The sequence below is a fragment of the Cuculus canorus genome, chromosome 5 (genome assembly GCF_017976375.1).
Source record: "Cuculus canorus isolate bCucCan1 chromosome 5, bCucCan1.pri, whole genome shotgun sequence".
Classification (NCBI taxonomy): Eukaryota; Metazoa; Chordata; class Aves; order Cuculiformes; family Cuculidae; genus Cuculus; species Cuculus canorus.
In genome coordinates, this window is record NC_071405.1 from 49,206,126 (window position 1) to 49,334,926 (window position 128,801).

The following is a 128,801-nucleotide window of genomic DNA, read 5'->3' on the forward strand; positions in this document are numbered from 1 at the left end:
GGGCTGGAGGATTAGGAGATTGAGGAGAAAAGTTTGGGGAGAGCGCTGTCTGTGGGAAAGCAGAGAGCTGGCAGTCAAAGCTAGCACTTGCACTGCAAGTTGTCATCCTAGCTCTTCGCCCTTCATTCTTCATACCAGCTTCCCAGAGCACTTCACAAGGGCCTGGGACCAATCCAAAGGAGTGAAATCAGAAAGAAAACAGAGTCATTAGAAATGCTTTAACTCGGTCAAATCCAAAGTGACACAACCACGCAGAAGACCCAATCTAGTGTCAGGCACACCAAGATGTTGGGAAGATGGTGGACAGCAAGCATTCAAAGAGGATTTCCCCTAAACTGCTTACATTGCAGATTTTGGACACAGCTGGGCTGCCATCAGTTATTTCCAGTCTCTATTTCTTCCCAAATCCTGAGCTTCTGGGGAAAGTTCTGGCCCTAATTGCTGGCTGTATTTCTGGGGAGAGGAGTCTCTTAGGCAAGGTCCCACGACGTTCATCCCCCTCCCAGAGCAAAACCTACCTCTGTGGGCCATGGAAGCAACTGCCAGCACAGGCTGAGTTCTGAGGTTCCTGCAGAGGTTTCATCCAGCTGTGGGATCAGCCTTATTATAGCCATTCTGTCCCACGTCATGTTTATCCTCTTGGGTTTCATGTGTTTTCCTTGGGCTCATTTCGGTAAACCTTTGGCTTCAGCATATTATTAGAGAAAAAAAAGCTTGTTATTAAGTGATGATTATGCAATTTATTCTGACAGCAAAAAATGTGAAAAGGGGAAATTGACATTTGTGATTTTAGTTATGCGCTGACAACTATAATTGATCTTAATTCCAGCAAGAAGCAGATAAGTGAATGTGACGGAAAAGCTGGCATTTTCATTGCTGCTGCCTAGGGACAACTACTTAATCATGGTAATAAAATAGCACAAGTTAAGGAATTAAAGAGGGCAGAAGCTTTAAGCTAGTTTAAATACCAATAGAAAATAAAGACTTGAAAATGCAATGAAATTAAGATACATATAAGGCACAAATTAACTACACAGAAAAATACCACTATACAAGGCTAAAATAGCAAGAGATCAGTTTATAAAAGAAAAAGAAAAAAAATTAAAAACCTCAGTTAGGGGCAATTGTAAACAGAAATAGAAAAGGGCTGAGCTTAGATCTAATCTACTGAAAAAGGCACAATAAATATTTTTCACTTTATTGGTTGAAAACTTTTTATAACAGTGGATGAAGATTGTTCTTTTAAATTTGACCTTTGAGGATGAAAGAGATTTATTTTTGATATGCCATTAATTTTAAATGAAAATTATTGTGATTTTGCTCAACAAAATACATTAACTATTTGAAATGAAGACCCCTAAGTCAGTTTTAAACCACATGAAGTGAAAACTGACATTTTTTTGTTAAGTCCTGGTGGGAAAAAAAATTAATCTGTCAGCCTACTTCACTTCTGTTCATTATGTATTAGATTAAGGAAGGGTACCAAGTGCCTTCAGGCAGGGGGACAGACTAGATGACTTCTTAAGGTCTTCTTTCCCTCTACTTTCTCCTGGCTGTACTCAAGTGGAATTGGATACGTAGTGTTCCCTTTCGCTCTTCCCACAGAACTGTTTTTCAGGCTTGTTTAAAAAATTTGCTGAGTGCAGGGAGAGTGCTCGCTTCACAAATATGGTGTTGACTGGAGTCTCTAGCTCTACGGTAACCAAGGTAAGAACAGAAGGAAACCAACTGCTGAGGAACATATGAGTGGTGTTTGTATCACCCTGCAATTACACACAAAGCCATAGCTCTTCCATCACTGAAGATCTACCTATGATTTTCAGTACCCTCTGGGGTCTCTTGAGGGAATAAAATATCTTTTTCTGCCAACAGAATATACCTTAATTTTGTGGAATTGAATTTAATCAACTTAGAGTGAGACTGTATTTTTCCCAGCAGGTCTTGTTTGGATGTACCCCTGTTTTCCACCTGCAGCTCCTGCATCTGGTGGAAAGGAACCCATGGGGTCAGTGATTTTGGATATGTCTCTCACAGAATGTGCACCACTGTCTGGAGCACTAGTGGCTCGGAGAGGTGCCCAAAGTTGGCACCAATCTTTGTCCAGTTTTGAAATACGTAAAATCTCTCTCTGTCCCATTTTATTAAAACAAGTAAATCCACACTCATACGTGCACAGACTCTACTACCTACTGGGCTTCTAAATGACTAATATTAACTCTGTTTGACAACTTAAATACCCATAAATGCTAAGGTTGTTTGGAGTCAGCTTGAAATTGTAGACCAGGGTCTGAAACCCTGCTATTCCAAACACACTTTCTAAGTCCACTACACATCTTGTCCTTTTTTCCACAACTCTCTCCTCTCTGATGAACTGCAGTCAGAGGGAAAACAAGCTTACCTTCCATCAACATGGACTGAACCTGGTGGTCATTTCATCGGTCTGGCATCTGCCCTGTGCCAGTTACTGACATGTCCTGGTTCCTCTTCTAGAAAATGGGACAATCCATGGTGCTTTGAAGAGAATGTGAGTGAGCTACAGCACATCTGACATGGAGCAGAACAAGTTGTTCAATGTAAAATCATCCTGTTGGTGTTTTTCAACTGCTTTTTTTGCTTGGGTAGGGGCAAACTTACTGGGGAGTGGAAGGGAGATGAGGAAGGCAACTAAGGGAGTTTCATCTGACACTGACACCTACCGTGTTCCACCTTCCATTCCCCCGTCCAAAGTGCTATCAAGTATTCCCACTGCAGCAGCGTCATGGTTTCTCTGTGCACCCAAAAGCCATGTGTTGGACACAGCCAGTCAGCCTGCTGATCACCTACAGGCACATAGGTCCTGCCATCCACATAATGCTGTGTGTGGCTTGCAGCTGGCAAGATCACAGTCTATCATGTGCAGTGGTGCATAGATGTCTTCAGCAAATATAGCCCAGGCTAAAGATACTCTGATGATATTACAATTCTTTTTATGGTTTTTGTTTTAGAGAAAACTGGTTAATTTTTAGCCAAAGTAGAACTTGAATCTTAGAGCCAACTTACTTAAAGAAATGTACAGACAACTATTCATATGGAATATCTTGATGAAAGCTTCTCTTACACTCAGCATTTTTTCTTTACTTTCCCCTGCCAAACACAATTCCTCATCCCAAATCATCTTCAGCTGATAAATTTTATATCCAGACTGAGTTTTACACAAACCTCCATTTACAGTCAGACTGTAGAAATCCCAACCACAGAATGTTGCAAGTCAAATGCAGTAAACATTTTTTAAAAAAATGCTAAATAAATATATAGCTGGCTTTTGATTACATTTAGGATAAGCAAATCTGATGCTCCACGGCATAAAACCAGTCATGTGAGGGTTAGGAAGAAATTCCTACCACAGACCATTTCTGTATGTTACTGCACAATTGGACAGGTGCTTTGTGTGATGTTTAAGTTTCCTTTGGAAGGAAACATCAGTGATTGTCACTGCATCTGGTAATGAACACTAGTGGTCTAATCTGGCATTTCATTCATTCCTTTTGTCCTGCAACTGTCTGCCAAGAAAGGACAGTGAAAGAACTGCTGGCTTTTTCTTAGGAGTTTCTCTCTGTAAAGCAAAAGACATGAAAATTACATGAAGAAACAGAATCCCCCCTTCTTCCCTCCCTCCCTCCTTCCACTGTGCCACGTGTCACCATTAATGAAAATGAAGTCCATTTGTCCATTCAAAGAAATGGGAAGCTCAACAAGGCCAAGTGCAAGGTCCTACACCTTGGTCAGGGCAATCCCAAGTACAAATACAGGCAGGGCAGAGAATGAAGTAGCCCTAAAGATGAGGACTTAGGGGTGCTGGTGAATGAGAAGCTCAAAATGAGCAGGCAATGTATGCTTGCAGCCCAGAAAGCTGATTGTATCCTGGCCTGCATCAAACAACATGTGACCAGCAGGTTGAGGGAAGTGATTCTGCCCCTCTACTCTCCACTTGTGAGACCTCACCTAGAGTACTGTGTTCAGTTCTGGAGTCCTCAGCACAGGAAGGACATGGATTGAGTCCAGAGGAGGGCCACGAAGATGATCAGAGGTCAGAGGAACCTCCCATACTAGGACAGGCTGAGAGAGTTTGGCTTACTTAGCCTAGAGAAGAGAAGGCTCTTGGAAGACCTTGTAGCAGCAGTCCAGTACTTAGAGGGGTCTTACAGGAAAGACAGGGAGGTGCTCTTTGTCAGGGAGTGCAGTGATAGGATGAGGGGTAACAGTTTTAAGCTGAATGAGGGGATATTTAGATTAGACATTAGGAAGAGATTTTTTTACTGTGAGGGTGGTGAGAGACTGGAACCGGTTGTCCAGACAAATCATGGATGCCTTGTCCCTGGAGGTGTTCAAGACCAGGCTGGATGAGGCTTTGATCGAGTGGAAGATGACCCTGCCCATGGCAGGGGAGGTGGAACTAAATGGTCTTTAAGGTCTGATCCAACACTAACCCTTCTATGATCTCAGAGCAGCAAAATAGACTTTACAGCAGTTCTTCTTAAAGAAGGCTAATTTTTGAAAGGTCATCTATTACATCCTGCTAGCCCACCTGGTGGATAAATCAGAGTACAAGAAGGCATGTAAGTGTTTTCATCAAAAACTCTGGTCTCTGTGACATGGCTGGAAGTTAGGCTACTAGTGCTGCCAAACACCTCCTTGTACAAATCAACAAGGATATTTTTGCAGGATTGGAGTTGACAGCCTAGAGCTTGTAGTATCCCCTCTAAGCTGTGGCACAAAAAACGTTTCATGTCATTCACTTCTACCTTCATTACAAGATAAATCTTTGCCAGAAATAATTTAAAAATTGCAACAGAGATAATTGCATAGCAACACTGACATTCAAACAATGAGATGCTTTAATAACAGGTACAAGAATAACCACTTGATTGAGAAAACTGATGTTTTAAAACAGATTTAGTTTGGAGATACATTGTGATATGTTAGATCATAGTTAAGCAGGTTCATGAATTCATTTAAGATCACTAACTCTGCTCATTTTAGCCAATTACTCACCCAGAAGAAGACACTTTGACTTATGGTAACTTGACCGTTATGATGTCTCAGCAACCCATTGAGGAGACTGCATGGTGTGGGAAGTAAAGGCCTTGCTGTATGTCACCAAATAGCTGCCAGATGGATCATGTTCCCCAGCCCGTTAGGACTGATGGGCTGTTGGACAATTTGCCTTTTTCACAGTGGGAACCACTGGGCGAAGAGAAACCATGTCAAGAATTTCACAATAGGAATGAATTCATTGATATGATTTAATTTTAGCAGTCTAATACTGTGGCTGAACATAGCCTTAAAGGAAAGGTTGCAGTAGGTATGAAGGAAAGTTATTGACAAGAACATTTTCCATGTGAATTAAAGCCTGTTTTCGTTTTAGATCTGCCAAGACTGACAGTCTCCATTTCTTCTGCAGCAGCCTCGCATAAAGGTGGCATTAGAAGGCAGCATTCAAGTCTACCGGAGCAGCTTATGATTCTACCATTTGATCCAGGAGAAAAATCAATAACTCCAAAGCTTGAATTAGAGCTTGACAGGTAACTGAAAACAGAACCAATTCTTACTGTGGCACAATCTTAAATAACTGTTTGTATTGCCAAGAACAAAATAGAAAAATCCATCCAGCCACATGACTTCGGAGCAATTTTTAGGCTGTACAAAGAGCAGAGTGGGTGCATTAACTGTAAGGCCATTTCTTAGTCTTCTGAGTTACAAATAGGTCTGAAAATGAGTACATTATAGTTTCCTTCAGTGCTTTGTCATGTATTAGCCATCAGGCCTTAGGATGATCTGATAAGATCTTGGTAAGTTAAAGGTAATGATACTCATCCACCTGATAAAGGACAGTAAAGCTAAAACACTGAAGTTCATAAGAGTGCGGTTAAGGAGCTGTGTTCATAGCCTCCAAGTCAGGATAAACATCACTACCACCAACACCATCCTCCAAAAGAAAATTCCAGTAGCAACTTCAATGCTATAAGAACTGTCTGGGATTATCTAGTAATTACTTCTGCTCAGGATATGCAAAATTTGCAATATTTAGCAATGCTACCTTGGAGAAGTTTCAGTTTTCTTTGACAATTAGATACTTATCTGGTCCAATAAATTTCTTGATGTCAGAAAATATATATTTCTCAGCCTGTGTTTTATTTCAGAAGGAGCTTCTTTAGGGAAAGGCTGGCTATCAGCCCTGGACAAGGTGTATCCTCACTGATGAAAAGACATTTGGATCTGCAATTTCAGCAGGCCTTGGAGAAAACATTTTAAGCTAAATGGGTTCAATGTTTCCATTAACATACATAGCACAGACACAGTTAAAAGACAGTCTGAGCACTTTCAGAGGCTGTTTATATTTCCAAATAAATTCAATTTACTAAGACTGACTCCTAAATGGAGTCTAGTGTAAGTAAGCCCTCTAATGGAAAACTTGCAGTCTTTGTATTTTCCGCACTGACTAAGCACCAAACCAGATGGCACTGGCTCTAGGATAGAGCAGCTAAGCCTCTTTTCTCTGCAGGGACAAATATGCTGACACTACGTAATGCTTACAGGTCTTATTCAATGTTACAAACACTAATAATAGACTTTCATGTACAGGTGTCTCTTGCCCAAAGGCCTCCAGACTACTGAACACAAATAAACTCCAAACATATTTTACATTCAATGGACAATATGCCTGACTGAATCACATACCAAGAATAAAGTCTGGGACAAAACTTGGTATGCTGTGGTCAGCTATCCACAGCTATCCACTATGGCAGCATCAAGATCGAGGAAGATGCAGCAGCCTTGTCATTTGTTCTCTCTGCTCATGGTAGTAAGGGATTGTCAGAGGGGGACTTAGACTGCAAGCAGCATGGTGCAAGCAGGCTCTTTGCTATATAGGCAATCCCTCAGAGAGGGTGTTGGTCTGTTGTTCATCCCCTCTAAGATACATCTTGGCCCCAAGAATTTTTCAGGTTTGACTGTGATCCCAGCTCAATAAAATGTCTGGGAAGGAGACTCTACAAAGGAGACTTGGCAGTCCCCGAGTCTTTGAGTTTTCCTCTGGAGGTGAGAGCTGGCCTGTGCACTTCAAGCAGAATTGATCCTCCTCCTAGACCAAGCAGTTTCTTCCTTTCCTTGCAGAGATCTGCGGTGAGCCTTGATGGCGGCGTTGATGCTGCCTACTGTGAGCAACAGTTAAGATTTGTTACTGTGGGGTTATGCAGGAACTCTTACCCACAGATCAACTATGGCTCCTTACTGGTGGCAAACAAGATGTCAGGACCATAGCCCAAGAAAGACAAATTCTTAATGATTAGAAAGGGTAAAGGCTCTTGTATAAACCAGTAAAATCACCTCTTAGAGGACTAGGTTAGCTCTCAATAAGCACACAAGGGCTAATGCCCATCTTGGAGAGGATACGAAGAGCTAGATCAGAACTACTAATGACTCCTGTCTATTCCAGATGGGTGAATTTGCAAGTAGTTCACTGGCATAAACCCAGAGACACATAAAGCATCAAGTCTTCAGTCTTTACTGGAGGAAATGAATTACAAAGAAGATATTAAAGCAATGTGTCTGCACTCATTTTGCATCAGAAAGATGGAAGGAGTTCATTTCAATCCGCCCTCCCCCCTGTCATCAAGCGTCCTAACACCAGTGAAATCCCTTTCACATCAGGTCAGGCAGATCGCCTTTCAGCGGCTGCTTCCCCAAGCCAACAGGGTGAGCAGGGCTGGCCAGGCAGCAGCTGGGAGCTGGGACAGGCACCAGGTGCTGAACACTTGTGGAGCCCTAGAATTCCCCAGCCCTGGGTCTGGGACCAGGAAGGCCCCAGTGAGGGGAGGGCTTTTCACAGGTTGTGCTCTGGATGGGTCTGGTAAAATGCTGCTTTGTATCAGCATAAGTGCCCCAGGGCAAGTGGTATAGCTGGATGTGAGAGGTTGCTGGGGCATCTGGGCAGAAGGTACTACCAGTGCAAAGCCATTTGAGGCTGCAGGAGAATGAGTAACTCTTGGCTCTGCGAGTAAGTATGGATTAGACAGGGTGAAAGCTGCAGTCTGCCCCTCTGCAGTTACCTAGTGTTAGGTCTGGATGTTACACACCCTTGGCAGCACAGGGTATGTGGGACAGGATGGAAAACATGCAGCAGAAGTTGCAGCAGATGGGAAAGAGGAGGAATAGCACTGCGCTGAGCATAACCAACAATGGTGAACACATGAGTGGGCAAAGTGCTCACATTCCCCATTCTCTGCAGTGGTTATTAGGATGAGTTTCTGTGCTTTGTATCTACCTAAACACACATTCACAAACTCGCCTGCTGACAGCGCATTTAAATCAGTTATCATCTGGACTAAAAGGATTCTTTCATGTTACCAGGGAACCACTGACACGGAACAATATGAGGTATGAGAGATAGTGAAAGACAGCCTAGGGAAGCTGGATCCCAGTACACCTGTAGCAGTGAGAAGAGCCATGACCTTGCAGCCCAGAGGCAGCTCCTCTGGAAACCTGCAGGTAAATGTTGTCACAGAAAATGTTACAGCAAGATGAAGTGGCTGCCAGATAATGTGAATTCCAAACACATTTTGCCATTGTTAAGAAAGATTAAGGCTTTGTAAAACACAACAGACTAAACATTTAGGGGAGATAGGTGTGTGTTGCTGATTTGAAATGATCAGCAGAGATCTGGGAAGATGAGAAAAAACCGAAACTCTAAAGGTGGATGGATATTACTGTCTCAGTTGTTACTTAGAATCATACGATGTTCTGAGTTGGAAGAGGCCCGCAAGTATCATCGAGTCCAACTCTTGTTCCTGCATAAGACTTGCAAAGACTAGGGTAGAGAGAGTCCTGAGTTGGTCCAGCTGAGCTGACCATCTATGACCTGCCCATCTAACAGCAGCCATTGCATTTTCCTCATTTAATTCTCAGTAGAATATACTTGGATGTAGGAGTCATGATTAAGAGAGGCAGTAGACCTTTGGTCTTGACTCATGTCCCATGTCCCATGGATCATGGGACTATGGGACAATGTGTCATTGCCCCGTGATCTCTTTCTTGGTTGACACTGACTTCACAATGCAGATGTTCCTTGGACCTAGCATTTTTTTCCTTCATTTTCCCCACCTTAAATTCACAATGACTCTTAACTATTTGCACTGCTGCATCCTCAAGTTCTCCTTGGCCTGATTACTAAGCCTGCAAATTCTTAAGGCTGTGAGTCTCAGTCAGGGCCAGAGGCAACAAAATCAGGGCAGAAGAACAGCAATAAGGAACTATGAATGCTTTTGTTCAGATTGGCTCCCCTGTATGCCAAACCCAAAAATTCTGGCAGAGATGGAGGAGAATTACAATATTAACTTGCAGAGTCCTACTAAACATAACAGTGCAAATGAGGTATAATATTTAAAAGCAGCAATGCTATGTGTGGAGAGAAAAACAAGAATCGTTAGCACTGAGGTTCCAGTTCAAGTTGTCCTGTAGTGCAATAATTCAATTACAATAAAGTGAATTGTTTGCTCCGTCCGGAAAAAATGAGATTTCTTTTTATTTCTTCTTGTTCTTATACCAAGCGTATCACTCATGCATTCAAACAGTCTCCTCACTACCTGAGACGAATATTCCTAATTTCAACTTCATCCTCTGACCTTCCCTGGTGTGTATAACAGAGTGAAGAGAGTGCACTTGGCATATTACGAAGCCTAGCGACCAGTATTGCTCATCTTTTGCTCATCAAGCAAAAGATGAAACCTTCAGTCTTGGATTTTCCAGATTCTGAGGCAGTATTTCCCAATGCTCTGCTCCAAAGGCTTAACAAGAACTTCTCTGGTTTGGAACCTACAAGGAAATAGCCCTCGCTATCATGTATCAAACTAGACTCCTACCCATGCGAGAGGACTGGAACTATCACTGGTCCCTTCTTTTTTTTTTTTCATGGTGATACAAACCAGACCCAAGAATTCCCTTTCAACCTAAATTAAATTTTTCCATTGCAGAGAACAAAAGTTCCGACCAGTTATTTTCCACTGGACTTTACTTTCAAAACACATTCACTTCACAGTTACACATGGAAAACTATGAAAGGTGTGGCTGAAAAAAAGGAATAGACTTCAACTTCTAGTCTTGCATTTTCTCATTTGTGGTGAGATCTCTTGTTCCTTTAGAGCATTTTTCAGACTGATCAGTTTGAAAGTGAGGAAAAGAGAAAAAGCACTAATGTTTACCATGTACACTCCCAGACTCTTCCATTTGTATGTGTAGAAGCATCACCAGGCGTCACTGGTCTGGGGAGATTCCACTCTGCTTCTGTCAGGTAGCTACAAGGATGCCTTGCCATCACAAATGGAAGGTTTTCTTGTGCAGGCTGTAACCTTCCTCTTACAGCAGAGCTAATACCTCTCATCAAGCCACCTTGCTTGAAAAGCCATGGCAATACTATTCCTTCAAGCCTATCTCATTCTGAAAGGATGAAAGGTCTTCAGGGTTCCTCTGAAGAGATGTAACACACTAGCGACATGACACAGTCCCAGCTGGACAGACATTGTTGAGAGAAGAGGAAGAAAACATAACCTAACAAATGAAATCTTCGTGGCAGCAATTTACATATGGCCACTGCAAGCTTAGTGGGTTGGTTTGCTGCCTGTAAAGTAAGAATGCAAATGAACCTCAACTTTTCCTGGGAAAATACAACAGTCACTGGGAAACTGATGCTCAGCAGAGCGAATGGGCTGTAATGTCACCAAAGCTGTGCCTTCAGACAGTCTGCTGCCCCAGTGGTAAAGACCTGAGTTAAGCATTGCTTAGTTGTTGCTCAAGCTGGTTGAGTTAGCCTGTACTTGTAACTCAGTGGAGCACACCAGAGGTCCCACTCTGAGGTTCCCCTAGCAATGGAAGTGGTCCAGGAGTACTGCTTGTGTGCTCTGCCTAAGAGAAGAGAGGTTATAAATGCAAGTATATTTTTTCCTAAACAAGACTGAACTGCTTTCAAGGTCTGTGCTTGAAACATCTCCTCAGTGCTGCATGGATGTAGAGATATGCAAACTCTGGGCAACAGCAGCTCAGACATCTCTGCAGTACATTCCCCTGCAGGATAGGTATATCCACAGCCATCAGCAAAAGCTTGAGAATAATTTTTTTATACAGTAAAAATTGCACAAGTGATATGAGAGAAACAGAAGAAAGAATTATATTTTAAGGTTTGACTGAAAAGACGCCTGTTGACGGCTTAATTGGTGAATTAGTAGAAGGGGATGAGATTCTTTTCATCCATGCTTTATTACTTGGTCTGTTTCTAAAAAGGCTGGGTTGCTTCAGCTGCGAGAAGTCAGGCCCCTGCTGGAGGAGCACAAGTCAGAAACCTCAGAATGAGAGCATCCGAAGTGGATAGTGATTTACAAAGCCTTGGATAGAAACCACTCTTACAAAATAACAACTATTACTTAGGACAGGTACGTTCTTAAACATTAATACAGGTCTTTTTGTTGCTTTTCATTAAAATTTGAAGTAATATTAGCAAATTAAGAACACCTTTTTTAATCTGGGAATGCAGAGATAATGCTATCTTTACAGAGTTCAGAGAACAATGCTATTAGACTTCCGCAGATCTACTTGTTTGTCAGGTGAAAATGGCATTTCTCTTATGCAGGGTGCTCAGACAAATTGCAACAGAGTGTGCTATAGGAATTAAAGTTTATCCATATGGTGACACTAGAATGCAGTGTTTTTCTATGTTAAAAACTTTAGTTGTCTGTATTCCCTGCCTCTATGTTAGAAGGAAGAAAAAAACTTAGACTTTTAGGTTTGGTTTTGACTCTTCAGTTCCAATCAGTGATGTTAAATATTTGCTCCCAAAACTGGTAATGTTGATCTCATCTCCTGACCTCCAAGCTACAATGCTGGATATACTCTGGAAATGGTCATAAGAGATACCTTATAATCGGTACAGCTAATAAGGGTTCTTCTGTTGCAGGAATTTTTTTGTGCAAGCTGGACGCTCTTCTCCATTTTTCTTTTCCCTTGTGGGTGGTCAGAGCTGAAAGTAAAGTATAGAAAAAAATCAAACCATTTCAAATGCAAGGAATTTTAAGTTCATATACTGTGGCTTATTGTCACTAACAATTTCCTCTGGAATGGTGAAGACAGGATTTTTTTTCTTAGAAAAAATGCCTTTTCTCTATCTACTTTTTTGGCTTGCAGTGCTAGAGAGATGTACCCCATTCAACTTTCAGAAAAGTAGATCTTTTTGAAAAAGCTGCTTAAAATCTGTAGCTTAAGAAAATATTACCATCCTCCTTTACCTCCTAAGACTAACATTTTTTTCCCATAATAACATTTTTGCTGAAAAAAAACCCACCAACCAAAGTGTTTTGATTAAAAAATATTACATTTTCTAAAATTCAGTTCTAGGATACATTTTGTCTTGTAAACAAATATTAAGAGAGTTCCTGTAAGCAGAACATTTGGAACAACAGCACTCTGTTCAAGCTTCTGTTTAGAAAAAATGTAAAACCTAACCAGTTGTTTTCCAGTGGTAATTGGAGTAAGAGGTACCACCTGCTTTCCAAACCCAGTACTATTTGTGTTACACAATAATTCCTGAAAGGATGACACACATGGTAGTGGGTCTGCTGGAGCAGACTCCAGTCGTGCTGTTCCCTGCACACTGTCACTCGTGGTCCTGTGCTTGCTGGATTCAAGTAGGTCTCTAGCACTGACTGGGTCAGAAACTGGTCCCAATGCTCTGCTGCACTGTATTCACAATATTCCTGTGCATCCTTTCTTCTCATACACATTATGACACTACTTTTGCTAACCCAGAGAAAATTACTCAATGGATGTGTATTTTTGATTAGTTTCTTTGGATTCCTAACTGACCCCAGTTACACGTATTACAAATAATACTGATTTAAAGCAGGATGAGAGTTACACTTTTTCTGACCTGCTTATATCACACCTTAAAATTTTCTCCTTTCTGCCAAAGATGCGCATGACAAATGTCAGAGCCCCTGAAACTCTCAGTCACGTACAAACTGGCCCCTGGCATTCCCAGTTAGGCACAAAACTGGCATCCTCTTCTGAAGTCCATTTTCTGTTACGCTGAAAAATTGCCTCTTATCCTTACAACACCATCTAGCAACAGGACTTGGGCAGGTTGCCAAAATGAAAATTGTTGGGTTTTTATACAGTTTCTGATGTCTTGTTATGATTTTGGAGGCAGAGAGGACAGCAAAATAATGTAAATCAGAAGGAATGCACTGGTTATGGAAAATTAAGTTGGAGCAGCACAGAGAGACGGTTAATTATATATGCCCGTTTTAACGTGAAGGAACAAAGGAAGATGGGAATTTATTGCATTCAGACTTGAGAAAAAGCCTTTCACTCCTAAACCAAACAAAACACATTGCATTTATTTATGTGTTGCTCTCTGAAAACTGCAGTGGACAGAAGTTCCCAAATGATGCTGAGTATCAGGACTACATCAGAACAGGATTCAGCTCTGCCCCATCGTGGAGCAGGGAAGGGGCTCTTATAGCAACCTGTTTCAAAGACCTTCCTAGGACAAGCCAGCCATGCAATGTGAAAGAGCCCGTCTTCCAAGCAGGAATTACTCAAATATATCAGCTAGTAAAGATAGTTCTCCTCCTGCACAGAAAAGTCTGTGGTGCAAGAGAGAGCTAGGAATCCAGATTCCAGTGAATCCTGTTCCGTGAAGCAATATTTAGGGAGAGAAGGGCTGATTTTCTAAGCAGCTTCTCAGGACTATGTTAAGCAGACCTTTCATTAGTTCCTGTACAAGGGGAGAGAGTGTATACAAATATTGGGGTGTTATGCTTGATCTGGCCTTGACCACCGAGCCTGCAGTCGTGCCCTTGTGTTGCACAAAGACAGGTCCTAAAAGTAGCTGCAAAGGACATGGAGTCTTTCCTGTCCCTAGATGAAAGATGAAAACACTGAAGAAGAAGAAAAAAACTAAACTTCAATAAACATAGAAAAGTAAACCCCAAACATTATTTCCTGGTTTCTGTACATTGCAGTCTTTGTCTTGCCCTTCACAGAAGAAATCAGATTTGTAATTCATCTTTTGATTACGATTTATTGAATTATATAGAATTTATTGTGTTTTTTCAGTAAGCTGGCGTGCCAAATGCTTGTTGTTCTTTCAAGTGTGGTGAATCAATATACATGTTTATTTAAACACTCTGAAAATATGCCTATTAAGTATATCTAACTTGGGGATGGCACTTGTATTTGAAAAATCCAACTCCATCCTACTTGACCCAGAAGTTATTAATAATTATCTTTTTTTTTACTTAGAAGAAGCATGGCCCACAATAACCAATGTGACTGCAAAGGCAAATATGTTTCCTGTTTCCTTTTTCATGATTATCTTACTTCTGTGAGCCCAGGAATACGCCCACCAGAAATAAACAAGTCTCAGCTGCAAGCAGCTGGTTTTCTACTGCTACAAGAAGTACCAGGCCAGGACTGAGAATCTTTGTGTGAGAGTGGGCCTGCTGCTTCTCCTGTTGCCTTTGCAACATGCTGCCATCCTGTGTGTGGGCTTTGATTCATGCACCCTATTGGAGGCAGTCCTAGGAATGTTTCAGCAGCTTCAGATAATTAAAAATGAAAAATGCCTTCAGCACAATAACCCTTGTGCTAGTTGCTTGGATATTAAGCTACATTCCTTTTACTTTGTCCTTACACTTACAGATTCTTCCATTAACATTGCAGTGGTACTGTGGAAGTGGTTAGGGTGGAAAATGGAAAAGTTAAGGCATCTGGCTACAAGAAACTGGAGGATTTCATATTTGGTGACACGTGGCAGGCAGTATGGGACACCAACAAACAGACTGCTTGGCTTTTTCTAGTAAAAGAATGGCATTGTGTCAATTCATGATGATACCTGAGAGCCTGCAGATGGAAACGTTAGTATCTCTTTACCACCAGAATAAGCAGGGCAAGCTGTACCCCTCAGCTCTGGTCTCCCAATAAGATGTCCATGCATATCTGTGCTTTCCTGTGCAGCTCTCCATGCAATAGCCAAGTCAAGCTCAAATGAGAGGTAAGCCTTCTGCTATCAAGTGAAACTCACATATTTTATGTTCCAGTTTCAAAGCCAGGAATCGATCTTAAAGCCTTCCCTATAGCTGTGATGTGGTGTTAACAGAGCTCGTGGAGCAGGGTCAAAACTCAGTGGTGGAGGCCTTGGGAATTTCTTATGATGCATGATCAAATTTCATTATCAAATTCATGCAGATGATAAAAATCTAAAATCTATGCTATTTGATATTGTTGTCAGAAACATATCTAGGAGACCTCTGAATGGAGTGAGAGAATCATTTTGTTTGCACAAGAAGCAAAGCATGATTCCAATCACCAGGAACACATCAGAAGACTGATGTGGAGCAGGTTTGTCAGCAAAGATGGAAAGAAGAAAAGCCTCAAAGTGCTTGGACAGAGAGACATTGAAGGATGCTGCTTTCAGCAACAAAGGAAATTTTGAACTCTATGTGAACAGGGATTGTAAGAGAAATTAAGACTATTCGTATCAGCATGTTGCACAAATATTGGAAGGAACTAGCAAAGTTAAAAAGAAGAGTAGTTGCAATAAAGGTTTTTGTTCATCAGTGTAGGAAGTATTCTGAGTTTTCCTAGACTAGACCCAGCCTGGAAACGTATTTCCTCTGAAGGGAAGCTCTACTCTAGTACATCTGGAACTGATTTCTGGGAGAAGCCAGAGGCTGTTTGCTGCACTCCTCTATGAGATGCACCTGTGAGAGGCCCACAAACCACCTTAATAAGAGTGAGCATAAAAAGGGTCATGGGCTGATACAGTGGAGAGCCTGTGTGGAGGGCTCAGATGTGTGCTGGTGTTGCTGTAAATCAGATGAAGCCTCCTGGTCCAGCATATAGTCTTGGTCACCACTCAAATGAGGTGGTGTGTACTTGCTCACACTTCCTGCCTGGAGCTTGAGCCCTGGGGACCTCCTCAGGTGTGCTGTGGGTTTGGGGCAGACAGACAGCTTGGCTTGTGTGCAGTGAGTTACTCGATTGTGTGCCTAAGCTCTGCAGTTCTGCCTGAGAGGATTTCAGTGATGCTATGTGGCCAAGAGAAGCCACAACTATTCATCAGCAGCAAAGTTTGCTTAGTGTTCTGGGCCACTGTCTTCTGCTGCATCCTACACAAGATAGAGAGAAAGACCTTGCAGGCAGAAGGGGTTTGGATGCCTCATGTTCACCCTCCGTGAACCCAGGCAAGTGCTGAGTTGGGAAACGGCAGCCAGAGCCACTAGAAGTACCACAGATTATTTTAAACCTTGTGAAAGACAGCTGCTGCTTTGACTTCACCAAAGTGCTGTTTGTTTATTGGATTTTGAATCAAGCTCTGATTTGCTTCACTCTTACTATCTGGTCTTATCCAAGACTTCTTCCTTCCAAGCTTCTGAATGTTTTTATTTAGGTATTTTCCTTGCTGTCCTGTGCCATGGCTGCAGCCTAGCAGAGGAGTGTCTGAGGTAGGGAGGTTGCTGACCAGCCGTGGAGGAGTGGCCCCAGGCCAGCAGCTTGGAGTGGGGAGCAGTGTGTGCCTTAAAGCTTGTGCTGCAGAACTGCAACGGGGGAATAAATAACTAGCAAAATGGATTGAGCCAGGAATGAGAAGGAGGGGTAGATTAAGCCTTTTTTTTTTTTTTTTTTCCCTGTGCGTTATCTGTTCAGTGTTGCCAGCAGGTGAATAGCAGGTAGATGAAATACCAGATATCTATGCAGAGATATGAGAATGAACGCAGAATGATGAAAGGAGACTCATTGTCTTGTTGGCTTTGATTGCCACCGTGTATTATCACTGGAGGATATTTTCATCCATTTCACTTCTTCTAAGGAGACATTATATGTATTGAACAGATACAGGGAGACTTCACTTCCACATTCCTCCTGATCTTTAGTATAAAATGGTACTTGTATCCCTATGCTTTCCTTTATCCTAATATGCTCTCATTGGATGGGTCCCATTGAGGACTCCTAGCTGGGGAAGGAACAAGGGCAACCAGGAGGCCCAGTCCCAGCAACTGTCCAGAAAGGTTTTTTTATGAGATCTCACTCACAAAGCACCTCACAGCACTTGCTGGAAGCCAGTGTGGCTGCAGCCGAGTGGTTGCTCCAGTGCTCAAAAACACTTGGGAATGTGACAGCAAAGACATGGTTCTGTGTCTTGTAACTAGAGGCCCTCTACCATTCATTCCACAGCAGGCACTGAGCCTAAGAAACATGCAGGCAGAGCTGGGCTCTGAAACCAGGACTGGGCAGCTGGTCTAAGGAGGAGGTGTTATGAAGGTGTCATACATAGATATTTCTGTCAGAAGTAGAGTCTGGCCAGCAGCAATGGAGAATTTCTTCAGTCAGAGAGATTCCCAAGATTGTGCATTCAAAAATGTCCGTTATTACAACAACCAGAGGTCACATGTGTGTTCACGCTATGCCAGACTGAAAATAAATGAAGTGAGCAAGAGCCCTGGCTCCAAGGTGAGAGAGACAAAAAAGCCCTTAGTGATTTGGTACTGGGGCAGACTCAGCAGTAATGTGAAAAAGGATGCTATGTGGCGGCCACTGTGCTGCGTTAGTGGGATGCAGACACAGTGTTGAGAAGCCTTAATTGCAATGCTCATGTCCTCTGACCCCCAGAAAAATGCTCTATGAAGACAGGGTTATCTTCATCCTAAAGCTCTTCTCTGGTTTGCTGTTGGCTGAACTTGTTTTGATTTTCTGAAAAATCTTCCAGTAAAGGTAACCTTGTTCCACGTTGCCACACTACCAAACAAAAATAGCTTATTGCTTTTATTTTTCTCTGTGCTTCATGCGTACATGCACATGAGTGTTTTGCAGTCATTGCATAGGCTAATTCTTGGAGTTTTGTGGGGTACAGGCTGCAGAGCACTTACTCTAGCCTTGGTTCATGCTGCCTACAAGGGTCTTGCATAGACATTTCCAGCCCCCCTCTTGTAAGTGTTAGCTAGCACACACATGTAGCTGTAACCCCTTCATGTGTGGGTGCAGCTCCTTCGCACACATACCTCAGAAAGGAAACATTGGCTTTCTCCCACCCAGGCACACACTCCCAGCCCCTCAGTACTTTCACACCCACAGACATTTTTCTAGACAAAACCTCATCAAAGTCCTCTCAAGAGCCTGTATAGACCTCACTTTTTCCTCAGCTGAAAAGAAAACTGCCGTGTTTGGTGCATTTCCCCTCCACTCCATGTGATTCTGATTTCACTAATTAAAGTTCATCTGATAAAGGAAGGAACTTCAGAGAAGAATAAGAGCAAAAAGGCAGGTGAGCAAGGGTCATCCGGCACACCACAGAGAGAGGGCTTTGTGGCTAGGGAGCCATGATGCTGCAGGGCATGAAGGGAAGCAGCAGGTTGAGCTGCTTCATCTGTTTGGCCCATGGGCTGGGGCTGAACTGCTGACCACCCCAGCTGCCCATCCTGACCTCCTCACTGCCCTGCAGCAGAACCAACACTTGCAAGGTGGGATCTAATGAAAGGCATCAAGGAACAGAAGGGTGCTTCTGCGTCCTGATCATATTTATCCAGAACAAAACATGATGTAGTCTGGCTCAGGGGATAAGTAATGGGTAACAGAGCAGCTTCTTGTCTCCAGGCCCCTAGTCTGACCGGTGCCTGGAGGGCAGAGCTAAGTGAAATTCATTTGGTGGCTGAAGGGTTTCTGTAGGAAGTGAACACTTGGATTTCAGGATAAAATATCCCCTCTGTGGACAAAATGATTCCTGGGGTAAGGGAGTAGAGAATGTGTGCTCGTAAGTATCACAAAGAGAGCAAAACTGCATTTCACAGCTTTGCCATGCACAGGGTTACTTCATTTCAATTCCCTTGGCAACACAGCTAGGTGGAAAAAGCACCTTAGCACATAACCATCCAGCTCAATGTGAAAGACATTTTTTTTTTCTTTTTGAGATTATCTCAATGGCATTTAGGTGCTGGAATTAATTTGGATGACAATGCAATAAATCAACAAGGCACCAGATATTAACTGTATCCAGCTTCTGCCTGAGCAGGGAGCAGGATGGCCTCTTGCTGCAAACATGCCAAGAGAGATGGTTTCAGAACCTCTCTGCTGAGGCATGATATTCAGAGGCAGCTAAAGATTTACCACTTCTCTGCTGTCTCTAAATGGCTGGTACATACATCGATTTAGACAGCACCCCTGCCCCTACTCTGCAAACCCCATTCATTGTTAACTTGTTTAAATTAAACACAAGCATAGACAGGATCAGCAAGCAGACATCTGTTCTACTAGTGCTTGTACTTCAAATGTCAGTCTTGGTCCTTCCTTGCTGGGCTCTGATGTCTCATGACAATTTGATTAACTTTACATTTCCTTTTATTGTTGGAAAAACATTTGGAAAATCTTAACATATCTTACTGGCTGGTTCTGAGACCAAGATGGTGATTATGTCCATGCTTAGCATCATCCTTCAAAATTAGGCATCTGACAGTCAGACCACCTGAAAAAAGTATCATTCCTTGGAAGTTCATGGCCCATAAAATGTTTCCTACTTGTGAATAATCACAGGACACTCCATTCTCTCTTTACAGCAAGGAGAAATTCATTAGGAACTGCGTAAATACACTCATTAGAAGGAAACATTTTCCACTATGTACTAGTCTACCCAGATAAAACACCTTCTCAGGTCCCACCAGCTAGAAACTAGTACCTGGGTTTTTCCAAGGACCACATTCCTGCAGACCTCCCTTGAAGTCACCATTAATGAAAGGCTGCCAGGACATGACACATCCCAGGGTAAAAAGGATGCTCCGTTTCATTTTGACAGAACAGCTCAGAATATTTTTCCCTTTCCTTGTGCTCAAGCTAATCTAATGCAGTCTCGGGCCTCTGGCACGTACTCATCACCACATTTCTGCTAGCCTTGGAGCTTCTATATCTTTGCTCAGGCCCAGAGTGTCAAGGCATCTGTGGAAAAGGCTGCAAGTTAGCCTGTTTTTGTATTTGTTTCAAGACCAGAAATAAAAGTGGTAAGAAACCCGTGGAAAAGGCCAGGATGCCTGGTGTTTTTGACAGAGCTAATTACCTGTAGATGTTTAAATTCATTCCCTGGTATAATTTTCATTGATTTGAAGGTATAGATGCTTGACATTATTAATATTAATCATATTATATTAATGACAGGACCAGAACCCCCTGATGGAGATCTCTAATAATTTTCTTTTATCCTGCCATTTTCAGCCCCCATTGAAGTCTTGCCGCTATTCTCAGATATTTCTAATCTTTCCCTCCTAAAAATCCCAAAAGATTTCCAGGCTCTGGAAATGAGCAGTTCTGTTCCCTCTCAGGCTACAGAAGGAGATTGGTTTGCACTTCAAAAAATAGAGGCTTTCCTTAGTGAAAACTCATTTCAATCTATCAAAAAAAGCCTAAATCAAACAATCTTATCTCCCATATTCAGGCAAAGTACTGCTTGTTTCTTCTAGGAAATGTGTGGGTCCTCTAGTAAAGAAGAGAAAGCAGAGAAAAAGAAAGGGAGAAAGAGGAGCATTATGAGTAACTGTAACACAAGAGCTGCTAGAATTTGTAATAAACAGACTGAGACTCTTTCTAACAACCTTCCAGCCCCAGCTCCTGCAATAGAGAGGTCTAGAACTTTAAAAAATACTTAGGCTCCTTATACTTTCAAATAGGCTTACTTTTACCCTGCAACACAGTACTAAACCTCTATTAAAGTCCTTCAAAAAGTAAGAAAGCTATTCGTGTCATCTTGACACAACAACAGTGCTAGTGGGGAAAAAAAAAGCTTCCCTGACCCAAGAGAGCTCATAGTGAAAGCTGGCCCCATATCACCAGCTTTACCTGCCTGAGTGCCCATAAACCACAGGCCTAATCCAGCATCTTGCTTTCAGTGCTTTGGGTGCTGGAAAGAGTCCAGCCCCTGCTGTCCCAAGGAAGTTATAAAACCCCATGTGCTAGTTAATGCACTGCCTCTTATAGGCCCATGCCACAGGTGAGCAATTATCACTTGCAGCCTAGTTTAATGCTTTACAGGGCCTGAGAGCTGTTTCCAATTAGCCTGAGTATACCATGGAAATTAACTCATTTGTGTCACCTTGGCTTGCAAGTGAGCTATGAGGAACTGATGAAACAACTGCAATTGAATACAAGTAGCACTTCCTCTTTTCTCCTGCTCCTCAGCACTCCCTGCACTGGATCCAGAGGGGCTATATATCATGGAAAAAATATGGACAGCAAAAACCAGCTTGATCCATAACCAGGACCCAAGAGAGGGCTGATCCATCCCCAGAGTCTTGTCTCCATGGTATTTTTCCAGACTAATTCTGTGTCCCAAGAAACAGGCTTCCAAGAACTTCCCTTTGGATAGTTTAGTAATCTCATGAGGCTACTCATCATTTGGCCTGTAAAAGTGTCTCTTTATAAAGAACTGTGTCTTAAATGCATTTTATCTGTGAGCCTTGTTTAATGAATGCTTTCAGATATTATGAGCCTATTCAGAGCCTATTGTAAAACCAGCATCATTCCATCAGGCTTGCTGCAGTGTCATTGCTGCCAGGCACTTTGTCTCAAAACGATGCTCTAAAAATTGGTTTTGGGGCTAAAATTAGGCCAAATACTTGCAGGGATGATCCTGTGATCTTCTAATACAATTTCAGTGCCTATGAATGAAGGGCATATCTAAGGAATGATGATCTAATGGACAGAGACCAAGGAGATTGAGGAGTTCTCAACTATTTTCTGAGTTTTGCCATAAAAAGTCCTACATAATTTTGAGAATATCACCTCATCTCTCTGTGCTTCAGTTTTCTCCCTTCAGAGGCTGGAGTAATCACCTCTTGGTGAGATTATGGAGATAAACATATTGTCATTGTAAAGTGATTCTTGAGTAACAGTCATGAATAGAAGCACTTAACCACAATGATTAAGAGATATCTTGCTTTGATAGCTTGATTTTTAGCTTGGCAACCTCTGCTTATATGAAGTCCTTATAGCACCTCATTCTTAATGAAAGAAGATAAGGTATAAGCTGAGAGTGATTGTGTACCCCTCAAATTATCTGTAAAACAGCTGATTAAGCTTTAGGGATAGTGTGTCTGTATGATATATTTAAAGAAAACATACATTAAAAGCCAAATTCAGCCCTCATGCAGAAAAAACTAGTTCTGTTGATGACCTGCTTATAAAATAACTGGAGAAGAAAATTCAAGTTATTTGTGAAGAAAAAAGAGAATAGAATAAAACATGAAATCACACCCAGAGTACACTCCACAAAACAAATATCAGGCACTGAGTGGCAGCTTGCTCAGTCAGGGGAGAGGTGGGTCAGAAGCACACTACACTCCAGGGAAACACACTTCATCAGAACATGAACGACAGTTCAGGACATTATTTCGAGCAGCTAATGAAAGTTAATTACACTGAAGTTCAGAGTTTGTTGTAGCAGTGAAGATCAGTGCTGCATTGTATTAACACAGCAGCAGACATTGCCTGCGCTGGAGAAGCAGTTGATTAAGTAGTATGTGGTGTAGTTTTCCTCACCTTGGAGGTGCATGGTTGTTGAATAATGTGCTTGAGGCCAAATACTAAATTTTTAGCAAAGGTTGGAGCTTTGAACCCCAGGGTCCCGCTTCGGTGTCCCATTCTGTGAGCATGACATCATCACTGCGTGTAAGGATGATTGTGGAATTCTAAGCTGCAGACAGATGCCCAAAGATTTAACCTGAAGAACCCCTCACTTTTGATTATCTGTGTTTTCTGTGAGCAACACCTAGCTGCAGAGAGCACAATTTATCTATGTTTTAGCACTCACAAGAACCAAAATACCACAGCAGCATCATGGAAGGCATGTGCCTGTCACTGCAGCAATTGAATTAGCAGCAGTAATGAAAAGCGGGGGCTTTTAAGAAACCCAGAGCAGCGGGAGAATTTTCAGCAGGAAAGGGTCGGACCCTGGGGGTGGCTCTGCACTGGGGAGCGGCTGTGCGCCTGGAGAGAGGAACTTCCCAGAACTGGAAATGTCAAACTGCCTCCTAAGGAGAAATCAGGCCTGTGCCCAAATCCAAAATGTCAGGCCAAATCTGAACTGTCCCAAATTTGGATCTGGATGTGAAATCTGTGGCTTGGGATCATTTCTGGTTTATATTTAAAAAGCTAATTGTCTTTTGCCATGGGTAGCTAAGTATCACAAGAACAGACATGGAAGCAGCAGATTGAAATCTGTCAGGATCTCATTTTGCAGTAGTTGAAAAAACCCTCCTTTCCTGGATACAGGGAAAAGCTTTGCCACATCTGTGAGCCAGGGAAAATCATTGGAAACTCTGGAGTGAATAATTATACACAAATGTTTACAAAAAATAAATAAGAAGAATGTATGCATAAGTAAAAAGTAACAAATGACATGTGGCCAAACCCCTGAATAGCTACTACGGCCCAGGACCAGGATATCCAATTTTCACATCATTTGCAGCCTTGGGCAGCTAGAAGAGTGGTTAGGGGATGCTTGTATACAATGGCTGCTCAGTACCTGTTATTTATAGTAAATTTCCAGTGGCCAAGGAAACAGATCACAAAACACCAGCCTGGAAAAGGATGGAAAAAGACCAGGATAGCCTGGATATTCCTGGCTGAGAGGGGTTTGGGCAATATGCATGCCTTCTTCAGGTCTGTGTATGCACAAACCCAGACTCCTTCTTTCATTGCTGTCCCTGGTTTACTTCACGGCTCTTCGTTCACTTCTTGTTTCAGACACATCATTTGTGTCTTTTTCTTCCAAGAACTGACAGGTCTCATCTCCCTCTAGATATTACCTCCTTTCTGCATTTGTTCCAAACTGACCTATGCATCCTTGCAGCATAAGTTCTGTCCTTCACTGTCTGCTTGACATTCATTTTGGTTTCTATGTCTAGTAGAAAGCAGCTAAAGCCTGAACTATGGGTGCCCTGGACAGCTTGTGTTCCTCAGGGTTCCCTCCTAACTACAGGATCACAGCTCTCTCTAGGGACTTGCTTCTCTTGTGCAGAACCTTTGGCTTGCATGACACTAATCCCGAGCAAGAGAAAAATACAAAAACTGTATGTAAGCAGAATAGATCTCATTTCTCCCACCCCCTAAAGGAGATCAGAGGTCAGCTGCCTGGTGCCATCAACATCAACTTGCTTTGGAAGTGGTCTGTCCTCAGGAGGAGTTTCTCAGTGGTTTGCTTTTCCCAAGGCCGAAATCATGGGTATCTAGCAGTGATCAAAGCAGGCTGGAAGCTCTACCATCTCTCAAGGACTGTAAGAAAAGCCATTCTTGCTCATATGTTTGAGCTACAGTGGGGTGGTAACTCTGCGGGACTCTGTTACTGTTCAGTAGCAGATAGCTGAGCTTCTGGCATAGGACAATATTCCCAAGTGCCTCTTGGCTCCTTCCAGTAGATTGCTGGGGACCAATTTATCGTTTACTGGCACTGTGAAAAATAAAAGAAGAAGGAAAAAGCAATTTGGGAACTATCAACGTGACTAGCTGTAGCTTTTATGGAGCTGGTTTTACAAGCGATTGTTTCCAGGTGACTTTTGGCTGGTGCAGGGGTTTGCCTGACACAGAGCAAGTCAATCCATGGAGAGGGCTTGAGGCAATCAGATGAAAGCAACAGCCCACTTTCCCCTTGTCCTGGGCAAACACTGGTGCTCAGGCAGAGCAGCTTGGTGAGAATCTCTTGGGTGATTTGAAGCAATTATATCCTTGCTTATAAAAAATACATTATGTGTATATGTGGAGAAGGGCTGTTGACAGCAAGTTAGAAAGAAAAGCAGAACCATATCTGCTTGTGGAACTAGAATACAGAAGATGATGCATTAAGATGTACATTGCAGGGATTTCCTCCTTGTTATTGCATAGTAACAAGGCCCGTTGCACACGTAATTTACAATATCTAGGTAGGAAAGCATGTAGGATGTGGCAGCCACATTATACTCTTCACCTTCTTCAAACTGGTAGCTGACTGTGAAAGGACAAAATTGCTACAAGCTGCATCTGAAAGTAAATGGAGTGGGTTTAATTGTGATGTGACTGTGAGGCTGTTGGGTAAGAATTCAGTTTTAGCTAGAGATGGGCATGATCTAAATTGAGGCAGAATTTGTCTGGATTCTTTCCAAAATGAAAGGCTATTTTGATCTGAGATTTTCAGCCATGCCATTTGAAAGACTTTTCTGACACTCAGATCCAAGGTGAGATGAAAATGCCTTCTCTTTCCTGTCTCTTCTTATAACCAAGTTCAGCAGATATGCACACATATGTGTGCACAAATCAAAAATTCACCCAGAGCTGCAGACTGCACTATAAACCCCTCCATCACTGTAAGACCGCAGAATGCAATTGCCATCTCTGTGATGTCTTGCCAAGCCACCAGTGCTAACAGAGCTTCTCTACTAACCACGCTGTGAAATGCAGGAGCTTCTGCTGGAAGACTCACCCCAGCACAGTATCAGTGATTGGGCTGAAATGGTTGGGATCCAGTGTACATACTCGGGGCTGATTTTAATGAGGTATGGGAGCTGGAAGGGAAGCCACCCAGATGGTGCTCTGATATCATGACTCATGGTTCAATGCATGGAAGTCTGGATGCTGCAGAGGAGCAGAGGCTCACAGGATTCCTCTCTCCCTTTCTCTGAGACAACTGAGCTCTAATGAAGGCATAGTGGCATGGAGTTTCACTGCTCATAAAAAACACACTTTGAGAAAGAGAGGCAATTTTGAGATCACGCCTGTTTTTCATGTTTGAAAAAATTTGTGGTCTTTTTCATTTTTTATATGCACTTTTAAAATTTTCTTATTTTCCAGTCCACCCTTTCTTTCCCTTCTTTTTCACCTTTTTCAAGTCTCAACTTTCTATCTAGGGAAAGACGGAAGGATGATGTAGTTTTCAAAGCCAAAAAAGTGCAGAATTGACAGCCAAAAAGGAAAAAGTATGAGCCCACACTTCATGCTTTCTCAGTTTTGTTCAAATAAAAGCCAAACCAATAACCTGTTATTACTAGAATCAACCCTTAGCTTTCCAATAAAAGAATGAGACCATTTTCACCAAAGGAAAAAAAAAAACAATTACTAAACAAGAAAGAAAAAACCAACTTCAAGAGGAAAGAGAGACTCCTTTTAAATAGGAGAAACCTCTAAAAATTTTCATCTACTTCTAGCAATAATGTTTGACTGCTGCTTTTATTTGAAACCTGGGCCTGGTTTCTAGTTTGGCACTGTTAAAGCAGACAGTGGAACATACCAGTCTACAACATGGGGCATGTGAGAGCACAGTGACCGGGATGCAGTAGCCTGGTTTCCCAGTTCTGGTATTTTAGAACTATCTGGATGATAAAGAACCCGCTAATTACTGGCAGTGGAAAGATGGTGTATCTTCTGGCTGCTTCATCAAACCGTGTGGTCATGAAAGCTTTGTTTTCTGTGGGAGGAAGACCCAAAGGACAAGAAAAGAGGATGAAATAATATTTTTGTCCCAGCACTGGATGGTGATGCCAGCTTAGCAGCTGCTCCTGCGCTGCTCTCTGGGCTTCAGTGTTGCTACATTATCATGGCTAGTGCCCCTCCACATTCATTATTTGCCATCTCTTGCAAAATCAACCAATCCTGAGAAAAGTTCTTTTCACTGTGTTCCTAAATTTAAGAGGTAAGATTCTGTCCTCTTGAAGACCTCCAATAGGAGCATTTCAACTAACTTTCTTTGGGCTGAAATTCGCACATAGCCCTGGACCTCACTGACTTTGAGGATGTCTCCTACTCCATATTGTCCCTTGCAGACACCTACTGCTCCCACAGAGATCTAGTCAGGTGAAACCCCCTGTTCTCTTGCTGTTCCAGTTGTTTTTTGGCATTATATAATTTTGCAGTTTGTGCCAATACTAAGCGTCAAGAGGCCACTTTCTTTTATTTCTAATCCCTCAATTACTCAGTTGTTTATCTTAACTTTCCTTTTTTTCTTGTTTCCTGCTGATGCTTTTGATTTCTCCTGTTGCAGCAGAACTCCGCTGTCCTCTACATCAGCTGTCACTGTGAGTGCATCAATTCATTTGAGCAGGGTTCCTGCCATCTGGGATCAGTAAATTGCTGTATTTATCTAATGCTATACACAGGGCCAAAAAGCATGGATTGTGGCTGTGTGTTGAATCAGTATTGCCTCCGGATTGGCATGGCAGAAGATTTCAGTGTCATTTACCTACACATTTTCCTGCTTGCCTCTGCACCATGCCTGAAAGTGCTGCGTCAGGTTTTGTCCTGTAGTGGATTCAGGGACTTTATCCCATCACCTGCAGACAAAGAGTTAACTCCTTCCCAAACTCTCCTGCAAAAGGAGGATTTAGAAGGGATTGCCGCATCATTCCTTAGGCATACCCAGATGCTCAGTATTAGCATAGGCAGCTCTGTAAAGATTGTTTCCTGCTACTCATCAGACGAGAAGAATATTTGGATGAAGTAGTGGTTTGGGTATCACTTTGCAGGTCTGGAGTATAACTCAAGTGGAAGAGATTTAGCTCCAATTACTTGATGTAATTCAGAATACAGAAGAGCCCTCTGTTGCTAAGACAGTAGTTAGGTTTTGCTTAGCTTTTACTTCACTGGCAAAAACCACAGCAAGCTGCACTCTCATGTTTTTTTTGAATGTGTGTGTGTGTGTGTGAGAGGCCAAAACCTCAATCTGAAGATCCCGAGCATCAGAGCAAGCACTGAGATATGACTCAAAGATGCGTATTTAGCTACAGACTCTAATGAAAGGGGAAAAAAAAACCAAGAGAAGACCAAACTGGAAATGATCAAAACTTATTCTGAGCTGATTTTAAAAAAAAAACACCAAAAAACCCCAAAAAACAAAACCCCACACAACAGCACAACAAACCACTGTTCTTTTCAGTATTTTCCTGTAAGCTTATTTTATTCCTTTTGCTCTGGCTGGGTCATGAAACTGAACTCCTCCTGGCAGTTTAATGCAGATCTCATGCCATAGGCAGGCATTTTTTTGTTTGAGTTTCCAGCACTACTGGAGTTGTTTGGATCCAGCTCTGGTTTCATCTACGTTGAGAGCAAAAGCAACATCAACAAAATAAAAAGTGAAACGAATAGCTTTCTTTAGTGCTTCTGATCTCCTTTTTATGATGAATCTTTAATTTGAGGCTAAACTTAACTGATGATATTCTTTAAAGTTTTATTTCAAATAGGCAAAAATCTATTCATTAAAGCAGAGGAGGGGAATGGGTGACTTGTCTGACCTGTAAAGCCCCACTGACAAAATAGTTATCTGAAGAGGGAACCTTAACTACACCCAAGAGTACTCAGGGGCCAGAAAGAAAGGTGGATAAAGAATTAAATGCTGCAGAAACTTCAAAAAAATACAATGCTGCCTTCCCAAATAGTGGCTGTTGCTGCAAGCATGTGTAAGAGGATCACTGAAGTTGAGGTTTTCCGAAAAGTAAACCTTGCTCCCCCATTTGTTTAGAAACAAGTTTAATTTCAGTGTAATATTTGTTCCAGCAACTCAATTTAATGCTGCACCTTGAAGAAATCTGAAATATACTGGGAAAGACATAAGAATACGTGCTTGTTCCAGTGCAAAAACCTGCAGCCCTTGATAAATAACAGAGCATGATCGCAAGCTGTCTCCTAGACTGTCTGAGCAGAAGCTATTTCCCCACAAACCTCCAAGGTTTGTTCTCTGTTTCCAATCATTGAGACTGCAGGCAACTTGAGGTAGGGACTGCTCTTTGTCATCCTGACCGTCTCGATGCGCTACAGTCCAGTTCTGCCCTCACCCAGGTGGCAAAGGAGCTCAGTCATTTCAGTTCTAAAGTTATTTCTATTCCTCACTATTTCTCTATTGCATTATTGGCATCTGTGTATGTCTAAAGAAAAGAAATATAGGTTATAAGGAGGCATAGAAAGAGTTGCCTGTCACAGTAAAGCTGTCCATTTGCACAACCTCTCTCTATTCTTTGCATCTCTGAACCATTTCGAGTCCCAAATTTTGAATGTGTTCTATTCCAGGATCACTCCTCATTCAGTCTTCAGTGAACTCACCTCACAACCTGGGCAAATTAAAAGAGCTTGTGCCAGGTTCACCCATACCTTTCTGAAAACAAAATAAAAAAAATCAGCACCAGAGGGCTGAGCTAAATATATTTGACAGGCTGTGTTTTTCCTGCTGTGTTTTAAAGTCCGGTACTGACTATGCACAAAAATAGTGTGGTTCTCTCCCACCTTTCCAAAATGATTTAAGCCAAAAGAAGGATGCCTGATTCCTAACCTGATGCAAACTCCAGAAAAGTACGAGGCTGATCTTGCTGTGTCATAGGCTGATCTTTCGCAGATGCTGAAAAGCTAGGAAGTGCAATTATGGGAAAATTGCACCAAGGCAAACAAGTACATGCCAAGTTCTGCCATTCTCCATTACCCACTTGAACCCCTTGATTGTGGCAGACAACACACCATCTGCATGTGCTTTGTCAGATGGGAAAAACATGATCTCAAAAGCAGCACCTGAATGGGGAAGCAGGAGAAGAGGGAGAGGCTCCTAGGAGCAGGCACCCAAAAGCCACTGAAAAGTGGTGCTGGTGTCCAGGAGCTACGCTAGCTCAGGAGTCGTGGTTAGCTGAGACCTTCTCCAGGGTGATCCATCAGGTAGGCCGACGTCAGTACAACTACATGGTAGTTCCTCTTGTGTTTGGTCATTGAGGGTTTCTCCAAATTCCTGAACTCTGGCTTTCCTGAGCATGTGGTATGAAGCTAAGTTCTCATGAGAACGAGCTTTCTCGGCACTTGGAGATGTCAGATACTTCCAGCTCCTGCTTGGGCCAGAAATAACTCATAATCTTCTTTTCTCAGGATATTCTGGCAATGCTGCTTCCTAACACACTGGATCCCATCATTCCTGAGGTACCAAAATAAAAAAAGAGAAGAAAACAAATGAGTAAATAACACAGGAGGGCAGGGAAATGAGTTACCCATGCTCATTGGACCTCAGAGATAGCTTGGTTTTGCTTTCAGCTGAACCCTGGGTTAAGTTGCTGTCTTTTTTTGAACATAAACCATGCGGAAATCCTCTGCTGTGCACCCCACATTTCAGAGGCAGGATGGCTTGCAAGCCAGATCACTGCTGTATTCTTTGCCCTGCTATATATTTCCTGGGTGATACTGTTCAAGCCATGCCTTACTCCCTGTTGCATGTCCCTGTTTCCTAAAACAGGGTTGAATAGCATCCCCTCCCTTGACAGGCATGTTGTTAGCTGAAGGCCCTCAGACTCCCCCACAGGTCAGGAACAGCAGCCAAACATGGGAGATGGAGAAATACCTGCACTGGCCCCTGAAGGTTGATCTGTACCAGTGGGTTCCCAAGGGAGAGTGTTCCCTGGAAAAGCACAGCTGACCCATGGAGGGGTCAGAAAGGACACTGCCTCCATGAGGTTACGCCCAGGAGGGGCTGCAGTATTGCAAAGAGGTCAGCTGCAGGGAAACCTGCTCTCCTTAAGGCTACTCCCACTCCACAGAACTAAAAAGGTAAGTAGGCTTGTCTTCTTTCAAAGCATGGGTACCTGAATTACAGACAAAATATTTTGTTAATGTCGATTTTGTCAGTATGTTATCACTCCAGCGTTTTTCATTTATGGAAGTCTGAGTGTCCCAGAGGGTAAAACTGAGGATCATGGATCAGGATTTTAATCATTATTACTATTTTTCTTAGTGGTATTTGGAGTAATGATCACAATAAAAAAAATTAAGGGAAACACTGACTATTTAGTGAAAAATTCTCCAGGAGAGGACATTTAATGGCTGGCACAGCACCCTCCCTCTGTTGAGCTGAGCAACTATCAACTAACATTAAGAACTGTCAGTGTGTAAAACTGCTCTTGAGAGGGGGCAGAGATTCCTCTCCTAGTTCCTGGGGCAGTGGGATGGTATCCAGACAGATACCTGGTGCTGGGCTGCCTTTCCCAATTTTGTCATGTTTTTGAGAGGCCAACATTGAAGAAGCAGCCCAGACATGTTCCAGGCATCCTCTGTTTGGGTTTGCCTCATAGGCCTCGGCTTGCAGCTGCCCCATGTTATAGGGACTCTTGACTGTTCGGGTGAGTGAGAGCCCTGTGGGGAAGGATGCAAATGGGGGCTGAGGAAACACAAGCTCTGCCTGAAAACACAAGTGATTCTTCTTTGGCTTTGTCTATGTCCTTTCAGGCTGGCTTTTCACAACTAGTCTAGCAAATGCTTTAGCTAACAGGAATGTTGGCAAGATCAGCAGCATTTAGAGAATATCCAGGGCTGGACCCAGCTGTGTTATAAACTGTGGAGGTGCCGGGCTAGGGGAAGAGATGCTGTGTAGCCCTTTGTCATATGCCTTCTAAAGATTTAGATGTTGCATGTGGAGCAGAGGCAGGAAACCAGTCCCTGCATAAATCCTCTCATCACAGTGACAGAAAGTGAATTCTGGATCCATGAACACCAGAAATCATAAAGCAGAAACACCAGCGCTGAAGAGCTGTGCTCACCAAGTGGGGAAACAAGGGGGCAGTTGGTTGCAGCCGGTCAGCACCGCTGACGGAGGAACTATGGAGGTGAAATGCTGTATCCAAAGTCAAAAAGGGTCAAGCCAAATGCATCCCATATCAAATCTATGTGAAAGGGAGACTTGGCACACAAGTAATACTTTTCTGATGAGAACTCTAGAAAAATGGACAATTTTGGTTTTAGCATTCCTGAGGTGAGCACAGCAGTTCTTAAGGGTCAGGGGTGTGGAGAAGGCCTCCCTGTACTCTGCACTCTGCTCATGCTGTCATGACGGGCTCTTGAACACATGAGATCCTCTCGGTAACTATGCCTTTGTTCTGGCTCCAATCAGGACTTGGAGAATGGAAATGAGAATAAAGTAGGAAACAATACTCACACCAGAGTATTGGTTTGGAATGAGACTCTTACACTCAGTTGTTCCTTTTGGGACATTGCAGTAATCAGAAAAACTGAAAGCAGTTGACAGCCTTAGATAAAACAAAAAAATCTGTGATTACTGTATTTGGCTAGTAATCTCCCCTCTGTTCAGTGCATGGGGCACAGAAATGTTTGAGTGGATAAGAAAAAAGCAAGAAGGCAACTCATGGCAATGCTTTGAGGGGTTTTATTGCTTTAGGACCTGGAGAAAACATTTTGACTGTCTCCCACCCGAGTGGGATCTTATAACATCTACAAAGGCATGTGAAAAGTAGCTGATGAGGAGTCAGGGACTTCTGCATCTGTAATTGGAAACTGGAGAAAATGAGCTCTTCAGAAATATCCATCTTGTACACATGTCCAGAATGGTTCAAAGAGCTGAACACATCACACTTTGAGGTTGAATTGCTTTTAATGTCATGTGCTCGGAAGGCTCAAGAGAGCCTTCTAAAGAATGTATTGGGGCAGCTGGGTGTGTTTGTGTAAGAAATCATCTAGATGTGTTTGTAAAGGCTGTTGCTGGAAGGTAAAGATGTGCCTGAACAACCGCAGACTCAGTTTTGGATGAAGACTGGGATTTTTGCTCTCTGGCTGAATGTCCAGCTGTGTCCTATGGCTACCTGGAGGCTCAATGGGCACATTAGTTCCCTACTTCCCCTCAAATCACTTCAGGTTCACCTAGTGGGCAGGATTGCTCCCTGACAGTAAAAATCAGTGGGTTTGCAGGACTGGCTTCAGGATGGTAAGAGAGGGGGCAAATCTCATATGCTGGAAGTGCTGAATCACACTCTCTTCACTAGTTTTAATAGTGCCCATAGTGCTTTTCCAACCAGATCACTTTCTAGACTCCAGGGGCTGCTCTTAGGCATCACATGGCTATCCCAGCACTCGCAGCCCATTGCAGCTATGCTGCTTGCCAGGCAGGGACACTGGGAAGAAAAGTGCAGCAGGAAAGTTTGGCCCAAAGTCCTTCTTTGGAGAAGTGGCAGGGTTCCCAGTTTCTGACCATACAGTGCAGCCTTATGGAGGGTCACAGTAAAAACTTTTGCCATGAGTAACCTACTGTGCTCCTGTGTGCTGTAAATACCGCTTTGTAAGGGAGCGTTTCCTTGCAGTGACTTGAAAGTACATAGGTGTCTAGGGAAAGAACTCAGAGTTGTTTGAGCTTGGTCATCTCAGATCTTACCACAACTCTTTAGACAATGCATAGTTGGCACTGCACCTCTGGAGTGGCATTTCAAGAAGCTCAGGAAGTGATGGTCCAAACTCAGTGTCAGCTACTGAAGGCACAGCACCTCTTCTTATATCACATGGATTTTGCTTGAAGGTACTTTTATCCAAGACAAGGGTAGGTTCTACCATCCACCACTGCAGAAAACCTGGGGTGAGCCTGGTGACTCAGTGTATCACTAGAATACAGGAGGTCTGTCCAGGAGGGTGAAAACTGCAGCTGCGATAAACTTTCCAACCCAACATCCACTCTGGAAGTTGTTCCTAATTTGAGACCATATATTTCGTTGAGTGCCTTTACCAGTACTATCTGGACTTTCTGCTCTGTCTTTAGACACCTACCCTGGAGACATTTGAAATTATTATTATAATCAATGGGGGAAAAGAAACAGTTCCAGAGCATAATCTATTTCGCTTTGGATGAGATGCATTATACCCTGGAAACATCTGTTTCCCCCAAATTAGGCACACCTTAGGGAGGACAGACAGCTAGGGCCAGCGTAAACATCAACATTGCAAGAGTCTAAAGACAGGCAAGGGAATCCACCCTTGATGTTTCATGTCCAGCACTTGGCTGGGCCATCCCCTGGCATGTTGCATGAGCCATTCCCCGGCATGGTGACAGCTGCCAGGTAAATAGAGCTCTAGCAGGGAATCTTTTGCCCTGTATTCTTGCAGGCTGTAGTTTCCTCATTAGAGGTAAAAAAATTGGTAGGAAGCTGCGTTAAAAAGGAGGATAATAGGAGAATGATGGACTACCTATAAGGAATAATGCTAGTTTAATATTTCATTTATTGCTTCCAAAGGATCATGAGATAATGCTCCGATTTGCTACGGTGAAGGCTAAATAACACAAGGTTTAATAGCTGTCTAGAGAGGGGATTTCTTCTCGGGTGGGTGCAGGCAGAAAAATTTGTGCCTCTGAGCACAGAAACCATTTTCTTTTGCTTGCTATGCTCAGCAAGTGCGTGGGCATGTCATTATATAAAACTATAGACCAGCCAGTGTGCCCTCGGTGGCCAGCTCTAATGTCTGCAGGGCTGTGCCAGTTTTTACTAAGTCAAGTAACTACAGTTCCCTCGGCTGCTGCTGATCCCTTCGGCACCTCCTTTCTCTAAAGGTTTGCCTTTCCTCAATTCTACTTACATGTGAAGTATGTCACATTAGTGGGCATTTCTGTGACAACTGGGGCAGTTTTCTGCCTTAGAAGAGCTTTTAGAGCAAGAACAAGTGACATGGATACCCTGTCTTTGGTACAGTTCATTTTAGCTGCATAAATTGCATGTTTCTAGACATTCCGTAACTCTTACTAGTTCACCTATGGACATCCATGCTATCGCAAAAGCATTCAGATGCTAAAAATCAAGTACAAGACAGAAACTACTATTACTTTCATCAGATTTTGTTTCATGAATTTAGAGATTGTTGGGCAATAGTTGAGTACTTAAACTGATTGAAATTTCTTTTATTAGCTAGATGTTGACCTCTTTGAGGAATGCCTGCAGAGGGAGTAAAAACTCCCTGATGTTAACCCAGACAGCCATTCAAGCGCAGAGTGGCTGCCATGCCCCCGTTCTGGGCAGCTGTGGTGCCACACTGGGTGTGTTCCTGTGGATTGGAATCCTGATACCATCAGTACCAAGGCACATTGGAAACCAGGCAGAGTTTCTCTGGCAAGGGAAGAGTTTTAGGAAGTTGAGGATCTTTGGATCGTCCAGGTGGATGGAGAATTCTCACTGCAGGAATAAGCGTGGGTGTATCACATGTGTGCTTGTTAGCCTTTTCAGTGCTGTTTGCTCCGATCTTACAGCACACCAGCATCCTGAAATCTAAAGACATAAATATTCTTTCTGAACTCCATGGTTATTACTAGGCTGTCTGATGAGTGATGCCTCAATGCTAAGGAAGAAAACCCGAAAGTGTGTGGCTTTGGGTGTAGGCAGAACACACGCTATCTGGTGTGCCTGTGCTTGCCCAGGCAGATGCAAGGATGGCATTACAAGGTGAGATGCAGCCTCAGTCATGCCAGGAAACACGTGAATTGCCCCTGTGGACAGGAGGTGAGGGGGATCACATGTCCTGCTCATGGCTGCTCCCTTCATAGTCCATCAAAGGCTGGACAAGCATCGATAATAGGACCACACATGTTTACGTGTGTTTTGGAGGGCCTGTGATCAGGGCCTTTTTGATCACACTTGAGAGTGGTTGAGCTGATTTGCATGCACCCCATGAATGTAAAAATGAACCACCACTACCAAAAGGCATTTTTGCCTGAAACCTGGCACCGAATAAAAGGGAAGAGGAAAAAGTAAGCATGTATGTAATTTCCTCCCTCTCGTCTAAAAACTGCTCTGCGAAACTTATAGTTGGCAAGAGATAGCAATGAATGCAATTATTTTTTTGCATTCCTGTAAATTTACTATGATTAGTCTAATTCAGGACTTTACAAGAGGTTCTCTCATTTGCATCAGATCTCAATATAGCGCTTTTTCCATTCTTGACTGCACTCCTTCACTGCATGGGCTGTCTTCCTTCTCTTTTGCGCTCCTCCAGCCATCCTGAAGTCATTCACCTGGCAAACAAACATGGGCAAAATGTTTACAGTCTTTATAGCTCTTTTCCATGCAAGCTAGTACATACAAAGAATGAAGAGATCTGGCCAAGGTAGTAACCCATGTACCATCCGTGAAGCACCAGTAAACGGATCATGAATTGCTGGCATCGTCAGCCCAGACACAGTCCTGGCCATTGGTGAATTTAGGAGTATTTAGGTAAAAGATGCTTTGCCATTAATTTCATATTCATATTCATATTCATATTCGTACAGGTGATGGGACAAGGGGGAATAGCTTCAAACTGTGTGAGGGGAGGTTCAGACTGAATATCAGGAAAAAATTCTTCACAGAAAGGGTCATTGGGCACTGGAACAGGCTGCTCAGGGAGGTGGTTGAATCACCATCCCTGGAGATATTTAAAAGACGGGTAGATGAGGGACGTGGTTTAGTGGCAGATAGGAGTGGTTGGACTAAATGATCCAAGAGGTCCTTTCCAACCTGGTGATTCTATGATTCTATGATTCTATATTCAAAGAGAGAGAAGGAAGATGCTCTATGACTATACTTACCCTTGGCAATTCAAGGATGACATCTGGTAAAGTAATTTCCAGACTGGTTGGATATACTTCCTTTCAAGCTGAAAGTCCTGCGTGATATAGGTTCTCAGCCTATTGTGGGTGTAACCTACTGTGTACTAGGAGCCATTAACATGTACGGCTAAGTCCTGTGACTGGCAGTGGTGCTGTCCTGACAGAAGGGCTGCTGGGAAGTATGACTTGCAGAGCAGGAGGAAGCAAAACAGCATGGAATGGTAGGACCATTACCACTGCATTGTCTGGGATTCCGTATTGCTCCCAGCCCAGGCCAGCTGCCATCTTCATGGAACAATGGCCGTCCAGGGAATAATGTCATCTCCTGTCTGGAAGCTGCTCCTGGATGTCTGCCCCCTTGGCGCTGCCAGGGCTGTTGTGGTTTCCAGAGAAATGGACGTTTTCATATGGGACTTACGGAAGTTTGGTTACTTTTGGCCAGATGACCATGGAGATTACCCAATTTATTTACCTCTCTCTCTCTGGAACAAAAGTAAATTCTTGTTGCATGTTTATTCAGGACATGCCAAGCTTTCCATTGTGTTTTGAGTTGTTGGGATTTTGGGGGGAAATTTCTAAAAATAGTTTAGAATTCTGTCTTTACATAACAAGAAGTTTGGAAGAGCTCCTGTTGCACAGAGCACGGTTCCCTTCTTCACTCCTCATCCCATGGACATCCCATTAACTGTGTCTAGAGAACAAGTCCAGATTGCCCAGTCTCACCTGGTCCAGTTCTGGAGTCTCACCTGGTTCCTGCTAAGTGCATATGAAAGACCCACCAGTGCTGGTGCAGCTGCACTCAGATATATGCAGTCTTCAGGGCTAACTCTGTGTCACACTGCATCAGCTTAAAATGCGGGTGGTGATTGGCATCTGATGGTATTGACAGGCCACCAAATTATCTGCAAGTATTAAATTTATTATCTCAGGGAAGTGGGCTTGTTTAGCTTGGAGAAGAGGAGGTTGAGGGAAGAACTTTTCACTGTCTATAACTGCCTGAAACAGGTTGTAGAGAGACGGGTGTTGGTCCTTTCTCCCAAGTGTTAGGTGATAGGAAGAGAGGGAATGGACCCAAGCTGCAGCAGAGGAGGTTCAGATTAGACATTAGGAAAAGCTTCTTCACTGAAAGGGTTATCAAGCACTGGAACAGGCTGACCAGGGAGCTGGTTGAGTCACCACCCCTGGAGGTATTTAAAAGATGGGTAGATGAAGTGTTTAATAATGCGATTTAGTAATGGACGAGTACTGTTGGACTTGATCTCTAAGGTCTTTTCCAACCTAGTAATTCTACAAATCTCTAGTTTAAGAAAGAAAGCAGAAAATATTCACTTTCCCTCCTTTCTGATGCTGCTGGAGGTTTCAGGCACAAGTTTCTACTGTCTTCAGTCTTTCTTAAAGGAGGCTGGAAGTATGGAGGACAGGCCATCTACTGAAACACTGGAAGCAGGGATAGTTTCATCTTCTCACAGGATTTTTGGAGACTTTGGAGCTGGGACCACACCTGGACACTGCAGTTTTCTGAACATCACATTGGGGTGGCTGCAATTCTGTGTGGACATACAGTTTTGGACCCAGTTCTGGACCAGAGTGTGCAAGATTGAGTGGGCTCATCTCAGTCCCAGACAGGTACTTCCACTGTTTGTGGTTTGCTCTGAGCCACACGCAGGGGGACTCCTGCTTTCCCTCTAAAGCACATGCGCCCTCTCCGGGCTTCCATACAAAATTTGTCTCTACTGAATCAGTTACACAAGCTTGGAAAGGCTTTTGTAGCAAAGTAATATAGAGAAATTGGCACAAACAACAGAGAGAAAATGAAGCCAAGACAACCTATAGACAGGACTTCAAGTTGGATATTAATTGGTATGATTGATTTGGGTTCTGAAGTAAAGGAAAGGAGAGTTTTCAACTCTCAGTACAGAAAGGAAAGGGACAGGAGCTTCGTATCATGGCTTGAATTTGAAGGCTGTCTGCATCTTTTGCTAATTGATACAAAACTTCTGAGCTTGAATCATCATTGTATTTCTGGGAGATGACAGGCTGCAGCCTTTTGCTTTACTTCCCCCATGCTTCTTACCGCTTCCTGGAATGTGTTTTTATCCCTTGAGCATGCTCTTTCTCTGCATTTATCAATATTGTTGCAATTTTGAGGTTCCTAGGGTCATCTTTGGTGGCAGGAATAGACAGGAACCAGAGCTGCTATTTGCTCCTGCTAAGCCCAGAGACACTACTGGTGTGGTGTGTGGTATCAGAGGCACAGGATGCATGTGAAAATGAGCTGGCCTCTGAAATACAGCAAGGCTGAGATTGGAGTGGAGGAGAACAGGGCAGAGGCACTAAATTACGCCATCACCGTCCATTTCTGAGCTCACAAAATTATGTTGGTGTCAGTACTAATTAAGCTTTTTCAAGGCCAGTTTGAGCTTTGATTACCAGCTGACAGGTACATACAATCCCCCTTCTGGGATCTGTACCTCCCTGCAAATCATCAAACTGTCTTCAGTCAGCTTTGGACCAGAGGAGTTTTGCCAGAGGCATCTTGCATCTGTTGCATCATATACCGTACATTAAAACCATCTTTATTGCTCTTTATAAAGAAACCACAGTTGTTAGAGAGTCCTGACTGCTCAGCCCTCATGTATTTCCTTGCCTATGTAGTTATTTGCCTATGTTACCCCCTGTTGCTTTGAGACATAGTAGTACATAAGGGAGCTAATCATTTAAAGCTATATTCATCCTTCCTCTTGGAAAGCAGTCGTGGCAGATACATAACAACACGCTGGATCTAGAGGGGGGTTGATTCAGCCCCATCTGTAATTTATCCAGTGGGAAATGCAGGGGGAATGCCTTTGTTCATTTGTCTTATTCAAACATGCCTATCACAGCCTCTTGATGTATGTACAATGATGAAGGAGGGGGGAGGGAAAAGAAATTAAAGAGGAAAAAAATGATGACAGCCATTGCAAAAGAACTGGAGTCCCCATCAGCACGCGATGGAGAGCTGCTGAGCCTGTCCCCTCAGAGAAGGGCCGTGAGCCAAGGGCTCGCTGGGAATAGGGGTGGTTTGCACTTCACACCCCTGAGTAAGACAGGAGGGAAAGCATGTGGCGTGTGCTGGGAAACACAGCTGCACTACCTGTGTGCTTGTCCCAGTATTTTAAGTGAAGGGAAGGTTTCAAATCAGGTAGTTTTTAAACTCCTAAGATAGGTATCATCAGGTTTTCATGTGTACCTTCTTTTTCTAAGTCTAGGAGTTCTTTAAACCAAATATAGCTATGCTAATTATTGGGATTTGCCCCTATTCAGGTAGTATTATGAGTTTATTAAGCCTTGCAAGATCCTGAGACTCCATCAGGAAATGCTGAGACACTTGCACACAGAAGCAAACTGAACAAAAGGAGTTGTTTTTAAGAAAGGCTGTGGAGAGTCAGTGTCTAATTTCGTGGGATGGAGTGAAGTCAAGTTGTTACCATTATACTGGTGTTCAGTGAGCAGCAAGATCTCCTGCAGTGAGCAAGACTTACCGTGACTGGTTGGCGTTTGAAGCAGGAATCAGGACACAGCTGAGGGATCATTTTCCTGCCTGCTGTCAGCCATGCTGAGCCTCTGCACAGTGATTCTCACTTCCACGGCTCACCGTCTGTTGCTTTGTTTTCAAAATCACGTTCAGCACTTTGGCTGAGTTTTTCAGTTGCAAATTGTATGAAATATTTCTGGATATACCAGGTGTCACATTTAACACACAGTCTCATGTTTTGATGCTATTATATAAAAACAGAGCAGTTCCACACTGGCAGGCATCTATAAATTGAAATGCTTCCGCGTTTTATTCCAAGAGAAATTAATGAAGACTGTCTTTTCATTTCCTCTCAGAATAACATCTCACTTCTAAAAGCAAAAATTTCTCACAAAGTGGAGTTTTAGCTTTCCATCATCCAGGGCTGCCAGAAACAGTTTGCAAACCCCTTTATTTACACAAGTTAAGAAAGCAGAAAGGTCACTTCTCTGTGTATCTCTCAAGCTTTAACAAAAACAGTAAGGTGCCCAGACATCACTGGAAGAACCATAAAACTTGACATACAGGCAATGTTTCACTCTTAAACCTGGTTTCATTCCAAACCTTAATGCGAAAGCATGAGAATGGCTAAAAGGAATGGCATTATTAGGTATTTCCTGCATGGGCCGAAATCTCAGCATCTCCTCAAGTTATGGAAGTAAGCAGATCATTCTTACTGTCTGAGACAAATAAAATGTTGAAGAGAAATAAATAAAGTGTTATCTTGAAAGGTAGGTTGTTGAAATTCTGACTATTCTTAAATTCATATTTTTAACACAGCAAAAATCTTAAAATATTTTCTTATCTTGGTAGTTTCACGTAAACATAGCTTTTAAGCAGAATCCATTCTGTTTATCGGAAACAGTAATGTCAGATTCTAACTATTTTGAAAGAGAAAAAACCCAAAAATACATTTCTCCTGACTCTGGTGGTTAGGGAGAACAAAAGAAAAAGCACTGCTTCCTGTTGCTCCTATGGTCATACGAGGTTTAGAAACAAGCTACTCTGATACCACAAAAATATCATTTAGATCTCCTTTTTGAATCTGCTCCGTACTGGTAATTTTAATTGGTGCAGGTAGGAAGTGTTTCACAGTAGCTTGGTTGGGGTGAGACTAGGTCCAAAGGATTGTCTTCACAGCTGGATTTTCTCATTTGTATTGATTTGGCCAAATCCTTCCCCAGAAAGAGAAATTTTCCACCTAAGCCCTAATACTTCTTCCTTCTTGGCTGGCAAAATCACACGTGGAGCCATGTTCCAAAGCCTGGACACTGTATGCCAGCACACAAGCTTCAGAGCCACTTCTGAGCATCTCGAAAGACTTTCAGCATTTGCATACAGAGAAGGAGGAGTGAGTTCATCTCCATTTCTGGTGGAGATCAGAGGCCTTGAGTCATGTTCGTCAGTTTTCACTAGCTTAATTTTACTGACTTCCTTGCAGTTATTCCTGATTTACAACAGTAGAAGATTAAAATAAGGCTCAGGGAACATAGCTGCCTGCTGAAATCCCCAAAGAGACCAGATCTTGTACTATTTCACATCAGAGTAAACGATGCCTTTGGACAAAAGAAACCCATGAAAGAGATAAATATCTATCCAAATGCTAAGACAGATGGGTTCCTTCAGAGCTTCCTTACTAATCAAATACATCAGTGCCCCCTTCAGTAATGTGACAGGAGATTTAGCATGGGATGTATTTCACAGGGGTTGAGGGAGAGGGCCCGGGAACAGGCGCTTGTGGATGATCTGGGTGATCCTGATGATCTGGAAGGCTGCTCCATGCAGATATTCTGTACTTGGAGGTTTTCTACCTTCCTATCAGGTCCTGCCATGGCTGTTACTGACAGACCAGGAGAGTGCAAGCAGTCACTGCAGAAAGACCAAGTTAGCAGGAGAGAAACTGTCAGGAGGCAGACATTTGTGGTTTAGGCACAGGGAGGGTGGAAAACTGGTACGTGCCATTTGCAGAGAAGCTTTATTTCTGAGAACAAATAGAAAAAAAGGCATTTCAGGCCTCTGCAGAAAGAGCCAGAACAAGTGAACAGACCTTGGCAGTACAGTTACCCCCAGAAATGAACAATAGAAAGTAGCAAAAGCCTCAGGGCATTATTAAGAATTAAAAATAACAGCAAGCAGAGCCAAACCTGGCGCTCTCCTGGCATTTGGCATATGCAGCTTCACAGGAGCTGGAGGTATGGTGCTGCCCTGCAGACCTCCACAAGGCCCCAAGGCCAGTCACAGCCTGCTGCTGCAGAGGTGAGCTGGGGAAGGGGAGTGCCACAGGGCACAGATTGTTGTGCCAAGTGCAAGCCTGGGATAACAATTCATAGTGATGGGCAAACTGTGTTTCCCAGACTGTCCTTCCAAGTTGTCTTCTGTTTCTGTTCAGGATGCATTAGGGCTCATTTGAATTTTGTCAGTGAAAAACAATGCGAATGTTAACTCCCCCTTTAACATGGTTTGGTGAGAGATGGGGACTGCTTAGTCCTACTGTAAACAAGAGCTTTGAGCCTGGATCACCTGTGACCCCACAGAAGATCTTAGCTGCTGGCTATCCTTAAGAGGGGGCACACAATTTGATGTTAACTTTCTCCCACTGCCATCTCCCAGTATTTTGTGCTGACTTCTGGGCCTGCTGTGCCACCTTGGGACACCCCCAGGACAACCAGCTACTGAACAAGGGGGTCATGGTGCAACAGGCACTGAGGTGCTGCAGCTGACAGACTGTCATCTGGATCTATTTTTTCAGGAAACCCACTTAGTTTACAAATATTTGTATTTAAATGCTTTTCTGCCCACTTAATTTAAGTCTGTGCTGAAAAAAAAAAAAAAAAAAAAAAAGGAAACCTTCCTTAGAGAAAATCTAAACACAAAGCCGAGGCAGAGAAAATTGCTCATTCTCTAATGCCACATTTTCCACAATGGAAATAATTGTCTTTCTTCATGTTTGACAGTAATCTGCAGTCCCAAAATAAACAGGGCTCCTCTAACTTTGCTTCAGGGTATTTCCCGTCTATCAAAGCAACTAGCCATGGTTGAGGCGCAGCACACTTGGCTTGGTGATGCTCGCTTTTGCCTCAGAGAACCTGGCAGTACAGGCTTAATTTTTTTTTTACTGGCCATCAGGGCATACACACAGGTAACCATTGCTCCCTCTTAGTCACTGGAAAGCCAGGACTGGCAAGGGAAGGAAATAGGCTCATTAGACGTGCAGTAATGGATTGCCTGTATGTGGGTCTCTGGACCAGAAGGAAAGGGAATCTTTCACACCAGAGCTGAGACATGTTCATGGCATCTCGGAGAATCAAGGTATGTACTGAGAGAGCAGCAAGAAATTGTTCAAGATTCACTAATTCCATGCCTAATTTTGTCTGCTTCAGTGAGACATTTATTTGCAGCAACAGCAAATTCATGCCAGTGTTTCAAGCAAGTTATTTTTGTACAAACTGAAATCAGATTTCTGTGCTTAATAAAACATCTGCACCTGGCATACTTCATACAGAGACTAATGCAGGAACATCCTGAAGAAATGCTGAGCGGCTCTGAGCAACGGGTAGCTGAGCTGCTTTGGTACAACCTAGCAGACAATGCAGTTGGGATAACCCCACCCTTCTTAGCCAGGACAGGCTGAATAGGAGAGTTCTAGGAGCAATATAGACTGTAACGCAACATGGTCTAAACATATGAAGGACTGTGTGGTTCAGACCAAATGTTCAGCTACTCTGCTGCCCTCTGATGCTTGCTCTGTGGATGTCTAGGAAAGGGTGAACACGGAGGATTTTTAGCACGTATTACCAGATTTCCAGCAATTTAATATTTTTGTGTTTAACAGCTCTGGATTATTTTTTCCTCAGTTTATTATTCTCTTAAGTACATTTTTTTAAACATCCTGTGACAAGGAATTTCACAGTTTAAGTATAGGCTGGATGAATCTTTTCATGTATTCATGAATCTTTTCACTAGTCTGCCACTAGTTGGTTTTGTCCCTTTTATTTCAGGAATAGAAGATTTGATGACTAACCCGGGCCAAGCATTATTGTGTAGGCCGTTGTCCTATGCTCCCTCACACTTCTCCACTTCTCTTTACAGGCAATTGTTGGTTTTCCCGTACCAAATTAAAAATAATTTTGAAAGTAGATGATTGTACTTTACACGACATGAAGAAGTCCAGAAGTTAATATCTCTTTTTTTTCTGTTTTTTTTTTTTTTTTTTTTGAGGCTGGTTATGAGACCTCTTTGGTGAAAGGACTTCTACTTTATGAAATGGTACTTCTTTCCTCAAGATTAATCAGTTCTAAAGCTGATATTTGCCTGTGGTCAAAGCTTACTTTTACCAGGTAAGCCATGAAGGGATACACAGAAGGCAGAAGGAACCAATCACTTTGTCCCTAAGAGATTCTTAACACATGGAGACTCAGACAAGGAGATTGGATTTTGGAAATAAAGCCTAGGAGAATACTAGCAGGGAAGGGGATGCAGACATCTGCACCATGTGGCTGACAGACCAGAGACAACCCAGGTCCAGAAAAGAGCAAAAAGCTAGCTATAAAGCTTAAAATAATATCTATGAAGGCAGGGAAAAGATTGCAGTCTCAGACTCTCCTGGGATCTTTTCAAGTGAGCACTTAAGACCTTTCCAGATTTTGAGCTGCTCTTTGATATCTCATGTAAAACTAAAGCCACCCAACTCTTTCAGAAAGCATCAGGAAAAGCAGTCCAAAGAGCCGGCATCCATTTCCCAAATGCATCAGGACTGTATCAACTGGAAAGCAACCTTGTACCTTCTAAGAAGGTGAAACCTCCTCTAAGAGTCTGGGTTTGTGACAGAGCCCTGCACTGCTCAACTCGACCTTCTAGAGAGAAGTAGGAGCAGCTGACAGCTATTGAGAGGCTTTGTAGTGTCATCAAGAGTAAGACAAAACGGTTACCTTCCTGAAGGCTCGGTGCTTGCTTTCTTCTATAGAAAGAAATCACCAAAGACAGAAAGGAGCTTCAGATCAAACAAGGGGTACTTGCAGAGAAGTAGATTCCCAGACACACAGTGAAGGGTGTAGATTTCTGAATCCAGACAGGAAGCTGGTTACTTTGTGCCACTTTTAATTGCCTCCTTCTCTGTGGGCTTCAGAAGTGCTGGAGTGTGAAGCACTAAGGACGGTTACCACCAGGGAACAAGATACTCGACAGTGAGAGGGAAGCCCAGAGGCTTGTGGCTTCAGTCATTTTTTTCTGGGCAGTTCAACTCAGTTCAGAGTCAAAATCAGAAGAAGGAGACAGGTGATAGAGAGCAAATGTGTAAGATAAGGTTTCTGGATCACTGTTTACCCACTGATAGGGACAGCTGTTAGTTAGCACTAGTGATAACATTAGTGTTGTAATAAATACCAAGACAGCTTCCTGCAGGGGGAACAGACTGCATGCAGTTATGTCAGGAGCCTTAATATTCCCATCACAGAGCTGCAGTTCAGCAGATAAGAAAATGTGGTGGAGTTTTCAATTTAAAAATGTAAAAATTTAAGCTGAACTACTTTCAGCATTGAAAATGTTTATCCTTTTCTGGTTTATGTCTGTGTCATTGTCTTACCTCATATGTCCTACCTATATAGAGGTATGCAAAGGACTACTATTCAGGCTCTTGTGGCCTGACAAGAGTGCTGAGAGTGATTCTTCAAGAACTTTTATTTTAAAACTTTCTTTCAGCTTCTTGGTTGGTTGGCTGAGAAGTTGCCTACCCTCCGTTCTGTTCATGGGAGTTGCAGATACAGTTCTTCACACCCACATACAACACTAGAGATGAGATGTGTGGATAAGACTACAGATCCCATGATGTCCATAGAGCGGTCCATATGATGATGAGTAACTGAAGACTTTGGCTCTTAAAAGTGGAGAATGACTTACGATAGCTGGCTAAAGTTCCTGTTACATTTTTTTTTAATTAACCTATTATTGGCTGCAAAACCCAAACCTCATTTTTCAGGAATTTTCATTTCTAAAGAAAATTTTGAAGTGTCCAGAAATGCATAAACAAGATTTTTAAGGACAGCTAATACACCTTAGGAAATAAATTAATATAAGGAAGAAATAAACACTTACAAACACATGAGCCCTTCTGCAGTCAAGCAAGCATTTTCCATGCCAAAAGTCTCCACTTTATAAACTATTTCCCAATTTGAGAGATGTTATATTTTGACTGTTGTAATTATAATGGCCTGTAGCCTTTGACTTTCCCTTCATGGTGCCTTTGCTGTTAATGCAGAACTGATTTAGGGACTGGGGTCCCTAACAGCAGCTGACTCTTATTAGGTCTTGTTTCTGGCAGTAGAAGAGCAAGGTAAATAGCCACATAGTCTAAGACAAGCAGAAGGAAGCCCCTCATACCCATGGGTAGAGCACAGAGGAGAAGAGTAACTCAGGTCAGCTCAAAGGGAAACAAAGCTGCAGGTAGTGTCTTGGGTTTCCAAAGTCCAGTCTTAGTTTTCTGAAGTCCAGTAGATGCAGATGACCTGGGCTTTATAAGAAAGGATTGATGTAGTGGCTGGTATCCTCCAGACTTTGGAGCCTTCTGAGATCAATATGATCCTTGATGCTGGATAAGGTCATAGTCACGAGAGTCCTGCATCAGCCACTATGCTGCCATTGCAGGAACACATGGCAGTGGACAATGACAGTTGCTCCATGCTTTGTGCAGTACTTGATTTACTTTTGCCTCCGTAGTTTTTGCTTTGTGCCCCCCTGGCACTGCAAGCCCTGTTCGGGCAGAGTGGGAGTTTCTGTTCGGTACTATGCAGCAGGCAGTGGAAGGAAGATGAACCGAGTATGGACTGTAGGTGGCTGCTCTCTTTGCAAGTGCAGTTTGACCTAAGCCGTTAGAGCTGGGCTCTGCCACTGATTGATGCCAGGACCCTGGAAGAACTCTGGCCTCAGGGTCTACCTTGCCCATCCCTCTCAGATAAGCTGGTTGCTGACATTTTCTCACTGGGTCTCAGGAAAAGGTTTCCATACCCTCCTGGGCTGAAGCATTTCAGACTTTAATGACTCCAGTCTGTGGAACAGAAGCAATAAAGATGTGGGAGAGAAGGAGGGGAAGCAAACTCTCGCTCAAAGGTACCAAAGTGTGCAACACCTCGTAAAGCAGTGGGAACTGGAGCTCAGAAAGTTATTGGAATCAAGACTTTCATCTCCTGTCAATAAAGCGTTATCAGCACCGAGCCCAATTTTCGGCTCTTAATTCCAGATGTGCACATTGGAACTTCATGCCTCTTCTCATGCTGAAAGTTGCAGCTAAGTTCAGGCCCTGGGGCAAATGGAAGGCGAACTAGAAAAGAGATAGGTTCCTCCCACTTGTGTCCCAACAGAGGAGTGTTAGAGTATTCACAAGATTTAATTCCCATTTTCCTGGGTTCCAGTCAGAAGGAAAGGCTGTAACCTTGCAAAATTTCCTTGATGAGACTGAAGTACACAGATGATATAATAGGAAAGGCCACAAGCTGTGGCTTCTTTGAGATCTAAAATAAGAGGACCCATTCTTGAAGATAACATGAAGCCTTTCACTTGGAACAATTATTTGGACAAAGGCATCTGGCTACATCTTTTTCCCAAAGGGATCATGGTATGGACAGAAATTAAATCATACGTATAGGCAACACGGTGTTGTAGTCCAGAAGACATGGAGACCACAGCTTACAGTCTGCTGCCTCTTATTCATCCGCCATTGCCTGTTGGTGGAAATACAGCTATGCAAGTTAGAAGCATGTCCTGCCCTCTCCTGCCAATCTCAGTCTGCATCTCAGTTGAAGCCCAATGTCACAAATCTTAATGAATGAGTTGAAAACTTCATACCAGAAGAAGGTGAACTTTCTCATATTGGAGTATAGGTGAGGACCACGAGGCCAAGGATAGTTCAGTACTCTTCATCTGGAATCCTCTCAGAAACAGCAAAAAGGGCACCTCAGCTCCTTATGTCTTACCTTACTTTAGGGAGAGGGTGCTGAAAGATGTGCAAGTAAGGTGCAAGTCACACCATGGTTGAGTTCATTGCCAATAACAAAAATGTGCAGCTTAGCTCTCTTCAGTGTGCAGTTGCCTGTGCCTTAGGAGACATTAGGGCACACTTTGGCTCTCTGTCAATTGCACCTTGAAATCTGTGTTTGAAGTCACAAAAAAAGCAGACATAATCACAACAGGCCAAGGATACAAGCTGCACCAGGCAGTTCTGGCAGCCACTTTATACAGCAAAATAATTAAATATAGTGGCTTTTCAGTATATGAACAAGTAGCAGTCTTTTTTCAATCTCAACTGTACATTTGCCAGGGAGCAATCAGAGAACAGGCAGCTGCCTTCAGTGATAGACAGCCGTGCTTTTTGGAACAAATCACACAGAAAGGTGCAGGTTCCTATACAAAACCCATGGTAAATTCCCTAGAAACAGGGAATTCAGAAGAAAAATGACAAAGCAAGAAAGAATAAGGAAGAGAATAGGACAGATAAATCCCCCTTGTGAGTTGCAATAAGTCTTCATGTTCAAAGTGAAACACTAAACATTTTATAGTGCAGCTTCATTTGTTTAGGCTTCCCTATTGAGCATTAAATTTTACGGCACTTTAAAGAGTGTTTGATAGTTTTGTAAAGCCCTGCACTAAACACACACGTAGACACACACATGTGCATGTGCATATGTGCGCGCGCACACACACACATAAACGCACATGCACAGAGCTTAAACAGCCTCATCATCTTGTAGTGGCCCAATACATTCTATTTTTTACATCATGAACTGAATGTAAAGCACCAGAAAACACCTTGCAAGGAGAGAAGCATGTGATGTCAAAAAGGAGAGAGGAGCAGAGGGAGAGAGTTCAGAAAGAGGCAAATAGGGGCCAGCAGTGCCCACTCCTGTCCTTAGGCAGTACCATGAAGGCCAGATCTCATCAGTGAAGCAGCCAGCCCTATGTACGGTGTCCACACAAGTTTGTCTTCTCTGGAGGAGCTGTAACCATGTAGGCTGTGCCTTGCAGTCAGTTCTCCCTACCCAAACAGATGTTGGTTGGTTTGCAGCAAGCTGGATGGAAGGTGCAATCGCACAGCTAAGCACAGTGTGCACAGAGGGCGCCAAGTGAGGAGCATGCTCTGTTGACAGGCTATCAGATGGATGAACTCATTATCTGGGCACCAAGGAGACTCTGAGGAGGTGGCCTGGCTTTCCTTGCACCCAGATGTATTTGGATTCAGTGGAAGGAACTGGCGTCTGTCAAAGGATTTCCTTTCGGGTTCCCTGCACCACACAGCCTCCATACTTTCTGCCAAAGCCATGATGGACTTTTCATGTGATGAGACAGAATAATGAGGTAGGTCTTAAGTGGGTCTGAGACTCCAAAAGCTTCAAGGAAATGCTGGAGGCACTGAAGGACCGTGCTTCCTTGGAAACACCTAATCCCCTTCAGATGAGAATCTTTAACCCGTGTGACCCCAGAGCCATGAATCACCCACCAAAGGCCTGACCCTCAGCATGCTTCACTGTCAGTTTAGCAGTGGAAAAGGGGCTTTCTTTATGGTTTTCACTCAGGCACACTCTGTCTGTGTAGAACTTCAGAGAGAGACCATTTATCAACAACTTTGTCTACCCCAACCTCTCTCTATGACACCCCAAGTTCCTCACTGTGACATGAAGGTGAATGTCAAGCTGTGGATACAGATGATGCCGTGTTGCCAAATAAGGGGTGTTTCTTGAACTCCTCTAGTTGCCTCAGCAGGCTTTGGCAGATGGGAAACTGTTGGTGAAAGCAAGCAGAGCTGCTTTTCTCCAAGTGTCTTGGCTGCAGCACTGCTGTTAGGGCATCAGAAGAGGGTGCTAGCGGCACATGAGGGGCATCTCCATCAGCATCTCTGGAAAGGCTGAGAGGCAGGAGCAAGAGCTGAGGGCATACCGGAGTGTATGGTTTTGAGAAAGTAGTGCTGGACCACTAAATGACTGTCAACACCAAGCCTTCCCTTGTGAATTTTGAGGGAATATTTTGATGCCACTGAGGTCACAAGTACAGTCTTGCTGAATGTCCCTCTCAGAGTTGCATAGCACTTCTTGAATTTCTTGGACTGCTGGCATAATTCTGCTTCCATCTGGTCTGCTTCTAAGTTCACCTAAAACTCTTGGTTTCTCCATGACATCTTTACTTGAGTAGCTGAGCAGTCCTATATGAGACAAATCTGATGTGGGAAAGTCATTTCTGAGACACTTCTTGCAGAGCTGAAAGTAATTGAGAGAAAATAAATATATTATCCCATTAGGACCTGGATTTTTGTTGCCTTATTTTCTTTCTTTTTTTTTTTTTTTTTTTTTTTTTTTGCTATTTTAAAAGCAATTCTGTAACTCTGTATTAAAATGAGTATCCACAGGGTATTGTAGAGACTCCTGCTACATCCTGAGGGGCTTTGATCTTACAAACACAAGAATTCCAATGAAAGAATATGTCATGCAATTATATCTAGCAATCTAAAAAATAGAAAAGACATGCTGCTCTTACCAGAACTATCTTTTCTTTCATTGATGGTGGTGTTGTGAAAGCACTTAGTGCCTTTGGGAAATGTTTGGGTTCTCTGCTTTATCTACTGCTGCACATGTTTTTAAGAAGAGAAAGAGCATGAAGGCTTGTCTTCTGTGAAATCTAGGTGGTTTTCCTGGCTTTAGGTGCAGGTTAGATTTGCCTCTGAGTTGCAGCTTAAAAACTGGCACTTCACAAGATTTAACTTTGTGCCCCACAGTGGGTACACTGCAATTCAAGGACTCTCATGTACAGATACAGCTGTTGTCTTCAATGTAGTTTCCCCTGCCCCAAGAGCAGAGAAGAAGCAACATCAGAGCCTTATATACCTTCTGTGCAAGACTTCGGAGGACTCCAATCACCTTTCTGGTGAGGTAATAGCCTGCCCTGAAGCCTAACACCCGACAGGGAACCATGGGTGTAGAAAACTACGTCAGAGCTGTAGCAGATATGCTGCAAACACACTCCATGCACTGCCACACAGACCATCTTATGGTGTAGCAAGAGGGGAGACAGAGGAGGACATGTTACAAACCAAATAAATGAGATTAGGGGGTAGTAACAGGACAACACAGAAGTAACTTGGGAGCGGTCTTTTGTTTCTTGTTTTAATTTCCAAGTAATAAAATCATTTTGCTGAGATCATAGGTTGGTCCTCTAACATAGAGCAGTACTCAGCTGCATTGTACCTTCTTGCTACTTCATTCCTCAATCACAACATCCTCCACCAAGCACCTTGCCTGGCCAATCCAAGCCAGGAGGGCAAGCTTCTTGACCCTTATTTCGTAAAAGAATACAGACAGGCTCCTCCAAGGGGCAACCAGAACATCTCAGTGAGGTTTCAGCTATTCATCATGCCCAGCTGAAATACCAGCTGCTCTTCAAATCTATCATCAGAAATTGCTTGGGTTTTTAACAAAACTGTCAATAGGACAGTGAATTCACTGAGGATTTTTCTGTCCCAAACATGCTTTAAGGAGAAGATCTTAAAAGTTCAGGTTTTTTCAGGTCCCCAAGAAGCTGGGTGCTTTTTGAAAGACAGCCAAGGGAATTGCAAATTAAGTTCTTTGATTGCCCTTGCAATTGAAGAAGATAAAGATGGGATTCAAATAGTGGAGAAAATGAGTTACATAGATTTTGCACATGAATGTGTTGTATTCCATGAGTGTTTGTTATCTTCAGGGGAGATTTCCAACAACACAGTAAAAGTGCTTAATATCTACTTTCTTCTTGTGAGTTAAATATCTTTGGTTTTAGTTCTGTAGGTTAAACACCAGTCTGCTTTAATTTTCCATTAAAAGTTGTATTTTGAGCATCCTAAGAGACCCAGATCTCATACAAATATACTGCATGAAATGCCATGCTGCTATCATGCAGTATGGAAATGTGTCTCATCACCTTTGCCTCTTCCAGTGAGAGTTGGACCTGAATTGGCACTGGTGTGCTGAATGGCTCCTGGCCATTGGCAGAGCAGATTTTGAAACCAGGACTGAGAAATCCAGGACCAAGACTTTGAATACTTGGAAGAAATTAAACTAGGCTAAGATTTTAGCCCTGGGGTCTAACTCTGGTGTAAGACATGGTGTGGCTGTACCCCCAAACACAAGTCGATTCAGCCTCACCAAGCAAGCAGCCTCAGCCCTTGTCCGTGCTGCAGTGTAAAGAGAAAGCACATATTCTGGCTCAGTCCTGGCTCCCACAGCGAGTCGACAGCAAAGCCAGGAGCAGAATCACGGTTCTCAAGAATTCCACTCCGCTCCTCCCCTCCCAGACTGGTCCTTTATTGTCTTTGGGAACCCACCAGCAGGCAGGCAACAAATTATGCAGATAGGGAAGAGTTTAAAAACATGCTTCTAATTATTTAGGTGCCTGGTCAAAAGCCCCACATTTTTACTTGTGGTAAAAATGACTCGTCTCTTTCTTGGGGCCCTCTCCCTTCTTCCTTCCTTTATATTTATTTCTTAGTCTTTCTTTCCTGAGAAAGAGAACTGGCTGTTTAAATGTCATTAAAGCCAACTACTTCTCACAAAATATATACTTGCGGGCATTACCCCATTGCACCAGGGACAAATACATCCTGGTCCCAGAGCTGTCATCACAATCACATGCTTTGTACTGTGTCTCTGAATGGATTTGTCCCAAGGTGAATATGGTAATACTTTAAAGTAGTGTATTTGTTAAGTATTCTGTCAGGAGCATAAATCAGAACAGGACAGCATCATTTCTGCTAGGCAGGCAGGATTCTAGCAGGATTCTAGCAGGATTCTAGAGCCTCATCAATGGCAGCCATGAGGACTGAACATCATACTGCATTCCCTCCTTGGTGGTGAGGAGGTCAGGATCAGCTCATGGGAATATCTTCCCATGAGTATATATTCCCAACCTAGTCCTCATGAGCCTCACCAGGGCTGTGAATCTGGAAGAACAAACAGAAGTGAGGGCTGCGATCCCAATAGTGAGGGCAGAAATGAAGAAGAAAGCCTAGGGATCACTGGTATAATGTGTTTTTGTGATAGATTGCTCAAGGTGGCCTTGCACCAATTTAGTCGTCCCTCGAAGGACAGTATCTACTTCTTGTGAGATTGTGCTGCTTCTGGGAACCATGACAACATAGGCACCCAAATATTTCATGTCTGGCAAAGCCAATCTGTGCCTAAACTTCATCAAATAATTTAAAATTTGGGATGTGGCAGTTGGGCACATACCAGAAAGAAGCAGCCAGAAAGACTGATTTTTCCCCAAGTTTGGAAGTACTCAGATCCCTGCATTTGCTTCAGTTTCCTCTCTGGCTTCGACTGAGAATGTTTGTGCCAGCAGCCTAGAGAAGAAAATGAAGTCCATTGCACACAGATGCTTGGCCAGCTCTCGGTAATGAAACACGTCTTTATCGTCCGCAATTTTTGATTTAAGGAAAGGGGCAAAACTGCCCACAGTTTGCAGAGAAAATAAAATATATATAAAAAAAAGAAGCGAGCCTCAATACTTAGGTTGTGAAACGCAGCTTCCTCGGGACAATAAAGACGTGTTTCATTATGGAAAGTGGCCGACCATCTGTGTGCGTTTGACTTGTATCCCTCAGATCTGGGAAGTAACAAGGCCGGTTTTACACTCACTTTGCTGACTGTAACTGTGCTGACGTGTCTGACTTTGTAAACATTGCCAGCATTTTTGGAGTGAAGACTACATGCTCCCATTCCTCTGGGCATGCTCCTTCCATGGAGCGCAAGGGAGCCCTTCCACTACCCCTCCAGCAGGCAGAGGCATTAGGCATACCACCTGGGTCTTAGATGCTGCTCCAAAGAGCTCCTTCCCACGTGACTGGCGGCCTCTAGCACGGCTGTAGTTATCTCAGAGCAGCAACACTCATGTTGCTTAAAAGGCGTAGGGTAACACGCTGCCTTGGGCTGAAGCAATGCTAGGCAGCCCATGCTCTGTCGGTAAAACCCTGCGGTGGCCCCGTACATGCTGCTCCACAGTTTGTTCTGCTCATGCTGGTTTTCAATCAAGGGAGAGATGCTGGATGGATGCACCTGGAGCTGGATGCTTCTCATTCATACACAGTGTGTGGCAGTGGCAGTGAGGGTGTCTGTACCAACACTGGTCCTCCAGCATTGCCCCTCTGCTGCCCGAAGCTGCCCCATCATTGTCTGGCTCTTGCCACCCCTGCTGGCACTGCCCACAAGGCTCCTGCTTGCAATGAGGCCTTTTGAGCTTTGGATGCTCCTGCCTGCAGCCCTGTGCAACCCAGTGCAGCCCTGTGCTGGACTGCTTATGCCAAGGAATGAAAAGAAAGAGTGATCTGACATTGGCAAATACGATACTACACTCCCTGGGGTGGTTTTTTTTCATATCAGCCACTGCACCTGAACCATGAGGACTTGCAAGAGCAGACACTGTGGGGGAACCCCTGCCCCCACCCTCACCGCCAGCCACTGCCACAGGTGGATGTGCTGCCACTTGTACCTTCCTTCCAACTAATATATGCTTTGTGCACCTCTGCCAACAAGCCCTCAGCCTGGCAGTACTTGTGTGCATTGTGGCAGAAAAATGCAGGGTGGTGCTTGAGGAGGCTGCTGTGGAAAGGGTGATTTGTGTATGAAGCTTGGGATCTGGTTGAAGGTGAGATGTCCTGGGGTTGGCTCCATTTTAGAGCTCAGGTTCTTGATGACATGGGAGATTTCATCTCTTGTACCTCACCTGCTGAAGGTCAAACCTTCACACAGATCTTTATCTTTCACATTTTATATGTATCTTTTTGTTTCTGATTCACTGTGCAGTCTATCTCTCTCTGATGCTTCCTATGGCTATCCAAGTATGAGGGCTGGCACTGGTTAGGAAAAAAACTCTAATTTCAGGAGAGACAGAGCTCTGGAAAGAGTGACAGTTGATACCTTCTCAACATGATTGAAGATGAACCAAAAGCTACTCAGGCTGCTCCAAAATATATCAAAGATGGCATAAAGACTCCATCTGTGACCACCAGCCTTTGGCTCAGGATCTAAATGAAGCCATGTAAACTATCTGTGGACAGAACAAACACAGCCCTAAGTGCATAATGTGGGAAAGATATACATTTCCCAAACAGCAGGCAAACTGATTTAAAAAAAAAAAAAATGGCCAGAAGAGCAGACCAGCACAGGCTTCTTCTGTGTCTGCTCTGTAGGGCTCAGAAAGGGTAATACAGTACCTGGAGCTCTCATTTCTAAACATGACACAAGGAGCTGGAATTGGTGTTTACACAGTCATTTTAGGGAAGGAAGAGAGTTTAATTTCAAGACCACACCACCTACATGTGTGCCTGGATGTCATTATTGGCAGGTGCATGTAATCACAAAACACCAATCAAATAATAAAAACATTAAGTTTCAACTCAAGATCAAAAGAATGAACCAAAACCTGCAACTTGGCTCAGCCTGATACGCCAGCCACATGCCTTAATACCTATAGCTTCAAGATTACTCGTTCCTCCAAGGCACATATGTTTGGCTCTATGGGAAAGCTGAGAAGATTCTCCTCCTGGGCCCCCACCTGTAAAATCTGTCAACAGCAGCATTCCTGCGAGTAATGCAATGAAACCAAGCTAGGGGAAATTTCTGGATGGTGAGGTCTTGTAAAGGGGTGTAGGCAAAAGCCCAAGGAGCAGCGCAGCTCAGGTAACTGATACCGGTGTGCAGATGTCCAGCCATGCCTGCTGAGGGCTTGCATTACCCCTTGGGGATGAAAGTGGCTGAGCAGGCTGGTCAGGGACAGATGGGTGACAATGCAGCATTATCAAAAGCGGAAGAGATGGTAGCATGGCACTGACCAGAAATAAATGTCCTTCCAAGACTAGGGTCACATGGCCATTATTTAGGTCATTTAAAAACTACATTAGATAAGGAGTTGAAGAAGACATGGCTTGGATCAGTCCAGCACTAAGTTCTCAGGGCAAAGCATGAGGTAGGATTTAATAACTTTTCCCTCAGTTCTAATTTCCATTAAGTGGAAGGTTTTGTGCCTGCCAAAACCAGAAGGCAAGGGTTCTTTGAAATACTTGGCTAAATACTGCTCTTACTTGCACCAGGAGAAGCATGGATTTAATTCCACAACAATCTTTGGAACTCACCCAGGCCTCTGGTGCTCAGGACAGGAGCCTACCTGATGTCATGTCCCCTGCTTCATCCTTCATGCAGCTGCTGCTTGTGTCTGTCCAAAGCACAGAACAGTTGCCCCGTAACCCTGGCGAAGTCAGTCTCCGTCAGGCTGTGATGCAATACGGCTTTCTTGAGGTTTTATTCTTTCTAAGCTAACTAGCTGCTAGCCACCGGAACTGGTGTTTTAGAGTCACTAAATTGCAGTTTGGCATAGTGAGTCCAGACAAGTGGGGAAGAAAGGAAAGAGAGCAAGACATTTGTGCACGCATAGTCCAGGTCAACAGTGGTTTATTAAGTCCCATTAACCATATGGTCACGATTATAATAAAAGTCTGAGTTATGGCCAGTGACATGTGTAAACCACCCTGCCTCCTCAAAATCCGATATATATATGATGGGTGTAGATTCAATGTGAACACAGACCTATATCACAGGGGGTTTTAACTGTTTCTGATCCTCAGGGGAAAGGAAGCAAGACATGAATGCAATCTGTCTGTTTGATGACTCTCCAGCTCAGCAAAGCCTCTCAAAAGATACAATCTCTCCTGCTACTGCTCTCCTTTCCTTCAAGGGCTTGCTGCAACTGCTCAAATTGGGAGACCGCTATTACACCACTGGACCCCAGCCATCAGGATATGTTTCCAAGTACCAGCAGTGGGCCAGTTCCTGCTCCCTCCCCGTCTGCCTTGTGAAGAACCTGCACGGCTCCTTTGAGTTCCCCTCAAGCTGGATGGATGTAATTCAGAACAGAATTTGGCTTTGCATGTTTCTGAGCAGTTTTGTAATGGGCTAGCTCTGGACTGAAACACCTGCGGGCCAATCCCTGGTGAGAAAATATTCTTGATGCTGTGAAGACATCACATTTCTTTTAGTATCACCCATGGGAAGTGTTCAGAGGATTCAGCTGGCATGTAATTATTTGACATGTGAGATACAAAGGCTTTTCAGCTATTTCCTCCTCAAAGAGACAAGGTAAAAAAAGGCACTGGCTAACACAAGTCATGATATTGGTAACAAGCTACAAAGAAAATTCGGAGAGCATGAGTAAGAAGAAGCAGCAAAATTTTCTGAGGTGTTTTCTTGACCAGGACAGAGAAGGCAACAAACAGGGAAAAGGAATATGTAATTTAAAAAATTCTTTCCATTTTATTCATTGCAGGAGTTATTAACCCCTGGAAGGAAATTGAAACACGTGAATTTTTTCTTTGGAAAATTTCCTTTGAGAAAGAAAGACTGAACTGTCCATGAAGAGCAGTGACTCCTCCTGTGCTGCCTCTTCTGCTGCGCAATGTGGCCACGGCTCCTCTGGCTCCCTTACCAGCAGCTGCAGGAGGCTGGGAGTCATCCCAATTTGCCCCCAGAGTCTTGCAGCCACAGACAAGGGAGCCAGGGGAGCCATGCAGAGGCTTGGAGTCTCATGCAGAGCTTGCTGCCAGCCCAGCAGTGGTCCCTTCAGCTCCTGCTCCCTCATCGCCACCCCTCCTGGGAGGCAACTGAGGCCTTCGTAGAGGCAGTTGTACTGGCAGCTTTGCCTTATTGATTCTGGCTGCTTGCCTTGAAGTCTCCGAGTCTGTAAGATAACTGCAATGCAATTCACACTCTGTCTTGTCTTTCCAAGTGATTAATTTGCTGGAAAGGTTCTCTTCCCTCAGTGCTTCTTCCTTTGCTTGTGTGTTAGTGTCTTCTCCTCCCACATGAACACAAACAAGGCTGATCTCTGCCTCTTGTAAACTGGGGCATCTTTGGTGACTCCTTGCCCTAGTAGAGGTTTCAGATGGTTGGTCTTTCACCATAAGGAATGATAGTATAGAAGATATTTCCATTTCCTGGCTCTGAGGAGAATCAAAATCCAGCTCTTCATGATTTGAGTCCGTCACCACTAAGCCACGGTAAGACTCCCCCTCTACTTGTCACTGTTACAGGGTTGATCTGAAAAGCAGCGGAATTTGTGCCCTCTTCTATGCCAGGAGGGAGGCTGTTGGCAGAGAGCAGATGGGCGCAGTGAGGTACGGGCTGACACGGCTTGTGGAGCAGCAGGGGCTGGAGTGGCTGCTGAGGAAGGCCCAGAATTTGGGAAAGTTTATACAATATCTGCATGCAGCAGTGGTCAACGTGCAAACCTTGCTGGGGATGATACCTCAGCCTGTTCTACCCTCAGGCATCTGAGCAGCCTGCAAAGCAAACACCACAGCTAAGCACTTCCTAACGTGCCTTCATCATGCCTAAACCATGTACCCATCCATCCTCTCTCCCAGTGCGGCTGCATATCCAGCCTCAGCCCAAAGCCAGGCAAAACTCAGCTGCTAGTACTTACCCAAGCACCCCCTTCCAACATATTCTCCCACTCACCCCCTCCCTTCAGCAGTTTCCTAAATCTCCATCTTGAGGAGTGATTTGCCTCCAGGACTCCAGTTCTGCTGGAGGAAAGACCCTGGTCAGAAGCACAACTTGCCTTTCCATCACTGAGAGCTGGAGAGTTTAAGACAGCAAAACCTAGGACATAAATAAAAATTTGGTTGAGACAACACTGAAAAGTGCCAGACGTGCAAAGAAATGACCTAAAAGGTAAAAGTCAAAGATAAATAAGAACAGTCCGTGTAAACTGTGTGCTCATCTTAACAATAAACAGAGCGGCAACCGCAGAGAAACTTGAAAGGGCTCCACTCTGCAAAGATGAATGGTTTGCTGAGCCTGCTCCGGGCTCCATTCGAGGGGCTTCGGCATGAGTAATTGGGTGTGAGAAGCGCTTGCTCACCAGGGCTGGAGCAGGCGAGCTCCAAGAAGGGGGAATGCGTAATGATCGCTGGGGTTATTTATTGTTTCATTTGCTCATTAGCTTGGCATCACCTTAAGTCTCCAGCCGCAGCACGTGACAGCTTTGAACTGGTGCCCCTGGGTGTCACGGACGCTGTGACATGCAGTTTTGATGTGTGCCCCATAGCTCCCGTAGGATTTCCGCTCTCTGGTCTGCTCAGCCCAGCCGTCCGGTGGAGGATAAATCACTCTCCAGAATGGTTCAGGGGTTTATTGGTATTATCTATCATTGCAGAGTCCACGTCTGGATGCATGCAAGCTTACTGTCTCTCAACAGGGAGGGCAGGATTTCAGTGTGCTGGGAGAGCTAAAACATGGGGAGCTAAAGCCTCGTGGGTTTCCCTAGGCTTGCTATTCATCACAGTCAGTGTGCGAAACTGGAGACAGGCTGTGGGATATAGCACGGTCAGCTCTCGCTTAAGGCTCTTGCCTACAGAGGGGAGCCAGCCTGTGCATCGCTCCCCGAGAGCGGGGAACGCAACGGGGCCAGCCCTGCTCTCTGCTGCTCTTGGCCAGACTGGCTGAACTTGCACTCCTGTTATCTCCTGGAGGGGGTCATCTTCCTTGCAGGCATTGTGTGGCCCTAGCAGTACTGTGGAAGATGTGATGTTGAAAGATAAGACCAAGGAAAAAAGAGGAACTTACAGAGAAATCATCAGTTCGCGGATATCAGCATCAGCCCAAAAGAGCTGGACTATTGCCAGTCCACTGCTTGCAAATGTAACCTATAACAGAAGACTTTATTAAACACATTACGGACTTCATCAGGCCGTGTGCACAAAGAAAGACTGTCAATACAAACATCTTGTGCCATGAGCCACTTTCATTCCTTTAATTAGCAACAATAGTTCTCCAGCCTAAAGAAAGCCTGAGTTGCAAGCGATGGATAGAGACCACAGTCTTCTTTAAGCTACCTTGATGTCACTCATGACCATGACAATGTGTCATATGACTGCCATGATAAAATACCAGCTTAGCAAAGCTGCATTGGTAGGAGGATGCCAAGAAAACACCCCTGTGACTTGAGAAAGGTGAATAAGATCCCAAACTGCATTGCAGTAGCATTTACAGTACCCTTATTCTTCTGCTAGCAGATCTGGTCTGCTTGACTTTTCCTCTCTTTTTACTAAGTAAAGTTTGACAGTCTTCTGTGTTAACTGCTTGCTAGAGCATACTGCTTAGGGTGAGCCTGGGGAAAATATCTACAGGCAGGAATAAGCACATCATCAAGCCTCTTGATAGATGGATCCACTGCCTGACTTAGTATATCCTAGTGATAAGTATAAAAAGAGGAATGAGAACTCAATGGTAAAAGAAACATGGGAGCTCCTCTTTTCTACCTTTCAGAAAAGCCAGCTAGTTAGCAAAAGCCAATGCAAACAATGAAGCATTTAAACACAGAGTAAAAGGCAGCTGGCTTTGAGTTCTGTTGGGTGGAACCTCAAGAGTTGTCTGCTGAGAAATTTGTGCACTCAGACATTGAAAACTGGAAACTGGAGGTAAGAGCATTTTTGAAGCTCCTAGATGTTGGGAGAGAGCTTATGTCCTTAGCTTGTATCCAACACAAGATATCTAGCAGCAATAAGCACTTGGCTTGACCATAATGGAAAAGGTAATGTATTATCTGCCCAGGATGATGGATTTGACGGATGTTAGAAGGCAAAAAAGATTCTTTCAAAGCTGTGGACTCACTCACAAATATAAGGAGGGTTTTGTGAGTGTCTGTAAGTGTCTAGGAGGCATCATCCCAGCCTCTCCGGAAACAGCCAGAATGACAATGTTCATAGGTCATGTTCTCAGCAACCAATCTGGCACAACCATCTTGCAAATACCTCTACAGTCTCTCTGCAACTTGCAAGCTCCAGATAATGCTGACACTTAGTATTCCCCTGATCTCTCCCTGACCGCTTTTCCACCTTCCCATCCCAGCTCCATGCAACACAAGCAGCAGATCACCTTTCTTAGGGCTGTTTTCCCACGTTTTTCCTGTGGTGCTCTGTTCTGTCATATGCCCCACATATGTGCCAGATTTTGGTTCTGTGGGGCTGCAGGCAGAGAGGCAGCTGCATGGCATGGGTGCTATGCTTATTAGCACACTTCTTTCTCAGGTCCCAAAACCGGATGTCTCTGAAACGCTGTGGTGGCAGTCACAGTTCTCTGCAGTCCCTCCTGCACCAGCAGAGAGGAATGCAGGGATAAGCAAAGCCAGCCCCACTGCAAAGACGACCCCATTCTCTTCTCACTAGCCATGAACATGTGGCAGATCCATGTCCAGGCTTCTCCCATTGCTCCACCTGGAGCCATCTAAGTGAGTGCAGATGCAGTGCCCAGGTAACTGGACCCTGGAGGAAGATGAAGAGGCCCTGGAAACCTGCAGGAACAGAGCTCTCCAGCTGAAAAACCCAAATGTACCTTTGTGATGCTGGATGACAGACACATTAAAGGCATCTATTTCACCTCCTTAGAGCCAGATGCCTCCTCCTTCCTCCGCTGGGCAGAGAGCTGGCTCAGCATGGAGTTTTCTCTCCCATTTCTTAGGGATGTCAGTCAAAGCCAGGCTCTTGGAAGTTCAAGCGTGGCCAAAAGGAAGCAGATTTCAAAACACACCCCTCCCTGCTCTCCCCCCTTCCTAGGCCTTTTGTTTCCAGTTCCCCCTCCTCTCATCAAAGGAAGAAACAAGAAAAGATTCTGGAGTCACCAAGCCATGATCTATCATTCTTTCAGGGAGTTTCTTCTAATATTAATCAACACAAGCCTCTCTCCCTGCTTTCCCTGCCCCAAGGGAGCAGCAGGCTTGGAAAGCTCAAGCGGGTTTCGGATGGGTCTTGCAGCAAAATTCCTTAGTTCTCAGTTGGAGTGAGATGGTGTTGGGGCAGTTGCCAGGCTTTCTGAGATTCTTGGAAGATAAGTAAGATTCACTGCCTATTGCCTAGCACTGTGACGGCGTAGGACACCCAAAAACTCTGCTGTTTTCTGCAAAGCAACTGGCAGCTTCATCTTGCTAATTAGGGCAAGAGCTGTGATTGATGACAATAAAGAAGGTGAGGCTCCAGCCAGCAGCCGATGACACTTTCTGTATTTTGCTTTTCAACCCTGGACTGGATTTCAGAAGCATGAAGATTATGCTAAATATGCCAGCAGCTGACAGACCTCCAGTGGTGGCCTCCCTGTGACACAGAGTGAGAGCACAATTTCTCAGGCTGCTTTTTGCCCTTCAGGCCCCTCCTGTTGGACTCTCAGGGGGTGCCAGCAGAGTGACACAGGAGTGAGCTGTTCCCTCCTTGTGCCTGGTGGTGACAGCTTTGCACTGGGACATAAGGCAAGTTTGGGCTGTTTGGAGGGTGCAGAGGAACTGAAAGAGGTGGAGAAGTTGCTTTGTTCTGCAGTCTTTCTTCCCAGGAGGCATGAATGCCTCTGGTGTTAAGCTTGGCAGATGAGCCAAAGAATGTCCTCAGTGGCTGCCAAGTGGAACACTTCTGTCTATGCAGTTCAAGATGTTGCCTGACCTCCCCTCAGGCCAGGGCTTGAGTCCCTAGATGACAAGAGGCACACAAGGAGGTCCCAACTCCTCCTTACCAGGAGGTAAAGCAGGTGTCTGTCCAGTCAGTGTTTAATCCTCTGCAGAGAAAAAGACAATTTCAGGTTTCCAAGCAATTTTAGAAGAGGTTCCTCTTCCCTCCTCCGTATCTTGCTCCCATGCCACCCTCTTGGCTGGGGTTAATTAATTTTCTGCTGTGGTCATCATTGGTGATTTGCACGTTTTGCAGAATGTCATTTACAAAACCTTGCACCCATGCTGCTGGTATAATTTGGCCACTAGATTTCCTCCAGTCCAGTAAAACCACAGTGAAGGTGCCCTGATTTTTCTGCTGCCTTCATGGATCTTGCCATAATCTCTGACCTCAACATCCCTTTGACTTTTCCTTTCTTTTGTTATTTAATTAGTTTAATTTAAGCATCAACAGCCATGAACAGCTACTAAGTAACTGTCTTACTAATCCTCCTGGTAGCCTTAAAAGCACAACAGACAAGACAGAGAACAAACAGGAACCTACTAAAACCCTGCACGAGAAGTGCTGAAGCATAAGTGGATCACACCACCCTTGAAAGATCTCCCTGAGAGTCAAAACAAACCACAGAAGGCTTTGCTGACAAAATAATGTGATCTCCTGAACACTTTGGTTAAGGCAGCTAATTAATGACAGTTAAACATGGTGACCTGAACCTCCTCTGCTACCAAGAACAGGGATTGCCTCTAAACCATACCCATGTGAGTGCTCAAACTGATTTGCAGAGGTGTCCTTTCAGACAGCAGATGATCTTGTAACAGCCCTTTCAATATATGTTACCAGCAATAAAGGTGTCCTTTCTAGATCCATCTCCAGAACACCCTTGACATATTTTATTTACTTTTTAATTTCAGTTTAAAGGGAGATGATTTCACACTCCCCAATTTCTTATTTTCACTCTCATTGTTTAAATATTTACCCTGCAAGATGTTCTTTTTCTTTTTTTTTTTTTTTCGCAAATATCAGACTAAAGCGACATAAATATTGATACAATGTTGAGGAATAGCTTGGAGTTATATGTGTCCCATCTTCTTACAGAGATCAGGATTGCCAAGGAAAAAGCATAATACTTAATATGCTTTTAAAATTCCTTTTTAAACTCAGCATCAAGATCTGCTGGCTCTGGGTCAGACCTTGTTCATTGACTTTACCACAGAGCCAGGTTTCAGGCCTCTCCAGGGCTGTCCTGCTTCAATAGACCTCCCCTCAGAACCTTTGCAATAGAAAACCTCACTATAGTCACTATATATGATTAATACAGTAGCATTAATTACTTGCCTTGTGGTGTCTTACATGGCTCAAGGATAATCACAGATACAGAATTAAAAACACCATCCCTGTCTTGAGAATCTAACAATCTGGCTCTGGTAGACCCAAGTGCCTTTCAAGTTAAGGTCCAACCCTGATCTAAATTTCTGTTGAGGCTCATCTCAGAAGATTTTTCGTTGAATGTTTGAAAGATTTGCCAATAACTTGGGAGGGAAGTGCTGAAATTCCATTGATTTTGGTGAAAATTTCCACAGAAAAATACTTCATATTAGAATTTTTACAGCTATAGAAATTGTGCTGGAATTTTAAAAACACTATATGATTTGGTCTGTTTTATCTTATTTGATTTCATTTATTTTTATGTTCTTGTTTCCACTACTTTACTGCACATCACCATAAGCACATGCCAGAGAAACACTTGGAATTAGCATAGAAAGGATAGCAAATATAATGCAAAAGGGAAGGAAGACAAAATGGTATTTTGAAACTTGACACATTTCCAAAACTGGAAGCAGTATTTTTCTGAAACAAAAGCATTTTTAAATGTCTGAAATGATCTTAAAATTCTGCTTCACTGTAAATTATAAACATATTAGTTTTCATTTTCAGTTTGAACAGAAAGAAAACTCATTGGCGACGACACATCCTGTACAAGTGGCATTTGGAGGCTGAAGCAGCCCTTAGTCTGTCTTTAAGAAGGAGGGATGACAAGAGGCTGGCATGCAGTGGCTGTTAGCATTTCCAAGATGCTTTGTATTAAGGCAGGACAGAAGAGTTGACAGTCTCTTTGCAGTTCTGTGGTTAGCTGTCTACAGGCATGCAGTCATTACTTTATATTAATGTGAGATGTGAACATTGTTTTGCTGGTTATAATTATTCTCCAAGTGGTATAACCTTAAAAATTACAGCTTTGGAGAATCTCTGTAGTTCTTCCTGGGAGTCCCTGCCTGGATCAGTTCCCAATAATGAGATTTTCTAAAGGGGTTGCAAATGTATTGATTGATTTATTTGCTTTTGGATGCTAATTAACTTTGATGTTCCGCAGCCACGCTCCTGGCTGCCATACTGCGTGCTGAGGAACAGCAGGGACAGGCCTCCACTTACGACAAAGACCACAGCGGGGGTTAGATGGGAGCGAGTGTTGCTGTTATGTGTAGCATTTTGCTCCTGCACTCAAAGTAGAAACGTTTCTGAGGAGTCCCTCTTTTCACTAGACACCCCAATGGACAGGAGCAAGAACATCCCTGTGCACAAGGCATTTCCAATATGGCCAATGCAAATTGAGATGCCCTGTTATGGGGCTGCCCTCTAGCAAACTGAGAATGTGAACTGCCCACACTCCAACAGGGAGGTATACCTTCTGGCAAAGGTTGATTTGCAGCCACCAAGACCCCTGGCTTCCACCCCAGCCAGAACAAAAGCAAGGCAAAAAAAATCTGAAACAGTTGTTTAAGCAGTGACAAAAGGGATCAGCCTTGCTTTATCTCCACAAAAGACAGTGTCATCTGTCTTTGAACCAACCTGGGTTGAGCAGTCTGTGGTTTCAAGGCAGGATGGGAGATGACGTGATTAAGAGTAGCCCTGTGGCGGCGAAGGACTTGAGGGTGCTGATTGATGAGAAGCTGAATATGAGTCAGCAATGCACATTTGCAGCCCAGAAGGCCAGCCGTATCCTGGGCTGCATCAAAAGAAGTATGGCCAGCAGGTCAAGAGAGGGCATTCTGCCCCTCTGCTTCTCTCTTGTGAGACCCCACCTGGAGTATTATGTCCAGTCCTGGAATCCCCAGCATAAGAAGAATAAGGAACTGTTGAAATGAGTCCAGAGGAAGACCACAGATGATCAGAGGGCTGGAGCACTTCTGCTATGAGAACAGCTGAGAGAGTTGGGGTTGTTCAGCCTGGAGAAGAGAAGGCTCCGGGCAGAATTTATAGTGGCCTTCACAAGTACTTGAAGGGGGCATACCAGAAAGTTGGGAGGAACATTTTGCAAGGGCATTTAGTGATAGGATGAGGGGGAATGGCTTTAAATTAGAAGGGGGAAGATTTAGATTAGCCATTAGGAAGAAATTCTTCATTATGAGGATGGTGAGACACTGGCACATGTTGCCCAGGGAAGTTGTGGATGCCTCCCCCTAGAAGTGTTCAAGGCCAGGCTGGATGAGGCCTTGGGCAGCCTGGTCTGGTGGGAGGTGTCCCTACCCATGGCAGGGGGGTTGGAACTGGATGGTCTTTAATGTCCCATCCAATCCAAACCATTCTATGATACTATGATTCTGTATTTCAGCACTGACCTCCCTACCGAACCTGCCAGCAAGGGGCTGTTTAGCTGTACAAGCAAACATGGTGATGCATTCAGAGCTGTGGAGTCTAAGGCTAGCATGAAAACCAAGCTGCTCTTCTCACACAGGCAAGTACCATCAGTAGTGATGACTTCCAGTAATACTGAGCTTTCAGTGGGATCTTAACCAGAGCTTTCCCCTCCACCACCAGAGCCCCTCAGCACACGTCAAAATGAGTTGCTGGAAAGCCTAGAAGCACACCCAAGCCCTTTGGGTTCATGTTGCTGTAGCACACCTGAGGCCAAGCAGGAGGAATTTAGGAAGCAACATAGGTAGCTAATGCCACGCACAGGCATTCCCTCCTCAGCCCAGTGGACTGGTAGCCATTTGCAAACATATCAAAATTGGCTCACCTTCAGCTATGGTCAAGAGTACGCTTCAAGGTCCAAGTGAGGCTGCAATGTCTAAACTGTTTGAATGCTGGAAGAGCAAATCCATGTTTTTCTTCTTTACTACCTCCCTCTTCACTCCCTTTTTGTTTTTTCTTAGTGCACAGCAGGTCCAAGTGAAATAGAAATGGAGGGATATACTCATTTCTTCTGGTAGTGGAAAAAAAGAGTTGGCCTCTTTTACAGAGGAAACAATCCTGTGCTTACTGAACACCATTTTAAGAGCCCTGGCAGTAATGTTTACATGATGCTGCACCTACTAGAGCAACATGTATGATGCCCACATTTATGGTAGCAGCATCCTCAGCTATCATTTTGCCATACCAATCATAAGTCAGTAAGACCTCCCGCATGTTGCTCATGGCACCCTGGCTTTGTGCCTCTCCTCCAACCAATTAGTACCATGCTGTGAGTATCAAGCAGTTTGCCGCAGTGCAGAATCAAGCCATAAATTCATTGTGGGGACCTGAGCTATAATGTCCATTCGGATGTCTACACCACCAGGATGAAGCAGGCTGTAACCTGAGGCCACCAGAAAGCAGGCCCTTCCCTTCTGGTCACAGAGTCACCCTTAGAGCGGAAAGGACCAGGTGTCTACTGCTGCTGCTTAGCAAGGATCCCATCTGTCTTGAGCATGGTGTTTTGACCACAGGACACAACATGCTGCCTTTCCTTTCAGTTCTGTCCAAAACTCTGGGTAGTGGCCTCAGTACTAATAAGTGAGAAAAGATTTTGAGATCTGGACACATCCTGTTAACCGTTTTTTGCTCTCACATCTAAAAACCCGGTCTATAAATGATGCCAAAGAAAATGTGAGTGAGGAAAGCCCCAGTTAACCTGGACAATTCACTCCCAAGCAGGATGCAGAGTCTCAGTGGACTTAAACTGAGATAACAGCAACTCTGCACCACTGGAATGGATCTACCATAGATAGATGGTCCAATTGGGCAAAATCAGATAGTTTCCATGTTGCAGTGAGAGACAGAAAGATGAAAGGGGGCAAGAAAATCTGTGGAGACACCCATTCCTGCTCCAGACACAGAAGCAGCAGAGAGTTAGTGCTGCTCATCAGTGGTGGATGCATGTATCCTTCTAGAGAGCAGGCAAGTAATGCAGTATAATCATTCATTCATAACAAAGGGAACATTGGGCTCCTGCCTCCTCTCGCTTTCTAATTCAGTCCCAGATCCCCCAGGATTATTCGGATATCTAACTCCTCTCTAGATACATACTTCCTATTAATGCTAATGAAATGTTTCTAAATAGGAGGCAGATGTGTAGATCCTTTAGAAGACTCAGGATCCTGGTAGACACTGATTTCTGTCAATTATAATTCATCTTTTATGCTAGTGGAAATGAGAACAGAATTTAGCTCGTTGCTCTCAGAGCACTTACTGTGTACATGTGCCTTCATGCACTCAAAGAATAGACATTTCTAATTACTAGGGTGGTTAAATTTTATTCTCAACAGCAGCAAGGAAACATATTGCTTTCTGCAGATTGAATTCTTTAGAAACCTATGACATACTTTCGTGACCTCTTTTTGAGCACCCACTTGGCATCTTTTATTTTATGTCATTCTTTTTTCTCTTCCTTACAATTTCTGTTTTGAAATTGCAGGTTGGAAAAATACAGCTGTCAGTAGACCCACTTCTCCTTTCTTCACCAGCTCCTCTGGTCAGCTGCGCATTGTTTTCCCTTTGCTTTATGTTTCCTGTTACATCTTTGGGATTTTCCTTTTCTCATCTCTTCACGATGTTGGGCTCCTTGATTTCTGGAGCATTTTGATACTTTGAAACTTTTTCAGTATATTCTCTTTCCAGGGTCTCTCTGAAATCTGTTTGGTCTGCTAACTGTACTTCCCATTACTGATGCTAACAGCCAAACTTTGATTTCATGCAGGCCAACACTTTTTGTGTTACACTAATCAGGACACAGCAATGCAAGCCATCTCTGTACGTCCAGTGGCATCTGGATGTTTGATGCATGGCCAAAGTGTCTTGGTATGGATTGTGGTAACACATAGAAGTGTAAAGCCTAGGTTCCAGTGCTTGAGCTCCAGGAACTCAAAACTGTAGTCTTGACATTTCATGCTGTGTTGAATGTGAAAAAGTAGCCAGGACTGAAGTCCTGAATACAAGCAGCTCTTAATCACCCCATATGTAGAGGAAAACAGCTCCTTGAAGTCCAACAGCCGCTGCAGCCTCCCACATGCTTCACTTGTCAAAGTCCTGCAAGTGACCAAAATTCTCAACTTTCCTTTCAGAGATTTTCTAAATCTCTGCTGTCTCTTTTGGGTTTTCCTGTCTCTAGTTTTCCATTGACTGACAAAACCCAAAACCATGAAGGTTATCAATTTCCAAGTCCCACTCTACCTTGGCAGATCTGTAAGCTCTCTGAAAGAAAACAAACAAGCCATCAGCGCAGCATTCATTTTCATTCCTCCAAGGAGAACCAGAGAAACCAGCAGCCTTTTGTCTTCCTATGCTTTCTAGAGCACTTCAGAGAGCAAACCACTTTCACTCACAATGGAGCACTCTCACTTTCTCTCTGTATCTTTAATCCCACCCACTGGCTGGGCCAGGCATGTAGGATGGGTGAATCCATACCTTATGGTATCTGTGGTAGATACCTTACCGCCTCTCGTTGCCCAAGACCAGCATGCTGACCCCCAAAGAAATGTTGGGATTTCCAGCAATGTGATGAAAGCATTCCAAATCAAGCCTCAAGCATCATCCAGTCTCCAACACAGTCTAATCTATGTGAGAGGCTTTGTGAAACAGTGGCAGATGAGCTGGACTTAGTAAGGCTCTGTCAGCTGCTATGAACTGCAGTAGAAATCCAGCTATTGTCCAACAGTTCAAGCTGTCTGCAACAAACGACTGGGTGCTATGGGATCATTCTCTGAGCTTTCAGACAATGAAGGGACTGTTTTTTTCCCAAGCCTCCTCACTGACTGCCACATTTAATGAAGATACATATTAGGACAGTCATCACCTTAGGTGGCGAGACCATCAGTTGTCTTCTGCAATGAAAGTGGCTCTTTTTCCCCATCCTTTTATTTACTGAAGTTTATTGAGAGAGACTGCGAGAGATGAATTACCCCAGTTGAAAAGTCTGGGCCTGTTAAATCTCGTAGGGTGGCTAGCTGGGCAGCACTATTGCAACACAAATATGACTTTGGCACATAGCATCTTTGTTGGCATCCCATTAGCTGCTGCAGAGACGATTATTTCTTTATTGCTAAACAGAGTCTGTCAGTGGCTTAGGGCACTTCTGTGAAAAATGTAACAGAGGCAGAGTAATAATTCAAAACACACCAGACTAGAAAGCCATAGTTCGTTGTATCAGAATCCTTCTGCCTGAAAATCAACCAGTTCAGATTGTTCACTGCGGTGAACCAATGCCACAGATGCTTGTGACTTCACTAGAAGCACCTCATCCTTCCAGGAAAGCAGGCTCCCCTTCTCATACACATGATGTTACAAGTACAGAAGTAGAAGGTAGCAGAGAAATTCTCCAAGTGGAAGCTACATCAGCAGAACTGACTCAGAAGAGAAACTTGCTTTTCAAAGTTTTCCATGAGGTGTCAGCTGCTCTTAGGTGAAGTGGTGTTAGCAAGCAGCATCCTGGCTACTTTCTCTCTGTGGGGACTGAACCATTTTAAAACTGTTTTGACTGTAACCAAGGAATTAGAGAGATGGATGAAGCCAGCCGAAAGTGTGACAATCTCCTAAAGGCACACAGATGGTGAGCAGACCCTGGAAACTGATTCACTACTAGCAATCCCTTTCCTGAAGCCATTTTGGACAGTTTTCAGCCTCTCTGAGGACCTGAGGAAACCCTCAACTTCTCCAAGACAAAATGAAGGGCAGGAAAGGAGAAGGGGAAAAAGCATGATTTTTCCTTGAAATGCACATTCATGCATAGTTATTTATTTATTTGCCCTTTGACATGAAGAGAAGCTCATCTCTCAGAGAATGATCACCCATGGAGGTGGGATACAAATTTCATTGCCAGCGCTAATCATGAAAAGATTTTCCCATTTTACCAGAAACCACAACCTCCCATGGTTCCCAGACTGCTCAAGTGATGTATAGCTTGGTAATTGTACTGAAAGATAAAGGAAAACCTCTTCTACGGTTGCATTGATATTGGCCTGATGTATGGGAGTGCTCAGTGCTGGCTCACTGGAGGGTGTCTAGAGACAGCGTGGAATATGCCTTTCTGCCTTCTTCCCACTGGGGAACCTCTGCTGGTGGCAAGCAGCATCCTGAGGGTTGCAAATTACTTTCCCACATCTAACATCCCTTTCATAGCAGCCTTAGTCAGTTTTTGGCATGAGGAGGAGAGTTAAAGAGTTGTTTATGGCTGCTCCAGAGCCTCCTTTGCAGTGCTGCCACTCCTGGGGCACCCTTGCACCAGGGTCTGAAAGGAGCTGCTGGGGGCAGCCCGAAAGTGTAGGAGTGGGGCATAAAGGGTGAAGTCTTGCAAGTGGAAGAGGGAAAAAAGCTTCTGGAGAGAGAAACCGTCACCCACAGCAAGTGACAGAATGGGTCAGTACAAGTGACACTTGACAAACTCTCAATCGATTGTCTATTAGAAACACTGGTTATGGCAAAGCCTGCTAACCAGATGGAATGTGGTATAGAATCCTTCCAGCCTGGTGCTGTATAGAAAAGATGGACAACTAAAGATTTCCAGATAAGCCTCTACAATGCTTACTTTTCCATTTTCCAAAGACAAATGAGTATCCTGTTAAGAATATGGGATTAGATTGTCTAAGCAATCAGGACGAGCGGCCACTAGATGGCACGTCCATCCTTGTCCAAGCTGTATTCCACAGCCAGGACAGTCCAGGATGTCCTGGTTGTCTCACGCTGGCACAGCAAAAGGATGAAATGGTATTGCAGCATCTGCTCTAAGAAAATGCTGGGACACTTTGCAGGCATTTTGTGTTGGGGATCTGCAATCTGATGAACTTTCCTCTGTGATTTTGAAAGGATTTAAAAATAAGCTGCACACCGATTTTGCAAACTTGCTCTCACTGGTTTCAGTGGAGATGGACTGCAGAAAGCATTTATGTGCAAAACAGCTCGTAAAAGGAAATATACAGTGCTTTGTTCTCCCGCAGGAGGGCTAGTGAATTTTTTGGGTAGAACCCACATGAAGCAAGAAGTTATTGGTAGATACTATTTTCCAGATCGTCAGCTGCTGTTAAGTGGTATACTTCCCTCATTTATACTAGCTGAGAGTCTAGTCTCTAGGTCTCCAGATCAGAATTAAGCAAGACATCAAGAGGTCTTTAGAGAAAGGAGCTTTTATTTGAGGGGACTGCCACACAAATTAAATTCGGACCACTTTCTCAGAGTTTTAATCTCAGAGGAACTGGCAAAACAGAAAAGGCCCAGAAACAGGAGTGAAACAAACACATTAAGGCATTTATGCTGTATGGCACACTGTTTTCCATGTGTAGCAACAAATTTCTGAAGTCTTTCAAAGCAGAGTTCCTGTTTAGTTTTTGTCATTAAAAAGCTGGCTTGCACTATACAGAAATCAAAAAGGAAGCGTGTGGATTTCCCTATCAAGTCAGTCTTATGTACCAAAACCAAGTCATGTTCTGGTGCAAAAAGGCCTATACCACCTTCCCCCTCCCCTGTCCAGTGATTTTTTCCACAACATAAAGGATTATAAGTAATGTACAGGGTTTTTAAAATTTTCCCTCAACTTCACTGCTTGTGCAAAGACTGTGCTTTTATTCGACGTTATTTGGAAATTATCACTTTAATTATTCCCTATTTTGTGAATTCAGTAAAGTAACACTTTGCGTTTCACTTGCACACCTGTAAACATCTCTAGCGCTTGTCAGAGTGCGAATCAAACGAGCCCTAGCTCTCTGCTACACAAACAGGATCGCTGGATGACAAATATGTTACTTTTGTGAAAATCAACCAACCAACCAAACAAAAACAACCAACAAATAGCAACCCAAAAATAAATATTTTAATTTCCTAAACACATTTAAAACTGATGGGGAGCATACAGAAAAGCTACACACCTGGGAGGGGAGGAAAAGGGAGTCCCATGTGTTGTGAGCTCTCTAACATTGCTAATCGCTATAGTCATAGTGCCCCGCTGAAACTTTGGGGTACTTATGTGATGCAAACAACAAATAACTGTCCCCAAGAGAAAGCTACTGGAGATCCAGTCAGATTTGAGACTAAAGAGAGACACCAAGTGGAAGAAAGGCACATGACCAGTCAGAAGTTAATAGATCGCAAGGATTTAATGTGAACATGAGGTTCACTGCAGTTTCCCATGCATAAACAGGTGATGTAGCAGTGCATTTGAGCAACTCATTGCCCATGTGGGTGAGAAAAAGCAGGGAGGCAAAGGTGGAAAAGAAACTTCTTTCAATGCAAGATTTGAAACTGGATGCTTCCATAAATGAAATTAAGTTAAGTTAGGTCTCTAAATACGTTTATGGATCTGAGCTTATGTAAGAACTATTACTGTCATAGGATTGTTTTTTCCACTTACTTTGCTCTTTCAGGTAAATTGTGCCAGTGTTGCACACATTTTCATGAGAAAACATCCAGCTTTCAAGTCCCAGCTCCTGAGTGCTTTCATTTACTTTGACAGACCTTGTAATAAGTTCTTCATCTTCAGGTTTTCTAAAGTGTTTATGTCAACTAGACTGAAAGGGATGACTTTTTACCAGTCTCTGGGGCTGTGGGGTGCAGAATCAATACTGCTAACCAACAGCATCTGTCTTAGCACACCTCCAATGCAGATCAAGGAGGATGCTTTCCCCATTGCTGGGAAATGTTCATTCTTCTCAATCAAAGGTAGCAGACAGCTAAAAGAACTGTCAAGATAGAGATGAGTGTTTAAACACACTTATTCAGCCTTGTATCAGACAGAGCTGGCCCAGGTCAACATGGGTGCCAGCAGTGAATCATATGAGATCTGCCCAGATGTGCCCATGTTCCTCTGGTGCCAATTCTGTTCTTCCTTTTTGAAAGACAAGACCATGAACATTTGCATTGAAATTATGATCTTAGGAGGAAAGTAGTCTTATTTTCAGCACTCTGGTTCCTTCTTCCTACTACGCAGGAAAATGCATATACTCATCCAGGCATGTATGTAAAATATGTAAAATAATTTCAGAAACACAGTTAGGGAAAGATACTATGAAAAATAGCTCAAATTTTGTGAGAGGGGTCTCATGGTGTTTTGGCATTTCATAATCTCTCAGTGCAAAGCTGCATGTAAAACCCAGAATATCACTTCAATCTGTAAGTACTAGATCAAAATAAGGTTGTAAGATGAATCAATTGTGCTTCAGCATGTTGCCTTTAGAAACAAGACCCTACTTGGTTCCTGAAGGAATGGTGGATATTCTTCTTGCCCTCTGAACAGGAGGTTGTGATTGAAGGTAGGTTCTCTCCTACAAAAGACACAAGCAAGGTGCATTGTATCTCCAAGGTGAGAGAGCACATTGAAAGAAGCAGATGCTTCTGTGCAAAAAGAACAAGATTTTGGTGTCTAGTATGGAAGCCCCACAAGTAAAGTCAAAAGTTCTTCAAGTGTTGATCCATATCTATGCATATTTAAAAGCACTGAGCTTGAATGTTGCCTCTTTGGAATTAGTTGTAATTGACTGCAAAAGGCACAAAAAGGATTATAAAATTGTTTCAAGTCTTAGCTTCACCGAGTTCCATGAAGTTACACTATGGATATTATTAGCCTAGGCATTCCAAAGTGCTGAACAGAGCTCAGCAGCACAAGCAAGAGCTTCTTAGTGACTGAGATGCTTTCTTTGAAATTCATCTGGCATTTCCTGTCTTATCTGCCTCAAATGAGCAAACCCATGGCAATAGCCATGGTTTCTTCTCAAGCCAGAGATGTCTGTGACCTTCTCACAGTCTGTGGAATGCTTCTTGAGATTTGTATCTGTGAGGATTTAAAACAGACGGACATCCTGGAAAGCACGGGATGGTAAAATTTGTTGATTTGTTCTACCAAATTTCCCACCTGGAAGTCAGACATCCAGCTCATGGGGGCACAGCTCCCATTCTTGCTGGTGGTCAATGGATCACAAAAGCTTAGAGCTCAGAAGTTCCAAAGTTAATGCCTAGGAAGACACATCCTTGTGTGCTGCATTTTCTGCTGTCCATCGACGGGCAAGCAATCATTTCTTGCAAAATACTGAATGTGGGAGTGCAGTCACCTCTGTAACGGTCAGCTGTAAGGGATTCCTACCAGGGTCTAAACTAACCAAGCTACAGAGGAATCTGCTTCCCCGTTACTTGGTGCCTCTTGCAGAACAGTTTTCCTTTGGCTTGTCCAAGTCCAACATCTGCTGAAAAATTTCAATTGCCTGCATTTCTCACTTCAACCAGGGGAGGGCAACTGGTGATCAGGAAAATTATATCAATTTACTAAAGCTGACTTGTTCACTTCGAAGTCGTAAAACTCAGAATGAGCAAAAATAATTAGCCATGAAAAAAAAGCCAGACTACTTTAAAAACACATACTTTGATAAAATTTTTTTCTCTCACACATGATTTAAAATAGCCTCCCCTTGCCCCACAAGCCCTAGCAACCACTGTACTTTCATTGCTGCTCACTCTAACCATTGTTCTTTGTATATGATTAATCTGCTAGTAAATCACAGCTTTTGGCAAGTAAAAGAGGATTCCACTTAAGATGCTGTGAAAGCATTTTTGTCAAATTAGACTTTACAAGATGTGTAATTTTAAATCATGCTTTGCCTTCAATCTATTTTATACTCTGTTATTAAACAGACACTAACAGTGAAATCTAAGTTGTTTGATCATGTGTTGTCTTTGCAAGGAAAACTTGGAATTTAAACAGAAAAAGTACAACAATTCTTCACTATTTTTGAAGTCTTTCCTCTTTATCAAAGCAATTTTGAAAGAATTTTTTTAAAAACTAGGCAGCTTGTGTTTATAATTACAGCACTCATCACTGTATCACTTGAATTTCTCAATGTTTTGGACCTGTTATCTCAGAAATCCTTCCCCTGTTAGTCAATTCAAAGACTTTTTAAGGCAAAGAAATATGCAAATATTATAAATGCATGTCCTCCTCTTTCTGCACTCTCCCTAATGCCAAGGACTAATTTCCTGCTTCTGGTACATGTAGCACTGAGCAGCAACATATGCCAGCTGAACTTCAGATCCCTTCTTCTTAGAGATCCTCTGAGACTACAGCAAAACAGTTTGGTCCCTTCCACTCTGCATCTTGGCAGCTTGCTGCAGAACAACCCTTGAGACCTTTCATACCTGCTTCACAGAGAGAGGTAAAGCAATACCTGTACATAAAATGATGGGAACTTGCTTGCTTGCATCCCACTGTTCCAGGATGTCTCCTAGCCAGGTAGGCATGGTTTTACCAACAGAGGGTGAGAGAGCTGTATCTCCCTCCATTAGCAGCCACTCGTAATTAGTAGTCACGCAGGTAATATCAGTGTTTTTCATGGCAAAGTGGAGGGGCTCTGAGGACTGTGCAGCTTCTCACTACCCAGTGCAAGGCTGCAAATGCTCCTAACGATGCAGCACAGCCAGTTACGTGCAGTGCATTAGTATTCCTCTGTGCCTGAAGAAGACAGACCTCCTGTGCAAATTAACCCGGACCTGAATGAGGCTATATCCCAGGGACTTGGACTTGTGTGCAGACTTCCCATTTACCCACAGAACAGGCCACAACTTGATTGGGTAAAGATTCCTTCTAAAAAGAAAGCACTCATTTAACAGGAATGGTTGTTGTGTTTGAAATTAAGATGACCCAAGGCAAAAGCAGATTCCTTGGCTGAATGACCTATTGACTGGTCTCTGGCTGTGTTTGAAATTGTATTTGGTCTTGGCCCTACAGCCACATAATGGTGGATTTCTCCAGCCTACATCTTTTCTTACAAGCACTTCTGTCTAATCACTAGCTGAGAATCCAGCATACTGTGTACATTGTAAAAGATGCTGTTTACACTTGGGCCTTTAGTTTACCATCTGTGCACAGCTCAGCTGCAACATCTCTGCAGATTTTTCTCCTCAGTTGCCAAGTGCCTGTTGCAAGCCCTCAGAAGAGCATGATTCATTTCAGACTTTCTGATAAAATTCAGGCTCTTTGCAAGCTCTGCTTTAAAGCCTATACCCTGTTCTCAGCAAATGCAGTGGTATAGACTTAATGTTTTTCTACAGACTCACTGATTCATATTCAAGTGGCACTGAAGCATAACCAGTTATACATGCAATCACTGATGCATATGTACCTCCACATTGCCCTTGCTAACACATATATCATTCTCAAAGCCATTGACACAAATTGATTCAGACACCAGAGCTGCTGGCACATACACAATCCATTTGCACTCCACCTTGTAATCACTTTTTATTTTAAACCCATTTTCTTTAAGAAACAACCTTTGCACTAATCCTCACAGGGAATATTTAGAGTCGAGGCTTCCTTTCTCAAAGTAGGACACTTTTTGTAAGAATCAGAAACAAGATACAGGCTCTGTACCTGTAGGTTTGTATACTCTGTCAGTGCACAAATGAGGAAGACTAAGTAAAACAACAGGCACTTGCCCCACAGAGCCTTGTGTGTTAACAGGTAAGCCTTCTGGTTTGCAGAGGATGGGCGTAAACCTGACCAGATGTTTATTTTAAAGACAAAGCCTATTACAGAGAGAAGATAGGGGTGTTTCTGCTGAAGAGTAATTCTGCTTGAAAAGAGATGCTGGAGTGCTGCTGATTTCCAGAGACACACATAGTCCCCAAGACTGGTTGTGAATGAGTTTTCAGACACTACCCCAAATAATTGTGATGCAAAATTTGTTCTTATCTTAGATGCTAACAACCGACCTTACAAACCTTCTGGAAAGAGAGAGGAGTCTAAGAAAATTTAGGTTTATGCCATGGATAGCATGGTATTGCTGTGGGCAGCTGCAGAAACAGAGGTGACAAGACCACACCTACAACAGCCCCTAAGCAGAAGGATTCATTTCACTTCCACCTTACCCTTCCTATTATGCTTCAGCACCTGCATTTCAACTGCCTCTCCCTAGATGAAACCCGCATGCCAGCTGCAGCTGATGAGCCTGCAGTTACCTGCTGGTGGTCTGGAGAAAGGCAAGCAGCCCAGGGCGCTGTATGCAATGTGTGTGGCACTCAGCGAGTGGCACACACTGTCCAGTGCAGGCCCCTTCCACAACCCCTCTGCTCTCATGCTGTCCAAGATGCGTAAAGGAGGACTTGTGATGTGTGTTTGCCCAGTACATGACTACATGCTCATACTGCCAACAATATCTGTGGGATAATATACAGGCTAATGGGAAGGCTGGCTGAGCATCACTGCTGCAGAAGGGGAGAGGGATGTGTCTAATCCAGGTACTTTCAAACTTTTCTCGAAAGTCTGGTGGCATGGTGAGGAATCACCCTGCAGGCAGAGAAAGATGATCGAGACGCATCTTGTTCCTGCAAAGGACAGGGTAAGGTGGCCACAGTACACTTGTCTCACTACAAAGGCCAATCTGTTTTTTGCTCCGCCCAGGAATAATACTTGCTGTTCTTCCTCCTGCCAGGACAGCAGAACCCGTAAAAGTGAGGAATATTGCTCCTCAGAAAGGTGAGGGACCTCCTGACCTTCCCTCATTTTAGGATGGGCTAATTTGGTTTTAGCATTTTTTAAACAGGGATTTAAAGAGGATCATATTACTGCTACTATTAGATTGCCTTATTGCTATTATTTTTATTTCTGTTCTGCCAGGAAAGAAGAGGCAGGATCCCGTTGGGCTAGGTATATCACAAACCAAGAACAAAACCCCGGCACCGCGAGTTGCTGCCCTCTTTGCAAAGTGGATAGGCTTCACCAAACAGGGGAGCCCAGGGAAACAATGCAACAACAGCGTTCAGCAGAGCAAACAGCAGCCCAGCACCTCACACTGCTGTAACCATCGAGGTAAACAAGAGCTTAACGAGGTTTGGATAGGGAACAATGCTGCAGCCCTGCTGATGTTTACAGGGTTCATTCACTAGGGCAGCAAAATTGCCCATGGAAAAATCTCTTAGTGGGTGATGCCGTGAAAATCATATCACCCACTCTCGAATGTACATCACAGTTCCTTTGTGTCTTCAGAATCCTCTGATGCTCTTCATCATCTCCACATTGTATCCTCTTGGTGAGCTCAGGTCTGTCCTTTGTTTCTGCTGGGGGACTGTTCTTGTTTCAACTAGTAAACAAGCTAAACTCCTGTTACAATCACATTCTTGCCTACTGCAAGCTGGCCAAGATTTGATTCTTATTATTCTTAATGATTTATTCCTTCCTTCATGGGTAATCAGGCTTGCTTTCACTTGACTGAGTTACAGCGCACATCCTGCAAGAACATATAAGCTGAATGCAGCTTTAAACATTAAGGTGTGCACGTACCTATTTGATCCGTCAGAAAGGGAGAGCCTTACACGAGCTGGGTGACACAGCAAAGGAAGCAAGGCGGGACAAACGAGCCCAAAGCGATCCCTGGTCTACCCCCGCAGCGGAGCGAGGTGAACTGACCGCAGCAGGGGAAGATGAGATGGTGGCCAAAGCCCAACAGGTGATGGGGGCTGACGGGACCTTTATCCCCGTTAGGGCGGTGAAAATAGGATGTGCGGGCTGTGGCAGCGGGACCCGGGGTACCAAGGCAGGGCAGGAGGGGGGCAGGCAGCCCGGGACAGCGGGGGCGGCCCCGGGGATGGCTCAGCGCAGCCGCCGGCTCCGCCCCGCGGGTGCAGCGGCCGAGCCGGGGCCAGCTCGGAGGGAGCGGAACCGAGGCAGCGGGGCAGGTGGGTGCGGTGGGACCGGGGAGGGACTCCCCTCCGCCGGGGATGGGGGTGTCGGTGCCTGCGCCCCGGGAGCTACTCCGGGGAGAGGCTCGCGGCTCACGCCTGCCCTTTCGAGCGCCCCGCGGGGGAGCTCGTGTGGAGCCGGCGTGTGGCCCGAGCAAATAAATCGTCCTCGGGTGCGGTGCATTTGGTGTCCTACGGGACCCGGACGTGTTATCGCTGCAGTGTCTTTGAGGGTTAAAAGGGTTTTCGGCAGGCGGGCCGTGCCGCGGCTGTGCACCTGGGAGACTGCTGCCTTCGGTGCGATCCGTCTTGATTCGCTCCGATGCGCATTAGATGCTTCTGGAGCGGTCTTACCCCTGTTGCAGCTACAGAGATCCGGTGCTGGCCCAGCCTGCTGCATTTTTTTCTTACCTCCCTACTCAGATCCCAGAAAAGAGAAGGGTTTAGAGTAGTGGTTGCATTTCTGGGTGGGTGTTGGCAGTGAATTGTCTTGCAGTGTGACTGTTAACAAGTCTGTTGATATGAGGATAAGGGCTTCTTAGAACCCAGGCATGCTGTTGCCACCCCAGAGCATGAAAGAGAGAGCATACGCTTTGCTGTGTATGCTTTAACATCAAATGGAATGCTCAGTACAAAAGAAGAACAGACTGGGGAAAAAGCCTGCCATCCTGGAATCTGAATATTGGCTTCAGTAAACTGTAAAGCTAGTTACTGAAGTGTTCCTATGTCTTGGACCAAGTCTAACGTTTCCATCTTGTGCATGAGATGAGAGCCTGAAACTTTACTGGCTGTGCGAGGGCAGGGCAGGGTGTCCATTTGCTGTGCTCTCAAAGGTGGCAGCTTGGGAGAAGAGCAACTCTTGGAGATTTTTTTGTGCTGCTGCTGCTGGTAGAGGTTCACAGGGATGTAACCTATCCCAGCACTAGTGAGGCCTCTCGATGCGTAGCTTTAGGAAACGCTGTGTTTCTGTGCAAGCGAAGACATACATATGAAGACTGCTGTTTTGAATTCTGCTGTCAGGGATACTGCTCATCTGCAGAGGACTGTTGTTTATGTTTCATCCCTCCCCTTTCTCGGGCATCTTGGGCTTGACAAAAATACTTGTCTTTATAAACCCAAGGTGTGAGCCTGCTACTGAGAAGCTTGCTTGATGTATGAGAACTGTTGAGCAGAAGCGTGTGGCTAGGATGCTCTTGGTGACCACAATGTTCAAATATGGAAGCGCTGCTATGAAAATCTAGAGGGAGTTTTCTACTGAGAGAAGCAGTCGCAATAGCATGCTGCCAGATGCTGATATCAAGATAAGCATATGACAAACAAGCTGTAAAAATGATGGATTACTCAGGTCTGACTAAATGGAAAGAAAGTGCTAATGGGGGTGAAGGGCAGTGATGTGTGGGTGGTCATTGACTTGTTCTGCAGTGTCACTGCATGGGTGTCTAAAGTCCTGCCAGGGTCTGGTTTCAGGACCTCTTTGTAGTTGCTATGGTAGGGTAGTTTTTAACATTCACGCTTCCTTCAGCTCCTTTGGCTGGAGCAAGAACTCTCACACCTTCAGTTGTGCTTGTTTAAAAATAATAAAATCTATGGATGCTTGCTCATGTTGGGCTGCTACATGGGTGAAAAGGACCTTCCAATGTGCAGATTTGGAGTGGCTCACTCCTAACATCCTTTCATTTAACACTTCTTTCATAGACGGGTCTTGGTTCCAAAGATAGTTTCACTCTGTGGAGCCTCTTTTGGCCTGAGCTTCTTCATCTTTGACGTGGGCTCTGGGGACCATTGGGACAACATCCTCCTGCCTGTACTGCAGGGCAGAGGTGGCTAGGTGAAATCCTGCAGCATTAGCTCAGCTTCCTACATGCATGTGACAGAAGTAGAGAAAGATACAAGCTCAGTGCCTGGAGAAATTCTCCCCACAGGCAATCTGTTCTGCTGTATGGAAGCTCCTCCCTTAAGAGGATTTAGCGGCTTTAATGATGCGGCTCATCTGGACTGTCTTCATTCCTATTATTGTCTCTATTTTAGTTCTCTGAGGACAGGCAGGTGTAGTGTGACCTACAACTGTAAGCTGGTATAGGAGATACTCCAGCAAAGCCTTCCCACAGCTCCCTGGAGGTTTCCTGCATCTAGTCTCCAAGCCCCACCCCATTTCAAACTCCATGAATAGCAAGCGGTGAGTTGGGTACTGTGGGGTGGTGTTTCATATGAAATTCCTTGTCTAACAAGCTGAGGAAAGGTTTCATCCACCTCCTGTATCTCTGAATCCTTGAGTCACAACTGTAAGGCAGCAAGGGACCATCCAGGAGTGCAGGAATTCATCCTGTAGATGTTTAAATTGGAGGTGAAGGTGGGAATTTTGCAAACCTCTGGTAAACACAGGCTCCAGGGTGCTTTGCACCTCAAACCATGGCTGTGGGTTTTGGTGCCTGGTGGCAGAGATACAGTGGGAAGTACGCAACAGAGGTAAAGGACACTGCCCAAGGACCTGAGGCACTGATGGCTCAGGATATGTTACGGGAAAACCAGGGTGATGCTGGGAGGTGGACTGTGCCCCACACTATCTGAAGTGGTAATTATTGTTCCACTTCAGTGGTGCCTGTAGCATGGCAGCTTTCTTCCTGGTTTCCTTTCTGTTTCTGCTCACAGGTGAGTGGGAGGGACAGCGTGGGTCTAGCAGGGTTCAGGCTATGGTTGAGTGGTTTGAAAGGCTGATGTAGGCAGCAACACTTCCAGCAAGCCTGTGCAACTAGGTGTGACCAGAGCCTCCATTCTTGTGCTTCTTGCTCAGTTTCCTCTTTGGAAAAACTTGTGCACATCAAAAGTAATTTATTACTGCCAGAAACTCTGGCCCTCACCCTAGAGTGCCTTAACTTCGACTCTCTAAAACAGGAGCACCATATCTGCATCCCTTTCTTCTCCTTCCCTGTCTTAATTTGTCCCAGAACACAGATAGTGGCATTCTGGGGTCTGGAGTCCTTAAGTACAGTAAAGGGCTAGCTAGGCTCCATAGCCTTGCCCCTGCTGTGGTTGTCATCTTTGGGCTAAGAAATAAACTGTGCTCTTGCACTAATGCTTCTGTTGGAGGAATGCGGGATCATAGCTTTCCCTGGCAAATGATTACTGACACGTGCATGAAGTGATGGCTGTGTGAGCCACCTTCCCCTTAGGAGCTGTGTAATGAGCTACAATCATTACCCAACCACCTCCATTTCTTCATGGCTCATCTGTATTCTCAAAGAGGGAATGAAATGGAGGAAAGGCTAAAAATTACAGTCTGTCTCTTGGTATGGCTAAGGCAATAGTGAGAGAGATGCAGCCAGCACCAGCAGTGCTTTGGGGATTGGTTGGCTGTGGCAGGGCCTGTTTGCTGAAATATTGCTGGGCTATCAGTGCTCATAAACACTGAAGCAGTTAATGGCTGTCTTGAACCTAGACAGGGTGATAACTGAAGCACAAGGAACTGTGTGCTGGAGATTGCTTAAATCATCGCTTACATGTGCTGACAGATTCAGAGCGAGCCAATTTTCTGGAAGAAAGATGAGACATTACTGTGGACAGCTCTGTGAAAGGGGCTGCCTGGTAGATGACAGCAAAAAGGGAACAAGACAGTAGCCTGTTGGGATGGAGATTAGAGACAGCCGGCTCAGTACCCAAGTGTGTGTCCTTTCAGATTCAGTAGGGCCAGGGGAGCTGGGTGGTTTGGGGTTCATCCAAAGTAAATGCAGGGAAGATAGGGAAGGAGACTAAGCTGAAGGCAGGCTTTCTCCTGTGGGAAATGGTGCATGCATGGACTGTCTGGCTCACTGCTCTAGTTCTTTTCTCACCTTGATGGAGCTTCAGAACTGGGACACCACCATTTAGAAGCAAGTCAAGTCAAAGTGTGGTGTATGTACTTAATTTCTGAAACTTGCTGCTGAGGTAAGTGTCTGTCTGTTCTTAAGGAGCTCAGGAGCTGGGAAGGGTCAGCTGTCTTGTGCCACCAGGAACCTTGCTCATGGGCAAAGGACCGGTGACATTTGTTAAGGATACTGCTGTGCTGCTGTTCTAGTTTCTCTGCAGCACAGCCTTGAGCAAAGAGGTGCGTCACAAAAGTGCTTTACCCTTTACTGCAAAACTGTTGCTGGTCTGTAAGCAGATTGCTGATCTCTTCCAGTGCAATGATAATCCCATGGCCATGTGTAGTGGGGAAATGCTGATCTGGGACAAGCTTTATATGTTAGGATCTCCAGCAGTCCAGAGATTTGAAGTTATATAATGGAGAGTTCCCCTCATAGGCAAAAATAATTCTGATTTGGTTAGAGGCAGGTCTTGTGTATAAGCAAAGGAAGGGATGATGCATCAAAGATGCAGCCATCCACCTTGACCAAAGCTGACCTTCACACAGCTGGAGCTGGGGACTGTCTTTGGTCTCTTCTTCAGATGATCCCCATCCATTAACATGGAGGCAGTTTGGGAAAGGGGAAGAGGAGGACATAGCTTGCAAGAATTTGGATAGCAGGGCCTGAACTTGCTGTAAATTAGTTTTACCTGTTGGGAACGAAAGAGGCTGTTTTCCGGAGTTGCTGTGGTGAAGGGGTTATTGGTCACTGGATGTGACCATGTCTTCCACCAGCATCTTCCTTTGGCCGCTGCCTCTGTGATCAGTCAAGTTTCTGTGCCCTCACCAGGATGGGCTTTGGGGGCCGTACAAGAGCTCGATACCCTCAGCTGCTGTCTCTACATGCAGCAAACTATCTGCCTAGTTTTAAAAACAACCTACTTCAGGACCCTGATTTTGCTTGGGCTGACATACCAGGCTGGCACAGATTTGAGTCATTGCCTTTAGGTGTTTTCTGCATCAGGGGGATCACAGCCGCTCTTATATTGGCATGGAATCAGGAGCAGCACCGGGCAGTTGTGGAAGCGGTGTCTCCGTGCTTGGCTAGGACTGTAAGGGCTGCTGCCATCATCCATAATGTAAGAGTATGCAAATCCTAAACTCCTGGAGCCAGCGTGTCTCCTGTGATGATTAGCAGTTTGATCCGGAATCAGTTGTGAAATCTAAATTAACTAGAGGAGTTCAGCTGTTGCACTAAATGAATCAGTGCTCTAGTTAGACCTTTCCAGGGAAGTTTCTGCACCTTTCATGGCATTTCTGTTTCTAGGTGCTCTAGCCTTAAAGGCAAAAATATCTGTGCTGGGCATCTCTTATTCCCTTCATACCTGATTTTTGGGGGTTTGTTGTTTGGTTGGGTTTTTTTCTGATTTCTCCTTGGTCCTGCCAATGGCTTACTTAACGTTACTTGAAATACATGTGGACAGAATTTGAAGAGGTTCTGTATTTAGTGGTGTCAGTAATAAGTGGGTTTTTTTGACTTCGGTTCCCAGAGCTAACATGCCTGTTTTTGAAAGGCACCATGCAGACTGCTCTGCTCCTCTCCTTTCTGCTTCTAATGAAATAATTTGAAGAGTACTCTTTGCATAAAAGAGTGATGTTTTGGCTGATGTGGTGATAGGACACCATCTCTAGTACAGCAGTTAGAATTGTGCATTGGTTCTGGGACTTGTTTCATGCTGGTGGTGTGGTACAATCAGTGTCCTCTTGACTGCTGTGAAGTCAGTCATGTTTCTGCTGTGTGTGTCAGCCTGGACTGAAGCTGCTGGTGATGATTCAGCCTTGAGTGGTTTCACTGGAATGTCCTCAACTTTCCAGTGTGCTTTACTAGGAGACAGTTTACTTATTCCCTTGCTTCTGTTCCATATCTTGTGGTCACGGAGCAAGGCTCCCTATTTATACAGAAGCATAGATCCAGAATACTGTGTTGCACTTGGGTTGAGGAGACTGCTGACCAGCAGGTTAGCAAGGCTATTTCCCCACCCCTGCTGTTGTCTTGAATTTTGCACTGACCAAGCAGAGAGGTGAACTATTTTGCAGCATCTGTGCTGAATGCTTGAAGAAACCGGGGCTTTAAAGGCAGGCTACTGTTCTAATTGTGCTCATCCTTGACCTCTCTTCTGGAGGGGGAAACACCAACCAGACAAAATCTAGCTGCCTGGATGTGCTTTTGCAGCAGTCTGAGAAGCTTCTGGGCTCTTCTTTACATTCAGGTCCCTTTCTAATGCAGGTTTGCAGAGACACTGCACACTGAATAACTAAAGAGCCCTCTGAGTTGTGCAGTAAATCTATCTATTCCCAAAGGAAGCTCTTTTAGTTAGAGAAGGCTTCTGCTTGGCAGGTGCTGTGTAGGACAGTGCTAGAACACAGCTGGGTGGAGAAACCCTGGTAAGCTATGTGAAACAAGGCAAAGACACAGCTTTTCTCTTGCTCCCAAGGAGTCTGCATACCTCCCTAGGAATGCTGAATGAGAGTGGAGGAGAGGCTATGCGTACAACAGAGGTCCATGGAGGCTGGTGGTGAGTGGAGTGGTGTCCTGTGGGTCAGGTCAGCCTAGCAAGTGATCTCCAGCCCCTCTGTGGGGCTTTCTGCAGGAAGTGGCTGTGCCCTGGGTGCAGGGCTCAGCAGGTCCCGCCCACAAGATCCTCCAAGGGGTATAGCACCTCGTCTGATTGCAGCTAAAATGCTGGGGGAGTGGGAGCTGTGCTTGCTCTTGAGCAGTGGGAGGTAGTGTCCACAGCCACTGTCACCTCTCCTACCTGATGTGTGGGATCTGATGGGTCAGAATTTCCTCTCACCCCTGCTCCCTGGAGGAGGCATTGACTCACAACTTCCCAGAATGAAACCGAGGTGACCAAAATGCTGATGCTGAAACCACGTGGGCATTTCTTAATGTCAACAGGGGTATCAAACTACCTGCTGCCTTGGTAGAAGAGGCTGTTTCAAGGGAGGACTAAGGCTGCTTTGATGCCCAAGTCCAAGATCTCAAAGGCTCCTTGGATTTGATGGTGGTCCTCCTGATGGTTTCAGAGCCTAGGTGATTCTGCATTCATTCCCAATCCATTGTGTTGCAGCTTTAGAGGCTGTTGTGGTAGTGGTTTGAACTTGATCCTGTAGTAAAACAAGTAAGTTCTTGCTTTATGTAGGTTCAGGCAGATGGAAAACCTTCCTCACTCAGCTATCAGCTGTGGGTAAAACCTACCAGTGTGTGTGCAAGTAGATGGCTGTGCCCCCAGTGCGGTCCCATGGGAACCTGAACAAGCTGCTCATTGTTTGCCCGGAAAAGAGGCAGTCTTCACCACAGGGCGTTTGTTGTCAGCAGGAACAGCTGGAGCAGTGGTGTGTGAGGTGAGCTGAGTCAGTAGCCGTGTTTCTGTGGTGCTACCTGGTTACTCCTGTGGCCAGGGTCTCAGTGGAGAGCCCTAGTGGCGATAGGGCTTCGCTGGGCTGAATTTCAAGCTGCTGCACTATCGAGGGGTGATCATCTATCCTAGGGCCACAGGGAGCCTTGTGTCACAGCCCTTGCCTTCCTAGGTAGCATGCGTGAGACCCCTTGCTGTAAGTTGATGTCATTAGTATGTTTGGCTTGACTAAAAATTGTAGAACAAATGTAAAGTAGAAACAGTCTCTGAGGAACAGGATGTGGAGCATAGGGTGGTGGAACAGAGGGAGGTAGGAAAAAGCACCTGCAGCCCTATTAAAAAGTAATCTTAATCTCAATTATTATTTACTAATTAAAGATTAAACAGCCCTGCTAACCCTTCCCCCCTTTAAAAAAATAAAAGTGAGCATTTTTGTGTGCATTGAAGCTTATCTGGTATCTGTAAATCAGTTAGATATGCAGGATAAAAGTTCTTTCTTTTTAAATACTGCTGAACTACTCTTTTTCCATCTCATTCTTCTAGCTTTGCTCCATCAAATAGTGTCCTGAAATATCTGTGCTCTAAATTTAGAAAAGGAGAACCTTTCAAGAAAGTAGAAAAGGCCACCCAGCCTCCTTTGGTATGGGTTCATCTGAACCCATTTTCCAGACAACTGTGCATAGATCTGCAGACTCCAAGGAGGCTCTTCCTTTTCCCAAAACAGACCCAGCTTTTCAAAGTCTTGCTGTATATTTTAACTGCCAAATTCCTGGGGAATTTATCCCATATGTATATTCCTCTTGGCTTGAAGCAGGCCCGTCTATAACCTACACATGTGGTGCTTGGAAGGCTGGATTGATTATTTTCCCTTTTTTTTGATGGTGTTTGGAGGAGGGGTGACAGTAACCACAGGTGGCAGGTCTATAATTGAGTAATGTTCTCACATTGCTCCAATTAAGTCTGCTGGATTACCTGCCTGGTTATGCAGCAGTCAATACGGTAGCAAAACACCTGCATGAATCACAGTCTGCCTTAGCCTCCAGAACCATCTTCCTAGAAGGGAAACCAAAGGCTTTTAAGCATCTTTTCCAGCTGGCTGTGTTTCCTACTGCCCTCCTCTTTCCCAGCTCTGTCTTCTGAGATTTCTTATTGTCACTTTTAACTTCCTAAAATGTTTAAACTGAGAACAAAGTAGCGTCACTGCAGCTTCTGTAACAGCTTTTGCTGTGTTACTTATGCTTCTTACAGCTCTGCTGCCCTTTACTGCTGTACAATGCAGATTTCTTTTCCACTTTCTTCCTCCTGTAGGAAGGGCTTGGAGTGAGGAGGCTGGTCTGTGAAAGTGGAAGGAAAAAGTGATAGACACTGCTGCCGTACATCTTGAAGACTGTACAGCAGCACCTGCTGGGATCAATTCTTCTAGAAATAAAGCACGAAATAGCTTCTGAGCTGTATCCTTGGTGTAATCGGACCAGCAAGGGTTTGGCTGTTGTGACTGTGTGCTGCCAGTTAAATGTGTAAAACTATATTACTCACATTGATATTGTAAGGAGCAAAGGTGGTTGCAGGTAGAAATTTTTGAGTAGAAGAGAATGTCTGAGAACATCTGTATTCTAAACCCTTTTGATTTAGGGCTTTTGCTGCCCCCTTGGCCTCTCTAAATCATCATTTTGGAAAGCAGCATAGTTCCTTCCTCTGAAGCTTTTTATAGTTCTGGATTTTTTTTTATTCATACTGCAGGCATGGTAGTCTCAAGTGGTGTCTGTGGTGTGAAACTCAAGATGTTGTGAAATGTTCATCCTCAGACTGTTTGTGGTGGTGCTAATCTTGCCAACAGGCATACCAGGCTGTCATGGGGTGCGGCATTTCGTGTGACCCTGCAATGATCTGATGGGAAGTAAAACTTCTTCTAGGGCAGAGGGCAATGAGAGCACAGCATGGGTTGGGCAGTAACCTTTTGTGGTTGTGGCACTGCTGTTGTGTGAATGGCTTCATACCATTGAGTTTGGAGACCTCTGGCTTAGCTGTCCCTGTGTACTTTTAGCCAATGAGTTTGCTGAGTCATTTTCCTTGTCTTCCCTGATATGTGTGTCTGGGAGAGACGACAAGATACATTGTGCGAGAATCTTGCAGGAGTCCTGTACTTCTGACTCTGGATGCTGGAAGCCCCGCAAATGGGGACTTTGGTTATGATAGGGCAGACCTTGTTAAAGAGGGATGATTATTACAGCTGCTGATCTGTTGTCTTTTGCTCTAGGATCACATGTAACAGTGCCTGCACACTAGCAGGAGTGGTTCAGTAGCCACAGGCATACAAACAGCTGGTATGCGGTGAGGGTGCTGCAATTACCAAACGGTATATTTGGCAAAAAGAAGATTACCGAAATCACAAATAGAAAGGGACTGTTTCTGTGAACAGACCAAAAGATGCCTCCCTTCATGGGCTGAGGCACTTTTCTGTGCCAGTACTGTGACTTTCCAGTCACTCTGGGTCTGCAGTAGTCTTCTAGCGCTGCTTGACCCGTGGGGCTAAAAGGTTAAAACCTCTGCTTCTTGAGACATGTGCCTTGCTATCAGTAAATGATCTGATACAAAGCATGAGATATGGTTAAAGTAGGCTATCAGTCTGCCTTTTCTGTTGTTTGAGAAAGCTGATTTAATTCTAAAGCTTCACAATAATTTGTAATAAACAAATTCTTTGTAAATAAATAATTTGTAATAAATTCTTCTCTGTTTGCTTTGTGGTGATTTTTTTTTTGTTGCTTTTCTTCCTTTCTGCCACTTAAGATCATCTACATGCTCCCTAGGAGAAAGGTTTTGGCAAGAATCCTGGTGCCAGAGGACACTCTCCAATGGGCTGGTGAGGCCCAGCAGCATGGGACTTCAGTATCTGAGCTCCTCCAGCGGCTCCAGCCTGAGAAGTATGAAGGAGTTCTTGTCTTCCTACACTCTTCTCAGTAGGCAGTCTCTAGAGCCTAGCTTCTAGTGGCCTCTGGCTTCAGCTATGGCGTGAACTACTGGAGAGTCTGCTACTTCTGGGAACAGCGGTGGATAAGTCTTGTGGGCCTTGGCTTCCTTCCCTTGCTGGTGCCTGGACTCTGCTCAGCCCGATCCACATGTCTGTGGAGAACAGGAGTCTAGTCCCACAGCTCAACGTGCAAAAGAAGGGATGGAGAGAGAGTGTGTTGTTTAATTGCTGTTCAAGTTGCTAAGCTGAGGAAAACTTCTGTCACTGAAGTATAACTACTCCCTCTGTTCCTTTGCTATAACCTTGATAATTCCTGGAGAGAATCTGAGTAGGAAACCTCATTTCCCAGTTTAGGCAGATGCTGTAACTTCTCAGAAACATATTTGGCATGGATGTGCTGAATCTAAACACCCACGAGTTATCTGCTCGCACATCTGAGAAAATGGAAGTAGCTGAAAACCAGTTTGTTTTGAAAGGGAACTTCACAGTAGAAAGTTCTTGACCTTGACTTCTTGTATCTTATGGGAGGAGGAGGCGGAAAAGATAAAACTGAGTTGAACTACCTGTCTACTACCTCAGTCTGGCAATCTCTGGTGCTGGCTCATGAGACTAAAAAAGCTTGTGTTAAGGCTTTCTTCCTGCCTGGACTGTGATAGCCTTTGGGTGCTTTGGCCAGGGAGAGAGGGTTGCTGGATCTCAGGAAGGTATCTCCAGTCCAAATGGTGATGGGAGGGATATTGTGTAACACCTCAGAGGAGATTTCTTGATCTCCAAGGCATTGCTTGCATGAGAAGGAGGCTTGAGAGCCTGTCTTTTGCGTGTACTCAAACTGGGGATTTCCAGGCTGATGAATCTGATGGCAGTGGCAATGCTTAGGAGCATCCTCTGGCTGCTGCAGAGCCACACTGAGGAGAAGCTTACCTGAGTGCAAACAGGGTGCTGCTTGTCTGTGCCAGCCATGCTGCTGCAGTTCAGGGTGCAGGTCCGGTTTGTGGGCTTTGCTCCTCCACGAGGTGTGGGGCAAACCGGTGGGGGGGACTGCCTTTGACACATAGGCATTTCTCGTGGGCAGGGGAGCTAGTGGGGCATCCGTTTCAGAGGTTAAGTTTGCAGCCTAATGGCTCCAAGTGAGGAAAACAAAGCTGAGCTGGTCGTGTTGTTGGAGCCGTTAAAGAGCCAATGTAGTCAAGTGACAGAGTTGCCCAACCAGTTTTCTGAAAATTACGCGTTTTTACTGCATGGTGTGTTCGTTTTGGTCAGCGTGCAGCCTTCTTTCTCGGCTCTACTTGCAGAATTTGTTGCACAAATAACATTCTAGTACATGGTAATCAAAAAAGAAAAAGTCCACTAAACAGCAATTTTGGCTTTTTCTTCTGCCTGCTATTTCTGGTAAGTTGTGTAATGCGTCTTTTTTTTAGGAGGAGAGGAGAACCAAATGACTTCTGGGACAGGTTGTGGGGGTTTGTTTTGGGTTGGGTCATTTTTTTTTCCATTTTTTTTGGCAGACTTGTGTCTCTGGTCTTGCTGAATGGAAAGATTTGCTTAAATTGGAGAAATACTGTCCTGCAAATACTGTCATGCTGTGCAAGTATAAGTGTATAGACTGAAAATAGCAAAGAAGTCTCTCTATTTGCCAGTTTTAGGGACTGAATTTGTACTTGAATGCTGGCTTTCACACTGAAGTGTGAAGTCCAGATGTTCTTTAAATCTGATTGCACCCCGTGCAAATATAGAGAGATGATAATAGACACTTCTAAAACCTGTGCTGCTCTTTGATACTAAACTGTGAGTGGGTTTCTTTTTAACAGTATGGTAGTATGTTTATAAATATCTGATGCTTCCTCTTGAGCATCAGAAGTACATTTCTGAAATACGCATTTCCTCTTTTACAAAATGCACAACACGTGCGTGCTGTGGTAAAACATCCTGAAAACCCTCTGCCATCGTAAACAGTCCTATGGGTACTTTCTAATCTGAGGTTTTGCTGGATGACACTGTCACTTGTCAGATTATTCACACAACACTAGACTAACTGCAGAAGTCGAACATTTGAAAAGCTTCATGTCTCGCCAGGTGCACCAAGAATAAATGTATCTTTGCAGTGTGAGTTGAAGAGTTCCTTAGAAACTCGTGTAATTTCCTGAGAAATGTAGTCTTTGCAGTGATATTTATGCAGTACTTGCAGCCAACTGTTGCCTTGCTTTACTCTGCTCCCGTTACTACAGGGACAGCAAACATGCAGGGACTGCATGCACACCAGAGCCTCTGGCTTGCAGATGTCTTGCAGATGCTCATGCTAGGTTGTCACTCCACAGGTCTATACTCCTAAATGGTGAGATTAAAAGTTTATTGACAGTTAAGTATCCATGCTGCAATTTGCTGTGCTATTGACTCTAACTTTGTACTTAGCCCTCAGACCATCTCCTCCAGCTTGAAAGAAATTGCTTCTCGTTAAGCAGCAGCTCTCAGTAGACTAGGTGAAATAACAGATAGTTTATTCCACACACCTTCTTTTCTTCCCTTCTATTTCCAAAGTATGTATTATGTAAAAATAGTTTTCTTTTTTTCCCTGACACTTTCCTTCAAGAAGAAACTGAATCAGTGACATACATACATCCCTCCCCTTCATCCCCAAGTGTGGCCTGCTTGAGACGGTAACTCTAAGATGGTAAACCTAATTAGCATCCTTAATTTTTAGGATCCAGCTTCTCCCTCAAATCCCTCCATTGTAGCTTTAGAAGAGATGGCTGTTTGGAAAATCTCCATGACAAACATGATCTTGTTTATGTTTTCAAGGTCATTACTCAGCTGGTATTATCTCAGTGGAGCTTAGAAAAAGTTAAGTGAATTCAGACCTGGGTCTGCTTTTGGCTCTTCAATTATTTGCTTGCCAGAGACAAGATGGACTTCCCAGGTGTACCAAAAGTCTAAGGCTTTAGAATATTAACGTCAACAAGATTAACTCCTTTGGGTATTCTTTGTGAGTTAACTTGGCTGTAGCTCTCAGTCACTGTCCTGAGGGCAGTGTTGTAACTAGTTAACAAGAGAATTAGTAACTCTGTGATTGTTCATTAACTGGTACTGTTGTGTGAAGCTGTCCTGTCTCAATCCTGATGATAAGGAGACCTTCTGATGGTAAGTGCATGGATAGAGAAGCATTCCTGGTAGCCTGGCTTTGTGGTGCAAGCGCTCAAAATCCTGCAGAAGACAGGCCTCTCCTGCTGTTAGAGATTGTGGCTTTCTGGACTGTCCCTTCCCCAGCCTCTCCTGCGTGTAGGTGTCTATCTTGGGACTGGAAGGGGGAAGTGAGCATTTAAGGGTCTTCTTATCCCCAGCTGGTTTCTGTGGGTCTCTAGCCTAGTGTACAGCTGATCTGGTTCTGGTTTCTGGATTGGGATAGTACTGCAAAAAAGTAACTGCATTAGCTTTCAAAATTAATTTAAGCTCATGCAAATTATTGTGCAGATAAAGATCTTTATGGAAATGGTGCCTTGCTGATCCCCTCCTAGGGACTGGTGTTGCTTTGGTCAGAGGGAGCCAATTCTGTGATCTCAATACATCAGTGAGAGCTTCTGCTTCTCCAGGGCTTCTTGGGCCAGCTGTCTACAAATGAGCCCACCTAACCCTGATCACTGCTGTGGTGTGAAAAGAAGGCAGGGTGGTGAGACCAGATCATGGAGAGCTTTAGAGATTTTCAAAGTACAGCCTGGTGACAGCATTTTGAGGGAGATGATCTCTTGCAAGTTGTTAGGTTCAGGTGGGCATGGGGAAGGTTGTGCTTGCTTGCAGTGGTTGTAATCAGCTTAGGCTGCTTTGGAGGTTGCTTCAGTGGACTAGCTGGACTTTCATGCAAAGGTCCCACCTGCCACATCAGATGCAAAATGTGAAGGATCAGGAGCCTCAGGGTATGCCACAGAACCTTACTTCACAGCACTGGCTTCTTCATCTCTCTATCGATACAGTTGGGAGTTTGGCCAAATGCAGGCAGGAAGGATAGCATAAAAGAGCTAGTGTGCCAGTCATACAGGGCGCTTGAGGTGTTTGTGGGGGCAATAGTAACTGGAAAACCACTGCAGAGCTGGCATCAGTCTGGTTCTCTTGTGACCTCTTCTGAGCTTGGTAAAAGCTGTAATAGTAGCAGTACATGTATGAAGTCTGCCTTTGTTTTGCACTCCGTAGAGTTGGAGCCCGAGGGCTGGTAGTGGGAAGCAACTGGCCAAAGTAGGTAGAAACAACTTGCAGCTTCTTTGTAACATTCATTCCTTCCCTGAAGGAAGAGGGTTTGAGGGAGAAGAGACTGTATCTTCCAGGCTATGTAGATTCATTAAAATGTGAACCCTCTTCTACTTGACTTGGAGTATTGGGGCTGACCTTCAGAGCTCGGTGCTCTCAGGAGCACGTGTGCTCTCCTTGAGAGTTTGCATGAACTTTGCACTTGCCAGTAAATGTACTGAGACGGTGATTTCCACAACCGGTCTACTCTGGTTTGTGTTGACATTGTTCCTGCTTGTCTTCCTCTCTTTCATGGCACTCATAAATGATCCCTTTATTTGTGCTGTACAGTAAATTGGCAGCTGAGGTCCTTCAACTGCCGGAGCTTGTCTAGAAGAAACCTACATTGCGAGGGAGGTGCTGCAGAGGAAGGCTGAGCTCTTATTGGCAAAGCTACATGGCACTGGCATGTACAGTACTAGCCTGAGCCAAATACCATGAGCTTCAGCAAGCACTAAGCATGCAGTGCTTGCTAGATGGAGGCAGTACAGGATTTAATTTGAGAGAGTAGAATTGTAATTAAATATTCACTTGGCCTCTCTGCCCCTTGACTGATGTGTTTATAACATCTGCACAGGAGCACTCGCCTCTCCTCCTTGCTGTCTGCTGGCGGGGCCAGGAGGGGGACATATTCAGCTCCCCCGATATAGCCTGTCCTTCACCGTGGTCACCTTTTGCTGGAGGGGGGGGGCTGGGAGAATTGCAGGCCCCTGCAACAAAAATAAGTTAATCTCCAAGCCATGATAGGACTCTGCTGTTGCTAACTAACTGGGCCTCTGTCACTTCTCCTCAGACACGTTTTGTGCTGCCCATACAAACCTCGTTATCTTCACTGCTGCTGTGATGATGACAGGCCTGAGAGTTGGAAGTGGTGGAGAAGGCAGGAAGCCATCCTGTGATGCTGGCTTAGCCTGTACAGACTTGTCCCATTCACCACCCCTAGGGAACTCAGGTCCTGGATCAATTGATGCCTTCCAGGAGACAGTTCTCTGTTCAGGTCCCTGGCCTGAAGCTGGGATGAAAAACTCCCAGGATCAACTACACAGAATCACCAGGCTGTGTTGGCTACCAAGTTTTTATGGCAGTCATGCCTCGAGGCAACAAAATGATAGATGTGCATCAATAATCCTGCAATCAGGATGGGAAATGAGAGATAGGGAGAAATGCCACTCTGCAAGTTGACAGTATGGTGTTTTGCAAAATCATCTGCAGAGCTAGTGTCAATCTGTAGAATGACAGGAAAAATTGGAGGCATGTGGGTAGGATTGTTGAAAAGGCTGGGTGGGGCCACTTGGAGGGGAAATTTCAAATGGTCAAAGCAGTTGGAGTGGAGAGAAAAAGAAGGAAACAAAGAACAACTGTGGATAATGGGTCGAATTTAAAAGTTGAAAACTTCAAGTATCAACCTCTTACACGCATTGCTGCAGGTTGTTAAGGCTTAAAAGTTGACTGACTTTAGAAGGCAAATGATCAGCTCTGACTGCCACAGTCCACAGGTGGCACTGGCTGGCAAGACTGTGTACTTAAGTCAACCCCTTCACTGCCATATGGCACATGGACATGTCCTGTTGAGATAACTCCAACCTTGTCTGCTTCCAAATCTCAAATTTTGTGCTGCTGCTTCTATTGTTTGAGAGTGTTGTTGGTTTTGTAACTGTGCGATTGAGGAATTCCATTAATGTAGTGAACAAAGGTAAGTTTAATTTCTTAAGTATAGCAGAAGAATTGGGAAGTGTGTGATGTCTCAGTGTGTGGAGCCTTAAAGTATCTTAAAAGCTCAAAGCAAAAATCTAAAAACCTGTTTCTCCTTTTTGCTTGAAAACTGTACGTTGAATTACTTCATGGCTAGGAGCTATGAAGGAGGTATATGTCTCTATGGCAAGAGGAAAACAGTGCATAATGCTGTAATGCACAGTTGGAGTTTCGGGCTTTTTTTAATAGGCATTGAAGATGGTATGACTTTTAACAAATAGCTAGAAGTAGAAGAGCCCTGATAGCAATCTTCTACTCTTGTCACCTCAGGCATCTTGCCTTCCATACCAGCTCTTCTCAACTTGTTTGACTACCTAATTATCTTAGATAACTGTTGTAAAGATCCTAACAGCTCTGCAAATCTCTGTTTTCCTGACTAATCAAAGTAGTGTGGACAGAGCTGGAAATAAAGAGCACACTGCTGCTGAGTGCTAGGAAGTGAATGAGCAAGCACTGAGAGCTGCCCCTTCAGCTTAAAAATCTGGAGGTTTGCACCTGGGACCAGACATCTTGAGAAGTCCACTGTCTTACGCAGGAGGTTATAATCTAACCTAGTTCTTGGCTAGGTTGAAGCATGTTAGAACACTTGTTTCCCCCACAACAGACATTCGTTATTGCCTAGGGACCTGGCTGCCTCAATGTTCTGGTTAGACTGCCAGGCTCCAGTTTGTGATGCTTTTCAGAGGAGATGTGTTCACAGTGAAGCCAGTAAGCAAGCCAGCTGGATGGGAAAACTTATGTCTTAGTTATTCTCTCCAAGTGCAGTCTTAGATGTTGGCGTTTGCTGGGATTGACGGCCTGAGAGAAAGCTTCTCCAGCAGAGGAAAGGAGCGGAGCACACAGTTTGAAGGAAGTGGCATTTGTGCATGGTAGTCTTTCCATTACAGCTGGAAATCAGCTAGTTCTGCAAGAGCAAGCTGATTTGTGGTAGGAGAGCTGGTCTAATATGAGCAAGGCATCTTGAATAAACTCGCTGTCATTAAGCAAAGGTAAAAATCTGCTAACAGGACCTTCACTCTCATTTCATAGCCTGGTAGTGATGCAGCTGTTGCATAGTACATCTGTGCTGGAACAGAACCAGCTTCTAGCTCATGGCTGCACAGGGAGGGGATGGGATTGGAAATAAGAATGCTGTGTATTTGATATTTGGTGTAAGTAAACTATTACAGGAGCTTTGCCTGGCTAATTTGAAGCAAGCTACCATTGGTCGCTGGCTTTATGGACTCTGACCAGAGGAGTTAACTAAAGAAAAAGTGACTGAAATGATGCTAACCTGGCTGTGCAGTAAGAAGTGCAATGACTGCTGTATAGGTGGGATTTTAAGATCAACTTGCAGCACAGCTGGCTGAGATTGTATTTCTGTACTGCTTTCCCATCTCAGTAGCATCTTGCTAGGTGCTGTGCAGCAATCGGCTTAGCACAGCCTCTGGTTATGGCATCTCTTGAAGTTAGAGCAGTAATGTTGTCTTCAGCTACCGAGTTCAGACTCACGCTCTTTCCAGGTAGTTGGAGGGTGACCATTGCTTGGTGGAAAGACTAGCCAGTTATAACAAGACCCACATACCAGTTTAGCTCAAGAGTTAACCTAAATATTTAATAGGATTAACCAAAAGCCTTTGATTAAAACAAAAGGAACGTCCTGGGCTCCAGTGACCCTTGGTACACCCCGGCTGGCAGCAGGAAACCCTGCTGGTCTTGCTCTCTGTTGTTGCTCTTAGTAGGCCACATTCATGACCCTAGCCTAGTATTGCTCTTCCTCTGACTGTTGCTTCTTAAAGCAGTATGGTCTGTGTTGAGCACGGAGCTTGCTAGAGCAAATTTTAAGGGACTTAAAAGCCCTTCATTGCCTGTGCAAGAAACATAGCTAAACACAGCGGAGGAAGTAGCAGCAGGAAAGCCGACCTCAGACGTTCCCCCATAGGTTCTCATGTGTTACTTAGCTGTGTTGTTTTCCCCAGAGGAGGCTTACTCCAGTAGCAGGGGAATGGTCTGTGGGATTGTGTTCTAGCTTCTGAGCTCTTTACTATCAGACAAGAATTGGAGTAACTTGCAGTAATACAGATCTCCCCCAGGTCCTGTAGGGCAAAGACCTGATGAGCATCCATTGTTGATAAGCTACCCAATTCACAGTGTTAAGAGCAACCTTGTAAGCTTGCATAAGAAGAGGTTGTCTAGGTTTCAGCCATGGTAATTGAACAGAGTTAACTTGAGGTACAGCACAGTACCTTCTCTATGCTGGAGACCAGCCCTGGAGCTTGTCTCTTGCCCTCTCTGTATTGCTTGCCAGCCACCCCATGTATGTATGTAGTTTGTGTGGCTGGTACCAACAAACTAAACCCAATGTCTTATTACCAGTGTGCCCATGCTGCCTTGAATTTGTGTGGTTGTCTTTGGAAACTGGGACCTGTTGAAATCTTGCTTGTCTTGATCTTGAAGGGGAATTGGTGGTTTGTAACCATGGAGCAGACTTGCTGGTCCTCGTGTGTTATCAAAGCATCAGATGCCAAGTTGCACACAGGAAGCTCTGTTTAATGTTGGTTTTTAAACTGACCCTTTGGCCTTGCTCTCCTTCATCTGCTTAGGGGTCGTGAGGAGATGAGATTTTCTGGGGGAAGGAGCTGGCCTTGTGAGGTCCTTCAGATAAGCGCATCCTATTTCTCTGACAGGAACGGTAGCTAGAGTTGGTATTTTGGTTGATGTCATTAAGGCAAAGTCCATATAAATAGTGATGGAATTAGCAGTGTATTTGTGATCAAATCCCTTCTGTAACTGCTGATAGCCCTCAGTCACTCTCCAGAACTTGGAACCAGTGACTGTATTTGTAGTGATAGTGGTGTCCTATTTTACTGCCCTGAAATGGCAACTTGGGTAATTTATGGAGCATATGCTTTTGTGCATCTGCTATGAGACCCAGCGTATGATCCAGAGCTCTGCACAAGGTAAGGACGTTGCTCTGAAAACTGCTTGGAGGGCCTGACACTAATGTAACTAGTTATCTGTCTGTCTTTCCCCTTAGGTCCAGTAAGTGAAAGAAGATGGGGTCTGGCTGCCTAAAAGTCACCAAGTACTTCCTCTTCCTCTTCAATCTCCTGTTCCTTGTAAGTATAGCGGGTATCTGCAGAGTAGAAAGGAAAACCTGGACTAAAATTAGCTGGAAAGGTGTTTTTTTCTGGATGTTGGCCTAGTATGTTCATTGAATAAAATGTTCAGAGTTTTGGAAGGAGTGAGGAAATTCCTGAAGCTGAGGGACATCAGAGCAGCTGTGCAGCTCCCAGGTATGTTGACCAGCTCCACTCCCAATACCCACCTGGTGTCTCCAATGCACACAGCTCCCTTCCTGCAGTGGGAAATGAAAACAGGAGTTATGGGTCCTTTCTGGAAGGAGAGTAGTTGTACCTACTTTGCCACATCTGGAGCAGAAAACTTGCCAAGTAATGGCAGTGCCCTCCTAAATGGGTCAGGAGGCCTCAAAGAACAACTCTAATTTTGTTCCTGTCCCAGGGGCTCATTTTGATTTTTTACAACATGAATTGGCCCAGGTCTCCTATTTGAAATGAAGCTGGGAGGTGGAGGAGACTGGGGCAGGCTTGCCTGGGGAAATAAGGCAGCCCAGTGGATGTGGTTATTTTCAAGTGTGAAGCTCAGCAAAGGATGAGCTCCTTTTGGAACAGAATCATTTGAGAGCCACACGCATGGCATGAGTCCTTTTGTGAAGCTTAGATATTGTGTGCCATGTGGACAGTGGAGCTACTGCTGCCCTTCTGCAGTGGAATGTGGTGTTGGGGAAGCATAAGGTTTCAGCTTTCTACATATCAGCAAGAAAATAGCTTGATACTGTTACTCTTTGTTCAGCACGTAAGGGGAAGGAAGGGCCAGGCTGAGAGGGCAGGGAGGGAAATGGATCATGATAAGATGAGCACTGCTTTCTGGTCTGTGGCCCTGCACACAGTTTCTCTCTTGCTTCCTGCATGGCTGAGCTGTGCAGCTGGCATACGGGCTTAAACTTGAGGCACATCTGGATCTGGTTTTTCTTGGCTTATCCTGTTGACTCTTTCCTCTCTGCATTTTGCTTCCATCCTAAGAGTAGTTAGCTCTGGTCTAAAGGCTAAAAGTCGGTGGCACTTAAAGCATCCATGAGTGAAGACTCTTGGTAAGGATGGGAGAGTTGTCACTAGATCTAGTGCCACTAGGTCTTTTGGAGTATGAGTTGGTCTACTTAAAGGTTAGGAAAAATATAGCTGAGTTAAGGCTTGTCCTCCTCCTATTGCTGGACTCCTCTGAAGATACACTAGCATCCAGGCTGTCTTCTCTTGAAGAGGCAGTACTTTCTAAGCAGCTTATAACGTAACCAGTCCACCCTGGGAAGCAGAGCTGTGTTTATTAAGGCAGTGTTTGAGTCTTGCTGAAGCCCAGTACCTGAGCACTGTCTAGTCTTCCTTTGTCATGAAGCCTAGGTCCAGGCATTGTTAGCTAATCTCTGTATACAGAAAGTTCTTCAAGAAAGTCAGACTAGCATGAGAGGAAAGGGGAAAGATGACAACCTGAAATACTACGATGCTTTACAACACTACTGCTGGGTTTGCTGGATGCTGTCAATGGTCATTGTGACATCTCTATTCCACATTGCTGCCTTCTCCCCAATTTGAGGCAGGCATGGCTGTGGACAACCTGTGGGAAAGTGGTGCTGTCAGGAGGCAGAGTTGGACTGCTTCATCTTTCTGACCCAGGTCTGCACTGAAAATCATTTTCCTATAGTTTGTGAGACTTGAGAGGATGGCAGGTGCTGAATCCCTCTATGGGTCTTGGCAGGCTTGAGCCCTCCTGTCTGGGTTGCAAGTGATGGGAAACAGCTGTTCTTTGCCCTGTGCACACCCTGCTCCAAATCACCTCTAGTGTAGCTGCAAGCCCTGTTCCCAGAAGGAAAGCAGACCTGATGTGCTGACCTGGGCCTGGAGAGGAAGAGTTTTAAGGTGGGGGGTAAGGAGGTCTGTGCTGACCAGTGAGAAACTGCTTTAATGAGCTCTTTGCTAAGCCTACAGTGCACCACGAGCACTGTCTTTCCTCTCAGGCTACTCTGTGGAAGTGAAGTCTCTGAAGCTGCTGCGTTCTGGAGGGGAGCTTGATGCTTCTCTAGATTGAAGATTTTGATTGTGCTTCTGTCTTGACCAATGGCAGGCATTTCACATGTGTGAGATGTTGAGGAAGGTGGTACCCATTACTCTCTCACTGTCATAGGAAGTAGTTGACAGGAGAAGCTTTTTCCATTATGGTTGTTCAAGGTCTGAGTGGAGTGGGATTCTTGAGCTTATAGAATGTGGTAGATCAGTATTAATCCAGTGAAGAAGCTGCTTTTGTTGAGTTGCTATGAGTTCCCAGCACAGACAGGTTTTGCATACTGATGGAGCTGATTAATTAAGCCTTTAGATACACACTGGTGAATCTTGTAGTCATTCAGTCATTGAAACAGCATTTCTCTACAGCTCAAGGAAAGAAGAAGAAACCTTGCTATATAGGGTCCCTGAAGTAGTTCAGGGGCTAGGTGGTATTTTGCAGTCTTGAAGGCCTACTTCAGGAAAGGATTTGACCTGCTTTGATTAAAGGGAAGGAGGTTATTTGGACTGTTTACCTACTTGCTACAAAAGATACCAAAACCATAAGCTTAGAGTATAAGCTTAATTTCTATAATCAAAACTTAACATAGCTCAGCCTTTTTGGGTAGCAGATGTGGGGCCACAGTAGCTGCTTCCACTTAAAGGGGAAACAGTTCTGTCAAAGGAGTTCAACAGTCTTCTGGAAACTATTTGTTTAGAGAGTGTAACTGTCTGTCCTACTTCTAACTCTTCTGTAAGTGGAGTAGAAGGCTACTACCTAAAATGAAGCCTGGAGGTTTAAGGGCCTTTCTAATGTCCTGTGTGCCAGTCTCACTGCTACCTCACACAGCTGGAGTATGAAGGAAAGCAATGCTGGCAGAGGAGAGCTGGGGATACCCAGCCACTCTTTCTGGAAAGGTGAGGCAGTTGCTCCACAACAGCTTAGGTCTTCCATGCCCCTCTTCAATGGGCTGTGCTATGTGAAATTGCTGGTCCTGCCTTGAGGGACCTACATCTTTCTGTCTTGGGTGTAGAAGGGGATCTTGCTGAAATAAGGGGTGAAACCTCCACCAATGAGGTGGAGGGGAGTCCATCTGTCCCCCCACTTCAGGAGTTCAAAGCAGTGGAGCAGAAAAATTAAATTCTAAGGAAGGCAGATACAATTTCTTCTATGGATGGTCTGAAGCAGCCTTACTATGCTATGCAAACTTCTGAAGATGCTCAGCAGAGATACTGTCGTGTTAAGAGGTAAATGTATTGCTCACTTTACAGCGTTTTCCCCTTGCAGTTTTTCTCCCTGCTTCACCTTTTAGTGTTTTCCGCAGCAGCTCTTGGCAAACACATGAGTTGTGGACTAGAGCAAAGATCAGAGTGAAAACAGGCCTTGGGTAGTCTGAATACTTCATAACAAATAGCTTCCCAGGAACTCAGCTCAGCAGCCATTCTGTGTTTTGTCAGCAGTAGTAAAACTTGAGTGATATTTCAGGATCAGTGAGCCAAGATGTAGCATTCAACCTGGTTTGCATCTTTGTCAAGACAAATATTTTATTAAGACTGTAGTTTAAATGTGAGACTGCCTCAAACTGTAACTTCAGCAGTTCTTGGCAATCCCAAGTTTTGAGATGAATTTTTTAGGCACCACAGCTGTTGCATGTTCAAGGGGCCTTTCTAGTCTGATCAGCAGATTCAGTGCAGTGGTGCAGCACATTGTGACATAATGCAAGGGGAAATTCTTGTTCTTGTTACTGTCATCTTACCTCTTTTTCTTTTGTATCTCTCTCTTTAAGTTTTTTTCTTTTTTTTTTTTTTTTTTTTTTCTTTGAGACAACAGCTATATATTTTTTACAGCTTTTTAGATGGGAACTTGCTTGGTAACTTTCTAATCCTGTCCCCAGAGCTAACTACAAGTTGTATTCTCTGCCAAGCCAGAAAAGCTTGCAAGCAGCTTATTTCAGACTGTTGCTTTATCTTTGCTCAGCAAAACTTCTTTGTATGAGGAGCTGAAGCACAGTTTAAGCTTTCAAATTGTGGACCCAATGCCTGTCTGTGTAACCCTCTGTGCCAGCTTGTTTCAGGTGGTGGTTTGGCATTTTGCTTTTCTCCCAAATATCTGAACATTCTCTCACGAAGCACTGAATTACAATCTCTCTTCAGCCCTGTTGGTTTATTTGTTATTTCTCTTCACCCTGTCTTGAAATCCTGCTGGTCTAAGAACTGGTGCTTGTGGTTGATGTCCTCTGGAAGCATCTCACTTGCACTCCCTGTCTTGTTTCTTCAAAGTCTGTTTTAGATCTTTGCATAGCAACTGGTCTCCAGATTTTGCCACTTCTAGCTGGCTGAACAGCATGAGTTTCAACTTCTTATCAAACCTGCAGACTTACAGGCTTCTCAGCACAGTTGCTTTATTATAAGTATAATAGTGCTTGACTCTAATTTGAGAGCTGGGGTCATCTACATGCAAACACCTCACAGTGAAGCATAAAGCCTGATGATATCTGGAAGCTTAAACAAAGCATACTTCCCTCCTCCAAATGAGGTAGGAAAGCTCTGTGTCTCTTGTCATCTGAATTCAGTGTCCAGATTCAGCTGACTCCTCATAGGGAAATATTGTGCTACTAATTCTTGCCCTAGATAAGACCGCGTGGTGAGAAAGGCAGGGACCGTGGCTGTTTCATAAAGTTTGACACCCTGTTGGCAGTAAGATGTGCTGACTTGAGGAGCTGGGATATTCTAGCATAAAGCAGGGGCCAAGGCAAAATACCTAAGCCCAGCTTTGGAAGGGGCAAAGCATTCATTCAATGGAATATGCATGCAAAGTGAATGCTGCTGGCTTTTTACATTTATGGGTTGAAGCCATAACTTTATAATGGAGAATGACAAGCTGAAGATTTCCTTCCTGGGAAGGTTCCAGTTCCCAGATACCTAATCCTTTGGCAGCTGGCTCCCAGCCTGGTCCCATAGGGTCAAGGACTTCTCTATTAAAAACATCTTTGAAATCACATGTTAGATGTGATTGTCCTTCCTTAGTTCTTCACAGAAGCTGTGCACTTACCTTGTGCTTCTGACAACAAGATTATAGCAGCGGGGAGTCTCTTCCTCAGACTGTTTCAAATGGTCCTCCTATACAACATAATGTACTACTAATATACTTTGTGAAAGATTGCCGAACAATGTGGATCTCCTGTGCAGTTGTCTGAGTCTCTCTTCCTGGAGTCATGCTAATCCTGTTTACTTTGGGAGATGTACCAGGAGGTGAGATGGGTGGGAACAGCAAAAGAGTGGTTGTTTTTACTCTGGAGGTATGGAGAATGATGACTGCCTCTTCCTGTTTGTCTAAACTGATAAGCCAGCTACATATGTTTTCTCTTTCAGATCCTGGGTGCTGTGATCCTGGGTTTTGGAATATGGATTCTGGCTGACAAAACCAGTTTCATTGCAGTTTTGCGTAAGACTGTGTTTCTTCTTCTTTTTCCTTCTGAACTGACTCAAGTCAGGGGCCGTGCTTGGCCGTGGTGTGGTCTGGGGTTGGCAATGTTTTTATGCATGGTTTCTGACTTGAGCAGTAACATGGTGTATAGCAAGATGAGACTGTCAAGGACAGGGTGAAAGGGAGCAACCCTGGAGACAGCATTCCTCCTAGTCTTGTGGATTGCACAAGAGTCAGACTATATAAGACCATTGACTTTTTACCCAACAATCCAAATACATAATGCTAAACCTAGGGACTAGTATTTAATTCTACTTTCACTTCATCCTCTGTGTTTCCACAACACATAATGTGGTTTTACTATGTAAGTCCTTTATATTCTCACTGCTTTCTGTAATGATCTATTTCAATGCAACTGTTTTTAAAGTGCCAAAGAAGGTACCTGGTTTTATTGATGCTTCATGTACATTGGAAATATCCAGTCTGTTTGTTCCTAAGCAGTAGAAGATGCAGATCTTAGGGGTTCCAGAAGGTATTGGTCTGCATAAATCTTTAATGATCAGTTTTCTAAAACACACTGGATTGTAGAGACTTCATGAGACTTAGCCTGGCCATCAGACGTGCTTTGTGTCATTGCATGTGTGAGGAGCTAGCTTCCTTCCCCATTAAGTCAGTCAAGAGCATCAACCTGAATCTTAACAGAGGGTCTGCTTTCTGCAACAACCAAAAAACTGAGCTGGCAGGGCTCTAAGTGGACTCTCACCAAATGAGTAGCTCAGCTCTATCTTATAGAAACTGCTTCCTCTGTGCATTTTTCTAGAGGGCCCTTCAAGCTACTCTTCTGCAGGTCTGGTTACTCATTGCCGCTAGCGCTACCTTTGGAATTGCTGACTCTGGCAGCGGTTTTGGACGCTGCCATCACACTGCTTGCAGCCCCAGGGAATGCACAGTAATGGCATTCATAGTCTTGTTCCTAACTACACTGATCCTGCAAAGGACTTTATCTCCCAAGTCCTGCTAAACTCACTAGCCTGGCTTTGGAAAGTGCTAGGTGGAGACAACAACCCCACTAATGCCAAACACACAGATACTGCTGCTTGCTGTTTGTTGTGCTGTGGCATCACGCTTTCTACTGCAGTACTAGAAGAGTGAGAAGCACAGTAAGGAGTGTTGATTAATAAAGAAGGGGCATAAGCAGGAACACACTTTTAATACAGACAGTCAAAAAGGAGCTTACCAGGACTTGGCTATTTGCAGCACCCATCACAGCCTCAGGTGTGTTTAGTACCAGCAGGCCAGCAGCTGTTCCCCTAGGCTGATGGATGTTTGTGCTGCTTGTGGAGGTAATGAAGTCCCTGGGTTTGGCTCTGCTTTTTCCCATTTTACCCAGAAACTCTGCTAACAGAGCACTTAAGGATTTAGCTTCCTTCCTGGAGATTTCCAGCATCAGTTCTTTCTCCCCACCCCCTCGCTTCCTTTCCCATGCCTCGTTCCTCCTTCCCTCTGCTTTAGTAACCCAGGCATCAGGGAGGGAGCCCGGCACAGCAGGGCACTCCAGCTGCTGCCAAAGAAGCCTGTTGTATTTCCTTGGCTGCTTGCCCAGTGCAGAGGAAAACACGGACTGACAGCAAATAGAGCAGGAGTTTGTCGTGCCAGCAGAGAGTCTTGTCTCTTGCAAGACTTATTGCAGAGGAGAAGTGCAAGCATAGCTCCTGTCACCCTGCCACTATCACTTCTCCGAAGGGCTTTTGAGTTGGAAACACTTTTTTCTTTCCTCTAAAAAGAAGTTGATGGAAGCAATTGCTTTCTAGCACTGTGGAGGTACTGCAGCCTGGGTGCTGGAACATTTGTATGATAGCTGAGCAGATTTTGAGGGAGAGAATAGTGTAATTTTGTGAAGGCCACTCCTGCAAGGCTGCTGTAATGCAGTAAATGCTTTGCAGTATCAGCACAGAATGTGCACAGCAAGAGTCCCAGGACTCTTCCTCCCTGTGAAGGAGGAACAAGATCCTGGTTTCTGTGGCATGTGTCCAGCCAGGGAGAGTGTTGCCTGGGATTGGATCAAGGTTGAATTGTCTGAAGTGGCCTGTGTGGCACACAGCTCTGGTGCATTTTTTGATAACTGATGTTTTTCCTTTGTTTGGCATGTTCTAGGGAAAAAGTTTGGAAGCTGATGACTTGCACCACATGTCAGAAGTGGGGGGAGGTATGTGTTAGGGAGGAAAATATTAGTCTGGATTCGATTACTCTCTCTCTTAACCTATTTTAGGAGATGCTCAGAGGAAGCTTGCCTCCTAGGACTTCTGTCCAGGAAACTAAATGCTGAGTTCTAGGAACATTATTTTCATTATCACCAGACATCCTGAATTCCCCTACACTGTGCAACTCACAGGTTTAAGAATGTTTCTTAATGATAAATGAGTTTTCTGATTATTAATTTTAGACAGTCTCTTCAACTTGTGTGCCATAATACTTTCTCCCTCCAATCTTATCCTGCAAGAAATAGTCCTGTGACCAACTCAAATGTAACAGCTTGTTTCTTCTGTACTAAACAGCACTTGTTTCTTCACAGCACTAAATGTTGAGGGGAGAGGACTGACAGCACCAGTATGTCTGAAACAATACTGCCTAGACTTGGTTGAAAAACTGTTGAATGTTCAAGAACACAGTCATTCCAGACACAATATCAGGGGGTAGACAGGAGGAGATATAACAAGTAGCTAACTTGGGCATGCTATCTGTTTTGATCCTGGGGTCATACATGGGTTCTGCAACAGCCTGCAATGGGTGTCTGGCTACAAGCCACTCAACACTGACTGGTCAGGTAACCTGTCACGTCATCTATCCTCAACACTAGCTGTAGCTCTTGCATCATGATTCACTCCACAGCGTTTCTATGTCTCTCTGACTGCAAGTCACTAAGTAAAAACAGAATGGCTGGAACAAGGAATAGTGCATTGAAGTGAAAAGCCAAACAAAAAAGTTCTTTTGGGACTTGGAAAATAAAAGCTTTTGAAGATAGCAAAGCGAATTGAAGCAAACAGGCAGCAGTTGTGGAGTACAATGTACTCTTTCTTACTCTCTCACTCAGAATGCATTCATGAGGGAGTTAAACATCCAGTAAGCAGCTAACTTTCTCTAAACAAGGTTTACTTGTTGGAGTGACTTGATTCTTCCAGGCTCTGAGATAAGGAGTTCTGCAGGTTGGCTTTTAAATTCTTCCTTTATGAGAAGACATCCAGAAGCAGCTTTCTGTCCCTATGTTCAACACGCCTCTGTGTATTCCCATTGTAGAAGACAACAGACTAATATAAATAGACATGTAGGCAGTTCTCTAAATAGTAATGGCAGATGTATTTTTTGTCAGTAGCTAATTTTGTTGCCTCTCCTGGCCCTTACAGAGATGTCATCTCCCTCCCTGAAGACTGCTGCATACGTCCTTGTTGGTGTTGGGGCTCTCACCATGCTGATGGGATTCTTGGGCTGTATTGGAGCAGTCAATGAAATCCGATGCCTTTTGGGTCTGGTGAGAGAATTCTTGCGATGTTTTAGATCTACTGTTTAATATCTCCTGCAAAATATCTGTTGGATTGTAGCTGACACATGCAGAGGGTGCTTGTAAACCCTCTCCGTCCTGAAGTTTTACTGGTGAGAGAAGTACTGAAGTGCACTGGTCTGATGTAGATGCTTGTACTTTTACTGGGGAAAGCATTGTTGATAGCGGAGCAGATCTTAAGGCAAATATGTTGGTTTAATATTGTGACTTCTTTCCAAAACTTGTGCTGTTATGTATAGACCTTTCTCAAGGCTGATAGTGGTCATCTATTCTCTTTTGTTTCCAGTACTTCACCTGCCTGATGGTAATCCTTATAACCCAGGTTTCTGCTGGGCTGGTCATCTACTTCCAGAAAGAAAAGGTAAGTTTTGCTTACTATGCATGTTTCCCTTGGTCTTGGGGAACAAGAGACACCTGGAAATTCTTTCTTCCAAGCTGGGTTATACTGTTAGCAAGGATGATTAGATCCTTCTTTCCTTTACCTCAGCCTCAGCAGTGCTACTTTCTCAAGGATTATGAAATTTTATTTGATAGCCAGGCTTTATTTTTGGGTAGTGGGTACAGTAAAAAGAAATTCCTAAAAGGCTTTTGATCACACCTTCTCTTGATCCTGCTGCAGACTACTATTCAGATATGTAGTAGCAGTGATTACTACGATGTTGCTGGTGCCTTGAGGGGTTACCAGCCTGAGTGATTTCTCTTCTAACTGGTCTCCCTTTCTGTGTCACCTTGTTCCATCCTTTTAGTCCTTCAGCATATCTGTACATAAAATTCTTAGAAGGGCTGTCATTTTTCCCCAAGAGCCAACCTGAACATCTGACAGTTCCTGTAATACGGTTTAAGCTTAAAGCAGAGTGGTTTAACATTCTGAATTGAATCTCTGGTAGGAATGCAGTTTCATAGTCTATGCTTCTAGAGCTCCAGTAGGCTTGGTAGCATAAAGGGAATAACTTTCGAGCTACTTCAGTGCAGTGCAACAGCTTGCCCTGGCTGTGGATTCCCTAGCCTGGGCAGTGCCTGGGCAGACATCCAACTGTTTGAAAGCTGAACTGGAAGCCACATTCGTGCAGTGGGAGCATGTTATAACTGTGGGGTCCCTGCTGAGTTCTGTCCTGGTATGCAGTTTTCTGGTACCAGTTGTGGGTAACCCTTTACTTCTGCTGCGTAACTGTATAGCTATAACACTGCATGGCTGTGTTTGCTTCCCCTAAGCCAAACCTCCTGCTAGCTGGTTATGGAATGCAGGTGGTTGAGGAAGTTATGGATGAGGCCTGACAGTGAAGTCTGGTGATAGCCCCCTGCGTGGCTGATGCATGCTTTGCACAAGTGGCTGTGGTGGCTGTTAGCAGCTGTTGACAGGTTCCTTGCCAAATATGGTGGGAATATAAATTGCTGGACCAAAGGAGAAGGTGAAATGTTGACTAGGTGATCTATAAAGTTACAGGTTTAAACAAGCTGTTGATTCTCAACAAACAGCCCTGACTAATGCAGGGAAGGCAGCGTGGGGACGGGCATTCCCCTATGGTGGGGAAATGTGACTTTTTGGACCGTGAAATTCCATACCTCTGTTGGTATTTCTCTTCATCTGTCACTCTACTTCAGGAAACTCCAGCTTTTGAGCTGTAGATCTTAATTTCAACCTCAGTCAGACCAGGGAGAGAATAAAAGTGCTGGGGGCTATTCTGCACAGCCCTTGGAGCTGGTATGGCTGAGATCATCACTTGTATGGATCTAGAAGAGTTCTAGCGGAAGCTGGGCTTTGAACAGATGCTCATGTTCAGTCCTTAGTGAACAAAACTTATGGAAAATCTTTTCTAGAGCCCTTCTATTTCAGAGATCCTGTGAAGTACCTGCTTAGAGCACTAAGAAAAATTGTTTCAGGAAGGTCTTTGCTGAAACCTCCCACACACTGGTTTGTGGCTGTGCTTCAGTGATCCTATGTGTGTCGCTCTGCTTCGCTTGATGTACATCATCCCAAGGCAGCTCAGAACACAGTGAAACAAAATAAAACTGGTCAAGTTCCACTCCCTAGATGTCTATTGTGTTCTTTGTGTGTTTTTCTTTCTGACTTCAGGAACTTGGTTAGATATAAAACCAGGAATAACAAGAGTGGAGGAAAGGATCTCAGATCCAGAATATAGCTCCTTCACTTCTTCTAACTGCAGGAGAGTAGATGGGAATGTTGTACTCCTCCTTACCTGCCCTTTTCTTGCTTAGTAGTTACTGAACAGATTCATCTGATGTCTTTGTTAGAATATCTGTTCCTTTTCAGTGACAAAATCCTTCCTCATCCCTGACATATGTTAACTCTATTTCAGCATACTTTAATAACTACAAAAGGCTATGTCTGACAGGAAGGCTGCTGCTTTGCCTCATCCATTGATGTTGCTAGAGGAATGCCCTTTCAGACTGGAATTGCCCAGTACTACTGAGAGGATGTTCATGCAGCATCCATTTCCCTACATCTGTTGGTGACCGAAGCTGTGGTGGGGTGGGGTTTTTAGGAACAACAAAATAGTAATGTCACAAATGTTACTCTACTTTGAGTTAAATGTTGCCAGTAGTCTATACTAGTGGATCACAAGCCCCTAAACCTACCAGAGCCTGGGCAAGGTCTCTCTTGACCTAGTTCACACAGTTTTCTGCAGCTTGGCTCTAAATGTCTTTAGTGAAAGAGAGCAGTGGTCTTTTGGGAATTGTCCTACTTGCTAGCTATTATTTGCAGCAAACAGGCCTGTGTGCAGGAACTTGCCTGGGACTACAGACTACACATTAGTTTCAGAATCTGAAGTGACTGGGGGATGACAGCCCGCTCCTGGATTTTTGAGCCCATTTTTGTGTGCAGGTTAGATGCTAATAAATGCTTGGGGGAGGATCTAACTTGAGTCTTGGATGAAGGGACAGGATAGATTATTTATGGTGCCTGACAGTAGAAGAAGCCTGCATGATTCATTCTGAGACTGGAATCAAGGACCTATGCTCTTGCCTCTGGTGTTCAGCTTTCACTGGCTCCTTCTTCAATAAGCCTGTGTGAAGGAGAGACTGACAGCCCTGCTGATTTCTGGCAGTGGTTGGTGGCTTTGGTGCCTAGGCTTTGAATGCCCTGCATGTGGTGGTAGGGTTTTGCCTTCTGGCACCAGGCTAGCTAGAGCTGGGAAACAGCAGGAGCACAGAAAGCAAGGGTAGTGATTTCTTGGAGCAGTCATGCTCCCCACAGCACTGAGTCCTGACAGACCTTAAATGGGTGAAGATGGTCAGGATGTTGAAACCCTGGCTAAGTTTTTGATGTGCCTTTCTAGTTTGTTACTCTTTCATTTTTTCTCCACCAAGTGCAGACGAGGGATCAGTGTTTCCCCTTTGGGCTGCTCTGCTAGATAAAGCTGTGAACAAGCTGCCTCTGTGTGTGCCCTGCAGGGCTGTGTCATTGTTTATGTAATATTACCCCTTTCTCCAGTTGCTTTCTGAAAGACCTAAGAGTGTCTGATTTTTTCTTTACCTGAAATGCCTTACTTTTTGAAATCAGATCTGTTTGTAAGACTTCTTGCCTGTTGTTGTGCAAGAGTAGAGGAAGAGCAGAAATACAGCCTCCTTATGCAGCTGTGATTAGGAACATCTAATTCAGTCCCTATCTCTGCTTCTGGTGGGGTTCTGGGATAGAGAACAGAGGCATTGCCTGGGATTCTTGCAGAAGTGACCCAAGAATCTATCTGGCCTTAATGGCTAAGGGCTTTGAGGGGTCCAGGGTGGGACCAAAAACCCAGCTCTCCTTTCCTCTCTCTCTACATGTGGACCAGCAGTGTGCAGGAGAAGTGAGGGTGGAAACTCAGAGGTTCACTAACTGATTAGGCTTATGGCAGCAACCAAGGCTAATCTCATTAGTGAGAACCAGGTCAGGTTGCCTTGATTTGAAGGGAAGGAAAAGGGGAAGTGAACTAATTAAAAGGGGAAGAGCTAGACATCATGACAAGAAAGATCATACAACTCCCATCTGTCTGGGCTGACGTAGCTGATCCCAGTGAGCTGAGCTACAATTTTGCCCTTGCAGAAGAGAATGAGACTCTTGTAATCTCTCAGTTTTAGATCAAGTATGACATATATAGGATGGAATACTCTGGTCAGTTTGGGGTTACCTGTCCTGTTCACCCCTCCCTGCAGGTGTGGCCTTTTTTTGCCACCTCAAGGATGGCTTTGGTTACTATAGGAATAAGTACAAGCATTGGCCTTCCTGCATGCCAATGTCCTGCTATCACTTCTAGAAAGAATCCTGTCTAAAAACCATGCAGCTAGCTTTCAGAAGATGAAGTTACTTAGATGAGACTTAGCTGAAGTTATAAACTGATCTTACTTTAACTCAAACCACAACATCTTTGTTTACTTTTGCCTAGAAAAAGCTCTTCTTAACAAGAAATGCCACCTGGTCATCATAGTTGGACTTGGTAAAGCTATTCTGTATTTCATCCTATTGATCATATTTATTGCCTCTTCTCAAAAGCATAGACAAAACTGTACAGTAAGGTATTGAAGGTTAATCTGTAGGGTTTGTCACTGCCTGGCTGCTTTTTACCTTTGAGCATTGCTTTGTGTACCTATTAAATGCTTATTTTCCAATGATTTTAGTTGTGGTTCTACCCGTCTCTTTGCTGCAACTTAAATAGTTCTAATGTGGGAGTGTGATAGCCTGTGCATCTGTTAACTGTTGCCTTTAGATCCTTTGGATCTAAAGAAGACCTTGGAGAAGGTCTAAGCAGAAGCTACTGCCCATTCCACTTTTTTTTTTTTTTTTTTTGCGGTGCTCGTAATCTCTGTCTGCAGTTTGTTTCTGCTCTAGCATTGTTTACTGGAGCTAGAGCAAAGCCAAGTATTTTCATGCTCGTGACAATAAGCCCCTGTTTTTCTCCACTGTGGGGAAGACAGACCCAGTGGACCCACAGCAGGCCTAACACAGGTGATAGGGAGGGTTGTTATGTACCCTAAGCCCTGAAGAAGAGGCTACAAAGAACTAACTAATCTAAGTCTCCTGCCTTTTTTTTTTTCTTTTTCCTTGCCAGCTGAAAGAAGAGGTGGCCCACATAATTGAAAATCTGATTGAAAATTATGACCCTTTGAAGGATGATCAGAGGAACTTACAAGATGTATGGGACTATGTGCAAAGACAGGTGAGTCATGTGGGGCAGCAAGGGACAGATGGCGCTGTCAGTGCAGCAAATGACCTTTTAAAACTAGACTGAGGACAGGGAAACAGGTATTGCAAGAGGCAACACTAGCACATTGTTCTGGCTGATCTACAGAGTTGCCTGTGAGGTTTGGTGACTGCATACAAGAAAATTATCTTCCTTTCTATGGCTAGATAAGACCCTGAACCATTCCTGCATGCTGGTTGTTAAGGCTAGGTAGTACTGGCTGTATAGCCTAGTGTATTCTGGCTTATCAAACAGCACTCCAGCACTTCTCTTTGTCTGCAGGGCCTCCAGAATACCAGCATGTGTGAAAAGCCACAGTGCACATTATTTCTGTAGCAAGTAAAGCCCCTAGCTTTGCCAGGCAAGTCAGCAGTGCTACCTGTCTTGCTATTTGAAGCATGTTTCTTGCTTATTGTGATGGCTCTTCTGCGTCAGCTTTCTTGGGAGCCATCCAACTGCCTATGGTTTCTGTTTTAGCATCAGAGTCAGCACTTGAGCAACTAAAGTAAGTTTTCAGGCACACTGGATTCATGATAGCTGTTTACTGCCAAACCACAAGCTTGAGAGCTGGATGGCTGTTGTGGTTAAATACATGCCCAGCATGGGACTGATATGTAGTAAGTACAAGTACTAACATTTTCTTCTGTCTGTTCTTTGGTCTTTGAGACACTGTCCTGCAGTATTTTTTCTCTGTGGAAGGAGAATGACTTATTTGTTTTATCACTGTAGTTACATCTTGCTGGTCTTGGTGTGGGTGTTCAGCTGTTTGTACATCTGCTCTCCTGTCTGTTACAGCAGACTGAAACATTACATTTCCTTTCTGACCATAGGGGGATTTCCCCTAAACTTCTAGCTCAAATTTGATAGACTGAAACATTACATCTCCTTTCTGAGCATAGGGGGTTTTCCCCTAAACTTCTAGCTCAAATTTGATAGCCTTTCTGCTCTGTACCACTGGGAGCCATGCTTAAGATAAGAACTTAGTCTTTGCTGGGCTTCCCGATGTGCTTTCCCCTCCAGCGACTACAGTTTTATCACGTGGCTGTATAGGAATGTAAATGTTTCTTCAGATGGAAAACTTTTCTCATCCCATCATCTGGCCAGTCTCAACTACAGCCAGATGGATGCAAACTCGTGACTTGCTGGAACTCAGCAGCCTGTCAACGCCATCGTGTGGTAGCTGCTGGTGTCCCCTAGGCGCCACAGCTATGATCAGTGATGCCTTACAATTGGGAACCAGAGAATGAGAAGTTCCTGCTTCGCGTCTGCTCAAAAAATGTGTGTTACTTAAATAAAAATGAAGTCTTAGCATTTAAACCCATGGAAATGGCATAACTAATGGAAGATTAGGTAGTAGTCCTTTTGATATGTCTTTGAATACATGGGATGTCTTGTCAACACATTACTCTCTTGCCTGCCTTGCTTCTCCCTCACTAAATCAATCTGATGATGATGAACAGGAGGGACTGAAAAAATCTCTCAAAATGCGTCATATGGCAACTGCCCTCCTCCAGCTGACCCACCAGCAACATCTGTTTTCTGCTTTTGCTTCTGTTAAGTATGGTCACCTGTAGATGAGGTTTGCTAGTAATTAGTCTGCAAAAACTAATCAAAATTACACTCTGTAGAATTAACGTCAAGCTTCATGGCCTGCTGAAATCTGAATATCTAGGACTCATGCAGTAAGACTTGAGGATTCATTTTCTAGCATGTCTGGTGTGCTAGAATTTTATGGATGGCCTGTGGGTATTATGCTGAAAGTCTGCTAGAAGTAGCACTTTAACTTTTATCTTGCTAGCAGAGTGATTCTTTGGTAGGTAATAATGGCCCTGTCTTCTGTATGGCCTTATGCATAAGTTATCTGGTAACCTAATTCATGAAAACTGTATGGCCTGACTGTTGCTACAGGAAGACCTCCTGTATGCTTCTACCTCCACTGCCTGTTTTCATATACAGTATGTTACCAGTGCAAAGTGTAACACCATGATGATCTTTCTGCTTTTTAGGTTGCTTGCTGTGGCTGGACTGGAGCACAGGACTGGGAAAATAATAGGATTCTTATCAACCAAAGCATGACTGAATACCCCTGCTCCTGCTCCAATAGCTCCAACAACCTTCAGGTAGATAGCGGTTTCTGTAAACTGGATGTCCCTGTCAACAGCACTGCAACGTATGCTGATTGGCCTGTTCATGAGCAGGTGAGTGGGTATGTCTGAGCCCTGTGAAGCTTCCACTGGAGATACCTTGTCTTTGTTCATCTGGAAATCACTTAGGATACTTTATTATTGTCAGTATTGCCTGAAGTACAGGTGGAAATCTAGGCAAACAGGGGAAGGTTTTTTTCCCTTTTCTGCTGAAGCTACTGTGAAGCTTGGTATAGCATGTAACTGAGATAATCTCTGCACGTACAAGGAGATGTGTTATGGATTTTCTGTCTTGAGATACTTAGGCTGATGTTTCTTTCCCTTATAACTATGTTTTCTTCATAGGGATGCACGGATGGTGTAGAGAATTGGTTGAAGGATAACCTTGGTGTCATTCTTGGGGTCTGCACTGGTGTTGCTGTTATAGAGGTAACTCACTCCTGGACATGAATCTGTACCATCTTACCATGCAGACTCTTTTAAAGATAAGGCTGTTTTTTTTTAAGTAACAGACACCTGGTTTCATGGCAATGCAGCTTTTGCTCTTGAATGTGTCTACCTGGAGCTCTGAACTGCTGCATTAATTGATTGGATTGAAAATTGAACAAAACTCTGTTTACTTGTGGTTCCTGCTGCTGTATCTGATGCTTGGCATTTACTGCATGTGTAACCAAGGAGAATGAGACAAGCAACATCCCAGTAGTGAGATCCCACTTGTTTCCTTGAAAAGCCCATAACAGATTACAGGTGAAGGCACATCTTTTTGCAGCAAAATATTTTTTCATTCTGATCATTGCATTTACCTGTTCATCTCTGTGGTGTCATTTAATGGAGACCACTGTATTCTGCTCCCCTGTACCACCTTTCTTCCCACACAATCTGTCTGGTTGCTGATTTTGTTCCCATTCTTCATTACTTATTCCAGCTGCTGGGGATGATACTGTCCATTTCACTCTGCAAGAACATACACAGCGAAGACTACACCAAAGTGCCCAAGTCTTGAGTTGGCTGACTCCAGAGCTACGGCACTACAGAGAAAGGAGCAAATGGAACATTCCTGCCTCATACCCAGACTGTCTAACCATTGACCATAATTCCTGTGACATCCCATTTCTTATACCACTCTGCTAAGAACTGTTAGAGCTGCAAATACAGCCTGATATTCTGGCAATAGGGCACTTGGGCTACCTGCATCATGCCTCCGGATTATTTCTACTTCAAGAAGCAGAACTTAACCATCTTGTATCACATGAGACACCTATTAACCTGTGGGGACAATGCTTTCGCTGCCTGATCTGTGTTAAACAGTCCTATTCATATCTCCAGTCTACAATCCACTGGGCCTACTATACAATAAGTCCTCTCCCCCCTTGTTCTCCTCCCACACATCTTTTCCCCTCGCCCCTAGAAGTCCCATCTTTTTGTCCCATGAGTCAGGATTGCTGTTGAGATTCCAGTGCTTTGGTAGCTTCACATTTTTCACTGACGTGTGGTAACTTGTTGTGCTTTATAGACCTTCTCCTTCCTTGCAGTGAACCTGACTCAGCTCCTACTATGAATTTTCCAGCCTAGGCTCTCATCTGAAATATCAAGCGCTACCCTCCTATTAGCTTGTGGAGTCAGTTATGCCATGCCTTAAGAAGAGCTCTTCCCTTTGATAGTGATGAGAAGCCAAGGGAAGGGGGCCAAGCCTACATATTCCTAGTGTGGCCTGGCAGATTGTGATGGTGGTCGGCTGCTTCTGGAATGGGTCCTTTGGGCTCTGGATTTGACACTTGCATATTTCTCCCACTTGCCTCTCCACCCTTTCCTTTTCCCTAGCACTGCTTTGCTGGCTCCAGTCAGCTTGGAGGCATGTCAGAGACTGCTGCATGGTGTGAACTCAGTCCCAGGCTGGCTCTGCTGCTCACATTCTTGGGTTGCCAACTTTTATATAGGTTATGATTAACTTAATTCTTCCCCTGTCCCGTTTATAAACATTCAATTTGTTAGCTGTGGGTTTTAATTATGAATATGGAGGGATCTGACTGGATTGCTGATGTTGTGTATTAGGTTTATCACTGCTAGCAGTGTCCAGTTTAGGTTCTGCAGTTTGGATGCAAGTTTGGTTGCTTTTATTTCAGTTGTCTGGTCTTCTGACTGTGCTGCAGTTAGGAGCCACAGCTGCATCCTGAGGGCTGGCTGGAGTGAAAGTACTGCAGCAGATAAGTAACTGGTTCTGCAATCACGCAGTAGGAAATGTATGTGAAGAACATTGCCCAGACTTCTTAGATATGGGAGCTGGGTGCAAATCCTTAGTCTTGGGCACAATGGATTTCCCGCAGTTACATGTGCGTTCCATCTCCCTGACAGGAAGAAGCTGTATGAGAGAGAAGTGGCTGGTCCTTGCTTGAGACCTGACACAAGGTACTTGGTAAGAGAGCCTTTGCCTTACAGAGGTGGTCTCAGAACTGTCTGTTCTCAGGGGTGGGGTTGGTAGAAATGACCTAGTAGCAGTTTAAAGGGATGGCTTCGCTACCTACTTAGTCTTCCTTCTGGGAAGAAAGGTTTGTGCAGGGAATTAGGACCACAGCAGTGGGTCCCTGCTCTGTCCTTATCTCTGGACACAGCAGTTATTGGGGAGAGTTATTGCCCGACTGGGCAACGGTTGTTTATGGAGGTCTGATAAGGCTTTGCTATTTTGAGACACTTGACACCTCCTGCACAGACCCTTCAAGCTGACTTTTGCTATAGCAAAAGGCACCGGTTTTAGCAGTAAAGCTTGCTAGCTTTTGTAGCACAAAATCTATTCCCTAATGTGTTCTTGTTTATAAGATTCCTGTTCAGTTACAGATGCCAATGCTGAGCAGCAAGTAAAAAGGAGCCCATGCTGGATTTCCTTTTTGATTTCTCTTTGACTGTTTTTAGCAACAGCTTCCTACTGGAAGAAATGCATGTACAGATATATAAGTCTAGAGAGTGAATATTTCTGTAATAAAGACTTTGCTAAAAAAATTCTCTGTTTACGACTGGTGCTTTGCAGTGGTTTCCCCTTGCTTCCTTTCCATCCCCTTCTGCTTACATGAAAATCACTGACGCCTTGTTTGTTCAAGGTAGCGAAGAACCTGTCAAAAGCTATTCTGAGGCTCATGTGTGAGAGCACTGTGGTCTGTGAAGATACTGCCTAGCAAAGGGAGGTGACAATTTTCCTAGGGTGTATTCTGAAGTAAACTTTGACTGGTTTTTGAAGTGTGTCTGTCCTAGGGTGAGCTGACTGAGTGATGGTTCCTTTGAATTACATACTGCCTCCTAAGCTAAGTGATCTTTGTATTTGAAGATGTCACTTCAAGTCTGTAGAGTCTGCACTGTATGAAGTGATATGCCTCAGGGGACTAACTCTGACAAAACATAAGCTTGCTGCTATGCCCACAGTGTGTGCAGCTCTTGCTCGCTTAGCATTATCATTTTTTTCCCTCTTCCTGCTTGCCTTTAGTAGGCTCCTGCCTCCAGGCTACTATTTTTGAAAGATTTCTCAACCCCTGCCCTGCCACTGTGAGGAGGAAGAAAGGCAAAGTAGTCATTTTTGTAGGTTATGCCACCACACACTGGACTTGACTGTTTGTAAAGCTCTGGAGAAGCAGGTAGAGCAACTGTGTGAACTTTCTTGCCTGCCTCGGCTAGGCAGTGGAGAAGTGGATATGAGATGGATCTCAAAATTCATTGAGGTCCTGTTTGTGGTGATGTTTCTCAACATTTTTCATTTCTTCATGATATGAGCCACTGGCACAGGTTGCCCAGGGAAGTTGTGGATGCCCCATCCCTAGAGGTGTTCAAGGCCAGGCTGTATGGGGCCTTGGGCAGCCTGAGCTAGCGGGACATGTCCCTCCTTGTCACAGGAGGGTTGCAACTCGATGATCTTTAAGGTCTCTTCCAACCCAAACCATTCTATGATTTTATGAATTTTATACAATAGGCAGGGTTGGAAGGGTCCTTAAAGATCATCTTTTTCCAACCCACCCTGCTTTCTTGGGAGCTCAGTCTGAAGTGACACATCCCTCCTGGCAGGTGCGGAGGAAGCAGCCTTTCGCCGGGTGGACATCACAGCTGAGCTCCCTCCCACTGACCGAGCCTGGCTCTCGAGCACTGGAACTGCGCCCTCCCTGCGCACTCTGACCTCGCTAACTGCCTTCGCCAACTGCTGCGAACGCGCTCCCGGTTGCGTCGCTCCCAAAAGACCGTTTAAATCTCCCTCCCGCGGCCGCTTCCGGGACCGCCCCCCCGCGCCACCCGTCACGCACGAGCCTGGGCTGCTGCAGTCCGGATCCTCCCGCCGGGCTCCCTCCGGGCTTCCTGGGCTTCTCCCGCTCTGCCAACCGCCCCTCGGCCTCGATGTAGTGCCCGGCTGCAGCACTTACCGTGTCTGCCGCCCAACCGTCTCGATTAATTAAAATGGCTGTCCTTAAGAGGACTTGTGTTAGTGTGCTAATGGAGGCCGGAGCTGTTGCTTTAGGAAGTAATAAGCATGACTTAAGTCCTCAGACACATTTGAAACAGACTGAAGTTTGCAGAGAAGAAGGTGCTGGGTGCTACCAGCAAATGGTGGCAACTGGTCTAAAGTCAAGACTTTACCCTTACCAGCTGAGCACGGAGCAAGAGGTGCTTAAATAGATCCTGGACCCACAGTAGCATGCAATGGTCTGTTTGATCTATGAGTACAACTTGTGATTCTTGGTAACATGGCAACTCATCTCTTTCATGTTGGTTTCCTGGAGCACCTTGCTTTCATCCGGTGGCAGTGCTTCCCCAGGGCCTCGTGATTTAAAAGGCTACACTTGATGGCAAAGCTACCAAACCTGACCACATACCTGCTAGGGGTGGAAGAGTACTGCTGGTTCTCCTTCAGCCTGATGTGGAGCTGGAAAGAGAAAGGAGAGAAAGTGAAGACTGCTTCTTGTCACCAGCTTGGGTCCCCAGCTGCCCGAGCTCTATGGAAACCACTTGCCTTTGGCCACCGGAGGGAGGTGTTTCACCAAGAAAAGTCAGCCCGGGCGCTGCAGTACAGGCAGCACCGGCTGGTCCCTGAGGGGTGGGATGATGACGCTGATCACTTCCTTCTGGTCCTACTTATTCCTGACAGCGGGGCAGCTTAAATAACTTGTAACTACGATTGTATTCTCCTTGTAGACTATTTATGCTGCATGCTTGGCATTTTTAGGGATAATTTTCCCTTCAATTTCTTGGAGCAGCACACAGTCGGGTATTTTGCTGCATGTCTTCCACTACTGTATGTGGGTTATTCTTGCTTGTTGGGTTTCTGTCCTAATTACCTCTGGAAGTTGAATATAGCATGAGGAGCTTCTCCTGCAACTTCTTTCCTTGTCCCCATCTTTTTCCCGTTTCACTCTATCCTCAGTTCCTTTATGTGGTCAACCCCGAGGAGATGGAGAAGGCACTTGATGTCTATAAACCTGATCTAATAAAAAAGGATTCTGGGAAGAAAGTCCTCAGACCTTCAAAGAGCAAGGAACCTGCTGATGCTTCTTGGGCCAGGCTCTCAGCTCATCTCCAGAGCTAAAGGTTTGCTATTGGAACTAGAAATCAGGATAGTGCTCAGACTTCTTGGGAGCTGCAATGTTTCTCTATCAAAACCCCCGGTGCCAACCTTTGCAGTAGCTCAGCACATGGAAGCATTTTGTGCATAACCAATAAGTGCTATATAGCTGTCCCAGGCCAAGAATTAACATTGCAAGAGCATAGTTGTGACGTCCCTGTGGCTTTAAGTAAGACCTCTAGTAATAAACCAGTGACATTCCTCATTCTGTGTGATCATGAGGAACGCAAGAAGCAGCTATAATTCTTCCTATGAGATGTTTTTTCCCTTCTGGAAGGGGAAGAATTGTATTAGCTAGAGTGGGTGTGGGTAACCCTGGATGCTGCAATGCATCTTGTTTTCTGTGAGGGTTTCTGCATGGTACGTACTCATTTGTAACATGTGGCAGCTGTTTTTTTTCTCTGTAACTATCCCATGGGTGGTGATGTGGCTGGTCCCTGCCGGCTTTGCTCAGGAATTGAGGCTGAATTCGGTAGACTTCAGAATCAATCTGATTTCTGGCTGCTGAAGGACAGACTGCAAGCAGTGGTGAGTAGGACTCTGTTGAGGAAGGTGAGGAAGAGCAGCTACAGGGGCTCATTGTGGAAAAGCCTGAGGACCTTGTGAGTCTCACAAATGCATTTTCACAGCCAGTTGCTGCCACACAATGCCATAAATGGAGAACTTGCCCTCAATTATTTATGGTCTGGCTCTAACCCATTAGCCGCTGAGACTCTTGGCTCTAGCCTTGGCCTTTTATTACAAAGAATAAACCTCAGTTAGCAGCCAGGATTTCTGAATGATGTCTTAAGCCAGGTTGACGCTAAAAACTTGTCTGTGGAAAATCTACTAACATGGAAGTCTTCAAATGCTTGTAAACTGGTGAAAGGTCCCTAGCAAACCTATGCCATTACTGAATGAAAGCTATTAGGAAAATGTTGCTAGTGAAGCTGCTATGTATGCTTTAGTCATTTTAAACAGTTTCTAGAAGGCATGTACAATTTCTTGCCTTGGGGCAAGACTTTTCTACCAAACATGGGAAATTACCTCTGAAGCAGATTGTGTAACCCTAGCTATACATTTGTACTTCTCATAGGTGTAAATTTTCTGGCTTCTTCCTTCTAAGCTCCTAATAATAAAATTGTCTGGGGTGTGTCTGTACTTTTTGGGTTTTATGAGGAGGCATTAGGGGAATACTGGATGCTCTGTATCTGAAAAAAAGTTATTCTCAATTTTCTGGGAAAAATATTGCCCCCATTTAAAATAGGAGTTTAAGAGAAGTATAAGGTTTCAAGAAGCATGTTCTTGAAGAGGTGTGGAATCTGAGAGGAAAGGTCCTGCTTTAGCCTGTGCTTTAGCCCACAAGGATACGATCTGCACACACTTCAATTAAATTTCTCTCTGTTTTCTTTTCTATGCCTCTGTCACTAATAAATGGTGTCATGAGGTGACTAGTGTGTCCACAACAATCCAAAATCAAGCAGAAAATACAGAAACCTACTTCCATAACCACAACAAGCCCCATCTCTAGGAAACCAGAGAGCATTTCCCTTCCCTCCTATAGGCTCTGGATGTTAGTTAACTCCCATTCCTTCACAATGTTGTGTTGAGCAATTGAAGCAGTTCAGGGATTATCTTGATACTGCTCTTTGTTCCATTGAGTGTTCACTGGTTTAGGAGCCATCACACTGCTGCTCCAGACCTGTATCAGATCTAGACCACCCCCAGGACTCCAAATCCTCAGTATGTTTCCATAGCGGCAGACCTCATCCATCATGTGACTTGTCAGCATTACATGCTGTTCATAACCTTAAGCCTTCTCCACATTGTCTTTACGTATCCAAAAAATTTCCCTGGAAGTTCTTGGTCTGCAGTTCTTCCTGATCTGGGTGCCCTGACATCAGGTAACTAACTCCAACAGCTGTGACAACACTGGAGATCAGTGGAATGTGTGCCAGATTAACTTTTTCTTCTTTTTGCCCTGCTTAGAGTTACAGACTGGACATATGGAAGTTCTTCAGAGACAGAGATTCCCAGAGCATGTGATCATCTGAATTGCTTACCCAGTCTGCTTCCTGGGTATTTTCTACATAGCTTCTGGAAACTATTTAGGATTTACTAGGGTGGAAATGTGAGGTCCTGTCAAGACCATGTTATAGTACAGGCATGTGCTTTGTACACTGAACTTGCAAAATGATGTCAGAATAGTATAACTCTCTACAGACAGCCTGGAACAATAACCCAGCAGAGAGCAGACCTTTAATTTTGGCAGAGGTTGTTTCATGATGCTATTAAGTATTTAAAAAGAAGTTGTCCTTTTCCTTTTAATGCCACATTCTAATTAACTCTGGTTAGCACTGGTTGGGAATTCTTCTACCAAAACAGTTTTTCTTTAGAGGGTGTAGGTTCCTATAAAACAAAGTTTGTTTTGCTTACGGGGTGTGTTCTTCTGCTTAAACAAGACTGAAAATAGTTGGATAACTCCTGATGGAGGAGTTTCTTCTGCTTTCTTAGTGGTTGCCTCACAGTAAACATTAAGTGAAAGACCTGGAATAGGATAAAATAAGAGTATAAAACCATACTCTAAGTATGTGACCTAACAGGGTATATTGGTCTTCTCAGGTGGGATAAGCTGGGAAGTTTGGTACATTTTTTTTTCTATGTGAATAATCAAGAGCATTGGCTGCATCTAAGAGAAAGAAGTATTTATTTTTTTTTTGTTTTACTTTTAAATCTGCATTTCTTAAGATCTAGGAGTTGAAGAAAGGAAAAAAAGGAGGGGAGGGGGAAGGGTGAGGATACATGGGGGGAGGTGAGAACATGGACAGGGCACACCAAATCAGCCAAAAAGAATAAAGACACCACTGTTGCCCCAAGGCTGGTTGCAATTAGACTGAGGGAGGGTGCTACTTACCCTTCAATCAAAAGTGTCTGTAACAAATGTGCAAACTAGGTCTATTTAGACACACCACTTAGAATCATTTAGGTTGGAAAAGACCTTTAAGATCAAGTCCAACCATAAACCTAACATTGCCAAGTCCACTACTAAGCCATGTTCCTAAGCATGTCTACATGCCTTTTAAATGCCTCCAGGGTTGGTGACTCAACATCTTCCCTGGACAGCCTGTTCCAATGCTTGACAACCCTTTCAGTGAAGGCATTTTTCCTAGTATCTGGCCTAAACCTCCCCTGGTGCAACTTGACATAGCTTCTTTTCATCCTATCACTTGTTAACTGGATTGATACCTAAGAACTTTGTATTTTGTAGCAGTTCTTCTAGACCCCCACCGGCAGTTCTTCAGAGCGGCAGAACTTAGCCAGGCTTAAGCAGGGCTCCACAGAGTATTCAAGAGAATCTGCCTGGAGAAGCTGGTGGGCACACTTTCCTCAAAGCTAATACACTCTGTGTAGTCACCTGGGAACAGAGTATAGTTTTACAGCACCTTCAGCTTCAGTGCCTGCATGGCAGTAAGTGTGTCACTGATTTCATGTTGCTGGCTGGTGGAAAGTTAAAGTACGTCTTTGTGTTGAGAGGCTGGCATAGACACTGTGAAATGCTGCTGCTTATGTTACGTATGTCCAAAGAGAGGTAGGACAAGAGCACAGGTAAATAAAAATCCATTGAGAGCTATTAAGTAAACAGAGGCAGATGCAACTTCTGCTTAGGGAAGTTATTTTTGGAACTGTACGTTGCATAGCTGGTGCACAGAGTTTGAAGAAGGTAGTGTTAAGGTTTTAAAACCATGGGAGTAGCTGGAAAATCCCAGCCTGGATTGAAATCCTGACCCGACGTGTAATCCCACCTGAGGTAATCAGATGTTGGAGCAGAGGGCAGGCCCCAGCAATGAGCAGAGTAGGAGGTGGTAGGGGTCCATTTCCAGGCATTTAGCCACAGCCATTTTCCCTAGGAAATCTAAATGACTCTTTAGAAAAGGGCTTGGTTCATGCCCTAGAACAGCACGTAAGGCAATGGCAAGACCACACACCATTTTAGGGCTGTTGCCTGCTCTAAGCCAAGCAGGAGCCATCTGGCAGCTGGGACAGCGTGTCCAGGAGCCACTTGTCTCCTTGAGGCAGCAAAGGATGAGTGACAGTGCCAAGGCCTTGCTTCCCTATTCTGCAAGGTACCCTAGATGTGGTAGGAATGAGGTGCAGGGGCAAGTGCTGCATGTGAGGGAGATGTGCCTGGAGGAGCCTCTGGATCAGACGCTCACAAAGCAACACCTCCTCACCAGCCACTGCAGTGAGGAGCCAGCTGGCGTGGCCAGTTAGGCTGGTTTGCTGAGGAAATACTAAACTGTAGTCTGGCCACAAAGGGCAGTGGGGCAAGCTGCAGTCAACCCTGGAAGTGACATAGGAGGCAGATTTCTCTGGAAAAGCTGCTCTAGGGAAACTGGGACTGTGAGACAGAGGCAGAGTGGCAGGTGGCTGTAGTTCAGTGGTCGAGGTTTGCCACATCAGTTCTCATCAGCTGTGTCAGTGGGGCAGATGCAACTCCCATGCTTGAACAGTAGCCCTCTGGTGTACGGCTGCTGTTGTGAAAGCAGTCAGCAGGCAATACACAAACCACAGCACCTTTATCCTTAAGTGACTCTGTTGCCTTTCCCATGAATTTCAGGATCAGTTTGAAACCATTTGTTTATAAAACAATCTACAAGTTTGCCAGAGCTGCCTTTTGAGTACTTCCAAGTATTGGCAGCCTGTCACTGCTTTATACAATCTCACCACAGATGTTAGGAAAACATCTGTCTCCTGTAACACCCTGGGCTGAATGTTCTTTCTCACGTTTGCTGGCTTTTGCTGAAGTCCCCAGCAACTCCTGCTTTGGCTAGTAAAGCACCAAAACTTGATGAGGTGCTTTGGCTCCAGAATACTGTGGGTTGCGGGATCTTGGTTGCAGAGAATCCTTTCATATTGGTGAGCTGTGAGAAGGAGTGGGAAGATGTCCTAACAGGGATTAAGGCTTCAGAGCAGAGATGTGTTTGAGATTTGGGAGCCCTCTCCTGTTTTTCTCCTAAATTTCCCTAAGTATCCCAGTGGTCATTAGTGAGGAGCTTGCACTTTGAGCAGTGAAGAAGCTGGTTATGCAAGCTTTTATGTGATGAGAAGATGCAGAGACCACATAGCTGATCGGATGGCTATCATAAAGTTTGCAATTTCATGCCTGGCTATAGTGGCAGCTAATTATCTTGAGGCTGTCTCTCATCTGAGCAAGGCAACAGTAGGATTACATTGTCTTCCTATTAGGCTATAGTCTTCCCTGACATAAAATGAGATGTCTGGCGATTCTCATAATTGCGTACAGCTATTTACTTTTCACTGCAGCTAGATTGTCTCATCCTTTAATAGGCAGCAAAATGGTAATGAGACCTCCTCCTTTCAAGTTCATGCAAGCCATGCTAAAGATTCCTGTGCTCTAATAGCAAAGAAGAGATGAAAACAGAACTAGAGGATGAAGCAGTCTCTTTATCTCTACCCTGAAATCAACTTGGTAGGAAAGAATAGTCTGCTAGCTCTCGTCTTAATGGGGAAATCTCTAGGATAACTGCTTCCTACTCTACGTCTTGTTTTCCCCAGCTAAAAGAACTTTTGTCACATGCTCCTGTTAGCACCATCAGAACGTTGCAAGAACTTTGCAATACTGCCAGCAGTTCTGTGCAATATAAATGCAATCCCAACCCTGTCCTTAATGCGGTAATCTCTACCTGCCTGTCCTTCTCTGTGTATGTGGTCAAGCTAGAATGCAATATTAAAACTAGCTAACTGTTGTTTGCACAGAGAGGGCCACAGTTAAAGAATGAATTTGATTTATAATAGGCAGAGATGTTTTGCATAATGATAAGAGGCCAGGACCAGATGGTTTGAGAATATGGCATGTTTCAGGATCCTGGAAGGCTTGTGCTTATGACTGCTGTTGCCAGATTCTATCAGTAGAGGAAAACCTACCTCCCTGGAAAGAAAAGGTTATGGTTAGGATCCACTCATGGACAAATAAAACCTTATAATACTGTAAACCTCACCCATTTATAGTGGACTAACTGGTAACAGAAGCACAGAACATCTTGATAATTGGATAGTCAGTGGGTCTATATTTTGTCATTGGGCCTAAGCCTGGCCAGATGACACTGCTGCTGCGAGACATGCTGAGGGGAGCAACGTAGCATGCTGTGTCAGGTTTAGGGTTATCCAGAATTTGGGCAGAAGTTTGGGAGTGTTTGAAGAACACAGTGTACAGTGATGTATGAAAAGTATGGATGCAAAGTCTACCACACAACTTTTTTTCTTCTTCTTTTATTTTTGTTGTTGTTGTTGTTGTTGAGTTATTTAGAAGTACAGTGAGAGTTGGGGCAAGAAAAGAAGAGCTAGAATTGGCCCAGTCCTCAGGAATGGATGAAAGCTGATGTTGATAGGATTCTGTGGCTTCAGTAAGTTCTTGTTTATGGTAATGAAATAAGGCTTGAATTAAGAATGAAGGATGAATAGCTGTGTGAGGAGGTTCTAGTTTGGGAAAACTTCTGGTACTGAAAATTCTTATCAATACATGGCTAAATTTAGTGTTAGCTTTGGGGTGGGATAGATTGAAGAACTTTTACTGCTGAATTCTAAAAGCCTGTGACAACAGAAGAAGAAACACTGTTTTAGTTTGGGGTGAAATGGGTCGAGAAAGTAAAGCTATCAGTTGCCTTAAGTCTAGGCAGTAAATATAAGACATTCTGGTACCATTTGGGTACAAGGTCTGCAAACAACCTTTGACTGTGGTCTCAGCACAGATGATACAGCAATGCTTCAGGACTGTGCCTATAGAATAACCAGCAGCTGTGGTCAACCTGCTACCAGTACTTTGTTACTTGGTCAGGGGAGACAACAGTTCAGTTTGATTCCTTCCTAGGTCAGGCTTTGTCACCGTATGGCATCAGTGACCTAAATGCAAGCTACGGGATCCTACTGAGTGTAGTCTTATGTAAAATCAACTCACATTCTCCTCATTTTTCTTGTGAACCCTGACATTGTATCATAACTGCTGAGATCCTGTGCCTTCTGAGTGACACCCTTGAATGCTGCTTTCTTGGTCATCTTCTGCAAGCTTTGAGGGCATAAGAAAAACGGTTCGTGGCCCACACTTCTTTTCCAAAAGCAAAGCCTAAGCCAAGCTATACCTCCAGTGTTCAATATAGTCTGATGTTGCAGGCTCAGGCACAAATAAAACACAAGAACAGCTAGCTGCAACAGTTCTTGTCCACTTGTGGAAATTTCTGGCATTCATCAACAAACGGAGTGCCTAGCTACTTCCTATCCATAATCCTAACTTTAATAAAAGGCTGCTGAGGAACCGTGCCTGAAAGTAATCATGGCTTGGAGGAGCTTTCTGGCATGAGGTCTCAGATTACTTTTGGAGAGCTGTATGCAGGAGATAGACTGAAACTCTCTTTGATACTTAATTTTTGGAAAAGTTGTTTAAATACAGTCTGTAACCTGATCTTCACTTAGCACGGAAATAGGCCTCCTTGATAGCTCAGCAGGAGTCATCAGGTCTTTGCCATGACGGCCTCAGTATGTCTGCAAGCCTTCTACTATTGCAGTAAAAGCTGCTTATTACTACCTCCTAATGCTAAACTCTTGTTGCTAAAGCTCAATGATCTCAAAGGAGTGGAAGTTCTTAGGATGTTGCTGCTGTTGAACATTTGGAACTTGCCTATGAATGCAACTTAGTGTTGAGTAATTTTATTCTAATTCTATCTTTTAGTGAGAGCACAGACTTACAAGGCTGGTTTGAGTTTTGGCACAGGTGACGAGAGCCTAAACAAGAGCTGCTTGGTGTCTCTGCACTGGAGCCAAGGCCAGGATTTAGGCTGGGATTAACACTTATTGTTCTGCCTTGCCTTGTGGGTTTGTACTATCAGGAGAAAGACTGGTGAAGGCCCTGGCAAATGCATGAAGTTTAATGTGGAAAGTGGTCACTGGACCAGGTCTAAAAGTAAAATCAAAAAACAATGGTTATCAGGGATGAGACGAACCAATGAACTCTATGGGATATGCAGTGTTTGGATGAAGACTTGAATCAGCAGCACTACTCTTGAGAGAAGAGATGACAGCCAATCCAGAGTCCTTACGAGACCTTCAGTATACTATTTGTGTCAACATGAGTCTTAATGTCTGAAAAGTTCTCTCCAAATAAACTTCAAAGTATTAATTTCCAGAAGGATGAAGATCTCAACTGAGTACTGCACTCTTAGCACATCCCCCTAGAATCCCACATATTTTA

The 128,801-nt window shown here is 44.2% G+C and overlaps 1 protein-coding gene and 1 long non-coding RNA gene across 6 annotated transcripts; one reads left to right on the forward strand and one right to left on the reverse strand.

Annotated features, from left to right (window-relative positions):
* Positions 1-56,497: 56,497 nt before the first annotated feature.
* On the reverse strand, positions 56,498-79,081 carry LOC128852262 (uncharacterized). Its single transcript, XR_008449993.1, has 3 exons — positions 78,944-79,081; positions 59,570-59,649; positions 56,498-58,603 (listed from the first exon to the last, which is right to left on the reverse strand). It is a non-coding gene; the product is annotated as an uncharacterized LOC128852262 (long non-coding RNA).
* CD82 (CD82 molecule) lies at positions 79,052-121,691 on the forward strand. Of its 5 annotated transcripts, none has more exons than XM_054067547.1 (9): positions 79,052-79,109; positions 98,589-98,670; positions 104,035-104,107; positions 107,491-107,615; positions 107,932-108,006; positions 112,694-112,801; positions 114,832-115,023; positions 115,315-115,398; positions 115,895-121,691. In XM_054067547.1, the coding sequence occupies exons 2-9, from the start codon at positions 98,608-98,610 to the stop codon at positions 115,970-115,972; spliced, it is 798 nt and encodes a 265-aa protein (XP_053923522.1). In that variant the 5' UTR covers positions 79,052-79,109; positions 98,589-98,607; the 3' UTR covers positions 115,973-121,691. The 5 variants fall into 5 exon arrangements, with proteins under 5 accessions (XP_053923522.1, XP_053923519.1, XP_053923520.1 ...); XM_054067544.1 differs by lacking the exon at positions 79,052-79,109 and adding an exon at positions 79,225-79,338 and having other exon boundaries at positions 115,895-121,689; XM_054067545.1 differs by lacking the exon at positions 79,052-79,109 and adding an exon at positions 89,368-89,501.
* The last annotated feature ends 7,110 nt before the right edge of the window (positions 121,692-128,801 follow it).

Excerpts from the sequence above, each read along its gene's own strand:
- CD82 (XM_054067547.1), top strand. The coding sequence starts at position 98,608 with ATGGGGTCTGGCTGCCTAAAAGTCACCAAGTACTTCCTCTTCCTCTTC. Across the intron at positions 104,108-107,490 it reads CAGTTTCATTGCAGTTTTGC|AGATGTCATCTCCCTCCCTG; the intron begins GTAAGACTGTGT and ends TGGCCCTTACAG. Across the intron at positions 107,616-107,931 it reads TCCGATGCCTTTTGGGTCTG|TACTTCACCTGCCTGATGGT; the intron begins GTGAGAGAATTC and ends TTTTGTTTCCAG.